Below are 144,179 nucleotides of genomic sequence, written 5' to 3'. Positions count from 1 at the left end.
AAAGACGCCTAAAAGCGAACTTGGTAGAGACCAACAAACAAAACAAGAAAAGGAAGAATCGTCAAGACAATGATGAGCCTTCTTTCAAGAAGAAGAAACTTACTTGTTTTGTGTGTGGTAAGCTAGGACACTTCAAAAAAGATTGTCGGTTCAGGAAGAAAAATTCTGAAAAGGTGAACCTAGTTGAAGACAACGTCTTTATTGCTATGGTCACGGAAGCAAATTTGATTGAAAAATCAAAAGATTGGGTATTGGATACCGGTGCCACAAGACATATTTGTGGTGATCTGAAGATGTTTTCCTCTTATTCCATGAATACAGAGGATGAAAAGGTATTTATGGGGAATTCCCAAAGTGCTCCTGTTATGGGAAAAGGAAAAGTGACTTTGAAACTCACTTCAGGGAAGACTATGGTTCTCACCAATGTTCTTCATGTGCCGGATATTAGGCGCAATTTAATTTCAGTTCCTTTGCTTAATAAAGTAGGAATGAAATTGGCTTTTGAAAGTGATAAGGCGGTTATCACTAAAAACAATGTTTTTGTGGGGAAGGGATACCTTAGTGAGGGGTTGTTTGTACTAAGTGTTGGAAATATTGTAATTGAGAAAACTAGTACTTCTTCTGCTTACATGATTGTCTCTTCTAACTTTTTTGATTTGTGGCATGGTAGGTTGGGTCATAGTAGTGTGAAATATATCACCAAACTATGCAAGTTAGGCATGATCACCGATAAGGTGGAATCCCCTGTAAACAAGTGCATAACTTGTGTAGAGGCAAAGTTAACCAAAAAACCTCACAAGACTATGGATAGGAAGAGTAATCTCTTAGAATTAATCCATAGTGACTTATGTGACTACAAGTCATATGAGTCTAGGGGAGGAAACAACTATGTCATAACTTTCATAGATGACCACTCTAGATATACCATGGTGTATTTACTCAAATCAAAGGATGAGGCCGGAAAGGCATTCATATCTTACAAAATGAAAGTTGAAAATCAACTTGGTAAGAAGGTTAAGAGACTTAGAACTGATAGAGGGGCTGAGTACTTTAACCTTGATAAGTTTTGTGAGGAAAATGGAATTATCCATGAAACAACCGCTCCATACCAACCGGAATCAAATGGGGTTGCCGAAAGGAAAAATAGGTCTTTTAAAGAGATGATGAACTCTATGTTATTGAGTTCAGGTGTACCACTTGATATGTGGGGGAAGCCATGCTATCGGCATGTTATCTATCAAATAGAATCCCACATAGCAAGACTGGTATGGTTCCATTTGAGAAATGGTTTGGTAGGAAACCAAGTCTAAAACATCTACGGGTTTGGGGTTGTTTGGCTAAGATGTTGTTACCGGATTCCAAGAAAAGAAAATTGGGACAAAAAACATGTGATTGTGTGTTTTTGGGTTATGCTACAAATAGTACGGCATACCGGTTCATGGTGATCAAAGCTATGGATGATGTTATTGAACCAAATAGCATCATAGAATCAAGAGACGTTGAGTTTTTTGAAAATTTATTTTCCTTTAAGTCCATATTACCTATAAGTAAGGATAGTCAATTGACTAATGGGGAAATGGAGTCAAATGAAAGGGTTACCAATCAAGAATTGATTAATGATGACGAAAGTCGGCCTAGGATGAGCAAGCGACTCAAAAGACCCAAATATACAGATGATGAGTGGCTTGTCTATTTAGTAGACAAGGATCCTCTTACATACAAAGAGGCTATTACATCACTGGATGCCGTCTTTTGGAAAGAGGCAATCAAGAGTGAACTAGATTCAATCTTGGCGAATAACACTTGGGAATTGGTGGATTTACCATTCGGCTCCAAAACTTTGGAAACCAAGTGGATATTTCGAAAGAAATTAAAAAATGATGGGTCACTTGATCGTTTCAAGGCCAGACTTGTTGTCAAAGGTTTTAGGCAAAAGCCTAATATTGATTACTTTGACACATTTGCCCCGGTGTCTAGAATTGCCACGATAAGGGTTATGTTGGCAATGACGTCAATATATAACCTGGTCATCCATCAAATGGATGTGAAAACGGCATTTCTTAATGGGGACTTAGAGGAGGAAATTTACATAAAGCAACCAGAAGGTTGTGTTGTAATTGGCCAAGAGCGAAAGGTTTGCAAACTTCGAAAATCCTTATATGGATTGAAGCAAGCACCGAAGCAATGACATGAAAAATTGGACAAGGCTCTAATTTCAAATGGATTCGTTGTAAATGACGCTAAAAGATGCTTATATAGCAGGTTTCATGGTGGTAGGGGTGTATTCATACTACTATATGTAGATGATATGCTCATAATGGGAACAAACTTGGAAATGGTTAATCAAGCTAAGAAACTTTTGATGTCTAGTTTCGACACAAAAGACTTAGGAGAGGCTGATATGATCCTTGGGATCAAAATCACCAAGCAAGGAAATCATATTTCATTATCCCAAGCCCGATATGCAGAAAATATACTTAAAAGGTATGGGTACCATGAAGTTTCAGCGGTTAAAACACCTTTTGATATGGGGTGTCACTTGAAAAGGAACCTAGGTGAACCAGTGAATCAAAAAAAATATGCTCAAATTATTGGTTCGGTCACATATCTAATGAATTGTACGCGTCCAGATATTGCCCTTGCGGTAGGAAAGTTGAGTCAACATACTCACAATCCAAGTAAGGAACATTGGAGCGCAGTTGATAGGTTATTAAGGTACCTAAAAGGCACTATAAACTATAGTTTACACTATAGTGGTAAACCAGCAGTTTTGGAAGGGTATTGTGATGCAAATTGGATTTCGGATACAAACGAGTCCTTAGCTACTAGTGGATATGTGTTTACACTAGCAGGCGGTGCAATCTCATGGAAGTCCACAAAGCAATCTTATGGGACAGGCTCTACCATGGAAGCTGAGTTCATAGCCTTGGAAAAGGCAGGAACGGAAGCCGAATGGCTTAGAAATTTAATGGCGGGTATTCCATTGTGGCAAAAACCGGCGCCATCGGTATCACTACATTGTGATAACCAAGCGGCTATACATCTAGCCAAGAACCGGATATACAATGGTAAGAGGAGGCACATACGCCTCAGACACAACCTTGTGAGACAGTACATAGATGAAGGAATGATAGCTATCGATTATGTGAAGTCAGAAAGTAACCAAGCTGACATGTTCACAAAGCCTATGTCTGTCAAGAACTTGTGTAATGCATCTACAAGAATGGGGTTAATGCCTAATCCATAGGTCATGTGATGGACACCCTACCTTGTGAAGAGGCTAAATGCCTGAATTAGGTTCAAGGGGTACAAATGAAATCACTGGTTGACCGGTTTTGTACTACTACTTGTATAAATATTCATTCCAAACTGTAGATGGTGAAAGTAGTACTACCACAAAGAAAGAGGTTGAGCGGTAAAGCTCTTAATTAGTCTAATCCCAGGAAATGTGGGGGTGTGTCAGTTGTGGTGCACACTAGGGACTAACCTAAGTGAATGTAGGGGGTGTGGCCGTCGCCAATGAGAACTTATAGGCGAGTTCTCTAAAACATTCACGAGTTCAAGATAAGGGATATGGCCGGTTCAAAAGTCCAAAGTGATTTTATGATGGGTAGCACAAGAGTTGACCTATGGGATATGGTTGATGGGACGGTCAGCTACACCAATGAGAAAAGGTTCAAGGAGTCGACTCCACCTCTACTCGTAGCGGTTCATTAGACCTAGTGTAGGTTCAAGTCCAAGACACCTACAACGATGTGTCCTATAGTGTCTAATTCAGTCACAGCATGTGTGTCTCGTGTCGTTTTGAAACTTGTGGGGGATTGTTAGATTTAAAATATATTTTATTTTATTTTAAGTTTCAAAATTTTTTGATTGCTTTGTTATGGTGTGGGACCCATGTGATCAAAGAAGTAATTCCAAAGGTTGTAACATTCTATGGGTACCCTAAAGTCTATTCATGGTCACTATCATGAGTGGGAAGGTGGGTCAAGGATATTGAATGAGATTGATTTCTCAATTCATGGCCATAGGTGATGTCTCTCCTTTTATGGGTATTAAGGCCTTTATGGTCCTTAGTGGAGAATGACCATTTTATGGGGTTTTAAGGCCTTTATGGTCTTAGTGGAGAATGACCATTTTATGGGGTTTTAAGGCCTTTATGGTCTTAGTGGAGAATGAATGAATTTTAAGGTCATTCATGACCCTTAGTGGGGAATGACCATGAATTTGGAATTAACCTCCAATTCATGTCCATATTCATGCCCATAAATCTTATTCTTCAAGTTGGTCATAAGTGGATGGTTATTCTTGAGAATTCCAAGGGAATGCAAGGATTGGTCTTGGGCCTATATAAACCCAACCAATTGCTTTGTAAGAGATATCTTTGGATACATGTTCATGCCCATACTTAGCAATCACTAGGAGTATTATTCTCTCTCTCTCTCTTTTCTTCTAAGTGTGTTAGAGGGTTGCTGTGTTGAAGCTCTTGGCTCCTTCAAGGGACTAGAAGGACTGCTTCATCTTCTAGTTGGAGGTTGTTTTATCTTGGGGTAGTGGTGCAGAACACTCCTTGGCAGTAGGAGGCATCAATTACCTTAAAGGCAGCACCACAAGTGTGACTCAACCTCAAGCTTGTTCAAGTTGTTGCGGGTGTGGTTCTACATCAAATTCAAGCTTTGGTCTTCTCATTTCAGCCAAAGGTCAAGCCTAGTTTCTACTGCTTAATCTATTGTATTGCAATTCGTGTTGTTTCAATTATTTGTAAGGAATTGTAATACAATTACCCAACAGGATTTCATATAAAATCTCAAAATTGGCATTTTAGATCATTTTTGGTGTGTCATCCTGGTTGGTAGGACTATTCCATTCACTCCTTTTGGCCATTATGACTGGAATGTTATGCCATTTGGATTGAAGAATGATTCTTCTGGATTTCAGCATATTATTAATGAAATCTTTAATCCTTATACCGCTTTTACTATTGTTTACATTGATGATGTGTTAGTGTTTTGTTCTTCAATTGAACAATACTGGAAGCACTTATATCTAATGGTTAAGATTGTAAAACAGGCAGGATTGGCAGTATCAGCAAAAAAGATCAAGCTGTTCCAATCTAAAATTATATTTTTGGGACATAATATTTATCATGGAACTATTCATCCAATTGATAGAGCTATTCTTTTTGCAGAAAAATTTTCAGATGAAATTAAAAATAAAACTCAGCTGCAAAGATTTCTTGGAAGCCTAAATTATATTGCAGATTTCTGCAAAGACTTAGCTAAGGATTGCAAGCCCTTATATCAAAGGCTTAAAAAGCAACCTAGCCTGTGGACTAACACTCATACGCAAGCAGTCAGGATAATCAAGATAAAAGCTAAAGAATTACTTTGTCTTGCTATTGCGTACCCAGACGCTTTTAAAATTGTTGAAACAGATGCATCTGAAATTGGTTATGGAGGGATTTTAAAATAGAGATTTCAAAATAAAGAATCCTTAATCAGGTTTTCTTCTAGGTTATGGAAACCCTCTCAAATCAAATATTCTATAATAAAAATTAAAAATTTATCCCTTGTTCATTGCATATCAAAATTTGAAAGCTATTTGCTAAATAAAATGTTTCTTATTCGTATCGATTGTAAAGCAGCAAAATAAGTTATAGAAAAGGATGGTAGAAATATTGCTTCGGAGCAGATTTTTGCTCAATGGCTAGTTAATCTTTCTGCTTTTGATTTCAATATAGAATTTATTAAAGGAGAAAACAATTCTCTCCCCTGATTTCTTGTTACCATTTTTGCAATTGGGTGGTATTTAGTTTGTCATCTATTGTTTTATAAGAAATTTCTTCTTTAAGAGAATTTATAAATTTCTGCTGCTTTTGTTCAAGTTGTTGTGTAGAATTTATTTGTTGAGTTTTGGGTTCTTGAATAAATCAAATTTTATCGGAATCCCTTTAATGGTAGCAGATATCCCTGAAGCATCAATATTATTGATAGGATAAAGCATGTGAAGAAAGGGGGTCTTCTTTAATTTGTAGTGCATGTTCTAGGTTTCTGCCTAGTGCACCAATACTAGTGTGAATGTCTGGTTGTATTTTAGGTGAAATTGTTAGAAAGAGAATACCCTTTTAATGGGGGTTGTGGATGCACCAATCTTCATCTGTTTGGGTGTTGGCAGGGTTGGGGGAATAGGATCACTAGCTTCCTTAATAGTCTTGTGAATATTGGGTGTGCTTTCCTAAGTATCTTAAAGTTTCAGTGTATGTCATTTGATTTTTCACTATGCATTCTTTTCTTAAAAGAGATTGTTGGATCTTGTGATTTATTTGTCTAGGAAAAGGCAAATACGTAGTAACTTGTTTTTTGCATTTTGTCCTCTCCAGTTTATCAACTGTCAGGTTCTTTGCCACCTTCGGAATCTGTTGACAGACAATCATACGAATAGTATCAAGAAGGAAGCTTGTTGGATAATATCAAACATCCTTACTAGAGGAATGTATCAGATACAGGTATTTAAATTTCACCTAGAGAATTAGCCTTATATTGATTCTTATAAGTTGTAAAATTAGGCATAATTGCGAAACTGTAGTTCTTGTTTCCAACATGCAAAGATGGATTATTGTCGATGGAAATTTAGGAAAGATATCTTAAATTTACTTAGTTCTCTGTTGCTTTTGCTTTCTTAAATTTGATCATTTCTGCAGTTCCACAATGAATGCTCTTTGGTATTGCACAGGCTGTGATTTATGCTCATATCATTGTTCCTCTTTTCCACTTGTTGAAACTGCTGAGTTTGACATTAAAAAGGAGGCAGCATGGGCAATCTCAAATGCAACTTTTACCGTCGACCATATTATCATCAAGTAATTTTCTATTCAGTTATCGTTCCTTTTTGTTGCCTGCTTCCTATTGCACTCCTGATACTTAAAATTGTTCTTTGCCGACCCCATTAAGTTGGGATAAGGATGTGTTTTTTGTTGTTGTTGTAGGTATCTAGTGAACCAAGGTTGCATCAAACTTTTTTGTGATCTCCTCATCTGCCCAGATCCAGAGATTGTTACTGTATGCTTAAGAGGGCTTCTAAACATCTTTTCTGTATATAATCCTTATTCCCAACTGATTAGTGAGGCTGAGGGATTAGAGAAGGTTGAAAACCTGCAGAGCCATGACAACACTGAGATCAAGAGATTGGCAGTACAAATTGGTGAGACATTTCTTCCTGGTTGTTTCGACTTTGGTGGAAATGAAGAGGTTGAAAACCTGCAGAGCCATGACAACACTGCGATCAAGAGATTGGCAGTGGTAATTGGTGAGACATTTCGTGATGGAAATGAAAAGGGTGAAAACCTGCAGAGCCATGACAACACTGAGATCAAGAGATTGGTAGTGCAAATTGGTGAGACATATCCTCCTGGTGGATTTAACTTTGGTGGAAAACTTCAAGTTCCTCCTGGTGGCATCAACTTTGGTGGAAATGAGCTTCAAGTTCCTCCCCGATGGTTTCAACTTTGGTGGAAATGAACTTCAAGTTCCTCTACTTCAAATTCCTCCTGGTGGTTTTAACTTTGATGGAAATGAAGTTCCAAGTTTCTACTTTGATGGAAATGAACTTCAAGTTCCTCCTGACGGTTTCAACTATGGTTAAAGGTTTGCTTCTTCAACTTGGTGTGATCGTATGCTTCACATTTGTATCCAAACCATATGTTTTTGCTCGTGTGCATGACCCTGTGGATGGGCATGGCAACGTATCCATAGGGATTGTTATGTACATTATCTCTTTCGCCCCAACCTTGATGTGTTGGTTATTGGTTGACCACAGGTTTTTAGATAAGAGAAGCTGAGACATTTTCTTTATTGCTTGCCAAATTCTTCTGCAAGCTGGAGGATTAAAAAGTCCCATATGAGATACACTATCATTGAGGAGTTGTAATATATTGAACAATATAATTTTGGCAAGGTCAATTTTTTAATCATTCAAGACCAAATGTAAACCATGTCTCTATGTTCATTAAAATGGGTACTTTTCAAATCTTTGAATTAGTATTACATCTAATAAATTCTTTGGTCCTACAAAAAAAAATTTACAATGAACATTCCCACTCAGCAGCCAATGACATTTTAGCTGTTACAGCTTTTTTAGCACCTAATGGCAAAGCAATTAATGAAGCCATGGATCATCTTCTTTAGATATATTTTATCTTGATAAATCAGGGCATGCTATACTTTTAGATTTGAACTCTGTATATGTTGATTGGGTTGTGCTTAAATGATCCACTAAACACAGGGCTTTGAAGTTGTTGCTTCTTGGAGTTCTATTGAATGCTGAAGATGAATTGATTTTTATTTTTTGTTGTTTTTCACCTTGTAGCAGCTCCTTTCTCTGTAACTCATCGTCATTGTTCATAGGCTTGATGCTGATTTTTGAAAACCCAAAAAGAGAAAGGGAAAGATTGAGAGAAACCTTTGTTTTTCCCCCTGCAGGGACAGAGGAATTCAGGAAGTGTTCTTATATGTGTTTATCTTCTTGGTGCAGGAAACTCTTCCAAGAGCCACTTGATTGAAAATGGGATGCGTTTCTTTGACGACTCTCCTTCGCTCCCGGCATGGACAAATGGAAGAACGAAGATTTAGAAAACCCATGAATGAGAAGTTGAAGAAACCTCATTTGCATTCATTCACATGCTTTTTGAAACTTTATTAATGTTTAGAGCAGTATTGTTATGTTTGGACTACATGACTTTGCAGTAAACAAAGAGAAAACTTCAGGTTGGTTAATGACCTTAAAATATCCAAGTTGATAGTACCAGCATTTTTGTCTCACTTTTTTTTTTGTTTTCACTTGTAATGAGTGTTATTGCAGTACAATTCACCAAGCATTTTAGTAAAAATGGTGAAATGATGGATTCTACATGATGAAAGATAGGAGAACAGGGCAATCACATAACAAATCCATGAATCATTTGAAAGAGAATACACTCGCTACATCATAGATGATTAATATAGCTTCACAATGCAAATTAACGCATGCAAAACTACTACATACGAAATCACCTGTGTGGGGAAGTAGCGGATGACGTTTGCTGTGATCCATCTCCACAATGAGGCAAATCCTTCATTCTTTATTGTTCTACCAAAACAATCGCAAATTCCCTTGTAAGGTTCAGACAGTCTACCAGCCTTGATCATCTCATCCTGGTTCTGAATCAAAAGCTTCACACGTAGGTCATTGTAGAGAGATCGCCCTTCCTTGGCCATGCTTGCATCAATGGATTCTGTAGGGCACCATTTCAGTAATTGGCATAAGTGAAGCATCTCTCATAAGCAGCATTCTTGTATGGTATACTGTTCTGAGCCTGCGCATCTTGGGGAAGGACACTAGACCCAAATGCTCATGAATGCATCCACTGAATTGAAGGATATTTCAATTCAAGTACCAAAATTACACAAATCAATTAATTCTAGGATTGAAAGAGAGAAATAAAGCGGAAGCCAATGCGGTAGTAAATCAAATCAAGTATCGAAATCCAAAAACAGAGATTCCTTGTGGTTCTTTAATGATCCCTATTAAAGAACACAAGAAACATGTGGGAAAAAGAAGACCACAGAAGAAAAATGGCAATTGACAGAGATGCAACTATGAAATCAATAACAAAGCAGAGAAATTGGCTTGCAGGTTTGAAGACAGGGAGGGGAGCAGCAGAGAAATGTGACTTAAAGTTGATGAATAACGGAAACAAACAGAGAGGAAGTGACCTGAAGGATAAGAAGAAGAAAGCCACATGTGGTGGCGGTGAAGGCAAGTTCCTATTCCGAAGCTATTTCTGCCACATGCTCATGTCTCCCACGGCAAGCCAATACTAGCACCAGATGTACATGGTACAATGCAAGGTTCGTGTTCAGGGGAACCACATTTCAAGAAAGTGTGAAATGCAATTTGGATCCTCTACTGCCGAGCTGCCCGGCAGGACCCTACTGCCAAGACACAGCAAGGCGGTAAATGACCGTCTTATCTCCACTCGGACAAGGTGCTTAGGTAGGGGTAAGGCGATCATTTACCGCCTTGCTGTGTCTTGGCAGTAGGGTCCTACCGGGCAGCTTGGCAGTAGAGGATGAGGGTGATGCATAATTGGATAAACCAACACTAATCACTTTTCCCTTTTGCAAATGGGGGTCCACAATGATTGATAACATTAACAGGAAAAAAGGGAGATTAGAAGGAAAAGAAGTAATTTCACTTGGGGGAACTAGTTTTCTGTTGGGAGTGTGATCTACGCCAACACTCTCATGTATTTATCTCTCTCTTCCTAAATACAAGGGGGCAGAGGTGTCTAAGTGTCTTTCATCGGGGAGGAGAGAGACTGTGTTGGGTAAGCCACACTCCCCGAATAGAGTTCTTTTGCCCTGTACTTTATATATTTTGCATCCAATTCCCTTAGATTTTAAATGTAAAATAAAATTTGGTAAAAAAAACCCTAATCAATATTGTGTGTGGGCATGTACATAGCAGCGTGAAAAGACCGCCGCACCCCTAGACCTTTCCACCTTTCCAAAGGGTGTGGCCATCTTTTCGCATCATGCTGTGCCTAGGCACAAGTACACACCCACACACAACACCCGTTAGCATCATCTCCCATGGCTCAGCCAATGCAACTAACTCAATCTATTATAAATACAAAATATAACAAATTAGGGGCAAAAAACTCTGCCTTGTACTGTTGCACTACACCAACACATGAACACAAATGAGAGTGAGCACAAGAGATCAACATGGATAGGATTTTTTTATTTCACAGGACAAAGGGGTAATTTCACGAGCTCCTAGCACCCTCACAACGTTCTTCCCACCAAAAATGATTACAAAAAATCTTGTAATATAATTCGTGATTAAATCCTATCAATCATGTTCCAACTTTTGTGTTTAGCAAATAAGGGTGATTTCACCAGAAAAAAAATTTTATGATGTTCTGAATAGATAAGCCAAATTTATGACGGACTCTTAAGCCGATTCACCGAGGTTTTAATCAAGGCTCTGCAGTCTGCACGAAGCCTGGAACAATTTTCTTCCAACCGTCTAACACTCCTTGGGTGGAGAGGAGATGATTGAAATGGCCCATTCCTCATTGGCTTTCTTGACTTCCATCAGTCCACCAAATCACTCATTGTTTCTAATTTGCATGCTACGAGTTCGACAGTAATTCTTTAATAAGAACACAACCACTAAAATATATTCCTTTCAAAGGAAACAAAAAATGATATCAAGGGCATGAAACATCAATAACCATTTTACTAAAACCTCGCAAGAAAGAAGCTACTTTCCTTTTCTCTTCTTTTTCCTCCTTGATGTACACCAGGCAAAAGATGTTGGGACTATCAATATCACCCCGCAACAATACGCAAAGACACAGAATGCGACTGTCACTACAACCCCTAAGACTACAAACGAATAAAACAAGAGGAAAAAAATTCCGACTCAGACTGAAATTTTGTTAGGGGCCTCCCTGCTATTAAGGAGCAGAATCCCACAGTATAGAACGCAAACACCATACTATGCCCACAATAAATCCTCGGTCCCTTTATTTGACCACCGTACAACTGACCCCCGATGGCACCTCCCGAACCAGACCTGAGACTGGACCAACCAGGACTGAAACATGACGACGACGACGACAACGTGAGGACCTTCCCCGACCCTACCCCAACATATATCCTCATTGGCCGCAACCTGGACTTCTTGCATCATCAAACCACCATTCCATAGCCCTGCAGATTTTTTACACATTAATCCTCCATCTTGTGAAAGAAATCAGCAAGCAACAAAGAAATATGTCTCAGCATCTCTTCAAAAGCCTGTGCAAAATAGTGAGTGATGATGAAAGAGAAAACGGGCATAACTCCCATGGGTATATTCCCATGCTACTATGCTTGTCCTGAGTTCATAGGAATGGTAGAATTGATAACCAAGTTTCGACCAAAATACGGCACACGAACATAAAACAGATGAAGTCGAATACCACAATAAAACATACCTTCAACTGAAGTTGAAACCACCAGAAGGAACTGGAAGTTCATTTCCACCAAAGCGGAAACCGGGTTGGGCAGCAGCATCACCTGGGGGCAATGTCTCATCATCCTCCTCCAACCAATATGTCTCAAGAATTTTCACTGCCTTCTCATAGATCTCAGTGTTATCATGGCTCTGTAGGTTTTCAATCTTCTCTAATCCCTCAGCCTCATCAATCAGTTGGGCATAAAGATTAACTCCCCCACTGTTGCCCAAGTTCTTCTCAGCTTCCCCAACCTTCAAGATGTTTTCAAGCCCTTCTAAACAGACAGTAACAATCCTTGGATCTGGGCAGATGAGGAGATCACACAAAGGTTTGATGCAACCCTGGCTCACCAGATACCTATTCCAAAAAAAAATTATCAAACAAAACAAATTTAAGTATCAGAACTGCAATAGGAAGCAGGCAACAAAAAGAAATGACAACGGAGCAAAAAAGTACTTGATTTGATCATGGGTGCCACCAGAGGTTGCATTTGAGATTGCCCAGGCTGCCTCCTTTTTAATGTCAAACTCAGCAGTTTGCAACAAATGGACAAGAGGACCAATGATATCAGCATCAATCACAGCCTGAAATACCAAAGAGCATTCATTATGGAACTACAGAAATGATCAGATTTATGAAAGTAAACAGAGAACCAAGTAAATTTAAGATTTCTTTCCTAAATTCCATCAACAATGGTTCATCTTTGCATATAGGAAAGTAGAACTACAGTTTCGCAATTATGCCTATAAAAGTCCAATCCTCTATGTGTATTTTAAATACCTGTATCTGGTCCTTGTTTCCAGCAGTGATGTTTGAAATTGTCCAACAAGCTTCCTTCTTGATACTCTTCTTATGATTATGCGTCAATAGATTCAGAAGGCAAGGAAGAGCCTGATGGTTGATGATATACTGGAGAGGACAAAGTGCATAAAACAAGTTATTTCCATCTGCCTTCTGCTATACAAATATATCACAAGGTCTGACTATTTTTTAAGAAAAGAATGTATAGTGAAAACTCAAACGACATAAGAGTGGAACTTTTAAGATACTTAGGAAAAAAACAAAAGGGTGTACCCAATGCATGAGGCTCGTGCCACTGCAAGGTCTGGGGAGGGTCATAATGTACGCAGCCATACCCCTTGCTTTCGCAGAGAGACTGTTTCTAGACTCGAACCTGTGACCACTTGGTCACAATGGAGCAACCTTATCGTTGCACCAAGGCCCGCCCTCCTTAAAGGAAGCTACTGAATCTATTCCATCACCCTCCCAACACCCAAACAAATAAAGATTGAAGGTGAAAAACATGTGGATTACATTGGTGCATCCACAACCCCCCCAATAAAAGGGTATTCTCTATCTAACAATTTCACCTAAAATACAACCAGATCATACTAGCATTGGTGCACTAGGCAGAAATCTAGAACACTTGGCAACTTCCTAGTTATAGGCAGCTTAGGGTAGACAAGTAGTCTAACTGCATAGGAGAGGAGTGTTGTTCACAACATTTTTTTACTATATTACCATGCATCGGTTCCCATCATGGCCTGGGCAACAAGAAAAAAGAAACAATGTCTACCATTGGCTGCTTACTGGAGCTTCCAATGACAATGTCTACTATGGAAGGAATCTCTGATAAGCTGCACAACATTTCTCACATATAATGTTGCCACACAATACCAAAGAGAGTATATATTTACAACTATGGACGCCTCAAACTTATTAGAGAATTGTATCTATTCAGGAGTGCATAAAAATGCACAAAAAATGATTGGTTGCCAACTAAGAATACCAGTGCCTGTATGACATCAGATATGAATATCCAAAGACAATTAAAATGACTGGAAGGCAGAGTTAACAATGCAGAAGCATAGACCAAAAAAGAGAAATGAAACTCCCTCACTCCAAAAGAATCAAAACCACAGATCCTCTACAAACTACCACTCTACAGAAACTAAGCATCAAAACCCAATTATTAAACGGAAATCAGCAATTACCAAGAAATCATATCATCATCAACATAATCAAAGAACTCATAAAATCACCTAAACAATGTAAAAGCATGTCCAAAGTTATTACTAAGGATTCTTTCACATTCTAAAATTAATTAGAATAGAAACAAAAGCAGTACCATGAAAGTAGAGATATTAAGGTAAAGGTTTCATGTAGGAATAACAAATATCTAGAAGATATCAGGGAATTATATGCATTAGATTACCCAAAAGAAAACCTACAACTGTTTCTATACAAGCAGATGATTAAGTCTATTGTACTATTAATATATATAGAGAACTGATTACATAAGATTTAGCAAGTTTGACAAATTAAAAGGAGCACAACGCCATACACCAGTAAGAATTTGTTTCTTGCATAAAGTGAAATACAAGGCTTTCCTCCCTCCTTCAAGAAAATAAATTGCACACAATAGAACACATGCAATCTAGCAAGTCCAAATCATGATTCAAACCAAGCCCACAAAAAAAATACAAATCCCAAGGTTCCATTAAACAAAATGAGATGTTAACTATTTACCAGTAATATAATATTGAACAATTAACAATATTAAAACCATTTACAACCAATTATTATGGTACCAAAAGAAACAAAAAAAGATGGAAGTATATAGCCCCCAAAAAAAATCATCAAACTAATCATACCTGAGTTTGTATATCATCTCCAGTGACAATATTCCCGACTGTACGAAGAGCAGGAATTAGCACAGAAGGAGATGGATGGCTGAAACAAACAAAAGATGAAGGTTAAGCTGTGCTGATACAAATTTGTTTGTTTTTATTTGTGTGTGTGTGTGTGTGTGTGTGTGTGTGTGTGTGTGTGCCTGTGTTCCTCTGTATGTAAGAGGGGAGCAGTGTTTCTCTTTTGGTGGATGGATAGAATGAAACTTACAGCAGTAACTCTACAAGTCGGGGGCAGACACCAGCTTCAATGACAGCTTGAATTTTATCATTTGTACCATCAGACAAATATGAGAGTGCCCAACATGCATCTGTCAAGACTTCTTCATCGTTGGAATGAATAAGGCGCTCCAGTGCCGGAAGGGCAGGCTTAGTCTGCACCATGTATTTAAAGAAAATTTACAATAACAGCATAACTCATTCCAAAGTTTCTTGAAGGCACAAAACAAGACAACATAAATGTCAAACCTGCTCAAACGGAGGCTGTGGCTTGCCCCTGCAGAAATTTGATAGTGTCCAGGTTGCATTTCTGAGCATAGAAAGTTTTGCATGCTCATTCAACTGTGCAAGCAACGGAATCAAGGCTCCATGACTAAGGACAAGATCTCGACACCTAGGGGAATCACCAGCAACATTTCCAAGTGCCCACACAGCCTATAGTTTCACAAAGTGGCCCATAAAAACCTCATATTTAATAAACTTATGTAGATTAAAAGAACCCAAAGTTCTAGTAATGTGTCCAATTCAGAGAAAAATAGCCAAATATTGCAGTCCATCAAAATATACCTGTTCCCGAACATCATCACTAGGAGAACCAAGAAGCTTCACAAAGATGGGGACAGCCCCATGATCAATTACAACCTTTGTATTATCCGAGGTTCCTGAGGCAATGTTTGTGAGAGCCCAAGCCGCTTCAAACTATTCAATTAAACAATGTATAAATTTAATATGTGAACATTAGGAAATAACTAAGATTCAATTTAGAAATGTGGAAACTAGTTTATCAAAGTCCGTGTACCTGAAGCTGTGGAAAGTCTTCTCTCATAAGAAACTCAACAAAGCGAGGAACAACACCAGATTGGATAACTTCCTCAATGGGTGGACTACGCTCTACATTAAGGAATAAGATTAAAGTTTCTATCAGTAAAAGAAAAAAGGCAAAAAAGGAGATAAAAGTCCCAAATTCTAGTCAATACCTATTGAGAGCAGTTTACGGAACTGTGTAGTAGCCTCAAGCTGTAAACTGCTTTCATCAGACCAAACACCAGCAACCATAGAGGGGAGGCTCTCTAACTGCAATTGGCGAGACAAATAACAAGCAAGAAGAATAACACATGCAAGCGAAATCAATTCCAATCCATAACAGGGTCAAATAAAGCAAACTATTCTAACACGCAAATAAAGTGAAACGAATCGAACAAACACCGGGGAAAAAATGTCAGAAAAAACTCCAACCATGACTAGAATCAATGATCAAAATTGAAAAACACTAACGTCCATATCCTCACCGACACATAGCTGCGGTTACTGAAACCGATCAAACATTTGAATTCGGAAAGAAAAAACTTCAATAAAAAGAAACAAAATAAGGGCGATTAAATGGTGAGTACCTTTCTCTCGACTGCAGATGGGTGAATCGAGGTCGGAAATTGCTGTGCTTGCATACCCTCTCTTCTCTTCTTTTGCAAGCTTTCCTCTCTTCTGTTCTTTCGGATCTCAACCATGTTGTCTTCTCTCCTTCTCCGGCCTTCATCTGCATCAACGGCAACCTTGTATCGGTTGCGACGAACCTCAGTTCTAGCGTTAGGCCTAAGAGACATGGCTGCTACGATCTATGAAAACCCTAACTGGAAACAACAAGCGTGAACCGAGATCAGGTAGAAAAAGTTGGGATTATGAAGGAAAAGCATAAAAGGTAAAACCCTAGACAAAAAGACATATAGAGTGGTAAAGCATAACAGATTAGAGGAGAAGAGTCACCTAATTACAGACTGTTGGAAGAGAGAGTAAAGACGAGAAAGTGGGTGGGGGCGAGTTGCGGAAGAGGAGAGAGCGTAAGTACACGAACAAGCCTAAGGCCGAGAAGGGTTTTTATTTTTCGCCTTTTTTTGTAAGTTTTAAGTTTTTGGAGATGATCTTTATAGCGGTTTAAAACAACAGGTTAGGGTGATTTAAGGAAAAAGGCTGATTTTATTAATTTATTAACGAGACTGCCACTGATTTTGAATTTGAAGTTGTGGAAAACCTACTAGTTTCAAACGCCTGCTCTTTCTTGTAAATCAACTTACCCGTTTCCAGTGATTTTAGATGGAAAAATGTTCCTAAAACTGCCGAGGAGGGTAAGCTAGCACCTTTGTGTTTATCTATTTTCTGCTCCTTCCATGAAATGTCTCTAACATCTCTTAATGGAAAAAGTTCTATGAGTTGTTGGTGTAAAGGCACATTAACATCTTTGAATCTGTCTCTTTTCTTTACATGAAATGTCTTCGTTGCCCTCTAATAAATGATACTCTTTTATTGTACTTCATAGGTGGACTTCCCTATGTCGTTTGCTCAGAAAAACCCTCTCTTGTGATTTTATTGTCTTTTTATGTGTAATCTTGTTGCATCGCATTTTATTGGTGTGCTTCCCCTCAGTCCATGCTTAGAGAAACCTCTCCTAAATTTTCCGAGCATATAGTATAGGAGAATGCATCAATGAGGTGTGATGGAATGGTATCATATATAAGAGGATAGCATGACTTTTTGACATGGAGAGGAGAGAGACACATATGTTTCCTCATGGCTCAAAAAACCTTTTCTCTTAGATCAAGAAGAGGAAGAGGAGCATGAGGCTTCCGGAATTACATAGATCAATAAGCCAAGGGGTGGATAGTGGCCAATCTATCCTACTTGCCACAGATAGGGTCTTCCTAGCTAGGGAATGCACCCCAACATTTACATCCCTATAAATATGCACAAAGGAGCATAAGAGGAACATGATGCATTTCTTACATCCACACACATAAGATATTTTTATTTAATGTGAATAAAAATTACTTATATTTGTAGGGGAAAGAAACACCTCATGTTCAAAAACCCTTTCCTTAAACGGAGTGGATAATGGTCAGGCTATCTTACACGTTGAGGACAGGGCCTTCCAAGCCAGAGAGTCAGCAAAGCTATTACAATCTCTGGAAATATGGTTGAATGAACACTCCAAAAACATAGACGACAGATGGAGGATATCGTTAACAATTGGGAGGACTAAGAGAGGGCTTCTTTGCTAGGTAGGATCTCTAATGTACGCCACAAGGTCTTTAGTGTCTGATTCAATTACACTTCTATCAATGCTTGAAGCATTCCATTCTGAATTGCCATGCCTTCACCGAGAAGAACATTATCAAACATAGCAAGCTCCGCCAAGCATATTCTGCAACATCTACAACATGTAGTATTGTATATTGCCTCTCTGTAAGAATGTTTCTCACAAGCCGAATGTGTCAATTAGTGCATATGGAATGTTTCTCAGGTGCACTTTATAATTTATCAAGTTGGTAGATGTTATGACTATTTGATAAATGGAGAATCTTCTATACAAATAGGAATGAAAATAGAGTGAATTTGAATCAAATAGAACACTTCATATCCGCATTAGATTAGCTTTTGTTAAAAATATTCACCCAAAGTATGCATAATAACACATGTAACAATGAGGATAGGTGGATCATAACAAATTGAGGTTGATGACGACAAACACAAGCACCAGAAGCAGCGTCGCAACTTGGAAAATCATGAAGAAACTTAAGGAATCGATTGGGTTGAGTCGTGTCAAATGGACACTCTCCTTAAGACTGTAGATCCCTTCTATGGTGTAAATCGGGGTTATTGCAAATCATCCTCCAAAATAAAATACCCCCTTTTTAAGGTTATACCAATAATGCTATGCTCACTGACTAGGTCACGTATGGACACTAGGAGTTGTGCACAATTTGACATAACAAATCATGAATAGTGAAAACAAAGTTTGGGATTGTCTCTCAAATTGTATTAGAAATGGAAAATATCTCTACTCTAAATAGAAAAGGAAAAGACACCACCAAAGGTTGTCTCCAAAAGACATGCCCGGATTGTCATAATGTCTTTCTAACAAAATATATTTGTTGACCTTTCAAACATGTCTTCCAAGAATCATACTTATTAGTCATTTAGGTGCATATTAAGGAAACACATAACACTCTAACAAACCTTTTTGAAAATAAAATAATATTTTGAATCATCTATTTTAAAAATCATTTAAAATCCAATACTTTTGAACATATTCAGATAGTTAATGAAAATCAACTCTTCGAATACTGATTATCATAAACAGATACTACATAGTGGAGGATTGGACCACATCCTCTTGCATGCGAGATTTACTGTACAAAATTAATGTGGAGGAAACAAGTTACATTGGAACTGCAAATATAGTTCCTCCACGTGATCTTAGCTCTACTACACTTGAGCAATCCAAGGAACTTGTACGCTGCAACTTTTGCGTTCTTCAGGATCACAAACTAATACTTCCTCTCTTAGGGTTTTCAAAAGATCCAAGTCACAAACCATGCCAAATAGGAGAAAGGAAGGAGAGAATAAGAGGCCACAACATGGCCTCTCTCTCCTCCTTGTTTATATAATTTAGGTTGCCACTTTGAGTGGGCTTCCCTGTTGGGGTGTGTTTAATGACAAGTGTCTTTGCCAATTACAAGTGTCTTTTTTATAATCTATTACGTTCTCATTGGGTATTTTACCTAATTCAAATATCTTATTTTATCTATTGATCTAATTAATGATACTACTAGGATATCAATAGACAAATTAGTACCATTAACTCCCCAAAGTAGTAGATATTTGTAAATTGATCCAATTAATTTCATAATAGTCCGATCGATAAATAATATCATATAATGAACTAGAAGGCATGTAAATACATCACTGCGGCACCCACTCCATCTAACATATTAGTTGTAAATTTTGTGTCATTGATAAACCAAACATTTAAAAAAATTATTTAATAAAATAAGATCAGCTTTTGAAATAATTTGTAAACACTTTACAAAAATGTTACCGGATCTGAATTTCTGTTAAAACATGCATAAACATTTCCTCTCCTCGATATTCATTAGTAGGGTAGTGAATTTCATATTGAGCTACTCCCTCATTCACGATCAAACACCATAAATATGAAATTCAACTCAATTTTATGCTTTATTCATATTGACCTGAGAGGTTCTTGTCATTGTGGTTATGCATCATAGATTTTGGTGCACCAATGATTGATGTCTCTTTGTAATAGGGTAGTGAATTTCATATTGAGCTACTCTCTCTGAATGGTTGCACCAAAATCTATGATGCATACCATAATGACAAAAACTTCTCAGGTCAAGGGACCAATCAAATTTTATGAATGAGAATCTTTTCCTCATCAACTTGCAGAAACACATGCAAGACTCTTGTGTGATCTAGTTCAATGCACACGCCGTATATGCACTCACACTTGTATCTTATAATCACCATTTTGAATAGTATGTAATGTGATGACAATATGAATAGCATCTGAAGTCCTATCCCTACTTGAGAACAATTTTAGATGACTATATAAGAACAACCCTAGCCCGTCACTGATCATGCATAATAAATTAATTTAACCTGTTTACATATAGAAAACATCCTTATAGATAGATAACATGTCAAATTTGATAATTCAATTCAATTGTATGCTTTTTTCTTTTTCTCCCCCTCCGGTTTTATTGTCTGATTAAGTGGGTTTAAGATTGTGTCCCCTTTACTGAAAAAAAAAAAAGAGATTGTGTGCCCCACTTGGGGGAAAGCTGGAAAGGTATTATTATGCTCCTATGCTCTCTGGATAAAAATGTGGGTTTTGTGTTTAGTTGAGAGGAGTTTATACAAATTTAATAAACCAAAAAGAAAGAAAGAAAGAAAGAAAGAGAAGTGTTTATTTGAGGTGTAGTCATGATGTGTGAAAATTGTTGGCGTTGCTATCATTATCACTGTTGTTGGTGTTGCGGGGCATAAACTGTTGTTACTATTACCATATGGCTATATGGATCGAAACTATTGTTTTTTTTTTTTTTCCCCGGGTAAAGAGATCGAATCAACATACATCGATTCTGATTTTGTTTCTGTCCAAATATTCATGAATCATAAATCGTTTATCGAAATCGTAATAGATCGGTTAAACCAAAACCGTGAAAACATTTAATAAATGATTTAATTTTGATTTCAAAATTGAGACTGTTTAATTAAATAATTTAACTAAAAGCTGAATCGTTTAACTGAAGTCCGACCATTTAACACCCTTAGAGTGCGTTTGGTAGCAGTCGAAGCAGTTTAGAGCAGTTCTTTTGTTCAAAAAGAACGAAAAATGAAAAAGTGTTTGGATTATCGGTTCGTTTTTTATTCTTTAAAGACCGAACGGGCATTTTTGAAGTAAAGAAAGTTCTTCTGACCGTCTTGGAGCGGTCGCAAAGAACAAAGAACAAATCGAGAAGGCTATCGAGCAAAACCCGTGACTTCACAATCGAAAAAGAAAGCTGAACGGAAGAGGAGGGGAAGAAAGAGAAGGAAACGCTCGAACCACTGCCGCAGTACAATGGTTTCTCTCTCTCGCTCTCTCCTTCACGCTCTCTCTTCCTTTCTCTGTGTATCTTCCTCTCTCATCCTCTCTTTCTCTCTCTGTCTCGCTCGCTCTCTCCTGTCTCACTCTCTATCTCGCTATCTCTGTCTCTCTTTGCTTGTTCTTTCCCTCACGCTCTCTCTGTCTCTCTCTCTCTCTGTCAATCGTTGTTAGATTGTGATTTTGACGAGGACTGAATTTTTTCCTCCCATTTGTGTCTCAGAATCTCGGTTTTGGATCTACAATCGTAAAATTAGAAGTAATCGCGAAAGGTATGATTTTGGATCATTGAAATATTTGATTTTTAGGTCGGATGGATGTTAGGGATTTTGGGGATTTTGGGGATCTTGGTTTGTGAAGGTAGTAGTTCGTAGTTCTACGATCGGTCTTCGTAATGGCTGTTTTATTCGGTTTTTTTTTCTTTTCTCGGATGAACTCTCTCTATCTTCGTAATGGGTTGTTTACTCCATTTTGCCCTTGGTGTGAATTGACCGAAACTTTTGGGATAGATGTGTTTTATCAATTTAAACTCGAATCTAGCTTTTGGTGCGAAGACGATATCGTTTGATCATTATTTTAGGTAAAAATCTGTTTGCAAATCCCCGCTTCAAATGCAATTTTGATTGTGTTTCTATTCAAATTTGTGTCGATCTTGGCAACATATGACTCGGAAAATCTGCTATTAGACACCCATCTCATATAATCGAGATCCGCAATTTGGATCGGCTGATATTCTCAACAACTGTTCTATGCATTAAGAGAAGGAACCGACCAGGATTATCGGTCTATCGAATTGGATTTTCTGTGACTTTTCCCTCAATCGGAAATTTTCTCGCTTTTATGTCCTGTCGTAGGTCTTGGTTTGCATATATCCGAACCACCTTCTATAATTTGTTCTGTGGGTACTGGTTTGCACATATCCGAACCACCTTCTATATTGTACTGGGTACTTGTTCTTACTTGAAGATTACCCATCGCTTACTTCAGTAATTTGTTCTATAATTTTTAGTACTTTTGTTCTTGGCCAAAAGGGCCAAATCTGTGTGGTTAATACCTATATGTAGCCTTGAAAACAACATGTTTGTATGGAATTGTTTGGGTCTTTTGGTTATGGTTGAGGAGTGGTTCTCTTTCAAGTGGACTAACCCTAACTTTGCTCATTGTGATCAAGCCTCCTATTTCTCTCTTTTTTTTTTAATCAACATTCTTCAATTCTTTGGTAATGAATATGACTATTTATTTTTTGGGTAATAGATATTTTTATTTCATATTGTTTGTTACATAATGTATGTGTTATTATTCGGGATATTATGACTACTTCATCAAGGTCAAAAGGAAAATCAAAAGTTGGTCCTGTATCTTGGTCCACTCAGAGGTTGCCTTACTAGTTCGGTTGATGGTAGATAATGTAAGGGGGCAACAAGAGTGGGGCAACCTTCAAGAAGAATGGGTGGGATGATATTCGGACCGGTTGGAAACCACTCTTGGTAGGGTGTTCGATAGGGAGAGGATAAGGAACAAGTTCAACAAGATGAGGATAGATTATGGAAGTTTCAAATCATTACTTCAAACTACAGGATTTGGATGGAACTCAATCACCCAGGCGATTCTTTGTTGACGATGACGATGTTTGGGATAAAGCTATAGCGGTAAATACTATACTAATATCTTCTTTGGTTTGATCTAAACTATTATATTTAGTCTTATGTTGATTATGTAGTAAATATCTAATAATTTATTTGATATTGTATATAGGCAAATTCAGGATGGAAAAATTTAGGCATCAAGGTTTGGCACATTGGTCCGAACTCCAAATTATATTTGGAGATTCTTATGCCCGTGGAGATGGTCATTTGGATAACACGCAAGACCGGGTGACAATCGAGATTGATGATCTAGATGTTGATGATGAAAAACCTACACCAACCCACACCACTTCAATGGGTCTAGATGACTTTGAAGTCAATGAGGTTGAGGAAGATACTACGAGTCCATAAACAAGATAGAACTCCAACGGTAAGCAGGCGAAGTATGAGTGGTAGTGTGACAAGCGCTTTGGGATATGTTGGGAAGTTATGTCGGATAAAGATAGAGAAGGCAACGCAAGTCTTGAGGCTACTTAAGTTTACGGCCATGGCACTTCATGACTCCTATCGATACTAGTGTTTTGGCATGTACACGTGTCCTTGATGAGATACCGATATAAGTAAGGACATGTATCCAAAACCTTAAAACAAATTAGGGAGTCGGGACCGTGGAGGGAGTCATTCATTGGTTGTAGGCACGACAGGAGGATGTGGTCATTGGAGGAGTTATAGGGTGATGTTATTTAAATGTGTGGTTGTTTGAAACAATTTACTTATGTTATGTTTAATTTGGATGGTATGATGATACAATCTTGTATTTTTTAAATTACGTGTGGTGGTCTCAAACAATTTAGGTTGTGTTATGTTTAATTTGGATGGTATGATGATACAATCTTGTATTTTTTTAGTTATGTTTGAAACAATTTACTTCTCGTATTATGTTAAAAGTTTATTACTTGTTGTGTATATTTAGCGGTCATGACAACAATATACCAGTTCATAATGACTCTTCAAGTGATGAGGATGACTTGATAATGGTAGCGCAACTTTAGTTGCCGCACAATCTCTATATACAAGAGAACCTTGTAGGGATGGTAGACATCCACGATCAATTATGGTCCATGAAGTTTTGAGTGGTCATGCGGACCGTTGCTTTGAAGTTTAGCATGGAAAGACATGTCTTCCAAAATCTATGTACACTGATGATATCTAGAAAGTGGTTAAAAGACAGATCGCTATTTAAGGGTGGATGAACAAATAGCCATGTTTATGATGATAGTAGGAAGGGGTTTCTCTAATCGGGATATTCAAGAGGAGTTTCAACATTCGGAGAGACCATTAGCCGTACATTCAAGCGTGTTTTAATGGCTATGGGAAAATTGGCAAAAGAAATGATCACACCACCGACATCCAAAATTCAGTTAGACATGCAATCAAAACCAAAATACTATCCTTTCTTTAAGGTAATATACAATCAATACAAGTATGAAAATTCAATTATTTAAATTTTTCTTATTTTAGTATGACAAGTTTATTTTATGAAATCTGTTTTTAGGATTGTATTGGAGCAATAGATGGTAGTCATATTAGTGCCATAGTGCCTCAACAAGATGCTACTCGCTACGAAATCGAAAGGGCATTACCACACAAAACGTGATGTGTATATGTTCTTTTGATATGCGATTCACGTATGTTTATGCGGGTTGGGAGGGCAGCGCTAATGATTGTCGTATATTTGAACGTGCAAGGAGAGATCCAACATTACGGTTCCTACACCCACCGAAGGTAAAACCCATTTAATTCTCTGATATATGAAGTACTTATTGGTAAAGTTGAGTTTTTCCTTACAATGGTTTGTATGTGTAGGAAAATATTATGTTGTAGACTCGGGTATGCAAGTCAAGTTGGTTACTTAACTCCATTTCGAGGTGAGAGGTACCATATTCCGGACTACAGGGAGTCGGGAGAAACCCAAAGACTGCTAAAGAGTTGTTTCAACTACGAGACATTCCTCACTTCGGAATGTAATTGAGCGTCATTTGGGGTTCAAAAATAGGTTTAGAATATTAAGACATATGACTAGTTACTCAATCGTAGAGATCGACTTACATTGTGATGGCCTGTTGTGGGTTGCATAATTTTATTCGTGACGAACAAGAGGCGGATACAAAATATTTTGGTTTAAGTGCCGATGACAAAGTAGTCATAGATCCACCGAATCCGTACACTTGCCTTATGATACATCTATGTCTACTCTCAATCGAGAGAGAGTGCAAGAATCATGAATGGATTGCGGATAAACATTGCAAATGAATTGGCCATAAGTTGTAGGATGGCGCAACTTACATGAGTTTCTTTTGTATTTGTTTGACCAAACTAGATATTCAATCAGAGAGACAATGCAAGAATGTGATTTGAATGAGTTTCTTTTGTATATGTTTGACCAAACTATGGCTTGTTTATGTAACTTGTTGGATTTTATAGAGTGATAATTGCGGATGTGAATTTTTCAATGGATAGAAGAAGGCATGACCTCATCTTCTAGCCAACAGACTAATGTATCGTGGTTTGTCCCTCGGGCTCAACAATTGTGTATCCGCTCCGTCTTCTTCGAAATTTACGAAAGGTTATTGCAAGAGTGCAATTACATCCTCTGAGAATCATGCCAAGATGTTCAAAGACATCCTTAAAGGTCTTACCAAGTTAGACTTGAAGAAAGAAGAAAATTAAATCATGAGAGAGGTTGTCAAAGTTGTAATTTAATGACTTTAATTAACTATAAGTTGACATATTTTAATTATAGACATATTTTAAATTATGTTAAGTTTAGGAATTTATTAGATATTTTAATCTATGTTAAATAAGGAACTTATGAGACAATTTTAATTTATGTTTGTAGAGAAACATGTATTTTGAGGTAAGGATGGCATTATTGTAATTAACATCAAAGCGTTCGAACAAATTTTACCAAACACCATTTCCGTTTCGAAAGCGTTCTTGAGAACGTTACCAAATGGTTATTTTTGGTCTCGAACGCGCCGTTCCAGGCGAAGAACGCAAAAGAACGTTCTTAGTCAAGAACGGCGTTCTTTGTTGACTTACCAAACGCGCCTTAGCCTTATGATACCCATTCTCGAGCCATATGCGGAACGCCCAAGGGACCTTTCCTTGCTTGGCAGAAGGACCCAGGTCCATGGTGCCTTCCAGCCAAAAATTTTCTTTTAAAGGTGTGTTACCATTTTTCAAAGTTATATTTGAATTTTCAAAAACATCCTCTTTGCATCCTTATTAATCAAATAGCCACCTTGGTTTGCTAAATTGGGCTGGTAGCCTGGTACACCCTATGGGTGTCAATTTTGGACTAGAATCAGAAATTGGAATTGAACCGATAAGAATTGGAATCGGAACATTCAATAGCTTATAATACGCATCAAATGTGATCGGATCCGGATATTCCCTGACTGAATATGGATATCTCTAAATGGATTCGAATGTGGATCGAATTCGATTTTTCGACCATCCATTTATATCTCTGTCTTGTGTAACCAGGATCTTCCTCCTCCTAGCGGATACAATTCACCTCAAACCATATCTGTTAGATCATGATTCTCTTTTCATCATATTCTATAACGTGTTGAATCTTCAAAAATCCTTTGAATCATTATTTACTCAATTTTTTATTATTAAATATTCTAATTTTTTTGTCGGATGAATTTTTATCGGAATATTCGATTTTTTTTCTAAATATCTCTAAACGAATACAGATGTCCCTAAACAAATACGGATGCAGATTTAGATTTGGATTTGGATTTGGATTTGGATTGTCCATTTACATCCCTAAGCTTATTGAGACATATTTGCTCTTCGTAGTAGGCTATTGGTCCCGTCCGGTTCTCCTACAAGTTCTAGACCCGATTGCCTATTTAGTAACCCGCGTAGCACCGGAACCGACCTTGCAACTTACCTTGGTCACTCAAGCAACTGATGAACTGGCTTCTCCACGATTCACGGTAACATTCATTCTTTGAAATACATTTTAGCTTCTTGGAGTCAATCCTTCTTAACTGAATTTTCTTTAGGAGAAGTTTCTATGGTTTCTTTTGGGATAAAGCTCGGCTGAAATTCCATATCGAAAGCTGCTGGAAATAGATCTTACCACCTGCTGCTGTTTGGCAACTTTCTTACTAAGCTTGCTTGCTTGTTTCCTCAATGCATCCATAGTTGTCACTAGCGCAGGCCAGAGATCTTGCCACCGCTCTGTAATGCTTTCATTTAGTCTCCATTTATCAATTTTTACACCTGTCATCGCATCTCTGCCCCTTTCTTTTCTAAATTGATTATTTAATCTCCTATACTAATTGGTAATTTTGGCTGAATCGTAGATGAGTCTTACTATTGGGAAAGCTCAGAAATGATGGAGTAAGATCTCTGATCTCTGCTTCTAACGGCTTCTCCTCAGTCCTCGCTTCTCCGTTAAAATCCAACCCAACGATCCTCCTCTTCGGTCCTTGCTTCTCTCTTTCAAAGCGTCCCAAGGTGAATCTCCATTCTTGTAACTTCTTTTCTTTTTTTCTTGTCAATTTTTTACCTTCTTCTTATTAGAGCAGTAAGTCAATGAAGTGTGAAGCTTGATTTTTATTTGATATATTTACTGGTTCATTGCTTGATGATTGTGAAGGGTTTAAATTTCTACCTATCTGTTATGAAACTATTTCTTCTTTGGTTGAAAAATATCTGGCTTCTTTCCATTACAGCATTTACTGTCAATGACTAAATCTCATATTCTCATTATTGTATACCTTGAGAGCTTAGAAATTCTTGTTATTATTCCTTGCTGATTTTTTTTGCTGGACAGACCCTTCTCTTGATTTTATCCTTCTATCAAGTAGTGAAGCTTATGCTATAATAGTTTGATTCTACAATTCAAATCACCTCCTGAACTTTCCGTAAAAAATCATGATTTACCTTTGAGCAGCCTCTTGTGTATTGGTTTTCTTAGAGAAACTCCCATTGTCCTTGTTTTGGGCTCTATATTATAATAATGTTTGGAGCTGATTAGGAACCAGAACCGGACCACCCATTAGTTAACGGTCCCAGATCTCAGATTTGGAACTTGTGAGTTTATTGGTTTGGATCTGGTCTTGACATCTTAGAACCGGAACAGCCAAAGAACCGGACCAATTGACACCCCTATTGTTTTGGCAACTCCATTTTTGCCTACTATGTCTCCCAAGAAGATGATTCCCCTATGGATTCTCCTCCCAAGGAAATCTACTATGCTTGTAGAGGGAAACTGGGTGCATCTCAAGCAGCTTATGCTTTAAAAAAAAACTTCATTAAGCCTCTATAGAAGGTGCATTTGGCCAACAAATAGGGACCCACTTGTGACCTATGAGAGAGATTTTTTCTCTCCCACTCATACACACCACCTATAAGAATTTTCTCTCTTGGCAACAAAGAAGAAAAAAGAAGAGAGGCTGAGGGAAAGTCAAAATAATAAATGAAGGGGTTGTGGTGGTTTAATGGAATAATGGAGAAGAGACAAGGACTTCCCTCTCCAAGCAAAACAAATTCAAAGATTTGAATTCATGAATGAGGTGGATTCGGCCATTAAATGAAAGAAGAAGAAAATGGAGGGGGTGCCTCCCACCTACCTACTACCATCCACCAAAAGAGGAAAATGGGGGGCTATGCGGAGAATTCAATGTTGCTTACCCTTCCTTCGTTCTCGTATAAATAGGGGAGAGAGGAGAGAGCTTGAGACAGAGAGTACGTGATCACAAGAACGAGAGAACGTGGTTCTAAGGGTTCTTGTAAGAGTATTGTACTTCTGTAGTTCCACCTGTTTAGGTGAATTTTTGTGTTTATCAAGAGGATCTTTTCTTAATGTTGTAATCCTCTAGTGATTACTAGAGAAGTTGTAATCCCATTGATTGATAGTAGAAGTTTTACTTGGACGAGGTTCCATGGTTTTTCCTTTAGTGGCAGAAGCCAGAAGGGTTTTCCACATAAAAATTTTGATGAATTTTTTACTTTCTTTTACTTTGTACAGTAGTGAGACCCGCATAGTTACTATTAACGGGGTGCTATTCACGTGTATAGTCATTGTTGTATTTTCTCCTATAAATTACACACAGGTGGGAAAGTGGACATTGCTTTTTTCCAATAGTTAGATGAGTATCTAATGGCAACTACTCTACCACCCTTAGCTGAAGAGGATAACCAAGTTCCATCATTGAAAATGTGAAAGCATAGTTCAAGAACTCGTTGAGATCTCGGTAATATCTCTCTTTTTGAAAAAAGCAAGACGAGACTTGAGGCGAAATGAAATATTACCCCAACTCGGTCCAAGTCTCGGTCGAGATCTCGGTTCGACCGAGACTTGGACCAAACTTACCTTTATAACGTACATATCTCCACCGAGACAGTCGAGATCTCTCCAGAACTCAACTCTCGGTGAACTCGACAGAGAAGTGTGCATTTGACCTGATTTTTGATGATTTTCGATGGTGGTTTATGATAGAGGTATCTGTACTACGTTAAGATTGATGTATTGTACACTTTTACATTTGTAATGTTTATTTAAGTTGTTTTATATTAATTGTATGATTTGATTGCTTTCAATTACTAAATTATGTGTAGAATAGGGCCTATTAGTAGGTCGTCGCCTACCAACCTAGGATCCGAATTGAAACTCCTATTTGGACTTTGTTTTTGCAAAATCTGATAGTGCCATTGTGTTTAAATGGCCTAAAATAGGCTGAGTAATAAGTTTTAGACCCAAACTAGGTCTAATACCCACTGAAACCAGCCTTCGAGTTCAAAAAAAAAAAATATTACACCAACTCACAGAGATCTCGGCCCAACTTGGTTTTTTGGCTGGGTAAAACCTGTGCTGAAACCGAGTTCTTGAACCTTGTGTGAAAAAAGGTTAAAAGGAACCCTATAAAAGAAACCGGAAATAGGGATGGAGGATTAGAGAAGTCCTTAGAACACCTCGATAATTTAAACAATGGTCTAGGATCCAGAAATTCATAATTTCCTTCTCACGAGAAGGTTAACTCATAGAAGGTATAGTCAAACAAGAAGCATGGGTAAATGGTAGGTTTCAGACGTGGGAAGGGGTTAGACACCTGATCTGCCTGAGAAGAACCGATCTTAATTATTACGCATTTTCACCAAAGAGTGGTCATTCTCCATCAAACTAAACTGGTAAGATGAAATAGAAGGAAGCAAATAGTTCTCTATCTTGCAATGTGTTGCACAAAAGAAGGGTTACGAACTAATGAAACAATTGTTAGAACCGACCAATTGGACAATGTATAGCTAGTCCAATGTGGTAAATGAAATACCAATATAAGGCTCCCGGACAGAGTTCTTTTTCCCTAAATGAAATTAATTCAAAGCCTGACGATGATTGGAAAGTACAACATAATCCACGTATTTAGGTGGTGAACTATCCACAAGTGGTTATGCCTATTCTTTGATTAATTTGGCATAACGTCGTCGTTCTACAGAAAACTGTGGTAATATACCTTAGTTGATAACATAATCAATGAATGACAACTTAATCCATATTTACGTTGTGGAAAGTAAAGCAATTTGATCATTTATTAATGTGGTGGAAAATAAGGCGATTTGATCGTTATTAGTAAGGCCATATGAAAATGGGTACCCATTTTGGATAAATAAATAATAGGAAGAGGGATAGGCGCACTGCCCATGGGTGGTAAGCTAGGGGGCACATGATGAAACATCATACAGGATGGGTAGGGGGTCATTTCAAAGAGGGGAAGAGAGATGGACACAGAGAATTTAAGATTTTATTCCTAACGTCCCTACATGACCAGAGTTTTGTTTAGAATGGTCAAAGATGCTACTCACATGTTTCCCCCTCGTCATTGCACAACTTGGGGTTAAGTTTTTTCAAACTGGGGAGAATTGATGCAGTTAAATCTCCTAAATGGGCGTATTTTAGTGGAAATAAGCTTTGGGTTGATTTAGTGCATCAACTCGAGGTCAAGTTTTTTCAACCAATTCAGTTCATCTTCCTAGAGATTAATTTAAACTAAAATTGATCCATCTCCTCTAACATCAATATGAGTTCCTCTCAAAACAACCAAGAGATTAATTGAAACTAAATTGATCCATCTCCTCTAACTTCAATGTGAGTTCCTCTCAACCATATATTTTAGTGTTTAACCTAAAATTTAATGCTTGAAACACTTTAACTTCAAACCCAAAACAACTAATTGAAGAGGATACCAGAGGGATGCAGCCAAGTGCCAGTATTTCAACAATAACACTGTACATCATAGCACTGCATATGCATCAACCAATTCAATTCATCTTCCAAGAGATTAATTGAAACTAAAATTGATCCATCTCCTCTAACATCAATATGAGTTCCTCTCAAAACAACCATAATTAAAAAAGAAATAACAGTTAAAAATGGACAACATTTCAGCCTTAGCCAATATGATTGTAAGTTTTCCCATTTTACAACAACAACAAACTTACCCATACTTCTTGTTTGACCATACCTTCTATCAGTCTATGAGTTAACCTTCTCATGAAAAAGAAATGATGAATTTCTAGATCCTTGATCATTGTCTATATCATCGAGGTGTTCTAAGGACTTCTCTACAAAAACAGAATCCTCCATACCTATTTTCGGTTTCTTTTATAGGATTCTTTATAATCTTTTTTAACATTTTAAATCCTACTCCATGAGTAAAACTTTCCAAAAAGAAAAAAAATATTTTCTTTTAATTTATATTTACTTAAAAAGAAAAAAAAACTCATTGGCCCGCGTTGATGCAGACGCTGCATGACCAGATAGCGGTCTGTTGCCCTTATTTATTTTTTTGGGTCGTTCTCTGTTGGGGGTGGGGATGTGGCCTCTGCGTGCATGAGGGCCAATGAGAGCGCACACATTGGCATCATGGGGTTGGGGCGGTCATTTCTCCCTCTGCTGTGTCTTGGCATGGGTGGTACACTCCCCGGCAGAGAACTATTCTCTTTATTTTTTTTGCTTAGCCATATTGCCAAAGTCCAAAGTCCAAACAAGCACGGCACAGGAATCTAAAGATCCTAAACCGGTAAACCGTAAACTCCTACTTGACTTCAATAAACCCTCTTTCCGTGATGTAAATCACAAGTTCATATGTACCCGCAGGAACAAGCCCCAAAACCAGCGCTACAAGATTGTGGATTCGACTGCTGTGAGAGGCAGCCTGGTTTGATGATGTGGCAAGTTTTTGTAGGTTCGATGGAGTATCAGCTAAGGCAGTCCCAGCCTAGAGAGAAGCATGAAGAACAAGAAAAAACAGACTTCCCAAAAAAAAAAAAAGAGGTACTGTTCATGTAACTATTGTTCACGTGAACAGTTTTGTGGGTCCATAAACCTTGCATGAAGAAGGAAATCCAAAGAAATATTTGAGATTCTATGGGCCCCACTGAAGATAGCAAGGGAAGGAGGATTTTATTGCTGATTTAGTTGGTTACTATTTACTTAAGTTTCTATTTTTATGTACTTTCTATTTTTATTTCAGTTTACTTAGTTAAGTCTTACTATAGTCTAGTCTTAGATTACTTGGTGTACAAGCCTCAATATTCTCTTGTAAGAGGCTTAATAGTTTCCTTTTACGTTACTTTCTAATTTTCAACTTTCTATTTTGTGAAGCTTAGGCCAAGCTATAAATAGGCCCCATCAATTGTACTTGAATCAGAATTGAATAATAGAATTTTGAGGCCATGCTTGTCATCGGTTATGGGAGAACATTCCCTGTTCAACAGCTGGGATAGCTGTGGGTGAGAGACCTAGGGCTGAGATAGCCCATCCCCTACCCTCTTTATCTTCTTCTCCTTTCTTCTTATACTTTATGTTCTCCATTCATATGTGTTAAAAGAGAGATGTAGAGAATGCTTGAATGATTAATTCGATCATTCAGGCCCTGTTTATATAGAGAACAGAATTACAACTGAAAATAGAAACTTAACTCAGTCCTAATCCTACTAGGAATTCCTAATACAACTAGGAATCCCAAACTAGGACTCGGCTGGGGAAAAACAATAAAAGGAAATAAAAAATAAAGAAAAAGAAACATAAATAAAGTGGGACTAACCACCCTAACTCGACTAGGACTAATCCTAGTAAGCTAGGCCAGGTAGGACCAATCCTAGTGGAACTAGGATTGCTTACCCCAATCGGGTAAGCAGTAAGCAGCCTATTTCAACACTCCCCCTCAAGTTGGAGCAAAGATGTCGATCATGCCCAACTTGACTAAATTGGGATGAAACAATTTTCCAGACAATCCCTTGGTGAAGATATCAGCAAGTTGATTCGCAGATGTCACAAAAGGAATACAAATCAGCCCATCTTCTAACTTCTCTTTGATGAAATGCCTATCCACCTCAACATGCTTGGTATGATCATGCTGTACAGGATTGTGTGCTATGCTGATTGCAGCCTTGTTGTCACAGTACAACATCATAGGAAGACGAATAGGAACACCAAGATCTTGTAACAACCCTTTAAGCCAGAGTAACTCACAAATACCCTGTGCCATAGCTCGAAACTCAGCTTCGGCACTAGAACGGGCAACAACATTTTGCTTCTTGCTACGCCACGTGAGAAGATTTCCACCTACAAAGGAGCAATACCCAGAAATAGACTTGCAATCTGCAGAACCAGCTCAATCAGAATCAGTGTATGCTTCTATCCATAGATGACCATGCGTAGACAAAAGAATTCCTTTTTCAGGAGCTGACTTCAAATAGTGTAAGATACGAAGAACAACCTCCATATGAGAAGAATAGGGATCATGCATAAACTGGCTTACAGTACTCACGGCGACAGCAATGTCAGGACGAGTGTGTGAGAGATAAATCAACTTCCCTACAAGTCTTTGGTACCGGCCTTTATCAATAGGCTCCCCTTCTTTCTCCTTGAGTCGAACAGTAGGGTCCATAGGAGTATCTGAAGGATGGCAGCCTAGCAACCCGGTTTCAGCTAATAAGTCTGGGACATACTTCCTCTGGAGAGAAAAATGCCTTTAGAAGATCTGGCCACTTCAATCCCAAGAAAGTATCGTAATTTTCCTAGATCTTTAATCTCAAATTCTTGTCCAAGGAAGGTCTTCAGTCGTTTGATCTCATCACCATCATTACCAGTAACTACTATATCATCGAAGTAGACTATAAGAACAGTGAGTTTTTCACCAGTCCTCTTTATAAAGAGTGTGTGATCAGCATTACTTTGCTTATAGCCCACAGAAATCATAGCTTTGTGGAACCGGCCAAACCATGCTCGAGGTGACTGCTTCAGCCCATAAAGTGCACGCTTCAGTTTACACACTTTTCCTTGGTTTCTGTCACAAGAGAACCTTGGTGGGACATCCATATACACCTCCTCATCCAGTGCTCCATTTAGGAAGGCATTTTTTACATCTAGCTGCTGCAAATCCCATCCAAGGTTGACTGCACAAGATAATAACACACGAACAGTATTCAACTTTGCAACAGGTGCAAAAGTTTCCTGGTAATCAATGCCGTATGTCTGAGTAAACCCCTTGGCCACGAGCCGTGCCTTATACCTATCCACAGTGCCATCAACCTTCTGTTTTACCACAAACACCCATTTGCATCCAACGGTTATCTTCCCAGGTGGAAGAGCCACAAGCTCCCATGTGTTATTTTTCTTCAAGGCCTCCATTTCTTCCATCATAGCTGCCTTCCACTTTCCGTCTGATAGAGCTTCCTGCCAATGGTTAGGAATACGAACAGAAGAAAGAGAGGAAACAAAAGCATGAAAGGATGGGGAAAGTGAGTTATAAGAAACAACATGAGATATGGGATGCTGCGTGCAAGTCCAGACACCTTTGCGAAGAGCAATAGGTAATTCAGGAGAAGGAATATTACCAGGTGGACTAGATCTGGGTTCGGCAATTGGATGGGTACTGGAGCAACAGTTGATTGAACCTGCTTATGTTTCCTTCCATAGGTCTTCATAGTACGGTTATCAATCCTCCTCTGAAATTCACTAATAGTCCTTTGGATAGGAGTCTGGACCGGGGTAGGTTGCTCCTCTTGAATAGAGATAGTCTCCCCCTGTATAGGAACCTCTCCCCCTGAGTCAGGGGAAGTACTGGAGACAGGCCGAATTGGTTCAGACTCGTGGTAAACAGACTGAAGTGGAGGTGGAGAGTCAATAGTCAGCACATCTTCACTAACACTCTCCCCCTGAAGAGGTGGGAACACATAATATGAAGCATGTTCATGAAAAACAACATCCATGCTAACAAAAGTCCGGCGGGAAGGAGGGTAATAACACTTGTACCCCTTCTGGGTAGCAGAGTAACCCAAGAAAATGCAGCAGAGACTACGTGGGTCAAGTTTACCAGGGGACCTTGTATCCCTGGCATAACAAACACAGCCAAACACCTTAGGTGGGACTATGAAGGAAGAAGAGCCAAGTAATAGCTCAATATGGGCCTTGGAAAGAAGAACCCGACTGGGCAGCCTATTAATTAAATAGGCTGCAGTAAGAACTGCATCTCCCCAATAAAGGGAAGGGACATTGCGAGCAAACATAAGAGCTCTAGCCACCTCCAAGAGGTGGCGATTTTTCCTCTCAGCCACACCATTTTGGGCTGGAGTGTCAACATAGCTGGTCTGATGGAGGATTCCACGGGCAGCAAGGTATTTTTGGAACTGACCTTCCGTATACTCTTTCCCATTGTCACTCCTTAAAATTTTAAGAGTGGCAGTAAATTGGGTCTTAATTAATTGATGAAAGTGCTAAAAGCAAGAAAAAACTTCATTTTTTGTGTGCATAAGGTATACCCAAGTGAACCTAGAATAGCAGTCAATGAAAGTGACATACCACCGTTGGCCAGTCAGGGAAGCTTTCCTACTAGGCCCCCATACATCAGTATGAACAGTATGAAATAAGGAAGAGGATCTCTTATTAGAAATAGGATAAGTTGAACGTGTTTGTTTAGCCAAGACAAAAGGTTCACAAAAAAAATCTTCCTTATTACAATCCTTAACTAATGCTGGAAATAAATTTGATAAAGTTCCTAAAGGGGGATGGCCTAGTCTAGAGTACCATTTATGTATTTCAGAAGAGAAAGATGCCGAAGGTAAAGACTAAGTAGGTGTAGGATCTCCATCAAGCAGGTACAATCCGCCATGCACTTTACCCGATCCAATCGTCTTCCCCGAGTCCAGCTCCTGAAAAACACAGTGAGTTGGAAAAAAAGTCACTTTACAATTTAGGGATTTAGTGATACTGCTAATGGAAAGAAGGTTAGTTGTAAATTTGGGAATATGCAACACAGATGGCAGGGTAAGGGAAGGAGAATAACCAATGGATCATTTCCCTGAGATGGAGGAGAGGGACCCATCAGCAATTTTGACTTTATCCTTACCAGAAGCAGGAGAATATGTATCAAAAAGGCTAGAAGAACCTGTCATGTGATCAGTAGCACCGGAGTCTATGATCCATGGAGTGGATACTACCGATGCACAATGACCAGCAAAAGAAATGCCTGTACGGGCAAAGAAGGAACTGAATTGGCAGCAGACGTAGTAGAGGCAGCGGATGTGTTCAACATACGACGGAGAGCCTGGAGTTCTTCCTGAGAGAAACCGATGTCAGCAGTAGGAGTTGGGGCTACACTTTCAGTGTGATTGGCTTTGCTTTTAGACTTAGCATGTCCTCGTCTGGCCTCAAAATCAGCAGGCTTGCCATGTAATTTCCAACACTGAGCCTTCGTGTGATATGGTTTGTGACAATGCTCACATTTCACAGGCTCTTTAGTAGTGGTAGCACCAACACTGTCAAAAGAAGTAACGGGAGTGGAGGCAGCAGTCAGTAATGCTGATCGCTCAACTTTGGGAGTAATCATCATGGCAGCCCTTCTTGTCTCTTCACTGTGAACATAAGAAAAAGTTTCCTCTAAAGTGGGGAAAGGAATCCGACCAAGGACTTGTACCCGGATAGGATCATAATCATCATTGAGGCCAGCCAGGAAATCATAGACCCGAAACTTATCAACATAGGAACGATAGGCAGTGATGTCAGTAGTAGTAGTAGGTGAAAACCTAGCATAGTGATCCAATTGCTGCCATAAACACTTGAGGGCAGCATAGTATTTAGTGACAGACAGCTCCTGCTGAGTGGTATGCTGGAGTGTCTTCCTGATGTCATACACCTGAGCATCATTACCTGAACGGCCATAAGTTCCCTTGACAGCAGTCCAGATCTGAGTAGCAGTGTAAAGGAGTAGATATTGACTGGAGAGGTCAGTGGTCATAGAATTCGTAATAAAGGACATCACCATAGCATCATTGGCAGCCCATTTAGTACGGGTAGCACCTTCTTCAGTAGGCTGTGTGGTGGTGCCAGTAAGATGGCCAGTGAGTCCCCTACCAGCCACAGTCAAGGAGATAGATCTGGCCCAGATGAGGTAATTTGATCCCTCAAGTTTAATAGCTGCAGCATAAGGGAGAAATTCTGTCCGCGGCTGAGAATCAACTCCAGAGTTGGCCGTGGTTACATCTGAGTCCCCCATATTGTAGGCAAAACAGTATAAAAACTGAAAGCTGAGTCCCTTCTGTAGCAACAAGAACCAGCCCTAAATAAAAATCGATAGTTAGGGTTTTGAGGAAACCCTAGAAGAGAAGTCGATTGAGATTCAGGGGTCTTCAAGTCGTAAAAAAAAATTGCAGAATCTGTCTTCAAAGTTGATGCAGATCTGTGCAACAAACTGCCCACGCAGAGAGGAGAAATAAACCAGATTGAGAAGCAGCAGGTCTTGAATATTTGTTCAAAAAAAACCTGGAGAGTGATATGGATATATGCCTCAATGGTAGGAAGAGAAACAGAGACAGCAGCTGTCCAGAAAAACCTGCAGTGTTGGATCCCAAGAAAACCAGCCTGTAATTGTAAGAGAATCTGATCTTCAATAAGGGAGAACTCCAAAAAAAAATTTGCAGAAGTGTGGGCAGCAGCTATCGATCAAAGAACTTCTTAAATCATCAATTGTTGAGGTGAAAAATTAGGGCAGCATCTACAAATCACCTCATTAGATCTGCCCTAAGTGGAGAAAAAACCAGAAAAAGAGAAGAGAGTTGAGTGGGGGGGGGGGGGGGAAGATGGAGATCGAGTGATAATGGAAGGAGGGTGGTGGGCTAGGAACCAGGCTAGATCTGAGAGACTAGCTTTGATACCATGTTAAAAGAGAGATGTAGAGAATGCTTGAATGATTAATTCGATCATTCAAGCCCTGTTATATAGAGAACAGAATTACAACTGAAAATAGAAACTTAACTCAGTCCTAGTCCTACTAGGAATTCCTAATACAACTAGGAATCCCAAACTAGGACTCGGCTGGGGATAAACAATAAAAGGAAATAAAAAATAAAGAAAAAGAAACATAAATAAAGTGGGACTAACCACCCTAACTCGACTAGGACTAATCCTAGTAAGCTAGGACAGGTAGGACCAATCCTAGTGGAACTAGGACTGCTTACCCCAATCGGGTAAGCAGTAAGCAGCCTATTTCAACAATATGTAATAGAAAAAGCAGCAATAAAAAAAGAGTTTTAGTTATTTAATTTGTTCCTTATCATGTTGATCCTTGCTGCAATCAATCTCCCGCTGGTTTCCCTGGTTCGAGGTTGACTTCTGCATTATTCTGCCTCTCACCCCTTTCCTTCACACTCTGCAACATTTCATCTCTGGCAAGGAGTTATGTATCTAACTGTCTTGTTCATGCTCTTTTTGTTCATTTTGTATTTGTTCCAAATTACATTCAAATGATTTGATCCTTTATGTCACTTTTGATTATCAATGACACTTAGAAGCTGCTTGTTAATATATCAGCAGGTCAAGCTTAAACTGTTTTAATTTTCATATTTTTTTAATATTTAAGCCTATGACTGTCGTTAGCACTGTAAGTGACGAAGGGAAGCTTTGCCATAGCTTACCATAAGATTTATATAACGTTAAAATGGGGAAACTTTCAATCATATTGGCTAAGGCTGAAATCTTATCCATTTTTAACTGTTATTTCTTTTTTCGTTGTAGTTGTTTTGAGAGGAACTCATATTGATGTTAGAGGAGATGGATCGATTTTAGTTTCAATTAATCTCTTGGAAGATGAAACGAATTGGTTGATGCATATGTAGTGCTTTGATTTACAGTGTTATTGTTGAAATGCTGACATTGGGCTACTGCCCGCTGGTGTCCTCTTCAGGTAGTTGTTTTGGATTTGAATTTAAAGTGTTTCAAGCATTAAGTTTTTGGTAAAACACTAAAATATAAGGTTGAGAGCCTAAGCTGCATCAGCTTTCTTCAAAATATCAAAGTTTGATTTTTTTTTTAATGGAAAAACATTGAACTTGAGGTGATTATTTGGGTTGGGGGGGCGGTTGAGGCACCAATACACCATTGCCATATGATGGTGAGAGATGAAGTGGGGGTAGGAAGGGGAAGAGGGTAGAATTGATAGTTAGGGCATATTATGGTGTGTGAATTTTGTTGATCAAATTTGTATTCTTTCTATAGACCAAAAAAAAAAGAAAAAAAGAAAAAAGAAGAAGTGTGGAGATGGAAAGGTTAATGCTTACATATTCCTGTCATTTAGGTGTCTTAGATGTTATGAGGTTTACCAAAATGGTGGTTTGGCAGATTGGCCTTGTTCCAGAAGATCTAGATTCACATAAAAAACCTAAATAATAAACTGAGCAGGAATTTGAGTTCATGGTTAAAATACTTTCAAAATTCAAAAGCATGTGTCACAATTTGGACAAAATTTTTGGGGACTTTTGTCATCCTAGCTGACAAAGAATTCTACTTGGATTGCTTGTGAAGCTTCTCAATCTTCTCTTTTGATGGGATTGCCTCTTGAAGGACCGCTCCCCCCACCCCTTCTCTTTTCTCTTGCTCTTGGAAGAAACAAAATTTTAAATGATCCCAAAAGTGTATCTCTTTAGATGTTCTATTTATGATTTCTTGATCTTTCTTTATTTGGCATTTAGGAAACTTGCTGATAGTAACATTTAGCAATTCAAGAGGTTAACAAATAAACTTTCATTTATTTGATTATAATCCCAATATGTTTTGTTTTTTATTACTTCATGATCATCATGTGTTTGCAGCAATGGATTGTTTATACATTTTCTTTTCTGATTGGATTTTAGGCTTAATTTTTAATCATTCTATTGCCCCCGTCTGTAAATGTCATGTAGGGTTTACAAATTTTACTATTCTTTTTGTTGCTAGGTGTGATCTTCTTGGGTTTTTAAAATCTATTAAAAATTAGAGCGTGGGTCCATTTTCCAATCTTTTTTGTCAACAACTTTTTGAGCACAAACCATTTTCAATCAGATGGCTTGTAGCCGCAACATCTCCACCAAAGTGACCTCTCTCAGGAAAAGGTTCTACCCATCTTTTAGCTGCATTCTTCATGACGATGATGGCAAAAGCCAGCCTTCTGTTGCAAATTCAATGCGACCTACAATTAGTCATTTCGGGCAAAGTGGTACAGCTACTGGTTTTGGTGCTCTGCATCAAAAGAGAAGATGTTCTTCCTTCTATCTCCCACCAGGGCTAGGATCTTTGTTTTGTAGGCATATGTCAAGTGCTATTGCAGAAAGTTCAGATAAGATCGGGTATGTGAGTGATGTTGCAGATGGTCTCACAGAGAAGGGTGTGGAAATGGCAGTCACCCAGGCTCCTGTTGTGAGCGAAGTGGCCGTTGCAGCTGCCGATTCTTTCTATCCTGTTGCGGCCTTGCAGTACTTTATTGATGGTATTCATTCTTTCACTGGATTGAATTGGTAAGGACTTGCCTCTGTCTTTGTTCCTTTCTTCCTTTTGTATAATTTTCACTTAATATTAATTTTTCTAGAAGCTTTTGAGCCTTCTTTTTTTGGTTGAATATGGCTGAGATGCCAACTGCCAAGTAAATGAAGGATTAGGGTATCTCGTATCATGCTGATTTTATTGTCTTGTCTAATGGCTAGCTATTAAACGTTAATGAAATGTGCATTCTATGGTAATACTGTATATAATTGTAAGTTTCTATTTTTGGCGATCTTCTGATGATGGTGATCCCGGGGTTTGGAAACCCTAATTCCTAATCACTATGGGCCCAGAGGAGTAAGAGCACTCAAATCAACGGATCAGTGGCAAAACAGTAAATATCTTGAAGTTTATATGAGAATGGCATAACTGTAAATAAGTAGAATCTTAGAGGATAGGTTGGTAGTTAAATGGGGGAGGGATATAAAGGTGATTAATAAATAACCGGTAGGGATATACTTGGAACAAAATAAAATTAAAGGACAAAATTGATTTAACTAGTGGGAGAGCCTTGGTGCAACGGTTAAGTTGTGCTATTGCAACCATCAGGTTGCGGGTTCGAAACATGGAAACAGCCTCTCCGCGAAGCGGGGGTAAGGTTGCATAGTGCATACATTAGCCCCTCCCAGACCTGCAGTAGTGGGAACCTCCTGCACTGGGACGTTCTTTCTAAAATTGAGTTAACTAAAAAGAGAAGGGAAAAAGGGGAAATAAGAACAATTAGAGTTATAGTGTGGGGGACGAAACAGGGAAGACAAGAGAGGTCTTCAGCCTCTGGTTGATAACAGAACCAGCGATGAGTTCCTTCAATTACAGCTTTGAGAACCCAATCGATGGAAATTTGATAGCCCTGAAACTTTAGGAGATGATCCTCCACTCGAAGACCTGTTGAATCCAACTGGTAGCAATGCAGGTATCCCCGCATGAAGGTAAGTACCACTTCCTGAAAAATTTCCTGGTGGTAGAATAGATATCAGACTTGATCTCAGGTTCAGTATTCCACCATGGGAGGATTTTGGGGCCAATACTCTAGCCATTGGGTTGCCCTAGGGGTAGGTGTTACCTTACCAAATTTAGGACAGAAAGGATTAGGAGATCGACCAAATGTCTCTGTCCTGTTGGTTTGGTAATAGCAGAGAAAACTTAATAGCAAAAAAGAAAGAGAAGCAAGGAACAACAGAGAACATTAGAAGGGGAAGGAGAAAGTGCCTCAGAAAACTCACCCCAAAGGTGAGGAATTGAATGAGAAACATCGATGGTAGAGGGTGATACCTGTGACGGAATAGTAATGCAAGAGTCGACCTCGAACCAGGGAAACCAGCGGGAGATCGATTGCAGCAGGATCGATACAGTGAAAGGAACAGCAACAGGGTTCAAGACTGAGGTCTAGTGGGCTCCTTAGGGGCCGGAAGCAGTCCTCCAAGTATCACTCTGATTGGGAGGAAGAGTGTAGAGATCAAGACCTTCGAATCAACAGCAGTGATTCAGTGAATAAGTAACTGATGCAGCCGCAAGTGTGGAAAGTGGTCTTCTTTGCCTCTGGACAGCAACAGCAGATTCAGTTGTTGTTTAGGATGCTCTCTGGGTTTTCACAGATGTAGTAGCAGGTAGCAGCACTTGATTGCAGTCACACAACAGCAGGAACAGTAGGGAATCGAATGAGAGAAGAAGTAGAAGATGGGAGAAGAAGGGGAAAAGGATAAGGAGATTCGGCTCTCTCAGCCCTTCATCCTCACAATAGGACAAAATATCTTTGTCAAAGCAATAATCTCAATCTTCATTAATTAATCTGTTTGGCTTATAAAAGCCTTACATATAAATAGGTAGCAATGACTTGTTACAAAAATTAGAAAGTTTCAACTTTGACTAGTCCTAAAATTGGAAACTATAAAAATAAAAACAATGAAATAGCAAGTTTCTTATAAGGCTGAGACTTGGATTACAAGCAATGAAACTAAAATAGAAACTACTGAAATAGAAACTTCTAAATAAAAGCTGAGCAACTAAAATAGAAACTCTAGTTTAGAAACAAATAACTAACAAAATAGAAACTAAATTAATAGCAACTTCTAATAGAATATTCCTCCAGCATCTAGCTCCTAATCTTCATACCAGCAGTCCATATCAACCCCAAATCACTGTCCACATGAACAGTAACTCGTGGTACTTTTCACATGAACAATAACTGTTTTTTTTTTAAAAAAAATTTCAGTCTCTCTTCTTCATGCTTCGATCTATATCAAATGGGATGGAAGGAAACACAGAAGAGGAGGAAGGAAATCACCACCAACCTGGTCTTTCATAGCCTTGCGGCAACACCCATTTCATTCTCTTTTCTATTCCAAATTTCTACTATGGTAACTCCTGACTGGAATGTAAAACCCAAACTAACTTGAAATCAAACTCTACCTCCTATTCCTTTGTAATGTACTCAAAGCAAAACATGATTAAATAAAAGAAATCAAAGATTACAAGTTAAAACCCAAATGACTAACTAAACTGCTACCAGCATTTGTTAGACCAAAAACCCTGGTTGGGCCTGTCCCATCTAGGTTTGGGTTTCCATACCCAGATGCTAGAGTATGAGCAGAAGATACTGGCTTTGGCAGAGGTATGCTGAAGGAATTGGTGATAAGAGTTACTGCTAGCCGCTGTCGCAAAAGAAATCCATCACTGGAGGGTTGGAAAGAAGGATTTCTCATTTTCTTACATTGGTTCAAGTTTGAGTCATTCTGCAACATATATGATGACATGCAACTGGTGCTGATAATAGCTCTTATCTGATTGAAACATCTATTGGTTCAAAGTGAGGTGGATTTAGGATGGAGCCTTGTCCCAAGGGGGATAAAAAACTATCCAGTGGATGTATTACTCGTAAAAATATGGGGAAGTATGTTTGTATTACTTGAAATTTTTGTTTAAATGGAAATGGTTTCTCTTGACTACCCTTTTTGGATGTTCTATTGTCTTTCTCATGAAAGTAATCCCTATGCAGTTTCAAGGAGTGGACCAGTTCTCAGTTGTCTACAAGAATAATATATGATATGCTGATATGCTGCCTATTGTTGCCACAATATACATTCTGTGTATGTTGAAGTATAACAAAAAATATTGTGGTTTGGTAGCTTCTAATACAAGTATAACTCTACTAGGTGGGCATCCATAGCTCTGACAACTGTCTTGATTCGAGGTGCTACAGTTCCACTCTTGATAAATCAACTCAAAGCTACTTATAAGCTTACTGTACGTTGGATCCATTGCCTCTTCCTGACTTTGTACATTGTTTACTTGCTGTTAATAGCAACTTGCTGTTAATAGCAGGGCTTATGTTTTCATGAACTGTTCTTGGTCCTAGTCTTAATTTGGTCACGCCCCCAACATGTTATGAGATTGTGACAGATTTTACTACTCTTCTCTTTCTTTTTAATTTTTGGTTCTGTTCATTGGTTGATTACATATTTTCTTCCTTTCATTATGTTTCAATATCTGTTATTTGTGTTGTGGTCTAATTTTTGTGATCCATATTAATTTATGCAGTTGATGAGGTCACATCTGGGGGAGATCAAACAACAGATGCAAGATATGGTATGGATGCTCTCAAATCACTTTCTTTTTACTGCCTCCTTTGTTTTTTGTGTCTGTGTGTGTGTGTTACTGAGAAACCTATTATTTTTGGTATACACTCTGAATTAGTGGCAGGGCGGTAATTGTTCTTGTATGAGGAAAGGATATACTGTTAAATGTATCCTACTGCCAAAGGTATCTTGTGAGCAAAGAATTCAGACTAGCATGGATCATCGTTTCATTAATCGGAATCGGAATCGAATTGTTATTGGTGGCCCCTGATATTGATTTCCACCTATTCAACACAGCCTCTTTTGGCTGGACTGAGAAATAGTGTGTAACATTGAAGGCATTCTATGCTTGCCATAATGCCTAGTGGCCTAGTTAGGGCACACTAAAGTACAAATCCATAGTATGAGGCATGAATGAGAATTGAGGTTTGGATGAGATATATGCTCCATTGTGAGGTGTATTTGGTTTTAATGTCTCAAGCCATAGGCGTACACGTCATGAATATATCATGCTGAGGATATCTTGTATCCTTCTTAAAATCTGAAAAAAAAAGTTTTGTTCTTTTTGTAACTTGGACGTCCCACTAAAGTTGGTTTATAATTCAACCCAAGTTGGCCAAATAAAGCGTGAAAGGGATAGTGTCTTCTTTATTTGACAAAATAAACAAATCTATTTATCTCATTTTTATTTTTTTTTCTGTGGTTACAGATTGTTTCATGTTTGTTGCCAAGGCCGTAACCTGGCAAGTCCCACTCCCTTAGGGTCCAAGTAGTCAGCCCTGACCTTTGACAATCTTTTGGGCATTTTCACCTTTTTTTCATTAAGAAAAAGCTTGCTTAGGAAGCATTGGCCCATATCCTTAAAGCCTTATGCACCGAACTTTTATGATAAAATTCCTTTTCTCATTCCTTAATGCCTTAATGAACTAGTCCTCTTGGTTTCTCAATGTATGTTGTCTCTGTTACCTGGACATTCATATAACCCCGGAGTACCGTGTCTTGACATGACATGGGTATGGGTGTGAACATGTGTCTGAAGTCTTAATACACACTTGCAAGTCAGACACTTGGACATGGCTGTGAAGAAGAAGAGTAACCCCCTTCTTTTGACATAATGGCCTCACTTTTTTGTCACATTAACCTCCATTTTCATCACATTTTTTCCTAGTCCCCATAACATATATTTTGACATATATCCCTGTATCCTGTTGTTGGGTACAGGTGGATCAGATTTCTTAACACGTACCTATACCCAATTCCTTCCTTGAATTTCTTCTTTGTAGGAGAAAATTGTTTGGCTTCCAGAAATTATTTCATTTTTTACATTTTAGTGATATGTTTATCTATTTCAGGGAATGGAACCTAATGCTGTTGCGGACGGTCAAAAACGTATGCAGGCACTATTCAAGGAGTAAGCACCTTGTGCCGAGTAGATATTATCCAAGGCAGATACTTTGGCAGTTATATCTCTGTCTCCTGCTAGTTTAATGTGTTACCTTCCAACAAGTTTCCTGAAGTTAAACAATCTAATGCATATGATTTAATTTGCTTTGTTTCTAATAAATTTTTAGTCCAGATGCTCCATTTTATCTAGAGAATCTAAATGTTGAGTCCTATGTGCTGTCACTTTGTCCTTTGAATGCCAAAATGTACGAGTGATGCACATGTAAAGGGGGATGGTGACCATTGAGTGGGTCCTGCACAGGACTTTTTGATGTCCTGAGATGATCTCAGATGATTGATTGAACCCTTTTTTTTCCATTCTTGTTAGTATTGTCACCAAAATTACTGCATCTTCAGAAGAATACACGTACTCGTGTGTGTGTTTGTAATTATTTCCTGTGAAGCACATTTTAGTGATTTTCTTTTGTTTTATGGTTTGTATAAAGTCTTATCCATATTTTTCTCAGTGCCTGATCTGGTGGGGGTAGGTAGGAACAACTCTAAAACCCTCCCGGATAGGATCCCAAGTCAAAAACCCCACTGAGATAAAAACCTGAAAATTGACTGAAAATTCAAATCTCTCAGAATAACACCAAACTCTAGGAAACAAATTTAAAAGATGGGAATGATTCTAACGGTTAGATTGCCCTGATCAGAATTCATACAAAAAAACCTTGCGCATGAATTTCAACTAGAACAAGAATTTCAGAACTAGAACTGTACTTACTAGAAAGATTAATTGCAGGAAATTAATTAGATCAGTACTTACTTGAATTCATGGAAGGAAAGAAAGAAGATGAAGAAGATATGACTAAGCATCCCACAGCCATTAATGGTATCCCACCATAAAGCACCGCATCTCACAGCCGTCTGAGTCTCACATGATAAAAGAAAAGGCTCAAGCCAAAATCTCATTAATCAAATTCGTGCACAAGGCTGTAGCCCTTTACAAGCTTATATAGAAGACCAAAACACTAAAAAGGAAAGGCCTAACCCAATCCTTAACTAATAAAGTAACCTAAACTGACTAGGAAAGTGAAATAATAAAGGAAATAAACTCAAAACAGGACTGTACTTTTAGAATCCTAATCCAGCCCCACTAAAACTCTTGATAACAATTACTTGCAACTTAAATTGAATTACGTACAAACTGTTCAATTTGAACAAACCCAAAACAATTTAAAATTAAATCAAGTAAAGAAATAAACTAGCTAATCCCGTATGCAACTTTAGTACTCATACTTTAGGCCCATAAAAGTGGTCTATTACATTGAAAACCCCATGGACCAAAGGGCCAACATGTATAAAACAATACCCACTGCTTATTTCCATTAAAATAAACCTATTTAGATGATCTAACTGCATCATGATCTTTTATAGATGATATTCATTTTGTTGTTTGTTTTGTTACTGCAGGTATGGAGTTACCCCATTCACTCCATTGAAGGGACTTTTTATCCAGGGTCCTGTTTTTGTCAGCTTTTTCTGGGCTGTAAGATCTTTGAAGTCCAGTTTCATAACATGTGGCATTTAATTATTCACGTACTATTTTTATTTTACACCTATATGCATTTCTTCAATTATGTCTCTCAATTCTGGAGATTTATTTTTTAACTATATTTCTTGCAGATTTCGAATATGGTGGAGAAAGTTCCATCTTTCTAAGAAGGTGGAGCATTCTGGTTCACTGATCTCACAACTCCAGATAGTTTGTACATTTTTCCAGTACTGACATCATTAACCTTCCTAATAAATGTGGAGGTAGGTTTGGCATACTAGTTAACTTTGATTAGTTTTTCCTTAGAAGGGCTTTGACCTACTTTTAGTAAACTGGGAGCCTTTGGATATTAATTGCTTTGCAGTGTGTCAAATCTTTTCATTGGCTTTGGTTCTGAATTATATGGAAGTTTTCCTCAGTGATGAAGTTTTTATATGATTATTTTGGTTCAAACTCCTCACAGCAATTATTTGATTATATCTTGCTTAAGTAATTTATAGTTCTATTGTAATTTTGATCTAATATTTAATCAACTGAATTCTGTCTTCAGTGCAATATGCATGAGGGTTTGGAAGGAAATCCTGTTGCTGGCACCATGAAAAACTTTTCTAGGGTCCTTGCTGTTCTTACGGTTCCATTTACCATGAGCTTTCCTAAGGTATGTTTATATTGCCGAGGGCAGAATAATTTTGTGTAGGCTTATTATTCAGTACATGTTTTGTTGGACAAATCCAGTAGATTGTTGATCGGGAATGATAATCCAAGAGGGGGTGAATTGGGTGTTGGATAACATCTCTAACCTTTTCAACTTTCTCAAGGAAGGTAGAGGGAACTAGAAACTAAAATTACACACTCAAAGGGAAACAAGGATTTAAAGTGGTTTGGTCTTCTTGACCTAAGAGCTCCTCACTCTTGGCTTTCACTATCAAAGACTGGTCTTCCCCTAGGTGCCAATGAAACCCTTACAAGTTGTTTCCAAGGGTTCACAACAAACCCGGTATCTTAAGATTAGAAATCTAAGCTACTTTTTAACTCTTGAATTCTAGTGATGTTTAGTGAAGAGATTGATGCAACAGTTGAGTTGCTCTATTGCAACCTATTGGTTGCGGGTTCAAAACCTGGAAACAGCGTCTCTTGCGAAGCAGGGGGTAAGGCTGTGTACATTTTCCCCTTCCAGACGGGCGGGAGCCTCGTCCACTGGGACGCTCTTTTTGGTGAAGAGATTTGCACTTGGTTTTTTTGTCACTTGAGCCCTTTGATGGTCTCCACAATTCTTGCATTCAGTTCCAATTTGTTTGTTTCATTGATGCTTCTTGCTTAGTGACCCATTTGGCTTTACAACCTTTACTTGGCTTGTTGGTTGTTGATGTCTTGATACTTGGGAAGGATCAACTTGAAGTCCTAGCTTTTTCATCACTCAATACACAAGTTAGAATCACGAAAACTAGGGCTGCAACAGGGTCGAGTTGGGCCGGGCTTTATAGAACCCTATCCCAACCCTAAGTCCCCTTAGTTGGGCCCAGGCCAGACCCGACCCTGACTCAGGGCCAAAAAAATCCAACCCTGACCCGCCCACAGGGTCAGGCCGGACCGACCCTGATTGGCCCTGATCATGGGGAGGGGGAAAGAAATGCATGGGCTGGAATGGGCTGGGAAGAACATTATTAATTTTACATAAAATAACAACATAATAAATTATATTATAATACTTATTGTCTTCATAAATAATATATTATATAAAAAAATGTGGGTAAAATTTAAAGTTTATAATGTATAAATTATATCAATATATATTTTATAGTATAACTTAAATCAGGGTCGGGGCGGGCCGGGCCAAGCTTAGCTCGAGGCCTCAACCCTAACCCGTCCCGACCCTAACTCAGGGCCAAAAATTTCCAGCCCTGACCCGCCCTCAGGGCCAAATATCTCAGCCCAGACCCTGTTCGGGCTCAGGGCGGGTTCGGGCCGATAGGGCCAAACTTGCACCCCTAACGAAAACAATATATGCAATATTCCAATATAGAGATGGTTGGATAGTTGGACACCAATTGTTTGCATCGAGAATGGTGATATCTTTCAGATTAATTTTAGGAAATTTGTATTCTCTTTTTTTGGGAAATTGTATTGTTCTCTAGTTGTTAACCAAACTCCACCAGTATTTGTATGCCTCCGTTCCTTGACCCGATAAAGGAGGAGGTAGGTGCGTCAGGTTTTAGATGCAAAGGGTGAAAGTGCACTTTAACCCTTAGGGATCTCCTCTCTTGTCCTCAAATTGGAAGGGAGAGGGAAATTGTTATTATTGGGATTCTTCACCTAGACAAGGGTCTAGAACTCATAAATGTCTCTCCTTTATGCGGGGGTGGGAGGGGGAGAATGACTCTAATGGATAAGGCAAAAGACTGTCAAGATTTCTAAGTAAGCCCATATTACGGGCTGGGAAGGTTTTAAGCACCCAGTCCACCCATCCAGAGGCCAGTCTTCTTCTATTTAGACCATTCCTAAGCTGTATATTAGCATGTATAGTAAAGCATCATGTGTGGTAAGACAGTAAATCTATTCGTAATCTAGGTTTTTAGGTTGGGAAGCAATGTAAATCTATATTAGCATAACAAAATTAATATTGTTTAAAAAGGGGGGGGGGGTCTTGTGTATGTCCGAACTTGAGCATCACTTTGTCAAGCTGCGTACGTATCCTCATATTGAAGAATAAGGTCAAACGCAATTCACTAGGTATGATGTGTTGGTGGTGGACCGAACTTGAATATCACTTCGTCAAGTTGCCCAAGTACCCTAGATAGGGATCAGGTCGGGTGTAGTTTGAAAGGGGTATTTTGAGGTCTTTAATATCTATTCTTGGCAAATGGAGTCCGATGATACTGACTGGGTGCCAATTGGACTTCCATAGCAAAAGATTCCATTTTGAGGGCCCAGATTGACCAGCAAAATCTGCCGAACTCAAAGTATTTAGGATGATGTCCTAGCTCCTTGGGGGTAAGGCACAACAGTGAGTAGCCTCGTCGGAAAGAAATATTTTTAATACCATTTACAGAAATGTGGTCATTACAACGGCATATAATATGAAAATTTACTTATTTTGGGAATCCTAATTTTGGCATTATGAGTTATGACTGCCTAAAAGGGGTTTATTTTGAAAAACCTTTTATATGAAATGTTGCCATTATAACGGTGTAAAATGGTAATTTTGGGGAAAACTAAAAGAGTATATGCACAATGACAATTTCTAATTAATTATCTACATTTAATCTAATAATTGAAAAGAAAAAGGAGAGAGAAATTACCTTTTTGGCCCAAATAAGCGGTGCAAACTAATTCTGCTGAGTTCCTGCACTCTCTTTGATAATAAAAAAAAAGGGCGTACCCAGTGCACAAGGCTCCCGCCACTTTGGGGTCTGGGGAGGGTCATAATGTACGCAGCCTTACCCCGGCTTTTGCAGAGAGGCTGTTTCCAGACTCGAACCTGTGACCACTTGCTCACAATGGAGAAACCTTGCTGTTGCACCCAGGCACGCCCTCTCCGCGCTCGATCTTCTGGTGAAATTCTGATTGTAGGGGTATTTTTAGAATTCCAGAGGGATTTTCTCTTGATTTTTCCGTTGTCCTTCTTGGGGAGGGTTATTTATAGGCATTTTTTGCTTGAATTTTCATCGGTGAAATAGCTTATTTTCATCAGGTATTTTCGTTGGCGAATATTTTTGCTTTGCTGACAAAAATGCCTTAGATCTGCAAATGCCGTTGTTGGGGAAAGTGAACAATGCCACATTTAGCATTGGTTGAAGGGTCTTTTAGGGCGACAAAATTCAATGTCTACACAGGGCGGCAGCTGTCATTATAAAAACCTTTAGCCACTTGTTGGTGTAACAGAAATAAAAAGAAAAAAGACTGATCAGAAGAAGAGGATGAAGGAGAGGGACGATGAGAGAAGAGCCTGCTAGAGATGGAGCAGTCTCGGTTGTGAGAGATGCTCCTCTCATGCAGGAAATATATTAAATAATCTTTCTAAATATGTTTCCTAATTTAAGGAAATAGAATTACAATCTTTCTAAATATGTTTCCTAATTTAAGGAAACAGAATTACATCTAATAACTGAAATAAGGAAAGAGAATAAGAACAAAATAAGAAGACTACAGCTGGCAGACTACAGCTCACTACAGCTGGCCTATGGACTGGATGGCTGTATCCATGACTTATGTACCCCCATGGTACATTAAGTCATGGACCCCCATACACATTTAATATATTTAACACTCCCCCTCAAGCTGGAGCATACAAATCACCCAAACCCAGCTTTCTGAGATTGTTCCGAAACGTAGGCCCAAACAAGGGCTTTGTAAACATATCACCCAACTGATTTGCAGAAGAAGTAAATGGAGTAGTAATCAGCTTCTTCATAATCGCATCTCTCAAAAAATGGCAATCCACTTCAATGTGCTTTGTACGCTCAAGAAACACTGGATTCTTGGCTATATAGATAGCAGCTTGATTGTCACAAAACATCTTCATAGGAGGAACTGAAAAACCCATCTCCTGAAGGAGATTACGAAGCCACATTAACTCGGCAGTTGTATGAGCCATTGCTCTATATTCATCTTCTGCACTAGACTTAGATACAGTAGCCTGCTTCTTACTCCGCCAAGTTACTAGATTTCCTCCAACAAAAGTACAATATCCAGTAGTAGAACGCCGGTCACTGTCAGAACCAGGCCAATCAGCATCGGAAAATCCAATAAGATCAACACTGTTACGTGGCCGATAGATAAGGCCTTTCCCTGGAGCACCCTTTAAATACCTCAAGATGCGACAGGCTGCCTCCCAATGTATTTGCTTTGGAGCATGCATAAACTGGCTAACTACTCCAACAGCAAAGGAAATGTCAGGGCGAGTGTTTGTCAAATAAATAAGCTTCCCAACAAGTCTTCTATATTGGTGTACGTCATCAAAGTTATCCCCATTATCTTTGCCAAACTTCTGACGAGGATCCATGGGAGTATCGGCTGGTTTAGAAGCTAACATGCCAGTGTCAGATAGTAGGTCTAACACATACTTTCGCTATGATAGACTGATACCCATTTTACTCCGGAGGGCTTCAATGCCAAGAAAATAACTAAGGTGACCTAAATCCTTCATCTGAAACTGCTTGTGTAGATAGGATTTAACATCTGCAATGCTAGACTCATCATTACCAGATATGATAATGTCATCAACATACACCACAAGTACCACTAGCTTGGAACCTTGGCAACGGATGAAAACTGAATGATCCGAATAACATTGGGAAAAACCACATTGTGTCATAACACTGCTAAATTTGTCAAACCATGCCCTTGGGGACTGCTTCAAACCATAGATAGCCTTTGCCAGCTTGCATACACGTGCAACATTCTCCCCCTGAGCAACATACCCCGGAGGTTGCTCCATATAAACTTCCTCCTAGAGATCACCATAGTTGAATGCATTCTTGATATCCATCTGATAAAGAGGCCAATTCAGATTAACAGCAATAGATATAAGAACTCGAACATAATTGAGACGAGCCACGGGAGAGAAGGTCTCAAAGTAGTCAACCCCATAGGTCTGGGTATAGCCTTTAGCAACAAGACGAGCCTTGAGGCGCTCAACGGATCCATCTGGGTTATATTTAATAGTGTATACCCAGCGACAACGAACCAAATCCTTACCGGGAGGCAAATCCACCAATGTCCATGTCTGACGAGATAATAGAGCATCCATTTCTACATCCATAGCACCCTTCCAACGAGGGTGAGAAAGTGCCTCCTTGTGAGTTTTGGGCACAAAAGATGAGGACAAGGAGAAAGCAACATTACAAAAGGGCAAGGGAAGATGAGAAATTCCAACATAGTCTTCAATAGGATAGACAGGACGAGTAGTACAAGAACGAGTACCTTTCCTTTTAGCAATGGGTAAGTTTGGTGAAGGAACTTCAGCCCGTGCAACATCAATGGAAGGTAGAGCAGGAGCCTGTACTGTAGCAGATGGAACTGTAGCCTTGCGCCGTTTGTAAACCTGTAAAGGAGGTGTGGCTTCAGGATCCAAAACGGAAGAGGAACCACAGATGGAATAGGTGGAGTGGGTTTAGGAAACATATCCGCACTAGGTGAGGAAGGAGGAGAGTAATAAGGAGTGCTCTCAAAGAAAGTAACATCAACGCTAACAAAGTGCCTATGAGAAACAGGGTCATAACACCGGTAACCTTTCTGAGTCCTGGAATAACCAAGAAAAACACACTTGATGGCACGAAGAGATAATTTGTCAATATTTTGGTGCAAAATATGGACAAAACAAACACTCCCAAAGACACGTGGTGAAAGAGGAAACAAGGATTTAGTAGGAAATAAAATAGAAAAAGGAGTTTTATTGGACAGAACAGAAGAAGGCATTCGGTTAATAAGAAAACAGGCAGTAAGAACTGCATCACACCAAAAATACTTAGGCACATGCATGTGAATCATAAGAGAACGTGCGACTTCCAACAAATGCCTATTTTTCCGTTCAATCACCCCGTTTTGCTAAGGGGTGTAGGAACAGCTGGTTTGATGAATAATCCCTCGTTCAGAACACAAGGTAGAAATGTCATTTTGCATATACTCTAAACTCTAAAGCATTATCAGACCGAAATACCTCAATACGAACATCAAACTGATTTTGAACTTCATTAACATAATTGTGAAAGACAGATAAAAATTCAGACCGATCTTTTAATAAATAAACCCAAGTTAAACGAGAGTGATCATCAACAAAAGTAGCCAAATATGAAACTCCTAACCTATTTTTGACACGATAGGGATCCCAAATATCGGAATGAACTAAAGAAAATAAAGAACCACTCCTAGGCTCAGTACGAGGCGGAAAAGAAGTGCGATGGTGCTTCCCCAATTCACATGCTTCATAGGAAAGATGAGTTAAAAAGGAACAGTTTGGGACCATAATTTTCAGCTTAGGTAAGGACAGATGGCCTAGCCGAACATGCCACTGATGAGAAGTGGGATGAGTAGATGCAGTAGCAGCAGAGGAAGGTCCAGTTCCATCCAAATCGTAGAGGCCGGCTTGCTCAAGCCCGCCACCAATCGTCGACCTGGTCTGAAGATCCTGAAACACACAATAAGATGGATAGAAGGTTACAAAACAGTTAAGGTGCTTGGTAAGTTGACTCACAGATAATAAACTTAATGGTAATTGAGGAATATGCAAGACAGATGATAAAGTGATGTTAGGAGTAGGAGAAACTGTACCATGACCACTAACAGCAGTAGAAGAGCCATTAGCAAGAAGAACAGGGATGGAATTAGTAAGTGTGGACAAAGAAGAGAACATACCAGACTTACCAGTCATATGGGAGGAAGCCCCTGAATCAATAATCCAGGGGGTAGAAACTGATGTGGAAGAAAAAAGAGCAGATGTACCTGTGATGGCTATGGTAGCTTTGGATGGAGAACTAGACGCCTCAAGCAATTGCACACGCTTGAGAAGTTGATGATAATCGTCCCGAGACACAGACATGGTGGGAGGAGCCCCAGGTAAAGACGAGGAGGGTGCCTCACTAGGTACCACAGTAGCAGAAGCTTGATCAATAGCAGCATTGGCAACCTCATTTGCCCAATCTGGACGGCCGTGTTTAACCCAACAAGTATCAATAGTGTGGTTGGGCTTATTGCAAAAGGTACAATGCCGGGCAGCTTTACCAACAATCTGACCAACAAATCCACGACCACCATTCCCTCGGCCACGACCACGGCCTTGGCTACAACCCTTACCAGAGGAGGACCCTTGGCCCCGGCTAGCAACAAATGCAGAAGAATCCTTTTCAGAGGATGAATCATTCTTGGGTGCAAAAGACAGGCGCTGAAGACGACCAATGTCTCATTCAAGGAAGGCACCTGTTCTCCAGTAAGTAACTGGCTTTTTACGGACTGATACTGAGGATGAAGGTTAGCCATAAACAATGCCACATGAAAGTCAGATTTTTGTTGGTTTTAATACCTCGGCATCAGTAGTAAAGGGCTGGTACACTTGAAGTTCCTCAATAAGTCCCTTAAAACTGCCAAAGAATTCACTGAGAGACCTATCCCCTTGCTTATGTTGAAACAAATTCTCATATATTTCATAAATGCGAGACACATGCTTGGCCTGGGAATATGTCTCACGAAGATCAGTCCATACTCCTTTGGCTGTGGAGTGATACATAACGTTAGAAGCAATGGCTGGTTCCATAACCAGATTTTAACAGTGGAGTTTTCACGCATCCAAGTAGTGTAGGCAGCAGTGGAAGTCTTATCTTTAGGGTCATAAGAAGGAGGATCTTCAGTGAGATGCTGGACCTTATCCTTGGCATACAGATAGGTTTGTACAGCTTGTACCCATAAAGTGTAATTAGAAATCCCAGCCAGCTTAACACCAGTAATAGGTAGATGAATATGGTCCACAGTAGCTTTGGTCTCTTCCATAATATTAAACCAGAAAAGGAATAACAGGTAGTGAAGCAGTAACAGCAAGAGAAGGACCAGTTATCAAGGCTCAAGAGGAATATGGAATCCACAACAAGTTGTATATATGCAGAATACACATAGCAGAACTGGCAGCCAGTAAAATAGCTATCGAGAAGCACAAAACAGGGATGAAAACTGGTTTTGATAAAAATCAGAATAACATCACCTGATATAGATATCGAAGAATGCTTTTGGGAAGATAAATAAAAGCCCAGAAGCTCAGACCAAGAAGCCAACAGCTTCAGCAGTTATAGAGAATATAGCAGTCCCATAAAATCTTGGAAAAACGGATTATCGCAGGTCCAAAAAAAAAAAAACCTATAGTCCTTCAGGAGCAGCAATAGGAGAACTCAAAAAGTCTCAAAACTCTGATCGAGTGACACAGATATGCAGCAGAATAGAACCCCCCAGGTTGGAGCAGTACATCTGGTGGAATGAAGAGATCCACAAAAAAAAACTTGTATGCAGAATCCTTCACTCGATCCTTAGAGCATCAGTCAGCCGTTGTAGGGAATGTATGCAGAATCAATCCTTACATAGCACATGATCTTCAGACATAGTATATGATAGCAGTACAGTCCTAGTTTGCTTGCATAATCATCAACTAGGACATCATGTAGATAGGCAGCATAGGCTGCTACAGCCAAGAAGGAGGAGGGAATCTAACTTGACCAAACCAGAATTGTAGAAAGAACAACCAGAATTTAATCAAGCTCTGATACCATGTAACAGAAATAAAAAGAAAAAAGACTGATCAGAAGAAGAGGATGAAGGAGAGGGAAGATGAGAGAAGTGCCTGCTAGAGATGGAGCAGTCTCGGTTGTGAGAGATGCTCCTCTCATGCAGGAAATATATTAAATATTCTTTCTAAATATGTTTCCTAATTTAAGGAAACAGAATTACAATCTTTCTAAATATGTTTCCTAATTTAAGGAAACAGAATTACATCTAATAACTGAAATAAGGAAAGAGAATAAGAACAAAATAAGAAGACTACAGCTCACTACAGCTGGCCTATGGACTGGATAGCTGTATCCATGACTTATGTACCTCCACGGTACATTAAGTCATGGACCCCCATACACATTTAATATATTTAACAGTTGGGATGAATCATAGAGTTTTTACGTTCCCCCAATTAAAATAGTAAGTGAATAGTTGAGTTGGTTGAGTTGAGTTTTTGTATTTGTTATCCAAACTTCTAGTTTGGCTCCGTTTGGTTCGAAGAAGTTTTGACTCCCATGATTTTAGGTATTTCCATAATAAACTATGATTCAGTTTGGTTCTAGGTGACATTTAGATTCCAATAATAGGCACCTTTCATCTTTTTACGGAGGAAACATGCACCAGTTTGTGAAGATTTCAATTCCTATGATTGTGGGAGTTGGATATGAAGAATAGGTGTTTGAAATACCCGTCATGCTTATCCAAGCGGTTCAACTAAAAAGTGATCCAATTTTCAGCAAATTGGATATCGATTCCACCAAAGCCTTGTGGAAGGAATCAAATTGGAGATTCCTGTGGTGCATTTTGTTACTTGATTGTCAATCTATTGCATTATTTTGGTCTTGATAAATGAAAGGTAATACCTATTATTATTTTTTTTTTGGGGGGGGGGGGGAATCTTGACAATTATTCCAAGATCTCTAAGAAAGTGAAATTTTAATATATAGCAAACCTAACCAATCTGGTTTGGATATGATTGCATGCAGTATTTTGTTACTGGGTCACCTTATAGCAAACCTAACCAATCTGGTTTGGATATGATTGCAGGCAATATTTTGTTACTGGGTCACCTCCAATCTGTTTTCATTCATGTATGGACTAGGTAAGTCTCAGATCCTCAGGATCTTATCCACTAAGTTTCATTTATCCTGCATGATGCCTAGAGCTGTATGTTTGAGGCACGCCTGAATGTCATAGTTCTAATTATGGTACCTTTGTACATCTATCAAAGAGAACTTCATTTTTGCTATTTCTAGCATTCTCTCCTCTTCCCTCTGCTTCTCCCCTGTCTCTGGCTAACTGTTAAATCTGTTGTTCAGTACTTAGACAAGCTGCAGTGAAGGAGTTTTTGTGTCTTCCCAAATTACCTGTTGCACCTACTCCAGCTACACAACCTTCCTTCTCTTTATCGTCAATGTTCAAACAACTTAAAGCAGTTACATCAGATTCTTCTTCATCTCCCATAGAACCATCGAAGTTTGTTGACCGGAGAAAATCTTCATCTTCAGTAATCAGTCAAAGGATAAAGAATTTAGAGAAACAAGTGAAGGGAAGAAAGAAGAACAAAAAGTAGTGAAAATTTTGCAGCTCAATAATCAGAGCATTTTTGGTTTGCATTGTGAGTTTTGATTGGGCTTTGCAGGGAAATAAATGTGGCACTAATTCAAATTAAGGTTTCTGAGAGTAGTGGATTGATTTGCTAGGGGGGAGGGGGGGGGGGCGGAGGGAAGGGTGGACACGATGATTAATGCATTAATTGAGAGCTGGGATTTTAGCTCAAAATATAGGAGTGAAATTCCATTTATTGTAATAATTTTGATTGAGAGCACTGTAACTGTATTTTCTATTAAGTATGCAATATTTAGGGTTTTTATCTTCAGCTGTGGAGAAAGTTTGATTATCTGGATGCTAATCGCCTGGTCAATTCCCTCCTGAAATTCTTATGTTTGTTTCTGGATGTCCATTTGGCATAATAGTGAATAGATAGGTGTGCTTCAGCTTCAGCTGCCAGTACATGTCTCTAATGAAAGCCATTTAAAGATGTAGAATTGCTCTTGCAAAAATATTGATTTTTATTTCAAGTTTCTAGTTTTTAACATAGATCATTAGTTGTAATGTGCAGTTGTGATCTGTTAGCATTAAACTTAACCTCCTGTATAGGTCTACCCAAAAAAAAAAAAAAAAACCTCCAGTATAGGTGCCAGCCACCCTTGGCTTGGTGGTAAGGTATCCAGTTGTTGATAGGTTTATTAGGGGTTGTATCTCGTCTCATGTCATGTTGGGTGGGGTAGGGCCCCGTAGGGTTGTAAAGTTGGGTGAGTTATCCTTATGTCTTCTTTCAGTGGATCAATCTCGAACTCACAGTAGGGATGGCAAAGTGTTACGTGCAGCTGTGCAAGGATAATATAATAGTAAAATAAAAAGAGAGTTTTTATAAGGAAAAAAAAGAGGAAGAGAGAAAGAGAGGATATGCTTTACAAACGAAGCAATGGCATTTGGGTTGGGTGAGAAATTCTACTTCATCTCTAAATTAGGGGATTTAAATTCTATCTTTCATTTAATATTAGTCTATTAAATAGAAAACCAAAACATTAAGTAGTTACTAATTCCTAAAACTTCTCCCACGTACAACTCCAATAATTAATAATACGTACAATTCTTTCTCCCTTGAAAGTGTCATTATCCTTAAGGACAAAGAAATTAATAAAATAATAATTTTAAATCTCATATCTTAATATGGAATATCTTAATTTTTTTCATTGTCCTTACGGACAAAAAAATTAATAAAAATCTCATATCTTAACATGGAATATTCTAATTATTAAAATCAAAATGATACTCTCATAGTGAGTCAATCTTCTTGTAGAAAATAGAATCTTCTTTGTCATCTTCCTTTTTGTCTTCTTCATCTTCTTCATTTTCTTTGTCGGTTGCACCGGGTATACCAATACGACTATCATATACCCAGCCCGACCCTGTAGATCTTTAGTAAAGTGGATAATTATAACCAAGTGTCCTGCCAATGCCCATTAAAAGAAAAGAATCCATAACCAGGGACTTTTTGGTCGTACAGATCTCTATGATCATGATACCTATGGCTGGTTGAGATCAGTCCCTCGATACATACGTAGATGTACATGTGAGAGATAACCACCTATCCTATCCTTTTCTTCTTTCTTTCTTTTTTCTTCTTTTTTTGGAGACAGGAGGGGTATTTGACTTTAGGCCGACTAAATCCTCCCCTAGGCTCGTATATGACCCCCGCATCACGCACGAACTGGGAGCTTGTGGACCCTAGGGAGCCTCAGGCGGGTGGCCCCAAGAAATTATCCTATCCTATTTATAAAAGAGACATGTGGTTATCTCTTAGAGGTACGTTCATCTGCGCCACATAGTTCACCTCTTTTATCTGGACTATGGATTGAGGTATTGGTGTATCGATATTGGTATTGGTATTGGTATCAGTATTGGTCGAGGTCGATACCGGGCTAATCCTAGATGAAATATCAGAATCAGATAAGGCTAAAATTGTTTTCAAGTTTTAATGAAAAATAGGGATAAAAATTGACGGAATCTAGGCCGATACCGACTGATCTATCGGATATCAGTCTCCGCTACCGATATTTCAATACCTGATCTGGAATTCTTCTATCTGTGGAAGACTTGACCGTTAGAGAGCAGAGACACGAAGGGACTCTACTTTCACTCTTGGGTTGGTTCTAGCGTAGCAGTGAAGGAAACTTTCTCATTCAATTTTAAAAACGTTTTTCTATGAAGAATCCTCTTAATAATTGTTTTTATCCCTTGCACGCGAGCGACAAATTTTCTTAGACTTCCGAATCACATTAGGAGACGATGATGATGATCCTACTCCTCCTGCAATAGCAATGAAAAATCGTGTTCATTGTTATTAACGACAGACGACAATGGAGATACCAATCTAATTCGAAACCGTCTCAAAAAACACTAACTTGTCCATCCATTTAAATAAGTAGACTTGCTGGATAGCGGACAACCTGAGGTCCTGAACTGAATTACGGAGAAAGTAAAGTGTGGAGGAGAAGAGAACAATGGCGGCGATTGATCTGTCAAAACCTGTAAGTTCTTCCAAGCTTCTCGCTGCGATTGATATGGGAACCAATTCATTCAAGATGTTGGTGGTTCGAGCGGAACCAAAGGGTAAGTTCCTTGTGGTTGATCGGATCAAGGAATCCGTTGTCCTTGGAAGCGGAATGCTTGCAGATGATGCCGCCATCTCCCCCGACGCCCAAAACCGAGCTATCGTTGCGTTGCGGAAATTCGATCAGGTATTGCAGAGGCAGCGAGTTCATCACACTAAGATTGTCGCCACCTCCGCTGTACGAGAAGCTTCCAACAGATTGGAATTCCTCTCTAGGATTCGAGAAGAAGTAGGGTTTGAGGTGGACGTTTTGTCTGGGGAGGAAGAAGCTCGGCTTGTCTATCTTGGCGTTCTTCAATTCCTACCGGTTTATGATACAACTGTTTTAACCGTTGACATCGGTGGTGGTTCCACTGAATTCGTTATTGGGAAGCAGGGAAAGGTGCTCTTTGCGACTTCATTGAAGCTAGGGCACGTTACTTTAACGGAGGGTTTTGTTTGGGAGGGAAAACTCGTAGATATGCGGAACCACATCCGTTCTGTTCTACAGGAGTCTGGACTGATTGAGAAGGTCAGGGAGATTGGCTTCGAGATTGCCGTTGGTTCTTCTGGAACAGTTCGCTCCATTGAGAACGCTATTTTCAAAGGATATGGTCGTGGCTTAACGAATAACATCACACCCTTGGTGGAATTCGGAAGGGATTGGAGATTCAGTGGGGAGGAACTTCGGGTCGTTGCTGAGAACCTGTGCTGTTTGGATGCCGGAGGGATAGATGCAGCAAGGAGAGCTGGTTTTTTCAAGAGGCGGTCAGAGTTTATTACAGCCGGTGCAGTTCTCTTGTCTGAGATTTTTGAGTGTCTTGACATTGATGAGATGCGAGTTTCTGGTTATGCATTAGGAGAAGGGATCATTTCAGAAATTCTAGCTACCTCTTGTGATGATTACGACATCAATGTCAATTCTAGGTGGCGATCTGTTGTTCACCTCTCAACAAGGTTTAACAGTCAGAAGAAGATGAAATCAGCTGCGTGCTGCGCAAGCATTGCTAGGGTATCACCTTGACCACTTTCATTGCCATGTATTCCCTTCGAGTTGAGGTTGTCGTCCGAATTTTGATTTTTCCCTACTGTCGGTCCAGTAACACTGGACAGAGGCTTTTCTTCACTTTCTTTTATTTATTTATTTACTTTATTCAATTGGAGTATTACCATGAAGCACTCCAAAGATTCTCACCACTGATGGATTTCCACAGGAGATCTTTGAAGGTGTAAGGAAATGTGATGTTCTTACTCACCATGAAAATAAATGTGCATTTACCTTGGATGAAAAAGATCTTGAATATCTTGAAGCTGCATGTTTGCTTCATAACATTGGAATCTTTATTAGTACAAATCGCTACCATAAACAGTCATACCATATCATCAAGGTATGTGATCCTGGTTCAATGCTATTTGAAAGAAATGATACGTGTTTAGAATTATCAGGATAGTAGTCATAGCTCTTTTCAATTGTGGATGCGTTTTTTTTGTTAGTTGAGACTTCTTTTCTATTCCTAAGCTTGCTGGATCTATCTCTTATTTACAGAATGGTAATCATCTTTATGGATATAGTGCTGAGGAAGTTGAGGTATGTCAGGGTGGGTGCAGAATTGGATGCTTGAGAAATGATCTTGTTTAATACTTCATTTAGTATTTAATTCTGGATGCCATATAATTGGAGATACATGACAGTTGAGCTTTTTAGAGATCCTATTCCATATATCTTGTTTGGCAGTAAAACATGCTCTCTTTCTTAAACTGTTAAAAAAAGGTCGTACCCAATGCACAAGGCTCCCGCGTTTAGCAGGGTCTGGAGAAGGTCAAATGTACGTAGCCTTACCCCTGTTTCCAGAGAGGTTGTTTCCAAGACGAACCCGTGACCAAGCGTTCAGCAAGTGAGCACTTGACCAACACGCCAAGCACGACCTCCCTTTCTTAAACTGTTACAAATAAACAATTTGAATTTCATATTAAGAATCTAAACAAGAAAGGGCAGGGCTGAAAAATGAACTGTCACAGTTTGTGCTGGATGATATAAAGCTGGAACCCACCATTGTTATAGAGTTGGTGATAAGAAGGGTTAAAAGAACTTCCTAGAAAGGATATTCAAATCAAGGGATAGCTTTGGAAAATGTCATTAAAACGTATAATTGGTGCAGGTCTTCTTTTAGATGGAAATGAAGAGGGTAGTCCCTAGAAGTCTCAGTTTGTTTCGTAGGTACATCTATCACAAGTTGTAGTGGGGATTAAAGATTTCAGTAATTTTAAAGAGTTGATAGGTTACTGCAAATCTCTGAAGGTATAAAAGGGAGCAAACATGTTGCTGTATGGACCACTAGCTTGGTGGGGGTGGTAGAAAGCTTGTCCTACTAGCACGTTGATGCATGTGTGCACGGGAGAGGGAGGAGATAAGATGAGGAAGAGAGAAAATAGGGTAGGGGAGAAAGGAGATAAAATAGGAAAAATCGATAAAAGAGGGATAATAGATAGAGTTGGCTTTATGGACGAAGCTATGACATCTTGGTTTAATTGAGGAAGCCTGCCTCCTTCTCTAAGAGAAATTATAGGAATCCAATTGTCAATCAAAGTCTGAGTTTTCATTTATCATCTACTTCAACATATAGCATACACTGTTACGTAACTGCTTACCCATGATTCCCATTCCCATCTCCATAACTATTGACCTTTAACTTACCACTAACAATAACTAAAGTAACTTCTACTAACTTACCACTAACAATAACTACAGTAATGACATAGTAACTAACCAACTATCACAAGACTCCTTTCATATAACCACTACGTTATAATCCATCCACACTCATAACTGTACGTAACAGGTTACAGCATGTAACTATTCATCCCTCCTAAGGAATGACCTTGTCCTCATGGCCGAAGTCCAGGAATTGGTTCGCCATCACCGTGTGGTCTTCCCAAGTAGCTTCCGCAGGAGATAGTCCCTGCCAATGAATTAGAATTTGAGGTTTATGCTTGCAAATTCTTTGATCCAGAACTGCTTGAGGATGTCAGTGCAGCGTTTCATCTTCCCCTTGAACAACTTGTGCATCACCGATTTTACGTTTTGTCTTCCCCTTGTTGCATGCACTGGTGGTGTGAAGAGAGAGGGTAAAAAGAGATAATTATGGATATAGATATGAGAATAAAACAAGGAAAAGGATAAAATTTGGCTTTATTGATGAAGCCATGATGTCTCGGCTTTATAAAGGAAGCCGTGCCCTCCTTCTCAAATAGAGAAAAATATAGGAACCTTTTTTGTCTTCAAAGCCTAGTCTTTCATTCATCTTTTGCCACAACATATAGGAGTACTTCACCCAAGGCTGCAAGCAATTTTGGGTTGGTGGAAACATCCTCTGGCAGGGTCTATCGCCCTCTGAGGCCACGTGGGAAGACACTGAAGCAATGCACCATCAATTTCCAGAGCTCGGTCTTGAGGACAAGACCGAAACTTAAGAGGGAAGGAGTTGTTACGTGCTTAGGTGCCTAGTCAGCGATTGTGCTTAAGTAGTAGTTATGTGAAGTTATAATTCTCTTTTGGTTAGTAGTTATGTTAGTAGTGGAGATAGTTATGCAACTTGTTATTGTAAGTTATATCTATTAGGTTGTGGGTTATGGAGTTATTTAGATGGTTTGTACTACTTATTTAAGAAGCGTTAATGGAAGAGAGGATAGAATGAAAAATCCAAATTATCTCTCTTGAGGTTATCTTGAATAGAGGTCGGTTAACTCCTAATAAGACAAAGACGCTAGGCTTCGTCTGTAAGACCAACTTTTCCTATTTTATCTCTTGTATCTCCCTATTTTCTCTCCCTTATCTCCCGTGTACTTATCACTTGAACACACAGGTTAGGGTCTGTGAGCAACCATTGGCACTTAGCAACCATTTGGTGCTAAAGTGCCAATGGTTAGGACCACTTATAATCCACACCCTCCCAGGACTCTGAAAAAGAAGAATTCTTTTGCCAAAGGATTAAAGGTAATTCTTTAGCCAACAGAAGAGTAGTTTTACAGAATCTCTCTCTCTCTTAATGCTATACATATATGCTGTTTTGAGAGTGCAACAAGATGCATATGATTTGAGCGGTTAATGGGTCACTTGCCATGTGTCTCCAATCTCCAATAATATGGTATCCCAATTTAATGAAATTGGTGATACCTAAGAAAGATTATTTTTTCATGCTTTCAGTGTACATACAATATATCAAAGGCCAATGCCTGGTGTTCTTCCTCCTAATGGTGGACAATCTCATATTTCTCCCTTTTTAATTATGCAGTTAATAGCGCTCCTTGCAAGATATCACAGGAAGAAGTTCCCAAGTTATGATCAACCGTCACTTCGGCATTTCCAAAATGATGTATCTTTATATTAATTCTTTGAAAGATGTTTCTCTGTAACAATTTCTCATTCTTATCTTGATATAGATTTAAAATATTCCCTCCCTTTTTTTTCCTTGATCCTGGTATTTCAGATGAACGAGAAATTCAGACTCCTCTGTGCAATCATTCGCATTTCTGTAGCAATACAGCAGTGTCAGTGGATGACCTTTGAAGGTCTGGAAATATCTCCTTCTGACAAGGATTTCAAACTGGTATTTTTCAATTTCAAGCCACTGGAGTGCCAGTCACATGGTTGGCATTTGAGAGTGAAATAGTATTTTCCCTTTGTTCTGATTTTAGCGCTGGTTGATGTTTGGGTCCATTTCATAATATAGGCAACTTCATTTTATCTCCATGTCCAAAATTTCCTGTATTTAGTAAATCTACCGCCAAGTTCAATTTCTTTACTCTGTTGCATGGCTGACCATGCAGTTCAGATTGTTGAATAGGCTTTATTCACTTCCCATACACTTTGTTGGTGCCCTTCTACTCTTCCTACATTGCATGGGTTAGAGTTAGCAAGTTGTCATTCATTTTCCTTGAAAGACAATAAAGGTAACAAGACAAGGATTGTCCTCAATGCTTTCTTCTTTTAGATGCACCCTAGGGCAGTGAACAACATGATGTAAGTTTTTTCCTTGTCCCGCCCCTTTTCCTTTTTCCTTGGGTTGAGGATCAAGTAGAACCCAGTGTTTTTGACAGCTCTAACCTTAATTCTAGTGGTAGTTATTTCATTAGAGACCTTATTGCTGCTTTTGATCGTTAGCGTGTCTAGATTGTTGGTGCGTCTACTTGATAAGTAGCATCCTCGTGTAGACCATAAATTTCATGGACAATGATAATTTAGTGACATGAAAAATGGTGTATGTTCAGAGAGTGCTAGCATTCAGCATTACTTCGCCGGTGTGGCTGCAAGTAACCAAATGACAGAACAATATGGCATTTGCAAATAAAAGATAATGTCTCATTTTTGCATTCCTTACAGTCAAGGATTGTCTGTACTATGATATCATCCATTACTTAGATTATTTGTGAAAATTGATTTGTGATCAAAAGTTGGCTTCTCAGTTTCTCATTGTTGTTGAACTGGCAGGTACTTAGAAAAGTAACAGATCGACCTTTGCTAACTGATAGTATGCACCAGTCAGTGAAGGATATTGAAGCAGAACTAAAGCCGGAGTTGGAGCACTTTAAAGAAGTATTCTGATTTACTTGAAACTTTTCCACATTCACTAACTTTATGATCATCCATCATCATCACCATTACTCCTTTGTCTCCAGGTTTTCCAGCAGAAATTATTGTTTGTAGCTCCCTCAACTTAAAACCGTCAAGATGTACAGATATGGTGACGAGATGCATATTCTTACTTCAGAATGATATTCTTTTTCAAGCGCCAATAACTCAGGTCCCTCCTCCCTTCTGGAGTTCTGTACCTTTTTTTCATGCATAGCAAGGCTCACAGTTGTGTTTATAATTTATTCAGTGAAAGTTTATAAGCATACAAATGTAATCTGCCAGCTTACAACCAAGAAGGAATTATTGAGAAACAGAGGCACCCTGTGAAATATATAAAGCCTTGATTTTTTGAAAAATGGAGACAAGCCACACATTGAATTGGTTTCCATTTTACAATTTTTTTCCTCCATATATTTGGATTTAATGTAAATTTTTCTTTCATGACAATAGTTTTTCTAAAATGATTCAATTTCATTTTCAGAAACTGCTAACAACAGATCTGCGAGCTTCATCTGCTGCGGATCCGAATCCCGGTTTACTAGTTTTCCACTTCTAATAAAGAGGTTTATGAATCGAGAGTGTGGGAAAAAAAGAACAAAAGTGAGGGTTGAAGTAGAATTATAAAATGGAGAAAGTTTTTCGCCATTGGAGAAGAAAAACAAATGATGTTATTGTCATTTTGTCCACCCTCGTGTCTGAACGCACTCTGCACCCCTAGTGCAGAGAACTTCATCCTTTAATTCAAATACCTCTTTCACCGTGGGGAAAGAAAACTGCCCCCCAAAATACCTTAAAAGCTCGAACAAAAAGAGAACTACTTCCTTGAAAGGTCAGTTATGGGCTTTGAAAATGCTCCACCACTAGGGTACTCTATGCTACGTTAGTCAAGGACATGGATGTAGTTCATGGCATTGTTCGTTGGTGATATCGGTACCAATATGTATAGGTTGTATCTACCTGATACTTGATTAAAAAGTCATTCTTTTTAACAAAAAATTTAGGGTTCAAGCTAATTAACTGATACCATATCTATTAGGTATCAAAATCGAGCACGGTTGATACTAATATAGTTTGGCTGATACACGCAATCTGATATCAATTCCTAAAACTATGATCGAGGAGAATGATCCCGATCCCACTGTTAGAAGTCCCATGGGATATTAGAGCCTTTATAATTTGGACCCGTATCCTCTCCAATCCGACAGTTGGGAGCACCAGAGCACTCACCCCGGGTGCTTCCAGCCATAAGAATGCGCGCTGGAGGGGCTGGCGCGATGGAAAGGATCTCTTTCCATGCTAGAGGACCCACCACCGAAGGACCAGCTATACACTTGTACTAATGGAGTACATGGTTTCCCATTATTTCATTACCTGATCTTCGGATTCCATGAAGTCCGATCCAATATTGAGATCGCTATATTTAAAAAAAATAAAAATATATTAAGGTCCCTATATGGTTGACATTTGTCCTTAAGTTGATAACCATTTTCATCTAAGGGTGTCAAAACTTAGCTCGAACCGTTAAGATCGATCGAAAAAGCCCGGATCAAATCAAACCGATCCTTATTGGATTGGTTTTGAACAGGAGTATGACGGAATCGATTGAAAATCGGATCGCACGATAAAAAATCGAATCGAATCTAATCGATATAAAAAATCATTGAGTGTAAGGTTATGAATAGGTGAATTGATTATCCATTGATTTCAATATTAGTGAATAAATTTGTGGTTGTAAAGGGAATTGTTACAAATCAATAACTCTGTGGTTATGAAAAAAAGGAAATTGATTTGTAGCCATGCTTCTTCCATTGATCTCTTTGTTTACTACACAAAATTAGTTGTTTATCAAATAAATGATTTGATAGTAAGGTATATTTTGCGATTTCAAATAGTAATTATCTTCTCAGTGGCTATTCATTGATTTCAATTTTAATTATCTCCCCCTATAATTAATGATAATTATATGATTTGGAACAATGGTTTCTTTACAAACTCTATTTATCCATTGATTTGAATATTAATTATCTTCCATTTTTTTTTTATTATTCGGATTACAACATGAGCATATCAAATCAAAATTTTATTTTTAGCTGTATATTTGTTTTGACTTGGGAAGGTAAATTGAAGTGTTTTTATCGAGTCTTTCCTCAGTACAATTTATTAATTTAAGATTTCATTGTGGTTCAAACCCAAAAACAAACTGATCTAAACCAGTATTAACTTGATAATGAAAAACCAAAATAAATCAAAACCGCATCGAACCAAAACCGATCAAACATCAAAGTTTTTTAATGATTTGATTTTGATCTCACCATTCCCAGACTGAAACCGAGCCGAACCGACCGTTTGACGCCCCTAACATCCATGGTCATATAATTTTACCTCTGGGTGTGATTAGCCAATTGAACAAGTAATTTGATATTTTGTTGTCCTTATAGTGGTAAAATTACCGAACCACAAATCCACAATGGTGATTAAATTTGATTTTTCAAGTGAAAGTCCAACTAACAACCTGCTGCCGCCGGCAGTTGTTACTTGTTATTCTGTTGCTGTGTGTGTGTGTTGAAGGCTTGTTGAAGAATTAAAAGCTGAGAGAGAGAGAGGGAGAGAGGGAGAGAGGGAGAGAGGGAGAGATGTCTTCAATCGTCGTGGTTGCAGAAGAACCAACTCCTCTTCTACAGTCTTCTTTATCTCATGCTCCAAGTAGAGATTCCGTTGCAGTAGACGATCATGACATGATTCCTACGTCATCGTTGAACGAGCAAGATAGAGCAAGTCCTACTGCTATCGATCATAATCAACGAATTTTCTCTCTCGATGTCTTTCGAGGTCTCACTGTTGCGGTACACGCCTCAATCTTCCTAGTGTCGCCAACAAAATTCTTTGAGAAATTTATTTTCATGTATCTCTATTTATATTTTCTTCAGTTGGAGTGAAATTATTTTGGTTTGGAAGCTGGAAATATCGTTGACCCTAAAAAAATTTGTTGGTTTCAGTGACACAGAGTATTTTATGAAATTCTGTAGCATTAATATGTTTTGCTAAAATAGTTGCAAATGTGATCGACCTACTGATGTGAGTGTATGACAGTGTATCTGTAATACAGAAAATCTTTTGTCGGTCTGTGTGAAATGCTGAAAATTTAGTTTGTCAAAAGATTTGAGTGTTCACTGAAAAGGGAATTTGGCAGAGTTCCTTGTTGACTTCTTGGTGGCAGCATTTTAAACCTCTTTTGTGCAGAGCAGTGCGAGCACTGCAATGCATTTAAGTGCCATGGATTAGCAATAATATAGGTAGGATACATGGACATCAAACTTGAAAGAATAGGAAGGGAGTCACCATTCGTGATTCTGCATGTGGCTACGCAGGCATGAAAACTATCCTTAATGCCTCTGATTAATTACTCAACTTTTTACATTTGGCCCCTTAATTTTTGAAGGCAGGCTATTCACTTGCATCAAATTTGCTTTTTTCAGTGGACCATGTACCAGGGTCCCAAGCCATTTGAACTTTGTGCTCATTTTTTAGTTTTCAATTTTAGATTGTATTCTTATGTAGGTTAATTTATGTTGATTTATGTGAGGCTTGATGTATTTTATGATAGGTTCCAGCTGTACATGTTCATTTACTTTTCAAACGTCAGAGATTAAGCTTTTTTATTTATTTTTTAAATAATAAAATTTCTATGTTATTCTCAGAGTTTTTATTTGGGTCCTTGTATGATGGGTCAAAACGGCATTGTTCTACTTGATTTTGGCATTATTTGATTTTTCCAACTTGTTATGAAGCCAAAATCTTGTGAATTCAAGTTGGTTTTGTAATCTCCGGCCAGAGTATTACTAGATATCTACTAGGAATAAAAATTTGACATGATTTTTATTTTGAGATTCTGGCTTAATTTGACGTCCAAGTGTCTCTGTATACCTAAATGTTCTTCGACTTATGATGATAAGTGGGATGGGGAATCTAATGAGTCCAAGAAGAAGGACTTAGCCTTGAGCTCATCTTATTGAACACAACTCCCCTGCCATATTTTTCAATTGCTTTAGAGAATTATTCTCAATTTTGATTTCCCCCCCTTCTTTTGGGGAGGGGTGGTGGGGTGGGATTTGGTTCCAAGTCTTGAGGATGACAACCCAAAGGCCTTACCGATTCTAGAAACACTAGGTGGGATTGCTTAGGTGCTGTCACTACATCCTCGTCCTCTTTTTTTTGTGACTACATTGCAATTCCCTTGTTATTTAACTGAAGTTCTTACTTGAGCTTCCAATCAGGGTGTTCTCTCGTCAAAATCCAAGCATTTGCTGAAACCCTAACTTCCCAGTCTCAACATACTAAGGTTTTCCTGCTGAAATTCAGACCAGCAACTCATATGCCAAAATCCATCAATTGTGCAGCCTCCAAAGCTTTTTTGCTTGTCTCATCTAAACTAACATCCTTTGACTTCAGTTAATTTTTCCTCAAGAACCACAGCCTAGTTTTTGATATGCAACATCAATTCAATGTATTGTAGTCGTGTTTCTTTGGAACCATGGATTCCTACATCTCATGCCACAAAATGTAATGTTGCATTTACTTTTTCTGTGCTAGACATTTTGATTCTACATGAGTTTGGCGTGCCTACAAATTTTAACAAACCATGCATGTGGTGATCATTGCATGACCTAAATGATAGTAATAAATTCAGAGCTATTTTAATATTTGCTCATCAAACCCATTCTTGGGTGGGCTGACTCCTCTCTCTCTCTCTCATACACACACATACACACACCCACCTATGCACCCCTAGCAAGATCTTTACTCTTTGTTCTCTTCCCACTAAGGGGCCTCTTTTTCATAAGGCTTTTTGCCTAATTGCTCTCTACTCAGCTCAACTAAGCTTTTAATTCCGTGCTTTTTTCTTTTTTCTTTGGTTTTTTGATTCATCCAGTTGATGATTCTAGTTGATGATGCCGGAGGAGCGTTTCCATCCATTAATCACTCCCCATGGTTCGGTGTTACCCTTGCAGACTTTGTAGTGCCATTTTTCCTTTTTGGTGTTGGTGTTTCCATTAGTTTGGTATTCAAGGTAAATTCTAGATCTCTCACTTGAATTTAGAGGTACATATATTTGGTTTAATTTCATGAAGATTACTAGGGCAAAACCCTATAAAATCCTCTTTAGTTGTGCTTACATTTACATTGAAGGAACATGAAGCAATATTTTTCATTTGTATTGTTGTATAAGATTCATCTAAAGTGCGGTTGATCTTTAACTTTATTTTCTGACAGTAATGAGAGTTTCTATTTTCTCACACTAATGGAGGTTTACTTTATTTGGGATACTGAAGAGGAGTTTAACTCATTCTCTGCTTCCCTAGGAAGAAAAAATACAGTATAATGTGGGTCAGTAAGGCATTTATCTTGTTGATTGTTCATACATATATATTAATTTGGCAGAAAGCAAAGTTGCATAAAGTGGGGCTACTTCAGATAATAGGATTTTTAACCCCTTTTTTTTAGTTCTTTTGGTCTTTAGTCAATTATTTAGTTTCCTTTATAATATTGCATTGTTTTTTCAACTTGGTCTTTTATTGTGCCTAAATTTCTTGGAACATCTCTTGTATTTTGCATATGAAATGTAATAGATGATTGGATTGAACAGATGTTTTATTACAGTCATCCATCAAGGTCGATCTAGTGATTCTCTAATGCATCGGTTCTTTTTTTCAATTGGTGCTCTCCTAAGGCCCAAAATAAGTTGAAACCAGGAGATGCTTTGATAGAGAGGAGTCTTCTCTCAAGCGCTGACATAACAAAATTCTTTTTTCCCCCCTGTAGGGCACCGTATAGAGTTAGTAGAAAATTTATTGTTTGAGGAAAATAATGGTAAACTTATCCTATATTAAATACTCATTAATTCTTGAGAAAGAAAAAAGGGACCAAAACTCGTTTATTTTCGCATGGTTGTGTGCATGCATGTATTAAATGTGCTTTCATGTGATTACCATTTACCAAGGCCATCTTCAAAAAATCAATATTGACCTCTTTCTAGTTGCACTTGTTGGATCTGTTTCTGCTGATAACTTATCAACTTTTTCTGAATCATGTGACCATGACTAGTTTTCTGGTTGGGAAAAATTTTCTACATTTTTTACTCTGCCAACCACATGAATGGCTAATTCCTGCACTATATCAACCACAGACAAACTCCAGAGTAATAATGACTTTAGAATTTTAATGAAATCAGTATCTTGATCTTTGTTATGAATTTGACAAGCCTTCTGGTTGATTAGTTGATCAATAATCATATTTTAATATTCTTATTTTAGTCAATCATGGTTTTTTTATTTCCCGTTGAGTTTCTTATAATAAGATTTCCTTCATTGCCATTGTTCTGATAATTTTCCCTTAACTGTACCAGAATGGATAGAAGCACAACATGTGTAGACAATGTTTTAAATTCTTGTTGATTATTCTATTTTAGATTTTTACTCCAATAACTCATTGTTTTTAGTATATCTTTTTAATTAGCTACCATCTTGATTTATAATGCTATGTAGAAACACTCTAATAAATCAATTGCAACAAAGAAGGTTATACTGAGGTCGGCTAAGCTCTTTGTCTTGGGGGTGCTGCTGCAAGGTTTGTCTCTTCCCACCTCAGCAAGTTCTTCTATGTACTCAATATCTCAACTTCTTGCACACTGCACATTATAAGAACAGTGACTCCTAGGACCTTTATTATTTAATCAATTGAGTTCTATTGGTTTAATGATGCTATTTGTTTTAGTTCTCTCTCTCATTAAAGGTTCGGGCTGCCAAGGCAAATGCCCGGTTTGAGTCTTGAGGGCGGCCACTTTGCACAAAATGCCAAAGGTTAGGACTGACTCCAAACTCACCCCCCAGGACCCCGCATAGGTGGGACCAGCACTGGATAATGGCCCTTTTTAGTCTAGATATGCATATTTCCATGTGTATTTTGTGATAATGATAATATTTCTACAAGTAGAAATTACTCCATTTGCTCAGTATGGAAAATAGAAACTCACTGTCGTACATAGGTATTAGGTTGCCGAGGTGAGTCATGGCAGTGGCCAAGTGCCTTGGCAACTAGGCAACGCCAAGTTGAGCACCATATTTGGATAACATCATGACCAGTCCAGTTATACATGCCAGTTCATAGGTTCATTTTCTTCTGGTTAACCTCTACAAGTCGTATGTTGGTACTTCAGAAAGAATATACTAACCAGCACTTGCATTCCTGATTTGGTTGATATTTCTGACTCAAATATCACCTCTCATAAGACTCATAACTAATTGAATTTAATAGCTTCATGTTCAACTGCTTGTTAACCATGAGCTTGGCACTGTTACTGCTACTAATGTGTTGCATATTTCTAGGTGGGTACTTCCATGGGCGTAACCATTTAAGTTATGGAGTTGACATAGAACGTATACGGTGGCTAGGTGTACTACAGGTAGTAGTTTTAAATAGACTATCAGTTTGAATCTTTTCCTATGTTCCTCTGTTCCTATTTGATTTCGTGGATAAGGACTTTTTACTCAGCTCATTTGAATGGTTTTCAATGTCATGGTGTTTCTTTATTTCTTTGTTGGTACCATGCTCTTCTCTTTGTGATGTTGTGATATTGATCTTATCTTTGATTGAATGTCCATCCATTTTGCAATGCATTTCATAGGCTCAGACATTGGTGTTGTCATTCATCTGGTTGTAAATATGCTAATCGCAAATAGAAACTTGTACTAGGATAATTGATTCATAGCAATAGTTTAAATGGAACTCACATGATCCTCAACTTTGAAATGGAATATATTGAAGAGTTTAGGTAAGTCTTAGCTTATATCATTACATACGCTTGATACATAATGTATGAGCTACAGTCTTATGTGTAATGATATGCACTCATAGTAAAGGTCTTCAATGCCTTGACACAACCTAGGATGTCTAATATAGCACATTAGAATGCAAAGGTGAATCAAACTTATATTATTAGTATTGTCTATTTCCTACTTGAATACTCAACTCAAGAAAGCCATATCCCAGGTAGATAGGGTGTCTACCCAAATCCTGTTTTGCCTCTGCTCTATTTAAAGCCATTTCAGCTGTTCGATCACCCATTTCAATGTCCACCAAATTATAGATTCGTGGCCTGTTTCATATTGGCAATTTGAAAGCTAAAAGCCCCTTCTCCACAAATTCCTAAACGATCCAAATATTCAAAAAATAAAAGAAGGATATTTAAGTTACATTATTGTGTAATTTGAGGCTATTTTCTGGAATATAGGAAGAAAATGCATGGAAATTTCACCATGAGAAGATTCTATACATCGGCTAATTCTGCTTTATTCTTGAACAGAGAATCTCAATTGGATACTTCTTAGCAGCAATTTCAGAAATCTGGCTTGTTACTGATACTGTGGTGGACACTGCAACTGCTTTTGTGAAAAAGTACTACATCCAGTGGTTAGTATTGGTGTTTGGCATTCCACTTCCACTACATGTGTCACTGGTTTGTTCCATGTATTCTTAAATATCACATCCTTCTGTGAGCGAGTTATGGCTGCAGAGAATGCAGATAAGTACTGTTAGAAGGAATTTTGATTCTAATGATAAATATTAGAACTATTATGTAATTTATTTCCTCTGACAAATATGTAGGGGAATCCTTTTGAGAATGGTACCTCTGCTATGTTAATAGACCTCTCAAGCCTTAATTCCAACTGAAGTTGGCATTTCAGCTTTTATCACATGCTTACATGATTTTAAAGTAAGAAACTGAATAAAGAAGTAGGATCTTCCAATCCTTGATTACATTTATGGAACCAACTTAATTGGGAATAACCTATTGCCAATCTTGTAGGAAGGAGAGCCTCTGGCTGGTCTCAGATCAGCGTAGAACTGCTGCTGATAAAATAAAACTGTTGCTGAAGGCTATGAGCATAGTTCTAATTCTCGTTTCGGTAGGCCATTTCGGTCAGACTGAAATGAGCGAAATACTGAAATTACAGCGAAACAATGTATTTTTGGCAGACTGTTTCAATTGGCCGTTTTTATGGGCAAACTGCCATATCAGGCTCCGATACCATAGTTGGCAAGGTGTTGCCTAGGCATCCAGGTGGCTGGATCTGGCTCCTTTCCTATGACCTGCCCCACCTCCCTCCCTCCTACCAGACACAAACAGGGGTGGACCCCACCCGGGCAGGGTGTTTGGGCGGGGGGTAGGGTGGTCATTTCGCCCCTCTTTGTGTTTGGTAGGAGGGAGGGAGGTGGGGCAGGTAGTAGGAGAGGAGCCGGACACCAGGTGGCTTGGTCTGGATTGGCGCCTTGGTCGCCTAGGCGATGCCTATGTGCCTTAGTGGTGTCACCTTAATTTTTGCCTTCCCTCGACCGCCTTGGTTCGTCTAGGCGCCATGACAACTATGTTCAATACTTCAAGGAAACCTTATTTTAGCCTATATAAACATAGGAAAAGAGAATGATACCAGGTCGCGTGTGGCGCGCGGCCCCTACGCCGAGACACAGGGCCGTGCAAAATGACCAATGTGCCCCCATGGGAAGGTGGAAGTTCCTGAGGGCATGACAGTCATTTCGCATGGCCCTGTGTCTAGGTGCAGGGGCTGCACACCACACGCGACCAGGTAGGATTCTTTCTCCCATAAACATATGTAAACTTTCATATTACAAGAAAAGTCACACAAAATGGTGTTTTGTATTTGCACCCTTGGTGGCAATAAACGTCGAACCCTATTATATAGCTTATGTAAAATTGCCTGTTCTACACATTGTTTTAGTACTAGAAGACAGAATAGGCAAGAAAAACAAGTAAATTATGCACCATGAATAAAGAAACATAATATTGATTAGTTATTTATCAAATAGTACAAACTACAAAGTACAGTTAACATAGACACCCAAGTCCCAATTATACCATATTGTCTGCTACTACCAACTATGACGTGCTGGATCAAGTCCACTCATGGTCCGATGGATCCGACATGCATTTCCTCCGACCACATAACAAATGTATGCCATGTTGCTGGAGTTACGCTGAGATGCCTGGGCTAGACCCTGAAATCGCTGTCCACAAGCAACATACCAAACTAGATGCTAAGCCCTTCATAACATGTGAAAAGAAATTGTGCGTAGTCCTCTACAGCTGTCCTATAAATGGCCTCATACACATACTAGAGATAAATTATCCTAGGGTATCGGTCACCGTAATTTGAAGAACCAGCTACTGAGCCACTGTGATTTGATGGTGTTGACAGCATGTATGTCTTGTGGGCTGGGTAGGAGAAGAAGCTGTTCACAAAGGATGATTCATTATGTCCCTGTGAGTGGACATCATACTCAAAACTGGGAACGAATGAAGAAGATGCATGCTCCTCCACGCCAGTGAAATGACCACATGCACTGAACTCTGACCACCTGCTCTCTTTGGCAAAGGATGGGGCATGCTGTCCCCTATACTCATTCCTCCAAGAGTGGTAGACAAGCTATCAATGTCCATACAATGAACCTGCTCATCTGGTCAGAATCGGTGACAAGGCCCTCTTGTGTAGCCTACACATGAGGAGGATGGATGTGCATCGTGGTCCGTATCCTGTGTGTCATGACCAAACTGGGTCTCCCTAGTGAATCAAATCGGCTCCGGGGATGCCTCCCACTCCTCCTGTGCCTGATCATACTGCTTTCAAAGTCCATATGCATCACCATCCCATCACAATCATTACCATCATTGTTGCTGCCACCATCATCATCGTCGTTGCAATCAGCTCCATGAGTAGACGGTGATGGTATACGAGTCTGACCACCTGAGGAAGTGGACCAGTCAGGGTCCTCATCATTCCTGTCAGGTGTGGGCTCAAATGGTTGGGGTGTTTGTGAGTGTATCCGACCCGTTGAAGCCATGTACCCATCCACATCAGTACCCATCTCACTGGCTATATGGGGGTCAGGCCTAGTCCTAGCCGGATCCATCATCGGCTCACCAATCCCTCACCCACTCCACCAAGGGATCCTCCTCATTTGACTCTAACTGGACAATTTCGGTGAGCTTGATCTGGTTTCTATCATTCTCCATACCCAAACATATGTGCTACATCTTCAGCCTCATATTGTAGTGTACATACACCAAGTCAGCCAGACGTTGGGAATCCAATCGGTTCCGCCTCTTTAAATGGATGAGCGAAAGTGTACTCTAGTTTCGCTCACAATCGAAGGCGTAACATGTATGGGAGACCACCTTGATTGCTATCTTCCTCAGTTTTTGTGCTGCACCCTTATACAACACCCACCATTCAGCTGCATTACAACAATAACATGTTATTTGCATTTCACAAGTTTTAATACAGAGGTTTGTAAGAGGATACGATACTGAACTGCGTACCAGCATCAGCATTTTCCCGCCCAGCCACTGCGGCAGAGGCTCCAAAACTCCTTAAGGCATCCCTAAAAATTTTAATCTATATCCATTTGGAAATTTGTTAATGTTAGCAACCAATACCAGTTGGAGTAATTACTTTTTATATTCTTAATGAACTACATAACTCACCTCATTGTTGCAAATAGACTGTATTGTATCATGGGGCTCGAACTTGGCAACCACTTGCTTCACTACTTCTAGAAGATCCGGATTCAATCCAAGTCTATGGGTATCTTGATACTTCGGGTTTAAATAGTATGCTGAAAATTGACATATAGATATTGTCAATGTATAGTAATATATTCTATAAATTATTGTTTTAATATGGATATCGGTACAAGGGTATAATTGTTTATTAGGGTTTATTAATGTTGCCCTAGGGGTATTATTGTAACTTGCACCTCACAACATTCTATTATAAATAAAGAGGGCTTCTGTCTCATTGACATAAGTTCAATACCCCAAATCCATCATGGTATCAGAGCTAGGATCAACATTGGGATCTGAATCCTAATGGCCTCTGGTGTCTGAGATATAAAAATTTCATCATCAACCATCGGGTATTTGTCATGTTTTTTGCAAAAAATCATTTTGGGAGAAAGTGCATTACCTGGAACTGTTGAATGTTACCAAATCTTCACCAATGTACAGAAACTGATCTCTTTGGAGTGATGTGGCAACCCCCCAACAGTGTATTCCAGCAGTTTGAGGTGGTGATGTGACAAAAATCCAAGCAAAGGTGTTTTCTCCTTATCCAAGGCGAAACGAAACAGGCGAACTCGCGAAAGGATGTATTTAAGTGAACTGTTTTGTGCCGTTTCGCCACAAAACAGTCTGAATATTTTTGGTAAAATGAGTGAAATACTGACCGAAACAATGCATGCCTAGTGATTTGCCTACCATTTTGTCTCGGTAGGTTCGTAACTAGCAAAAAAAGCAAAATTTCAGCGAGATTTAGAACTATGGCTACGAGAGACTGCTAACAATCTGGTTTGGATTCCTCTATTGCACCAGAAGCTTCATGATTTAGAGGTTCCCTCTATAACAAGTCTTCCCATGACCTTTAGAAGTGCCTTCCATTGCAAGTCTTTCTCTACAAGGATTTTTATCCATTGCCACACCATTCTGATCCACCACCTCCTTGTTCAGCTAAATGTATGTGGGATAGTTAAGGCTTCCAGGAAGGCTGCTTTCTTTATGTGGGGTATGGACTACCATCCAAGTTATGTTGCTCACAGCTGATTATATCATGAGCATATGGTTTAGATTGGCAAAATCATGTTTTCTTGAGAGGGGTCAATATTGGCAAAATTGTTCTTGTTCGAGAACTATTAGAGGTGATAGTAAATAAGTATCAGGGGTAGTTTAGGAACTAGACTTCTAACTAGTTCCCTTATTATGTATTTTTAACTTTTTATGTCTTTTTACCTTTTACCTCCCTAGAGAGGTGATTGTAATACTTTTAGTAATTCTATTTGAGCAATATAGGTGTGTTGGAGAAGTCTCTCTAATACACACAACTTTCAACCGTAACTCTCTCGTCTTCCCTCTCTTGTCTCCTTCTTCTCTAACATCTTCCTTCCTTCTCCATTGTTTCCCTAATCTGAAACTCAACTAGAACAGCTCTGAAATTTTACACCATTTACTTATGCCCTTTCTCAATTGTAGTTTGGAATGATTCCCAACTTTATTTAAGGTTGATTGGGTACACTGGCTAACTTCATTAATCTTGTCCTACAATGGAAAGTTAAGAATCTTGGAGATGCAGGAAGAATTTAGCTTCAGTACCTTTCATAAAGCATTGGATTCTTTGGAATTGAAAAAGGAACTTACACATCGTTAATATGAAAGAAATCTAGATACAATTATATAAAGAATCTTTTGATACTCCTAATGTACGACTGTTGGCTTCCGAGATATATAAATGACTTCGAAGAATTTTTTATAACCCATTGTTGTTCTCTCTTGGGCATTCCAACTCACTTTGCTTATTTTTAGTTTAGTATTTTAACTTATCAGAAAAAAAAAAGGGAAAAAAAGATTCCATGTTAGAACCCTTTCTTTGTTTTTTTTTCTTTCTTTTTCCGGTTTTTAACTGCAAGTTCCACCAAAAGCTGCTATGTCACAAACTGCTAAGATATTTTGAAGGAACTTCCGTTTCATTTATAAATTGTTGATTGATCGTAGGGAATAAAGTTTCTATTGATTATCCTTCATTTATCTTACGATGTACTGACTTCATTGTTATTGATTTTATTAAATTTTTTTTTTTGAAGGATGGTTGCAATCTCACTATGCTTTCTGTACATGGGCTTGTTATATGGTCTTTATGTTCCTGACTGGGAATTTGAAGTTCCAAGCATAAATTCCTCCTCAGTGCCAAATTATGGGTCTGGTAATCAAATTGTGAGTAGGAATACCACAAAAATTCCACCTACTTCTTGAGAAGTTTGGAGCTGATGTGGTGCCTATGTTGAAAACTGCATACTTTTCTTCCTTCTCAAATCAAAATGTTCACAATTTTATCTTGTGTTTTGAATATTTAATTAACTATTTGTGTATGATAATAAATCTCATAATCTTTCATGCATTATATTTTTTTATTTGACCAATTAGTCATTTTGATCATAGTAATGCTTTGTTTATGTCATGTGTCAAGTTTCAGCCCAGTTGGAATTCACGACATTTTAGAGAGTAAGGGTTTAAAAAATGGTTGAAAAGTCCATGTTGAAAAGTTTTGGACTGCTAAAAATAGAAGGTGAAGAGTCCACAACATGGTGGGCCTAATGTAGTCCTAGATAGGTAGGAGACCTATTAAGAGCCAGATAACAGGATCAGAAGCAAAAGGGGTTGCTGGTTCGAATGGACAGCACTAGGTTTTAGGTTAATTCTAGGGTTTAGGATGGGAATTTGGGAATGGATCTTATATAGCTTTAATATGCACGTCTAGGAGGTCATTATGGGATAAAGATAATTGGATTTGGTTAAGTTTAAAATTCTACAATTCTAGACAGAATTGAGTTGCAGGTTTTGGGTTTAATGGAGTGGAGGAATGGAGGGGATAGAGTGGGAGTTATGAGCTGGATTTTAGATCGAGTGTCAATAATGATGTAAGGGATGTATGCTGAAAGTTTGGTTTGAAACTAATGGACAAATTTGCAGTTATGGAGGAATCCTAGTTAAGGTAGGAGTTGCAGGTTTAATGGAGATTAGGGTTTGATGGATGGAGGGGGGTGTGGACTAGGTCAGAGGATGAAGAGGGAAAGGATATCTGCAGGAAATTAAAATTACTTACTGGTTTGATCTCCTTCAAAGGTCGCAGCAGCAGCTTGAAGAAGCTTGATTGAATAAGAAGAAGGACCTCCCGATCTACAAGATGCAAGGAGTCGATCGGAGTCCACCAATCCCTTCACCTTGATATTACCCACAAGGTAGCCTTGATATTACTCACAAGGTTCACTCAACAGAGCAGAGCAGCAGCTATGGCAGCAAACAAAAGCTTTTTCATTAATTAAATTCGTATTTAATGCTGGCCTCCCTTACAAACTTATATAGAAGACTCAAAAATAGACTTAGACACTAAAAAGGAATGGCCTAACCCAATCCTTAACCTAGTAGGCAACTTAAACCAACTAGGAAACTAAAATACTAAAAGAAATAGACTCAAAACATGGCTGGACTTATAGAGTCCTAATCCAGCCCAACTTACATCACATGACCACTTAAGTTGTCACATGACCACTTAACCAAGTCACATGATCACTCAAATTTAACCAATTGGATGCAACCAATTTGAACCGGTTCAATTAAAAAAACATAAAAATAAACTAAGTATTAGGCTAATCCCGTATGCAACCTATGTACCCCTGGTTTAGACTCATTAAAGTGGCCTAATACATAGAAAACCCTTGGGAACAAAGACCCAACATGTATATAACCCAACCCTAGGCCTATTTCTAAAGAAATAAGCCAATTTCTATGATGAACCTGTATCAGGGCCATATGAGTGAGGCTGCTAGGTTTGACATGAGGCAATCCCATCTATCCAATGGATGAATGATCAAATCAGCCCTGTGTGTAGCAGAATTCTCTACCAGACAAGTGAACTCTTTTTCCTGTTATTATTGTTCATGTTGTTGTAAAATTTTCATTGGTCTCCCCGATGGGATCTGGGTGATCCAGCTGATCTAATCCAGTTACTTGAAACCATGCTTCCTGTGACACACTTGTGCATGTTTACTAGCATGTAAGAAGTTCTGTAGGTGGCTTGTCTAGATTTCTTCAGTAGACAACCTTCTCAATTTCAGTTACTTGAAGGGATTATGTGGCAAATTTAGGCCATTCGTTGAATAGGTGACCTTCTGAATTAGCCATGATCAGTACCTAGGTCTATGATGGGTCATGTCAGCTCCATGCTCACCTTGCATTTGACTTTTCACCTAGTAGTGCTGGAATTTCCTATGGAAGATAGCCTTCTTTTGTCACTTGTAGAGTGCTATTGGCTTAATGCACACGAATAGAAGATGAGATGGCGAACATGTGGAGGTTCTCTTGGCTCTAGACTTACATGGCATTAAGATTCTCGAGCTGTTCATATTCGTCTATAGAATTGTCAACCCCATATGTGTTTCTGTATGTTGAAAGGTCTGAGTTTTCCTTCAAGTGGGTTGGAGTTTACATATTAGTACTACAAAAGGGAATGAGTGCAGGAAAAGAAAATAGAAGATATTCCATAAAAAATTACATGGTGCGGGAATCATGAATGATTAGGAAACATGAGTGAAAGAGTGCAAGTAATAAGTTACAAACTAGGTAAAGAAGCGATTTTGTCCTTTTCCATTTGGACTTCTAGTTGTTACGGTTTTCTGGTTCAAAGAATCTAAGTTATGCCTTTGATATTTTTTGGTAGAATATTTGGTTTTTTAGGAAATGGTATGTAAATAGAGAGAGATTAGAACGACCTTTTGTTTTCCCAATATATATTGATTTATGAGTTAATCAATTAAAGGCCAAATATTGAAGTTGAGTACACATCCCAAATTTGATATACCTGTTCCACAGTTCTGTATTCAAAGTTCCCCATCTTGATCAAATATGTTTCTAATGTGGTTTTAGAAACAAGACACAAACCCTTTCGCTCAAAGATGTGTTTTGGGAAATGGTTGCTAATGTGGAAGTGGGATTCCTGGTAATCTGGGTAATGTAGAAGGGGTTCAGCTAAGAACCACTCTACGGTAGGATCGATGATAAGTTGCAGCAGAACATCAAAATTTCAACAATCAGAATTAGAAAGTGGACAGAATCTCGATATTCAGCCAAGTGATGGAGCTGAAATTCAGGTCGAGTGTAGGCCTTGGTTGGATGGATTAAGCCTCCAAGTTGGTGCTGATTCTAGTGGCCAGATACATAGAGATTGGTTACCAAATTAGAAGGTAAACTTAAAAAATAGAAGTTAAGTACTACAGGCCAAACCAACCAGCAGTAGGGCCTCAGGTTGGGATCGAGTGTAGGTCTTCTTGATAGGGATCAGCCCTGCAAAACTCAGCCAATTCTGATCAGTGGTTGCTGAGTTATGATCTTCACAAGTTGCAGCAGCAAGACTGAATCGCAGGAACAACAACAGTCTTCTATTACTTGAGTATAGCAACAGCAGCCTTAGGAGTTGGTATGGATGTCTTCTAGATCTTCACAGGTTGTTGTATCTGCACTTAGTTGCAGTCAATAGGAGGCAGCAGCAGGGGAAAACTTGATTGGGGGTTAAGGGAGGCAATAAAGGAGGTAGAGAATAGAAGATAGAAGAGAAGATAGGAGGGGATAGGGGGATTCAGCTCTCTCAGCCCTTGATCCTCACAATTGGACAATAACATTTCACAAAAGCAAGCTTCATTCATTCATAAAATCGTGGGGTGCCTCTATGGGGAGGTTACAATACATAGAGGCCCAAGGATTGAGCTCCAAAATAGAAGCACAAAATTTGAATGTCCCTTATAAGGCTGAGACTTGGGTTACAAGTAATGAAACTAAAATAGAAACTCTAAGTTGCAAGGTTCAAAATAGAAATGAAGTCTAATTAAAAATAGAAACTTAAGCCTACTTTCTAAATCTGAAATTAAAAACTAAACTAAACTTCTAAATCCCCACGCATAAAGCACCATGCAATCTGATCTTGGGCCCCACAGAATCTTCTAATAATATTGCCACCAAGGCAAAATAAGGGGCTGTGACACTGTTCACGTGAACAGTTTTTTGGCCTCTTTTTCATGTTTTGATCTACATAACTGGGCCGTCTTCATGTTTCTTGTTTCTTGCTTTTTGGGGAGAGTATTTGGTTGAATCCCCATGTCATCAATTGTGTTTGTTTGAGTTACTCCCTATCGTTTTTTTTTTAAATTAGTAGCTGCTCCCTTCTGTTCAACTTCTGCATTCCAAATGATTCAAAGCATGTTTTCCTTGATCCATGCTCCTTTCAAAATATTACAGTTGAGATGTCTGATCTGCGTTCTTGATGCATCTGCTTTTCCATGTAATAGAAATTCTTAGTTGTCTTCTGATTATGCATATGCTAAAGCCTACCAGGATGAGTTCTCGCACAGCATGGTTTGCTTTAAGCTCTCCTCTCTGTCTTTCTTGTTGTATTTTGCAGTCTAGTACTAGTATTTATTCTTCTTGGAGTTTCTTGAAAAAATAAGTGGAATACATCAAGTTTGCAACTTCTTAGTTAATACCATCGATTCATTTAACGTTTCTCCTAGTAGTTGCTACTATCTTCCTTATCCATTTCCCCCACCCACAGTTCAGGTTATCAGCATCGTATCAGCTGTATCCGGTATGTATCAATATCAACGGTACCCGATACCAATACTGTAGCGGTGGTATCGGTACAGGGGATGGTAAAACGGTCCAAAAAACCAAGGTATCGGTATTTTGAGGTGCAAAACGGTCCTATCTGGCCCGAAACAGCTGATCCATATTGGTATTGGTCGAGACCGATACAAATACCGATTTTGATAACTAAGACTATGCCCCCAACCTCTCAACCCAAAAATAAAAGCTGTTGGGAGGGATTACTCTTCATCTCAAGATATATCAGAACTTGTATTTTCAATGTTTTTATCATTCTGGGATTATTCATCATCTTGTCATAAAATATACTTTTCCTTGGTTATTAGGTCCATTGTGGAGTGAGGGGCAGTCTTGAACCTCCTTGCAATGCAGCTGGACTAATTGATCGGTTTTTTCTTGGGGGAAAACATCTGTATCAACATCCTGTCTATAGAAGGACAAAGGTTATTTGCTCTTATGATTGATTACTATTTTCCCTTGCATTTATAAATCTCTTTGCAAGACTATGTTTTCTCTGGAGTTATATCTTTGTCATATAAGCAGGAATGTAGCATTAAGTCTCCAGATTATGGACCTCTTCCACCAAATTCACCTGGATGGTGCCTTGCTCCATTTGACCCAGAGGGCATCTTAAGGTTAGTTAACGTCATTCTTGGCTAGTACATGATTTATTTTTTTTTACAGGAATATCATTTGCATGTTTGATCTAGAAAATTATTCAAGCTGTAGGACGTAAGGTATCTCACATCTATGTTTGGTGTTTTTTTTTAAGGAGAGGAAACATGACACAAGGCTTTGGTAGCACAGTTACTTCATTGTAGTTTTTTGAGTCCTTAAGAAATAAGATATAAAAATGATTTAATATAGCACATTTTATTTCTTTAATATATTTCGTAATAACTCAACAATACTGATGTGATTGTGGACCATTAGTACTTTTATAGAAAAATTCTGCCTAAATTTAAGAGCGGCTTTAAGATGGACAAAGGTTTATGATTTATGAGCTGTATTATGAAAATTAGATCCAGTAATCATTTGGTGGGTTTTGGAACTAAGTAGTTATTAATGCACTTGACTGTAAGTATGATGCAGTCATAACTAGTGTCAAAACAATTGGGGGAATGATGAGCCCACACATTGTGTATGTCGTCTACATTATTCGTGGATGATTTGACTAGAAATATACAATATGTAGTTACTGACTTACTGGTCTGGTAATGATATGGTTTGGACTGATGACATAATGGCAGGAGATAAATGCGAAATGAGAAGTTTGGAGAGATGCTTTTTTATCAGAAGGTTTTTGGATAATCCTAATAAAATAGACTATTTGAAGTGAATTTAGTAAAGTCGGGTAAGAAATGTAGAATGTTGAAGATTGATGACCAAGAAACAACCGATATGATCATTTGTGTTATTGTGGTTCAAGCATAGCAAGAAGGGGGATATTGAAGAAGAGTTGTTACTATAGAATTTGGGTTAGATGGATGAGATTGAGAATTGATTCTGGAGTGTTTGCATTCCATTAAAATAAAGTTTAAATTTTATTAGATTGATATAAGATCTGCATTACTTCGGGTAATCAAATAATGAATGACAAATAAACAAGATATACATAAAATGAATGTAACTGAGATGAGGGTATTGAGATTAAATATTAGCAAAAGATTAAGAAAGCAATAATCAGAAATAGTGCATTTGGGGAAACTTAGGATCTGTCTGGTAATTTTCCAAAAAAATGATTCTGGTGTTTTTTCTGATTCTGGGGGCAGAATTGAAACAGATTATGTATGTGTTGTCCGGTCCATTTCTGTGGTTTTTTGAAACAGACCGGGTGATATAATAGATTCTGACAGGGTTTTGAGAAACACCAAAAAGATGTTTCTCACATTTTAGAATTGATTCTACGAAATGTCGAAGTAACAACGTGGACTTAAGTGAATCAGGGGCATTGATGGAATTTACCATCAAAACATAACATTTCACTCAAACATAACCTAAACCGACTTTCTTCTTTGCAATTGCACATCCCTTTTCTTCCACATGTCCGACCACCACACCACTACCGTGGCATTATCACCATCTCCATCTATCCTTCCCATCTCCTATCAAATAACCCCAGCCTCTATCAACCATAACAGACACCTTCTCCCTCCATCTTCTTCCAAATTCCCAAACCCTAACCTACCCATAGCCACACCCCTTTTCTTCCATATCTCCGACCACCACACCACTACCGTGGCATTATCACCATCTCCATCTATCCTTCCCATCTCCTATCCAATAACCCCAGCCTCTATCAACCATAACCGCCACCTTCTCCCTCCATCTTCTTCCAAATTCCCTAACCTTAACCTACCCATAGCCACACACCCCTTTTCTTCCACATCTCCTACCACCATACCACTACCGTGGCTTTATGTTAAAAAATTATTTATCCACCCGTGTCTCCCTTTGGATAGTCTGCCGTGTTAGAGCTCCTGAATGATATTCATATTGTGTCCTCCCTTTCCTACAAGGTCGGCCTTTAAGAGAAAGCGGTTCCAACATGGTATTAGACCAGACAGGGGTCACGGTATCGAGTCCCCCTAAGAGCGGACAGGTGTTAAAAAATTATTTATCCACCTGTGTCCCTCTTTGGATAGTCCGCCGTGTTAGAGCTCCTATATGATATACATATTGTTTCCTCCTTTTCCTACAAAGTCGGCCTTTTAGAAGAAGCGGTTCCAACATGGTATCAGAGCAGGCAGAGGTCACGATATCGAGTCCCTCTGGGAGCGGGCAGGTGTTCAAAAATTATTTATCCACCCGTGTCCCCCTTTGGATAGTCCGCCGTGTTAGAGCTCCTGTATGATATACATATTGTTTCCCCCCTTTCCTACAAGGTCGGCCTTTTAGAGGATGCGGTTCCAACACATTATTACCAACACCATCGTTCCACATCTCAGTCGCAAGGTACACCACAGCATACTTGGAATTTCAAGAAGAGGAAGAATCGAGTCTGGTGGGTTCTTACTTGAAATTTCAATTTTTTACCAGGTTTACCGTACGACATTTGTTGGTACATAATTACTCAAGAAATCCAGAAACAGAAAAAATTGATTCTGACTCGGAACCAATTTTTTGAAATAGAATGGTTGCCATACAAATCCTTAGGAGTAGCACCAGTAGGTCCCAAGATGAGGGGAAAGTCAATTGAGGTGTTTTGGCCATGTGCAATGAAGACCAATTAGTAAACAGTGGGGAGTTATACAACAGAGATTGGAGGTTTTGTTACATGGACAAGGGGAACGCCAACAATAACTAGGCTATAAGTGGTGGTAAAAGACATAAATGCTTATAATTTTGACAGAAGAAATGGCCCTTGTTGAACTGGATTCAACACACTGAAAGGGGGGGGTGAATCAGTGTTTCAAATATCTTGTGAGCACCCACTTGAAGGTCCCCTTACAATGATAAAATGATTTGAAATATAAGCCCCACTTAATTACAGTCCATGACTAAGAATTTCAACTCATTTCAACTGTACTTAGACAAATACAAAGGGGGATTAGGGTTTACCAAAGTGAACTAGTCACTTGAATAACACCACTATCCAAGCTTCGATTTCACCTCCACTGGCTCCACACTATCCAAAACAATGCTCACCAATCAATTTTGAATGGTCCCAATGTTCGTAACATGCAATGCAAGCTTCTTTCAAATTCTGGGAATTCGGGGGTGTCTGGAGGTCTCCACAGCACTCCCACAGTGTTCCTCTCATTCTTGTAAACACAACAACAACTTGGATAACTCAATTTGGAACTAAAATGGCCAAGTTATGGCCAAATGAAGTTTCAGGGCAATTCGGTCAATTCTGACATTTTTTCGTGACATACCGGATGTTGTGAGGCGACCAGTGTGTGTTTCAGAACATAACGAGTCCAATTGGCTGGATTTTGAGCCGTTTGATCAAAGATTCGCCCACGTGAGATTTCAACCGCTGGATTGGGTACGTTCCGTCAGCATGAAAACCGACACACCATGGCCAAGAGAATGGAATCTGGGCCAGGTGTTTCATACACCCGTGCCACCCCAAAGTTATATCCATCACGCCGTTATGACACCATGCATCGCGGTCTACCAAATTTCGTGCCCCAGACCATTCAGCTTTCATACGATAGAATCTTGAGTGACCAAAGCTTCTATGTAGCAGCGGTCTGTGGCATACTATACTCCGGACCAGCCACTGATCGCACAAAAGAATCTTTCCGCTCGCTCTTGTCCTTGCTTTCCGATTGAAATCTGGCCCTTTGGATCCCCATCCGACGGCTTCCAAAACTCTGGAACTGACATGTGTCACATAAAAGTGTACTCTCAGGGATTGACTTCCTGAGAGCAACGCACGAAATCACTTCTGTTTGGATTAGATCGAACATATTGACTGCATTCCCATACTAGCTCAAAACCCATTAGGCCTTGATGCCTGGCATGGCCCACCCTCGTGCGGGGGCTTCTACGCTGCCCAGTGTGCGGGGGTCATACCCCTTGCCCCTGTGCCTGTGTGGTGCCATGAGGCCTCTTGGCTGCCGGCATGCATAACTGTGGTGCGTGGCCTGGCCTTAGGCCTCATGTGCCTTGAGCTGTGGCCGGCTGGCATACCCATGGGGCTGCCTTGCTGTGCAGCCTGCTGTAGCGCCATGGTGCCACAAGCTGTCTGCTGCCCACATGGCAGTGGGGCCTTGGCCCTGCTGACCTTGGCCTGCTGTGGCTAGCTGTCATACAATGAGCTTGCCACGTGGCAATTATTTTTTTGATTGCCACATTAATGTCAACTACTGTATCACATTTCCAACAATAGTACACCTCATTTTGAGCCATTTTTGCACGACGATACGGAAGCGTCTATAACTTCACCATACGGACTTGGATTGATGCAATTTCAGTTGCGTTGGAAAGATGACTCATTGCTCTACAACTTCCAGTTCATGCCATCTTCCAATTCTGCCATTTGGACTGCTGAAATTTGCTCCGAAGCCACCTTATCTGCATGAATCTCTAAAATAGCCACTCCATGCTCATGAACACTGCACCAAATCCTATCAAACTCCACCAAACACCAGAAAACACTTTCAATCCCTGCCAGATGATGCCAAAAGCTGTCAACTAAGCCTGAACACTGCCACACACACTCAAAACCTTCCAAACTGCTCAAACACTGCAAACAATGTACTGTTGCCAACAATGACAACACATACACTTTGAACACACTGTACACACTGTACATTGCCACAATTTCATAAGTCTAATAGCCCGAACTAGTGGATGGAAAAATATTCATATATGAGCCAGATAGTTTAGCACCAAAAAGGGGAAAAAGAAGAAGATAAAAAGGTAGTTTGAATAAAGCATAGTTGAGTTGAGTTTAGATATACGATATTTATAACTTGAATGATTATATTACATGCATATAAGATGTAAATACAGAACTAGGTCTGTGGACCGTTTTGTCCCTATGAAGATACAATAAATAATTAAAACTACCAACTAATAGGTTTTGAAAGAGCTTGATGTTTCAAAAGAAAAAGAGGGAGGGGGCAGGTGAACTATGAGCTCTGGCCATGTCTAAAAGCTTTAGAGATCAAAACAGTCGTGCACTAAGAAGACTTTTCTTCCATGCTTCACATCCCATAGATTTATACTACATATCTGATGCTTCAGGTGTGCATCACTATTAGGATCTGTAACCTGAAGAAAGATGGTAACCTTAATTGTCATGCTTGCACTGTACATCATCCAGCTTGAGGAACATGTTTACTTTCTCTACTTTTAATAAATCAAGGATTCTAAAACCATGGATGTAAGAGTGAATCATTATTATCTTGCCTTTGATGCACTACCCACTACGAGGAAATTCGTCAAAAAATATTTTCAAGTGAATTAGAATGCTTAGTAAATTGCTTCAACACCTTCAATGCTGTTGTGCTCATTAACTTTATGAGGTAATAAGAATGAGTCATAATTTTGTTTTGGAGTGATACCATTATACTACTTCCATCAAGTGTAATAGAAGTGCTGATATATAATGGTGTCTTTTAGTTTTTCTGTCAGCTTCTGGTAGAATGATGTCTCTTTTTTTTTTTTTTCATTTTTTCTTCTTGGTATATTATGTTATTTGAATGCTAACTTTTTCCTGATGAATCTAATTTTCAGTTCGCTGATGGCTGCAATAACATGTTTTATCGGGTTGCATTATGGGCACATAATTGTGGATTTTAAAGTATGATCCATTTCATTGGTGCTTATGCTTTTAAAGTTAAATTGTCTATATTTGAAACCATAAAAGTCACTAGGCATTTTATCTTATGTCCCTAGATTTCTTTAGCTCATGTCTATGCTTGTTTGCAATAGAGGCACACACAAAGGTTCTTCTTGTGGTCAATGTCATCTTTGCTGCTACTACTCTCTGGATATGTTATGGAGGTCCTAGGTATTGTTGTTATTTTGCGTAGACTTCTTGCATGACATATTATAACAAGGCTCATTTGTGTTTTCTCTGACTAATGACTGCTTGTGTTCATTCCTTTTTTAGGTATTCCTTTAAGTAAGCCACTGTACACATTGAGCTATATGTGCATCACAACGGGAGCATCAGGCATCCTCTTAACGATAGTTTATTACATAGTGAGTTCAAATCATTATACCCATTGAAAAAAGATTCTTCAATATCGTTTAATTTTGGTATTAGGAAATTGGTAGTCTTTGAAACATATATTCTTGATGATAATATACTTCCAACAGTCTTAGATTTATCCATCAGGTTTGTCTTTATTGCGGTAAGAAAGATTTTGGAGTGTATTTTTTTATTACTGTGGAAAGCCATATTGCAGGCACCTGAATATTAAAGATGTGTAGTTTTTTTGAGGATTTTTTCAAACTATTTTTCACTTCTTTTATTCTCTCTTTAAAAAGTGTCAAGGGTAGACCAGTTCTCTCATAAATTAGTTAGACATTTTTTTAATGAGTGAAAAGTAGAGACTCAGGTTCGAAAAAAGAAATCTAGAGGTGCTAAATGGTGATTGTCCTCACATATTACCTTGTTCATGGCACACCTGCACTTTCTAATGTCTTGTTTCTCATAAATCAATATTGGGCACAAATGAATGAGATATTCAAACTGGAGAGAGGGAAAAAAAAGCTCGAGCTCCTAAGAAGTGAGATGACCTAATGTGCCCTTTTGTTGACACAGAGCCACCCAATGAGGTTGAAGAATTAAATTGTACCACCAATATCCAGCTTTTTTTGTTAAGTTTAAGATTTGTCCTGTTATGGGGAAGAGTGAGTTTCTTAATGAGGTCAGATTTGAGGAACTCAACTTGGAAAGAAAATAATTTTGTCAGCATTGATCTTCGTGGCATACGAGCAAAAGGGCAGTTGAAATCCTTAAAAATGAGAGATTGGGAATAATTTGTGTCGAGTTATTTCAGGGGCTGCAAGAAGTAGATCAGAATGGGGATGAAGTTTTGAATTTCTATTGAAGAAGTAAGAGTGTTAAGGTTGTGTCAATTTTATCAACCGAAGCAGGAATGCTTCACTTATCAGAGAGAGGGATTAGGGATTCTCTGGTGAAAAATCTCAAATTATTTTCCCTTTTTTAGTGAAGGGGGTAATAGTGCAGGTTGGCATCTACCCCTGCTGGGGGCATTGAATCCCTGTATCTTGAGGTGTGGCATTTGAGTTAGCCAAGGCCTTTCAGATTTGGGTGGCAGTAGTTTTTGTTTTTCCCATTACAGAAGTTTTACATGCGTTTGACATTTTTTGAGTGAAAAAAAGGCACTTTACAAAACTAAAAATTTGATTTCTAAAAAAAAAAATTAATATTATAGAAAATTATGACCCATGCATCAAATATTATTATTTATTTAATAAGACGTGGATTGGGCCCACAATTTATGTGTATATTGTCCGTTTTTTGGTCTATTTTTTTCAAATCTAAATGTCTAAAACCCAGACTGTCTGTTTTCGATTTTTTGCTGTTCTCAAAATGTTTTGACCGTATGTTTGACCATCCCATCAAATTTTGAGCCATTTTAAACATGCCATATCAAACAATTTTTTTTTTGCTGTTCCCGTTTCAACTAACTATGATCGAGACAAGTATCAGCCTAGTTGGGATTAAATAGGGGTCAAGAGGGGCAATCCAATCCTGACATCCGGTACTAAATCCTTGATTAAGACTTGCAGGCTGGACCCTTTTGGGCAGGGCTGGACCCTCTCCCCCTCCCCCAAAGTGTTGAAAATCCCTCATGTTATAGCTAATACAGCAAATTTCCATGTATATACATTACTCCCTCCCTCCCCCCCAACTATTTACCTCTTTCATTCATCTATTACATAAGTACCGGAGATCGAACACAATGAAATAGTGTACCTGGATTTTTTCCTTTGTTGAATAAATGAATGGTAAGCACTTCCGATACAAGGTTATTATCTTTTTGGTATCCATAGATGCCCTTTTCTGAGGAAGAAATAACTGGAACTGTTAATGGTAAATGGCAGGTTGGAAGATGCCTTTGTATTATGATACTAATATACTAGGTTTCTCACTGGAGAATAATTGTGATGCAGGTTGATGCCCAAAAATTTAGGAAGCCAACTATTTTACTTGAATGGATGGGGATGAACGCATTCATTGTCTATGCTTTGGCTGCCTGTGAGTTGTTTCCAGCAGCAATACAAGGCTTTTATTGGCGCTCACCTGAGAACAACGTGGTAACACTTCTTGATTAATTTTTCCAATAAACAGTAGCTTTAATGTTCTTCATTAATATTGTTTTGATTTGTTAGACATATATTGCTTTCCAAATTTTAAAGATGCCATTGAACGAAAGTTGCAGACTTTTAATTAATTAATTAAATTTTATTTTATTTTTTTTTTTTGGGGTGGGGGTGGGGTGGGTTGTGGATGAGGAAATAAAGAAGCAAACCATAGTTGTCATGGCGTCTAGGCGATCCTAAGCGTTGGAGGGGAAAAATCAAGGCAACACCAACAAGGCGTCACCTAAGCGACCATGGTGACTGGACGCCTAGGCGACTCCTTGACAACTATGGAGCAAACTTCCAGTAGGATTATTGACTCTAGGAAAGCAGTTATAGTTCTGAATTATGATTATTGTATTTCTGCAGGGAAGAGAAATTTGGTAATGTGGTGAATAGTAAAAAGTGATTAAAATACCATTCTTTTGCCTTCAATGTCGTACTTCACTATTATCATCTATTTTGATACCCAAATTCACATTTAGAACACTAACCCCAATTATTTTGTTGATCAAAGACATTTGACATTGATGACCATATTATAGAAATATCTTTAAAAAACTCAAAGCTATTAAATAGTTAGATAAATCTTTTTTATCTGGTACCAGAAATCTCCTTATTTTCAACTTCCTGAGCAGCAGGTTAAAAGGTCTAATCAAAAGGTTATCAATAGAACATTATTCTCTAAAGGAAACAACTGTTTGTGACGGTCATAAATATCAATTCATTAAATAAACGGAGCCCTTCTAGGGTGGTTCTGGTCCATCAAGTGCTTTGTCAAGGGGGACACAGTTTTGGGGGCCTCTAATATCCATAATTGAAAACATTATCATTGATCCAGAATATTTCACAAGAATTTGGCATTTCCTTATATTGGTTGGAGATTTCAATTGTTGCAAGCTTTTTAGAAGTGATCAAGCATCCGATACAAGAAGTTAAGATTCCCGAAGAGTTGGTTCATGATATGCTCAGCAGATTGATGATTTGGCAGTAACCTTCCGATTAAGAAGTGTCCAGACCCATTGATGGACATCGAAAGTTATCCACTCCAAATTTCTAAAGGCCATTGTGACCACAAGTGGTTCCCAACACCAAAAAAACTGCCAATACTCAAGGAGGCCTCACCATCGCAAGATGGCTCATGGGTTGACTTGGAAAGGTCAGCCCTGGTGGCGCTTCCAAGTACTTATTAAGGCCATTAACCCATTAGAATGTGGGCCCTACCCTTCCCAACTTTCTTGCTTGCACTTGCAGGGGGACTACAAATGGGCCCTTTGATGCAGCCATCCAATCCTGATCCTAGATTAGGAATCAATGGTTCGATTAGCTGCAACACAGGCCCAGGTCTAGGCTATCTTTTTGACAAACCAGGGTCTAAAGCTTGCTGGTTTTGATATTCCAACAGCCTGCGATGGGAAAAGAAAGTGAAGAGATAGGAGAGCTGTTTTGGTTTGTGAATAGTACCCTGAAGAGTACTAAACCCCAAGAGAATCAGATTTTTTTTTGGGTAGAAAACTGAGAACAGGGTATGAAGGCAATAATTTTGCTATTAGATCTACTGTAGTTATTTCAAAATGCATGTATTTTTTTCTTTCTCCCATCTTTTCAAACCAAACTCTAAGCTGCCTTTATATTAGGCATGTGTTCTGAACTAAATTAAAAATTGATGTGCAGGTAAATGGCACGGAGGTTTTATTGCAGACCATGCTTCAATCAATGAAATGGGGTACCCTAGCGTTTGTATTGCTTGAGATCTTATTTTGGTGCCTTGTTGCAGGCTTCCTTCACATGAAAAGGTTATATATAAAACTTTAGCTGGCTTGCTTCACGTGAAAAGCATATGTACAAAATTGTAGCTGCTGAAGGCAGTATATCTCTGCTCATGTCCTGGGTAATTCATTCCTGTTGATGCATCAAAATTATAATTCATTCCATTGGCTCTGTTCAGTTTAAATTAGGGATTACCTTGAATTGGGAGAAAACACCTTGGCTGGAGACTAACCATATACCATACCTTGGGTTGTGGGCTACTCTGGACCCAGCACGAATAGGTTGCTTTTACCGATACTGGACTGGCTTCCTAGTCATGTCGGCCTATTTTATTTTGGGCATAGCAAGCTTTTCCCCAATGGGGTCTAGTGTCAATCGTATGTTCATTGCTGGCCTCCCATGGGTGTTTTTAGATGTATTGAATCTTTTCTTTGCAGGTATCCAAAAATTAAAGAAAAAAATAATATTTTTTTACCTCTGTAATGTGAGGCTGGCAGAGGGATGATAGGGCTATGGGTCCTCGCATGATTGGCCACATCAACTTTCCTAGGGCTATTGGTCCTCGTGTGATTGGCCACATCAACTTTCTTAGCCACCTCAAGTCTGTCACCCTTTATTTTGCCACACCATATTGTAGTGTCAAAACTTTCTGTATTCGTTTTTAGATTTTATAGTTGAAGTAGCTTGAAGAGGTATTTATTTTATGGGATAAAGTTCTCTGCAGGGGGCGCAGGGTACACCCAGACACATGGGGGATGGGCCAGCCCCCCCCCCCCCCCCCCAAAAAAAATGATCCAAACCCCGCCCCATGTGGTCTGGGCGCAGCCTGTGCCCCAGATGCCCTCGCGGACAGAGAACGTGCACCCTTATTTTATATTTGGTGTAAATTGCAAAGCTTCTGCACTAGGAAGGCAGTTCTTGATCTCCCATTTCCAGAGCTTTCTGTTACATCAAGTGGGCCAATTTCAACCGTTTGATGGTAAGAGGCCTTAAAAGCCTTAATAGTTGGCCGATAAAGTTCCAACACAGATCAGTTAAATCTTGTTTTCAAACCCAGACTGGAGACTGGAGTTAATAGGACTGTTATTAGATCATTGTTTGAAACACAATGAAATTGATTCAAATCATAGTAAATTCATGGTGGATCACATGAGAGAGTATTTAATAAGTCTGGAATTGAAACCCGGTCAATCTAAGAATTTTGATTGCTTCAAGTGGAATATTAACTTTTTCATTTTTCTTTCAAGGATTAAAAAGAAAATTCCCGGAGTAAATTAATTTCACATGCTATAAAAAGTAAACAATGATTCTAAATCGTCTGCACAGTGATATCGATCTGAGCAGGATCCAATCAGTCCTTAACTCGAAAGGCTTTCACATTGTTATGGTTCACAATTGCACTTTTCTCTTTACGGCGGATTCCCAAATTGGAAAAAGGTTTGCTTCTAATCCTAGACTTACAGACAGTTTACATTGGAACAGGGTTTTGAGAATCAGATCTGATCCCGGTCGATCTGGATTGAAATCGGCCGAGACTGATCATCATCTGGTTAAATCTGGTTCGTCCGATCCTGGTAAGGAAACTTAGGTAGGGGGCTGGTCCAGCCAATTTGGCATATATAGAATTGGTCAAAGATGAAAGGAGAATCAAACATCCAAACATAAAAGAGAAAAGGGAAAAAAATGAACACTCAAACGGACAAAAAGATAGAATGAACCTGGAAACAATTCTCTCAATCAGATTGATGGAAGCATAACGAAGAAAGTCATAAAGGCATCTTCTTCTTTTCGTTCAAGACTCCTTCAAGAACCTCAAAGAATCTCAAAGCTTGCCATGCAAATAAAAGACAGATACCTCTGCTTCGTTTTATTGGGTTTTCTTACAACTCAAGGTAGCAAAACTTCTTGCATGGTAAAGACTAAAGGGATAACAATGTCCTTTCGGTCACTCAACTTTGCCCCAACCACTCTTAAACTCAGCCCACCTCCGTCTGTCTCTCTCTCTCGATTACACCACCAATTCCTTACGTAGCCTCCCATGTCTTTATGCCCTTCTACTCATCCTTTTCACCTCTATAAAGACCACTTGCATTATCTTCTACTTCACCTTCTCTCTGTTACCCACTTTGGCAAGGGAAAGATGTCTGCTCCGAAGACCAATTCTGATGTCTCAGACACCCAAGAATGCAGCAGTCAAGCTCTTGAGACTGAAAATTCCTCAAACAATCAAGCTTCAGCCCATTGTTACTTGGGAAGATCAGTGGCACAAAGAGCGATTCTTGGTCGTAATCGCCGTCGCATCGGAGGAAGGACACGGAGCAATGACGCCAAGTCATTGCCAAGCAGACTAAGCAAAGTTTCTTTGGCTGATGAACCTGAAAACTAGGGTAAAGGATTCTATTCTACTCCATGCCACCAAGTCCAATTTCTACTCAGAAATTATGTTATATATGTTTGAGCAAGTTATAGGTAATAGCATTGCAGACTTGCAATGGAACTATCCAATGTTGTCTTGTAACCATTTTATTGTTTAGTTCCGAAATCCCCATTTTGCACTCGCATATCTGTTCTGTACTCTAGAATGAATTAAGCATTGGACATTCTTGAAGTACAGATCAAGATAAGCATGTCCTTCACGCTTCACAAAAGCACCAACAAGCTATCTGTTCTAGTAATGTGAACATATTAGAACTTTCCTTCTTCTAAAGCAAACAATATTGGAAGTCAGAGTAAGCCTTCACAAATAAGGGGGCAAGGGTTTGCACTGGCAGTCCATCCAAGCTGGTTAGGTAGGCAGCCATATTCAACTAATGGCAACTTAACTGGCTACCAAATTTGATTCTCAACTCCTCCTTTCCTGGAAATATATTGCACATTGATGTAGATAGTCATAGGAAACCCAACTAGAATGAACAGAAATAATTGGTTAGCAATCAGAAAGTGCATCAGAACATGGAATCTAATCCATTGCAAGTTGAGGCTCTAGCAGGGTTAAAGCAGCAAAAAGTAATTAAAGGGTAGAGTTAGAACTGATAAAAGGAAGAGATGGGCCTTTTGCTTTGCTATTTACCTAAGGTGGCGTTAATTTTTGGTGGTTGTTGTTGGAGGAAACCGCATTAACAGTGCAATTGTGAAACTGATAGGGCATTTTGTAAATATGTATAAATATGGGTCTTGTTCAACTAATGTGTAACTGTTTAAAGATATATATATATATATTCAATTCTGCATGGTATCAGAACAAGGAGGTCAAGTGTTCGAACCCTCAGTAAATATCATGCGACCATGGGATCTTGGCCTCCATGTTTTCACATGCTACTACTCCTCACGATCTCCTTTAATTCAAAGTCAAAAATACTCCTTTACTTTCTCTGTTCCCTCTAAACCTACTTCATTCAATCATGCCATCATAGACCCTCAGAGGCGACAAGCAATGGCTGAGGAATACACAACATTGATGCAAAATCAGACTTAGTCGTTGGTTGTTCCATCTCCCTCATACAATCTTATTGGTTATAACAAGTGGGTTTACAAAATCAAGCGCCATGCTGATGGCCGTATTGACTATTTAGCACTTTAAAGCTCAACTTGTTGTTCAAGGATTTAAGCAACAAGATGGAGTTGATTACGATCAAACATTTAATCCAGTTGTGAAGTCATCTACCATTCGTATTGTTCTTACACTTGCTCTTGGTCGCAAATGGAATATCCGACAGCTTGATGTAAAAAATGTCTTTTTGCATGGAATTCTTCATGAAAATATTTACATGAAGCAGCCTAGGGGGTTTGAACATCCTGACGCCCCATCATGCGTGTAAATTGAAGAAGGCCTTGTATGGCCTCAAATAGACACCTTGTGCCTGGTTCGAAAAAATTACCACCTATATTTGAAATGACGGTTCTTCTTCTCTATGTGGATGATATACTTGTGATGGGTTCCTCTGTTTCACTTTTATCATCCCTAGTGAAGAAGTTGCAGCTTGTTTTGCTATGAAAGACCTGGGTGACATTCACTACTTCTTGGGTGTACAGATTCAAAAATCCATAGACGACCTCTTTTTGTCTCAACCAAAATACGACTGTGAAATTCTCACCAAAGCACAATTGGGAAAGTGCAAGTCCTACACACTATCTATCTAATGATAGTAAGTGCTCTTCAATATTTAACTTGCACTTGTCCGGACTTGCAGTTTGCTGCGAACACAGTGTCACAATTCATGCATGCTCCTCACGTTCACCATTAAAAAAAGGCACTTCAGATCACAACAAAGATCTTCTATTGCGCGCTACCCTGTCCTACCTGTGCTGCGTAGACACAGGGCCACGTGCAATGACCGCTTTACCTCCAATCGGGCAAGGTGTTCGGGCAGAGATAAGGCGATCAATACGTACCGCCATGTGTCTGCGCAACACGACAGGATGGATAGCCCGCACCATAGAAGATCTGGATCCCTTCAGATCATGGATTGTATTTCCATCGATATGTTTCTTCATCATTAACTATTTACAATGATGCTGATTGGGTAGAGTGTGTTGATACTCAGGCGTTCAACATCAAGTTTTTGTTTGTACATAGGTTGTAATCTTGTCACATGGGCTGCCAAGAAGCAGCTCACTGTTTCTGGCTCCAACTCTGAAGCAGAATACATGGCATTGGCTTTTGGAGTTGCAAACTCAATTTGGATTTGACGACTTCTGCGAGACTTGCATGTCATGTTACCCCAACCTATGCAAATCTTTTGTGACAATACTACTGCAACATATTAAACATGTTGAAGTCGATTATCATTTTGTGTGCGAAAAGATTGTTGGTGGTGATTTTGAAATAGGTCACATTCCAACAAAACCCAGCAAAATAGGCTCTCATTTGTATATGACATTTCTGGAAATCTTTCATCCTAGGAATCTATTTCTTCTTTTTCGCATAAAAAAAATACATAAAATTGACAAGAGAATACTTAAAAATTTCAATTGCGTCGAATACTCCTCAACTTGTGTTCTAGCCTTCTAGGTGTAAACATAGAAATGCATAAATCAAATCAAGATGCCAATTATACATTTCATCATATTAGGGTATTTATTTATGAATTAAGATATATTAAAAATTTATCGTATCAAATGGGTCAAGCATGTCAAATACCCCTCAACCCTAACCCAACTCCTTTATTTTACCTTCATGTGTTGTATCTTTTCTTTTCTTTTCTCTTTTACTCTTCTTTTTTTTTTTTTTTTTTTTTGTTTTTTTGTGTGTTTTTGCGTGTGTGTGTTGAATTTCCATCAACCCAAACCCTGTAATTCTCATGTCATGTTTGTGTTGGTTGCAGCCTTGCAGGTCGCGTAGGAAATTTCCAGCCCAAAAAATTCTATTTCATTAAATCTTTATGATCCTACATGTTGTCTGCTCTTGTTTCAACTAAAGCTACAACTGTAAAAATGAAATTGCAACGTGGCTGCATGGCTGGGCACTTTTTAAGGCTATCTCACTGTCAAAATAGAACGAACACCTACGACCATAGTTAGTAAGTTCGGGAACGGTAATAATACGGGAACGGATATGTATGGTAGTCAAACGGACTGTACGGCAATAATACTTTTCGAAAAATTCGACGCAATAAAACACTACGATAATAATACAGTACGTGTTTAATATGTGTATAATACGAATGTTCTGTAAAAATCCGGGAGCAAAAATACGGGTATATATTCACTATGCAATAGACATGTACACATTAAGAATGCAGTTTTATCATTGCTTCATGGTAAACTTCACTGTCATTAGAGGATCTAACACATTAAAATGTGGCTCTATGTCCTAAAGGATCGGGATAAACCTGACAGAGCTTTACAAAATACACTTGGACAATTATGGATTACTCAATCACTAAAACAAACTCAGAGAACGGAAGAATTGCAAGAGAACAGAAAATATTGTACTTCTTTTCAAATCATGAATAGGAAATAAGAGTTTTTTTAGGAAAAACAAAAAGAAAATCACAGTTACAGATTCCCAGGCCATTTGCTAAAAGAAGACTTGCACATGATGGTCTCCAACTGCTGAGGCATCTTATGACGATGATTAGCAACAGAGGGATGAATAACTATGTAACTGGCTCAAAGACATTAACAGTTTCCACGTAGACTAAAACATGACAGAACCTACAAATAATTTTAAAAAAAAAAGGTACTTTTGCCCCTATAAATATCCTTATTTTGTGTTGGAAAAAATATCTCTCTTCTTCCATTAATCAGTTTCTCTTTTTCTCCATGCTGGTCTGATCTTCCAGTTGTTTGATAAGACAGAGAGAGCTTAAGTAAGTTTCTCTCCGTTTCCTATTTGTTATGTAAATTGAAATTTCATTGCTGGATGATTCTTGTTTTACATTCATTATGGGTTTCTTGTTAAACCTGTAATTTGATAGATATCAAATTGAAATCATATGTTTTCAAAAGAATCTGCTCAATGGGATTGGATTCATTTCCAGGGCTTGCAAGGTCCAGCTGCTGGAATTTGTGGGGAACCACTGAAATCTTTTTGTTTTTTTCTAATCTCTTCCTAAACCCATTTTGCTTTTCGATTTGGTGAAAGGATTCTCTTATTATGTTGTTCGGAGAGAGCTTTGGTGATTCTTTTCATGAAAGATGCCAGAATTTTTTCCACCTATTTTCCTGAGTGTGGGGGGGAAGTTTTCAAACTATCTTAGCTTGGGGGCGTGTCTAAAATCAGTATTAAAATGGGTTTGCTCGTTTGCTCCCTAAAAAAAATTGTATTTCCTATTTGTCTCTGCTCAAAGAAGCTTATAACCCCAAAACTCATAATAAAAAAAAACAAAAAAAAAAAGGGAAACCCATTCCATTGAACAATAGTGAAACGACAAAACCAAATACAACGAACACTCAAGTTGAGTGACTCAACACCCAATTCCGTTCTCTGAAAAATACATTTAAAAAAAACCCTCCAAATTCCACAAACACTGCAAGAAGGACAAGAGGAAGAATCGGCTTACCTTGGGGAGCAGAGAAGAGAAGATCGAAATTTGGAGAAGACCTAGGATGGAACTGAATCGGCTGTCAGTGTAGTTGACGATACTTTTGAGCGCTGTCGAAGATTTTGATTTATGTGGTGGAGACTTGGAGTATCAATCCAGCATTCCAGCCTGAACTCTGAAGATCGAACGCAAGAAGAAGAAGAAGAGACAAGAGGAGAAGTTCCTTTCGTTTTCCGCTGGAGAAGCCAAGAAGATGAGGGTTTGATTTTGATTTTAATTTTTTGTTTTATCTAACGGTTAATATTATTAGATTGTTTTAACCGTTAAGATCGACTTTAGGTTTTTTTTTTTTTTAATATTTAAGTAAACGTATTATACACGTATTATTCTAGTATTATTCGGCAACCCTTAAAGTACATGAATTTATCCAACTCTGAAGTATTATATGCAATACGGCATATTTTTCATTGAAACGTTCAAATACATATATATTATACATGTATAATACGTATATTTACTAACTATGCCTACGACTACGAGGAATGGAATGTTGACCACAGGGTGAGATGATCTTAGAATACGAGGGTGAGTGACTGGTCAAGTCATGAAACTTATTTATTTCGATCAACATTGCTGTGGGTTTATTTGAACCGAGTACAACCAAAATCGCGGCTACTTCAACCAAAAAAAAAAAAAAAAGTAGTGACCGCCTATTCAAACCAAAAGAAGTACCTCATCTCACTTACGAAATAGTTTTTTCTAGTCTCCGAACTATTTCGGTTTGATTTTGTTTTATATTTCTAAAAGCATCTTTTATCAAATAAGGAATCAGACAGCTCCTAGTGTTCAAATAAGTCAATAATGGTCGGGATTTTTTTGAACAGTTAGGTTGTGAACCAACGGCAATATTTTATCCTTCTGATAAATTTGCATTATTAAAATAAGAAACTCTCCTTTGAAAGGCCTCCCTTTAGATTTAGATAAATGAAAAAAGGAAATTAAGAAATTATTAATTTGTCTAAGTAGCAAATCTAGGACATAAGCTGAGTTCCCTAAAAAGAGAAGATAGAGGGTGGAATAGGGTACCAATACTAACCCATCCAACCCCTAACCCCCCCCCCCCCTTCTCTCTTCATAAATGGCAAACAAACTTTTAGATTCTTTCACAGGCTACCAAGATGTTAAGTCTAGAAGATCTTAGCCTCCTATGATAAAAAAGTGAAAATTTATTCAAAGAACAGAGGAAAAACAAGAGAGGATATTGTGACCAGAAAATTTCGTACCATTGCATCGAGAAAGAACGAAAAATGATAGCTAATGGCATATCAACATTTATAACTTACTATTTCTTTACACATGCAGCCACCTTCATAATGTTCCTCTACAAGAACCCTAGCCCATCTCCGTTCAAACCATCCACTCCCATCATTGGACAATCAGTTGCATCATGCCCAAACTGCCCACAGCAAGGCACAGAACAGCGCCTTCGTTTCCGAGAAATGTCAATTCCATCTCTGGGTCTTCTTTCTTTGAGCTTTCCCAAACTGTTAATAGAGTCATGGGGGGGATTCCCAGCAGTAAAACTTTGAACAATTCCATCAGAATCTTGCACCTCTGGTAGAATCATCGAGTCAGATGGACTATCATAGGCAATATCATTAGCGCAATGTGACGACTGAGGAAATTCTTTTATGCGTGACAACACCATGGCAATTTGCTCATAAGCAACATCAAGCCGCTCCTCTGTTTCAACTGATTCTGTAACGATTGTTGAAACCATGGACTGCAATAACTGAATTTTCTCTGCATGATCCCTCGGACTAGTGGTTCGGAACATCTTTGAGGAAGATGAACTGACACAACGCCAACGGATAAGTAAATACTGTTCTGGAATGTGAAAACAGTTATTCGTTGACAAGACACGGAGAACATGTCTACAAAGAATGCCAGAAAACTCAAATTGATGACAGCTGCAGCTGATGAGTTCTTCATGAGGGACCCAAATCACTTTACACCCCCCATCCATTTGGGTATGGTGTCTCACAATGAAACAACCATCTTCTATTTGAAGTGAGGCATATTGTGGAGCCAACACAAGCTCTTCTTGAAGTTTGCAAAAGGCATAAGGTGTAAGAACGGTAGCTGCATGTGATTCAATTGGTGATCCAGTCTTGAGGCAGACTTTGTGGAGCTTCCGTTGCATCTTTTGTTTCACACCTGTTTGATCTCTAAAATCAACAACAGCAGCCACCTACAAAGAGGAGGGTGATATGCAATAAGCTTAAATTAAAAACAATTCAAATAAAACCAAATAAAAATGCCATACTTGTTCTACAAAATGATCAAGTTGAGTCTGTGCGCTCAAAAACCGTTGGATAAAAGCATTAATTAACTCCGAGTGGAATGTATTTGTCATTCCCGCAAAGAAGTAACATCTCAAAAATGGTAACGCCCAAAACGTCCTTAATGCATACAAGCTGACAATGTGCTTATTTGCATGGAGACCATAGCCATCAACCATTTCCCTCCATCCTACTTCAAAATCCTCCACCATGTCCAGATTATAGAGTCGATGAAACTCAGCTTTCCAATTATCATATTCTGATCCAAGCAGTACAGGAAACCAATCTGAGAACTTTGAAATGATGTGCCAAATGCAGAAGGCATGTTTTGTAGTTGGCATTTCAATAGCAATTGCATCTTTCAGCCACATATTTTGGTCTGTCAAGACTGTTTGTGGAGCCTTTCCTTTCATGAAGCCCAAAAATGTCTGTCATAGGAATAAAAAAATTAAGAATAACTAGAAAAGGGAGATTAACATTGCATCTAACTGTTAACATAGTAACAAATAACTGTAGACTCTGTCCTGATATGTTGTTACAAGCGTCTCACCAACTCAAAAACTGAACTGTTCAACCAGTTTACCAGCTCTTGATTGGGGGGCATAACATTTTCAATCAGCTCATTCATGAAATTGTTTCCTAAACTTATTCTATAACCAAGTGCTAGCTCTAAAATGAGAGGTCAGTATCTTCATGGTTTTCCAAACTTTTGGGTTATGCCCACAATGAAGAGATGATCCAGTAACTAGATGGTCCATACTGATGTCTTGAGAAGTAACATACACAAGTATGAGATCCATCAAGTAATGAGATCCTTAGATTCTTATATTCCCACTGAATTTTCTTTACCTTCAATGCCCAGGAAAAAGACAGGATATTTTCATCCCGTAGAAGCACGCAACCAAAAAAACAGTTCATGCCATGATTGTCTACTCCAATCCAAATCCCAAGAAGCATATCATAGGCATCCAAACGGTGGGTTGTGTCAAAAACCACAGCATCACCAAAGGCTTCATATAATTGAATTGATGACGCATAGGACCAGCCAATATGCTCCAACCTGTTATGTGCATCTATCTTGAAGTCATACTGGAAGTCAGGATCTTCATCCTTGATCTTCTTGCACATTGCAAGAAGATCTATAGCATCACTGTCCCGATCCACATTTCTAAAGGACTGTAATAGATTCCTCACATCTATCTCAGTAAATGGCAAACAACCTAGCTTAACACCTTTCTCTAACTCCATCAATCTCAACATTTGTCGCACTGACATTCCAGCTTTTGCAAACATGCAAATGCGACTCTTGTCATCTGCAGATATAGTGCAATAGGCAGGAAGGAGACGCACTTCATTTGATTTAAGCAGTTCATGGTTGTGGGTATTGCTAAAGCCTGTAATACGCCATTCAGGGACATCAAAATCTGCCCTTTTAACAATCCGCATATATGCCTGACAACCACAACGTGATGATTTCCGATTCCTTTGAAGCTTCCCATCATCAGATGGTTTTATCTGAGGATAGCCACCACGATGGCAAGTGAAATCCCTCCTCGTAATTCCCCTACCAACCCCATCTTTCCCTCGAGTACGATGACGCCTGATTGAAAAACCACATTGCTTTGCAAAGCTGCAATAAAATTCATATGCAGCATCTTGAGATACAAAGCGTTGGCCAATAAATGGAATAAGGTTAACAGAAGTTTGTCGTGACAAAATTGTGTCTTCAGGCATTTCCTCAATGGTGCCAATATCATCTGGAGACAAATCTGTGCCATTTTCTGAAGTTTCCACCATTAGGCTTGTTCCTTCCGACATTCTTTCCACAAAGAGAGATCAGACGGCAGATATAATACCTGTATATAATGTATCTCATATAAAAAACAGAATTTCCCCCATAACAATGAATCAACTGAAAGTAGGAAAATCATTTAATGATTAGCAAATAGAGGAAGTTAGACAGTGGAATTGCATTTTAGGAAAAATGCTACCATTCAATCATATCATAATGCCTCAGTAGGGCTTCTCGTTTTTTATGCAGACCTTTTCATTACTGCCTATCCTGAATCCTGATGTTGATCAGGTAGGCACATACCTTAAGCAGCATATTTAGATATCTATATCTTCCTTCATTCTTATTTTCTTAAGGCAAACAGCAACAAACTTTATGGGTCTACTACAGAAGAAGAAAGACCAAGACAGCACAGTGACAACCAATGATGTTGTATGCTTCCTTTCTATTGATTGACTGGCATGCAATTTTTTCCTACTCAACTATTAAGTAATACTTGCAGTTTGCTAAGATTGCAACAACTATAATATCTTTCACTGCATGAAGGACATAGAGGCTGACTGTCATAACATTATAAAAGACCAAGAAACCATTAATACTTAGAAATAATTACAAGCAAAAGAGGTAGCATCTAGATTCTGGAACTCCAAAATAGAGTGACCTACCAAGAACCACATTGTTCGACTAATTTGCTAATTAGAAGCAACAAAGAGGTCAATTCACCATATGCGTAAACAGAGTTGAGGCAGGAAAGTAACTGATGCAGTTTGATTAGTTATCATCCATGTAAGAATGCATCCATACAAGCTAATAAAATATAACAAAGCAAGCATGCAAATTGCAGCCTTTTTTTGTTGGGGGGGGGGGGGTGGAGGTGAGAGGGGAGAAGGGGAGGATTTTTATCACAGAAAATATTTCAGCAGTTAGCAACAAAAGGAGAAAGGTATTTGACGGCATTAGAGAAAAGTTATGAAACCCCTTAGGCTACGTTTGGTAAATGTCTGAACAGTGTTCAGAACTGTTTTTTCATTCTTTAAGAACAAAAAAAACGTGATTTTGTGTTTGGCTTGACGGTTCGTTTTTTGTTCTTTAAGAACGAACCGGAGGAATATTTGATGTAAAGAACGTTCTTTACAGACCGTCTTGGAGACGGTCTGCAAAGAACAAAGAACGATCATCACGCGATTCACGAGCAAAACCCGTGAGCAAGCCTCGAAGACAAAAAAAAAACCCAAAAGGCAGATCTAGGGAAGGAAGTTAGGAGGAGGGGGCGAACTTGCAGGTCGATCTCCTCTCTCTCTCTCTCTCTCTCTATCCCTCTCTCTCTCTCTCGCTTCCTCTCTCTGCTCTCTCGACCTCTCACTCTCCCTGACTCGTTCTCTCTTTCTCTCTCTTTCTCACTCTCTCTGTTTCTCTCTCTCTCGGTCGTTTGTTGGGATGAAGATCTGACTATGGATTTTTCTCCTTTGTCTCAGGATTTGGAGCAACAACCCTAACAATTGAAGGTTTCTGCTACAGTGGTCCTCTCTAGCACGACCCTCTCTGCAACTGAAGTTGACAACAACGAAGGTGACTCTCTCTCTCTCTCTCCCTCTCTCTGTAATTTGGTCTTTGTTCTTCGTTTTTCTTTTTGATTTTTTCCTGTAATGTTTTTCATGCATTGATGTATGATTTATGGTGTAATGTTTGAAATTTGTGATTGCTGGCCCATTTTTTCCTGAAATCTGTAATGTTTATCAGAAGTTTACTGGCCGATTGTTGTGAGATTTTCATCTCTGTCAACAGATCTGCTTACCGAACTTCTTCTCCATTTTTATTTTTTTTTTTTGTGATAGGTACTTCTTCTCCATTTCGGTTCTGTGTTATGCATTTTTTTCTCCATCTCTTCCGATTTATCAACACATTGCACTTGGTTTCTCTTTTTTTCCTTTTGATTTTAGACCTCTCATGAATCAAACGGTTAGAGAATGAAGTAAGGAAAAGCAGGGAAGAAAAGAAGATAACAGTTCACAGCCTCACACTTCAGACTTCACTTGACAGAGATAAGAATCTGGGAATAATAGGTGGCCTTACCATTACTCACCTCACTCAAATCATAAGAGAAAAAATACTAGCATTCTTACTCGTCCAACTCATTTGATTAGACCCAAGCAACAGAGATTTGAAAAATAGTATAACATATCAAGGATACTTTTTTCACTTGTTCTCCTAGTTAACTGTCACTGTTTTTAATTAATCTTTTTACATTTGCCCTGCAAAGTAATGAAAAGACAAGTAGAGAAGAAAGAAACTTAAATTCACCTGGTAAAATACTGAGTATCATTTCATATTGGGGCCCTCCAAGAGTAGAAATTGGTTGTAAAATGGTCCCAAGAGGTGCTTCAGTGCTGATTTGTATGAAACCTGGGGAACAACATATTGAAACAACCTATTGACAGAGAAAATACGGGAAGACAAATAATAGTAATCCAGTTGTGAGAAGTAGGCTCATCCACTAATAAGAATATGAGAAATGTGAATTATGAAACTACGGTCTATTACATAAGTAATTGGGTGAAATTCTGATGTCAATATGGATTCAAGTGAGAGAATGGAAGGAAAATAAACAAGAGGTACAATAACCTGTAGAAATGATTTAGGGTGAAGGTAGTGGCAGTGAATAGTAGAGCTGCTGCACTCTGGAGTCCATACTTTAATATGTGCTTTTGATCCTTATTTTTACCCCTCTTTGCAACTGATTGTACACACTCTTTCACTACTTCAACTCCAACATTCATACAAAAGGTTGTTTACAATGAAATGTGGATTCGATAGCATGTGCACAGATGAAAGAACACATAAACTAAAGAAATTTTACAGATAAACTGCTTGAGCAAGTCTTTCCAAATGGAAAGCAAGTTTGGGCTTACAATTTGTAAAATTATGATGCTAAATTATGATGCTTAGGTGACTGATCTTTGCAGCCATAGCCAATGTATATATAAACATTGTAGTTCATATCCATGTTCAAGAGCTTAGGAGGTTGGGAGAAGTCTTGATCTCTTCAGGATAAAGGAATGCTATTAGGTTCTAGCTGTGGTCTGAATATTTTTAGCTCAAAGTCTTATCAGTTCATGTGTAATGAGAATAGGCTCATTGTGTTTCCTGTCGGGCTTATTTCATTATTGAAGAAGTCCTTTGGCACTTGGCAGAGGCAGTGACAAGCCTTTGATTTATTTGCTCTTCTTGAATAGGTAACCCAAGAGTTTGCTTTTTGTTTTTTCATTTCTGTAGAGAAACTGTAACTTTGCCGAAGGCATTCTCTGTTTATGGGGGAAAAGTTAGGGAAGGTGGTCATCCTAGCTAGTTAAGTCTTTTTCTTCTTTTTGGTTTCTGCTAACTCCCTCTCTCTCCCCTGCCCTTGTGTGTATGTGTGTGTGTGTCTGTGACTCTGTGTGCAAGGTTGAATGATGTAAATTGGAATCTGCAGTCTCAGAGGAGCTTGGTGTCATTCATCCACAAGTTTTGATACTTGGGTTTAGCTGAATTGATAAACATTTTTTTTTTTTGGGGTGGGGGGGAGAAGGGTTTCTTATTTTGCTGTCAATTGATTTCAGGTTGTTATAGTTAGTAGATTGAGTTGCAGAAAAACATGATTTATGATTACCTTATATCAGTATGTAGATAGACAAACAAAATACAAAGGAAAGAAAACTGGGCTGGTGGAGTTGGAGTATAATAATGATGGAAGAAAGAAGAAGAAGAAAGGGGTTGCACTCAGTTTTGATGGGTCTTTAGCTCAAATTGGTAGAGCACTTGGAACATGAGTATGTTCCAAGAGGATGGTGGTTCGAATCCACCAAGGCCCCCTTAATTCAACTGTTCATAGCATAGTCAATTATGCCACTACTCCACACGAGAACCCAATTTTAATGGCATTTTTAAAATTTGACATATTTTTATACTTACTTTGGTTATGTTAATGAGATATTTTAATTTGATGCTAAGGTTGGTAAGAGAAGGATTTTACAAGTATTTTTTTGGTATAATTGACAAGGAAATGGCATTATTGTAATTAACATCAAATAGGGAAGAACAGGTTTTACCAAACACCATTTTCATTCTGAACGGCGTTCTTGAGATCATTACCAAACAGTCATCTTTGGTCTCAGAACGCCGTTCTAGACGAAGAACGCCAAAGAACGTTTCTAGTCAAGAACGGGCGTTCTTTGTTCAGACATTTACCAAACGTAGCCTTAGTATTAGGAGGACAGAACATTAAAAAGATTAAAGCTCCACAGTATCTCTAAGACTGAAAGTCAGGTAGCAGGTCTGTGGATACAGCTGTGGGTCAAAAAATATTTTTATGTGTTCTAGGGGTAAAATATTAACCTTCTTTCTATGTTCATAGGATCAGAAACTACAATAGAATCATTTTACATTATCTCTTCCCAAAATTGACAAAATATTATACAACTCAAAACTCAACCCAACAAAACCTATCCCAACTAATCGCGGCCGCTACAGGAGTCCAGCCTCATCACTGTTCAAATAAGTGCAAAATATCCACCTTATTTGAATTCTTTCCAGGAACCTATCCCTGATATATATCACAATTGTGTAAGGCTTACATTTTCAACAATGTCAGAGATCTGAATCTTGTCTTCTCTTACGAGCCTTATGAGGGGAGAGTCTAATTTACAGTAGAATATAAGGCTATCATGAACCACAGCACTAAACACATAACCAGTGCAGAAGATGTTATCACTATTGTAAGTTAAATTTGCTGCAAAGACATTCTGGCCACAAAATTAATCTGTAAATTGATGGAAAAGCTAAGCATAAACATGTGATAGATTTTCCCAAGCTAAAGATATTCCAATCCAAGCACTAGTAAAATGCCAAAATATCCCCTTAAACTTCTTCTTCAGTGACAAACTTCTCAACCTTCAAATAACACTCACATGAAAGAAAGACAATGAGTTTACCTCAGATACAACAGTATCGCGATGTTGCCTTCTCTCAGGATCAGATAGAATGCTAAAGGAATAAACTACGTCCGCAAATATTTCTGATTCTTCATCATTGCCAACATTTTTGTCAGAATGGTACCTAGAGAAAATTTGGAAGACAGAACCAAGATTAAATATCTAGACAAATGAGGTAACAACTGATTCCTCTGCCAACAGGTCATAATTAGTGTACTGCAACTAACAGGAAGTAAACAGATTATCAGGGTGACAGTGTGTAAGAATGATAGCACTTTTTTAAACTGATCATACGACAATCCTAAGGCGCCAATTTACGCTTCCAGCTATAGTCCGAAATCTCGCCGAGATTCTCGGTTTTCCAATTTCCCGAGTCGAGATAGCCTACAAAACTTAAAATGTCAATATCTCTCCGAGATCTCGAATCTCGGCGAGATCTCGGTTTGACATAGGAAAATGCCCATCTAGGTCCTTTATATGAGTGCCAGATCTCGAGATGTTGCTGGAAATTCTTGGTAAACAGACACCTATCTACGCCAGGAACCCTTAATATCATTTAAGTAAATGCTTTTGTATTTGTATTTCATTTACTTGAGATATTATTCATAAATAAGCAAATACCCCCCCATTTGAATCCAATAAAAATGATTAAAAAATCAATTTTCAAAAGGAAAAAAAGTCAACCCCCCAGTTCAAGAACAAAAACTGGATTTTCGGCGATAGGTGTAATTTTCAACTTTCTAATGCTGGGGTTTTTCTCAAATCTAAAAATTCCATAAATCTTATTATGGTAAAACATTGCTAAAAACCAAAAGTGTGGTAAAATATTCATTTGTTTTGATGTCCAAAAAATTATTTTCATTCAGAGCGATTTTGAGAGCATTCGCGCACACCGAATTAAGTTTGACTGGTACATAACTCTTTCAATATAAATCAAATTTAAGCAATCTTGGACTTGTTGGAAAGCTATGCTTTGAAAGCTTTTCAACAAGTCTAAGATTGCTTAAATCTGATTTATATTGAAGGAGTTATTTACCGGTCAAATTTGTGCGTGAATGCTGTCAAAATCGCTCTGAATGAAAATATATTTTTGGACATCAAAACAAATGAATATTTTACCGCATTTTTGGTTTTTAGCAATGTTTTACCATATTAAGATTTATGAAATTTTTAGATTTGAGAAAAACCGCAACATTAGAAAGTTGAAAATTGCACCTACCGCCGAAAATCCAGTTTTTGTTCTTGAACTGGGGGGTTGACTTTCTTCCTTTTGGAATTTTATTTTTTAACTATTTTTATTGGATTCAAATATGGGGGTATTTGCTTATTTATGAATAATATCTTAAGTAAATGAATTAAATGATATTAGGCATAAACAAGACTGTTTGTCTTGTGTCTGTCCTGGTTTCTAGAATAAATAAGTGTTTGTCTTGCTTTCTCACTAACTGAAACTCCTATTTGGACTTTGTTTTTGCAAAATCTAATAATGCCATTGTGTTTAAATGGCCTAAAATAGGCTGTATACAGATTTTCAGGCCCAAAAGAGGTCTAAAACCCACCGAGATGGGCTTCTGAGTCGGAAAAAAAAAATGCACAAACTCGCCGAAATCTCGGCGAGATCTCGGCCCAACTCGGTTTTTTGCTGGGCCGAGATGGCTTCGAGACCCAAGTTTTCGAACCTTGCTTCCAGCAAAATATTCTAATTTGAGTAGGAAATAAGAAATTGAAAAATTTTAGATACAGAAAGGAATCTGCTGTTTCCATCCTCATGATGGACCTAGAAGGCCAGAAGTTCCCTAGAAACAACGGTTTTGTTACTACAAGGCTACATACTGATGTACAGTAGAACTGGTGCCTAAGAATTCCAATACCCAAGACAGCATAAAGTCGACAAAAGTGTCGATTGTAGGGGATTCTGTGTATCCCTTCGTATAAACAGTCACATGGATTTGGTTACTCAAATCCATTCGGCTCCAGAAGAATGCGATTGTGGAGATACATTCACTGTATGGAACTTGGAGTACCTGGCAATAACAGTATCATACAATAACAAGATTTATATAAGATACTCAATATACCGTCTTCCTTTCAAATTTTTATCGTATGCACTATGCATTGGCATGCTCCTACTTTATTATTTCTTTTCTTCCCTTAATGAGGAGCCCTTGTGTAAGTCCACCCATATATGGCTTGTAGTGTTCTACACAACAGTAAGTCCATCTATGGCATGATGATGGTGAAGCACAATTGGACTCGATCAAGCTTCCATCAGTAAGACCAAGTTAGAGATCTTCAGTGCTTTATTGGATCAAGCTTCAAGTGATCACTCATCAAGAATTCATCAATAGGCGACAACTCCTTATGTCTTAAGATTTTATACTTCGTAAATGTAATCTCTTTTGTAATCCTAAGCATATGTAAGGTGATTCTCAGTCTAGGGCATTAGTGACTCACCTAATCCAAAAAGACCTAAACTGAATCGACTTAGTATACCTTGACTTAGTTTTTTTGGGAAAATGGCCTCAGGCAAGGAAGCAAAGATGAGAATGTTGAGATGGATGTGTGGCAAAACTAGGAAGGATAAAATTAGGAATGGTCATATTAGAGCTGATTTGGGAGTATAGCCCCAATTTAAGATAAGCTACGAGAAAGTTGTCTAAGGTGGTGGCATGGCCATGTTCAACGGAGGCCTTCGAATGCTCCAGTTTGGAGAGGAGTGACTTGATTCAGAGATAGGGGCAGGCCTAAAATGACTAATGTAGTCCTAGATAGGTAGGAGACCTACTAGGAGCCAAACAACAGGCTCAAATAACAAAAGGGGCTACTGGTTCGAATGGATAGCACTAGGATTTAGGTCAATTCCTAGGGTTAGGGTAGGATAATGGGAATATAGTTTATAAGATTAAACTAGGCAGGTTTTGGGGAGTTTAGAAAGCTAGATTTGGTTAGGTTTAGATGAGAATTCAAAATTCCAGAAATTAGGGTTAGGGTTTCAGGTTTTAGAAATTAGGTCAAATTTAGGGTTTTGAAAGACAAATAGGGGCAGCAGCTTGGGTCGAGTGTAGGGGGTGTTAAGGAGAGGCTATGGTTTGAATTTGAAGTAATTCTAATGGTTAAATATGGTTGGGCAGCAAGATCTAGGGTTTAATGGAGTTAGGGTTTATGGGATTCAAACCAAAAATAAAGGGGATCGATTGGGGGAAAGGATTAGAGGGTTAGAAGAAAAAATTGGGTGTCAAACTTACTGGAGATTCCACTGGCAGTAGCTTGAACAGATGTAAAAGATAGAACCACCTTCGAATTGAAGAAGATCCTCCCAGCTGTCACGGCGTAAGGAGTCAACCGGATTCCACCAGTCCCTTTCCACCTTGATAGAACCACAAAGATGCACACTCACAAGGAGCAACACTCAACAGAGCAGGGCAGCAGCAATGGCAGCAAACAAAAGCTTTTCATTAATCAAATTCATTCAAGGCTTTGCCCCCTTACAACCTTATATAAAAGACTCAAAAATAGACTTCTACTCCAAAAAGGAAAGCCCTAACCCAATCCTTAACCTATTAGGTAACTTAAACTGACTAGGAAACTAAAATACTAAAAGAAATAGGCTCAAAACCTGACTGGACTTATAGAATCCTAATCCAACTCAACTTACATCACATGACTACTTAAACAAGTCACATGATCACTTAAGTGATCACATGACCACTAATTATATAAAAATCAAAAATAAGGAATTAAAACAGCTAATCCCGTATGCAACCTAATTACCCATATTTTAGGCCCATAAAAGTGGTCTATTACAAAGAAAACCCATAGGATCAAAGGCCCAACATACATATAACCCAACCTTAGACTTATTTCTAAAGAAATAAGCCCCTTTTGGTGATGAATCTGCATCAATGACCCTAGGAGAAGTGGTGAGGAAAGACATGCATAGCTTAGATCTTGTTTCAAGTATGATCTCAAATAGAGCTGATTGGAGGGCTAGGATCCAAGTAGCAGACCCCATTTAGTTGGGATAAGGCTGCTGTTGTTGTTGTTGGCCTCGGGCAAGGAAATGTTTTAAATTGGGGTTGAGTAACAAAATACTTGAAAAATATTTAAAACCAGTTTCATCAAAAACAGACTTGAATAAACCTTGCACAACCCAAATTTGGGTTGCTGGTACCTACCAGCCGATGCAGCCCAAAGGTCGGCAGTTCATACCAGCCGATGAAATCCCGAGGGCTCTGCTCCCTGCCAGCCTATGTACCGGTAAATCGACCAACAGGCAAAAAATTTCCTATTAGACCTGGTCTTTTGGCCATATTTTTGAGCTCCTTCTTGACCCTATTTAAGGACCATGTGTGAGCCATTTCAACTATCTCTTGCACTTCAATTTGCATATCCTTTGTGTGTCCTAGCGTCCAAGTTTTGAGAATCACTATTGAGATTGTATCTTGCATACATACCTACTAGAGGTTTTCATTGTTAAGAGTTTCAATTTGCTATTTGGCTTTTGAGTTATTCATCTTCATCTCAAGTTTGAGGTTGTAAGGTTGTTAGAGGTGAGCCTAGAAAACCACTAAGTTTGAGTGTGAGCCAAAACACTTGGGTTATTGTTGAATCCGGAAAAATATTGCGATGGTGATTGAGTGACCATTCTAGTGAAAAGTCCAAGAGGGGATTCTTCTTGGTAGTGGCTGTAGGGCGAGTTGCCATACCACTCTAAATCCATTGTGTCAACATCATTGTCTCTCTATCCCTTCTCAATTACATTCGCACACTCTTATTTTACAACAGCCATTGGGTTCATCATTTGTGTTTTGAGTTAATTAGTAAATTGTCCAGTTTCCTTTTTGTCAACCAATTCACCTAGGTTGCTCAATCCAATAAGTAGTATACTATCTAGAATGATCCTGTCTGATTATATAGGAAGGCACCCATGTATGTGTCTTGTGGTTTGCTGGATTATTGGGGTATTCATATCGCCCTTCTCTAGTTTCAGTAAAATTCATTTTTCAAAGAAAAAAAGGAAACTGGGGGTTGGGGGTTGGCAAGAGGGGGAGGGGAGGGGAAGAGAGAGAGAGAGAGAGAGAGAGAGAGATGCCAAAATGGATAAAATAAAAGATGCAAATCTAAGGGCAGTTTCATGAGTCCCCCTGACTTCCTTAGGGATTTTGTATCGTTATCAAGGACTCCAGGAGCTGTATGCACAGTTATAATTTCTTCTGTACTATCTCCCTCCTGTTCTAATATAAACCTACAGCCAATCCCACTCACCATCCCACACCCCAAACCCCCCCCCCCCCCCCCCACCCCAAAAAAAAGAAAGTGGAATACCAATTTTGATATGGTAGACTTATAAATAAGGATCAAACCAGGAATAAAGCCAACATTATTGACTGCATCCAATTACTAGACAAGCTTCCAATGGACCAAGGTTCAAGATATCGGTTTCGACTAGGATTTTGTTGAAAACGAACTATACCACCGAAAGAGCCGAAATAGCACCGAAATAGACCACAAAAAATGGCTGAAATGACACCGAAATATGGTCCATTTGGTGATAAAATTGTAACATTGAAGACCCCTCAATTTGCATGGCATTTTATTTCAAGAATTGTAGAAACTCAGTCGAAATTTCAAGAATGAATGGAGTACTTGGTGAACTTTGGGATGAATGTCACCATGGTAGTAGTGTGAAGGCAATATTAGCATGTTAGGAGAGAGAAAATAATGTAAATTGACCAATAATCTGGGCCATGTGGGGAAGAAACTCAATGCATACAAGTTGGCGGAGGTAGCTCATAACTGGCACTCAACGATCTAGGCATCAACTACGGAGGAGCCCATTTATGGTAAGAGACCTATATGAGCAGTACCATCATTCAGAACTGCTAACTTACGAGAAACAAGGGCAAGAAATGAGGCTTTCTAGTGTAAATGCTACCATGGGCATCCTTTTCATTCAAAGTTGAGCCACGACAACTACTATAACCTGCTGGGAATAAGTGAAAAATAGAGAAACCAGTATCATGGAAAAGCTTACCATCTAACAGTCATTTAGCAGAGTACAAATTACCATAATTTATCTCCAGATACAATGAAGGTGCTGTTAGACCATTACATAATTGTGTGAATATATTAACTTTCAGTTAATTCCTAGATGATCTTTTAACAGAATAATATGGATTCAATATAAATGTCCATTTTATGGATCCAATTATGTTTGAATGCATAATTATTTCAACGGAAAAAATATCCCCACGCTGTTCACTTAAGGTACGCTCTCACAGGGTTTTGTTTTATTCATTTTCTCTCTCCTCTCTGACCATTATGGGACCCCTATAGATGATACCATTCCTCGTCCTACCATTGATAGGGAGTGGGAGATTCATCTTATGCCGCCAGAATGGGGAACCCTCTCCCTCATTTCAAATAGAATGGAATCAATAAAAATGTACATATTTTTCATCAAAGAATAAAAAATGTAGAAATTGTCTAAGACTAACTGGTGTAGATGTGTGTCCTCAATCCAACACTATCAGAAAGTTTATATGCATAAATAAGCACTTAAATGGATTAGGCGTTGTTATAAATTGGTCTCAGGCATGTCTCCTAAATTTGATTAGAAATGTACATATTTTCCAAAGAATAAAAAATGTAGATATTGTCTAAGACTAACTGGGTCTAGGTGTGTGTCCTCAATCCTACACTACCAGAAAGTTTATATGCGGAAATAAGTACCTACATGGATTAGGGGTTGTTATAAATTGGTCTCAGGCCGCATGTCTCCTAAAGTTGATTAGAAATGACACACTTGAAAAAAGGAACTAACCTGAGGGTCAGCTTCCTGAATGCAGTTTTGAATTCCAAATCAGTCGAAAACCTAGAAACCCCCAATACCTCATACGCTTCTCTACGAATAGCAGGCCAAGGGGATTTTCCATTTCACAAGATGATCATTCAAAATTGATCCAAACGTGATTCAGTCATAGCTCCAAGTTCCAAATTTTCAATCCAGATCGAAGAGATAGAAATATTACTGTTAAACCAGACAGGCAATATAATCTGCACCAGAGAGGAGTAGCTCATCACAAAGCATGACAAAACCCTAAAACTCCATGTAAATTCGATCAACAGATTGAAGACAAAACTAAGAAATGCAGAGAAAATTTTACAAACCGATCCAGGGAAGGCAGGGGTGACGCCGGGTAAACCACTGTAGCTTAAAACCCTAACGACCAATAACGAACAGAAAAATTGAAATAGGGAAAAGGCCAAAAAGGGGAAAAAAAGAAGAAAAAAAATGAAAGAACAACAAACGAAGAAGAAACAGGCGGGGAGATTTGGAGGGAGGAGTATCACGCATCCATGGAGAAGGATTACAAAGTTATAAAAGAGGAAAGCTATCATGCGCCATGGGTATACAAAGGGTTAAAGTTTCTCATTCTCAGTCCCGCGAATTTCGTTCTTGGCGATTGGCGTGAATTCGTGGGATTCAACCGCTCGCACGACTCGTGAAGATCATGTTCCCCTTAACTAGGAGAGCCTAGGAGGCGTAAGTTAGAGCTACATCAAGTCAGCAACCCTAATCCTGGAGTAATCGCCGTTTGGTCAATTGATGGTTCACCCGTGGTTTCAAAATATGGCATCGGATCGGCCCCGTATCAGTGTAACGGTTTATACTAAAGGTAACTTTGTGGGAAAATTACATGATTAGCTACTTTTGGGTTTTCATTTATAAAATTGTCCACCTTATGTTTGAGTTAACAAAAATAGACAAAAAGAAGTTAAGGTTTACAAAATTGGACAAAATAGTCTCTCCCTCCCACACTTATTTTTTTAGACATTTTTACCCCTGTCATTGTCTTCTCGTCCAGCCATCCTCCATTCCCTGCAACCCTACCCTTGTCCCAACCACTGCCAAGGACAGAGGAAAAAAAAAGAGATTCTTTTAGAGGGGAACTGTCGAGGAAAGAAGGAGAGTCACTGTTTTGTCTAGTTTTGTAAAACCAAACTTGTTTTTGTTTATTTTCGTTAGGGGTGTCAATACCCAATCCGAACCGGTGAAACCGGCCCGAACGAGCCCGGACCACACCGGACCGAACTCTTAGTGGTTTGGTTCGATTTGTGGATCCATAAAGGCAAACGGTTTGGTTTGGTTTGGTTTGGGCTAGCCCGACGGTGCACCGGTAGCCCAAACCGTTAGGCCCGAACCCAAATCGAACCGACCTAACCCGATAAATGAGTAAATCACTAAATGCCTAATGCCCCATTGCCCCCTAAATATGTTGTGATAGTTTCTCACTTTATCTCATATCCTTTGTTAGTGATTACCCAACCAATTGTATCCATAGGCCATAAGACATAGGATACAAAGATGCATTGTATTTGAAATATTTTATGTACTTAAAAGAGAAAGAGAAGAAAAATTAGCACTAATCGGACCTTACTAGTTATATAAAATCAGTACCAAATCGAATCCAAACCGATATCAACCCGTTATCATAAATTGAAACCGACACGAAATCGAATATTTCTTAATGGTTTGGTTTCGATTTCTATAAAAGTCACACCGAAACCGAAAAGCCCGAACCGGCCCGTTGACACCCCTAATTTTCGTTAACTCAAACATAGGGTAGACAGTTTTGTAAATGAAAACCCAAAAGTAGCTAATCATGTAATTTTCCCTAACATTGTCTAAAAATTGAATTTTTTTTTTTTAATAAAAGTAAAGGCAAGACCGTTTGATCTGAGCTGATACGACCAATATTTATCGATATCGGTCTTATGTATCCTCCCCAAACCCATAGTTAGTTTGTTTGGGTACGGCAATAATACGGGAATGGATACGTATGAAAATAATACGTTTTAAAAATCCAGTGCAATAAAATGTGTACGGCAATGATAAGGGACATGTTTAATACGGTTGCGCTTTAAAAGTACAAGAGCAAAAATACGGGTTTATCCTAGTACAATCAAGGAGCAAACTTATTTTTTTGCAACTAAATTATAATTTCTCATGCCTTCATGAACACTTAAAACCAATATGGCTTTCCAACTTGAAATCATTTCTCATTCTTTTGGATGTCTACATTTAATATTAATTAAGTTTAACCATGTCTATCAAAACAAATGTTGATAGGTAATTCATCAACCACAATCTAACATAGCAAAATAGATGAATAGGCTCATCAAATCCAAAATTAAAAACAACTATCTATAGAGTTTAATTAAGGGAAGACAAAAAAAGGGGATAAATTCAATCACCCCCTTTTGGAATGGTGGTTGTGAAAGGAAAAGGAAAAATTCTCTCATTTCTTGGAAAAAAATTAGCTCCCCATCTCTGAAGGAGGTCTAGGGTTTAGGAAAGCCAGAGTCCAAAATGAGGCTCTTCTTCTAAAACTAGGGTGGAGGTTATTAATTGAAGGCGATGCCTTGTGGGCTAGGACTCTCAAAGCTCGTTATTTTCAAAATTCCTCCATGTTCAATCCTAAAACAGCTTTGAAAAAAAGATCTCGGACTGGAACAATATTACAAAATTATTAGTTCTTTAAGATCCTTTAGCTTCAGAAGAATTGGGAATGGCCAAAAGACTTCTTTTTGGACTGGCCCATAGATCCCTTCTATGCCTAGATATACGATAAACCCAGACTTTTCTCCAAGAATTTTCCCGAAAAAGGTGTGTTTGTTCACAAATAATTTTGTGTGGAAAACTGACCGGATTAGAGGTGTTGCCCCTACCTTTGTCTCTAACATTATCAATATACCCATCTCAGACTCAAGAGACAGCTGGTGGTGCACCATAGCTAAGGATGGCCAATTTAACACTAAACGAATAGATAATTTTCTTCACTCTTACTCCACTAATCGTGATTTTACTACTTTCAATTGGTGGAATTTTTTTTTGGAAACTTAAATTGCATCCTAAGTTTAAAATGCTTTTCTAGCGTGTATTACATGCAGGGAATTCAGTTAAGGATATTATTTCGAAATGGATTCAAATCGATCCCACTTGTGCTTTTTGTGGCACTTGTAATGAGACCCTTTGGCATATCTGCTTCTTTTGTGATTGGGTTAAACATATCTAGGCAGCTGGTCCTTTGGGTCTGAGAACCGAGTCTATTACCCACTCCTCTACGGAACATTTCTGCATATCTACTCTCTTGAATAGGCTTGATAAACCCACTCTCAGTTGGTTATTTTCTGTTTTCACTATCACTTGTTATTTTATTTGGGAAGCTAGAAACAATTGTCTATTTAAATCTGTTAAGCCTAATCTTCTCATGTTGTTGAGAAGGGTAGCAACTTGGTTGAAGGATCTAAACATTTCCCTCACCCCAATTTCATCCTTGATTGTAAACAATTTTGATTAGGAGGATTTTCTTGAACCTTCTATGCTAGATTTACCTATTCTAGAATTTCTTGTTTTGTTATGCGCAGGGTTTAATTTTAGAGACCCCGAAATTTCTGGATGCGCAGGGTTTGATTTTAGAGACCTAGAAATTTCTGGATGGCTTTTGGCATTTTTTTAGATGGCAAATTCATTTTGCTCACTGCAGGTTTGGTTAAAAGTCATCATGCTTTAGAGCCAAAATTGGTGGGAATTACCACCGGCCGGGCTAGATTTTGCAATCAAGAGAGGTTTGAAGCTGAAAGAGGTTTCGTGCTCCGACAAAACCTTGCCTAGACTTCTTCCAACTCCATCCCACTCTCCATGGCCTTTTGAACTCCTAACTTATCTTTTGCAGATTTCGGACAAATCCAAGGACATTATATTTCGGCCTATAATGAACAATCTTTTACAAAATTGGCTAAACTTTAAGGCTTACCTTGCTATTAAGATGGAATCACCTTGTATTTATGAACTGTGACTAAGTTGCCATCTTCCTAGTTAATATAATTTTCTTTCTCATCCAAAAAAAAAAAATTCAATTACCCCACCCCCCTCCCCCTCCAAAAGAAACAGAATTCAGTGATTCTTCCAAGTATTTCAGCTTTGATGAATCCAAATTCCAGACTAACATAAACCCTAAGCAGATAATCGAGAAAATAATAAAGTCACAAGCAACGAAGCAAAAGAAAATACCAATTGAAGAAAAAGAAGAAAGGGATTACCATGCACCATGAATCAAAAACAACTAACACAAAAAAAAAAAACCCTAGTTCGTGAAGAATTGCAAATCTATATAAATCTTATCAACACAAACACAGAGAGAAAGAGAGAGAGAGATAAAAGATACCCGGATTTAATGGATATGGATTAGAACTAGAGTCTTCGAGGTTGATCAGAGAACCAAAGTGCTTTCCCTAACTGTGAGTAGATGATTTGCTAGAACGAGAGAGTCTTCGGGTTTCAAGTTTGGGGGTTTTCTCACCGATTTTTGAGCTTTTAGGTTTTAGGTTTGTATTTTGTTTAATTAAAACTCATAAATATGTATTAATATGGAAATTAATAAGATGTTTCTTTAGAGTCGCGTATAAAATTATACTTCTTTTTTTTGTAGAAAGAAAGGCTATTCATTCATGCGCGCCCAATGCCAAACAAAGAAAATCCAAATACATAAAAGAGATAGAGGACATGATAAACACAAGGTATGGATATATGGTATCCAAAACCAAGGAGCGAAAAATTGACCCGGTCTCACATGCCATTCACTGTGTCATCTAGACTAGGGGATGGGTCACAACCACTTCCCTAGATAAGATACAGCTACAGATAAGCGCATGAACATACGTGCCAAAAGAGAGGGCCCCATACGTGCCGAAAAGATCAACGCCAAATTGCCCACGTGTGTCGTCGCGCTGCCACAGCCTACTATCAAACAAACTTGTTAGATCAGCAAAGGTCTGCTGGATCGATGAGTGGAGCATTGACCGACGGCAAGAAGACCACCAGAATTGCTGCCACATCCTACTTTCGAACAAACTGGCAAGAATTTGATGGATAGGCAAGTGGAGCTTCGTCTGGTGACAGGAGAGGGATGGTGAGGAATGAACGGTGGTTGGAGCATCAAAGCCGATGATAATCTTGGTGCCATCGACACCTAAGTCGGCTTGACCTACAAAGATACAAACGAAAAATATAATGAAAAAAGAAAGACCTTCGGGGCGAACTACAATGAGGTCCTGACGCACTTCCAACCGGTGCCTAGTGAGGTGGAGTGCATCAAATGAGAAGAGACCGGCTGAAACCTTGCAGGCAAGGTGATGGGAATGGGAGGAACAGAGTCTTGGGAAGGTGGAAAAGTAGGCGTTGGCGTATAAAATTATACTACTTGATAGAATACTGTAAGAGTCGGATTATTGATTCATATGGTCAGATACGCGTATTAATACGACAATAAATACTTGAACTTACTAACAATGACCAAACCCCGTAGTGGTGGGAGCCTCGTGCACTAGGTACATCCTTTTTTATCGTATTAGCCGAGATCATTACCAATATCAATATCAATATTTAAAGGGGGGGGAAAGAACTCTATTCGGTGGTGTGGCCTACGCCAACACTCCCATGTGTCTATATCTCTCCTCCTCAACACAAGGGAAGGAGAGAGATAAACACATGGGAGTGGATAAAAATCCTCTGCAGTGCACCGATCTAGCGGTGCGGCCTTGTGAGCTCGACACATGGACACGACGACATCCAACGGTGCTAGCTTGATTGCACTTCTTCTTTTTTTTTTTCTTCTCAAGCTTGGCACCATTGGATGTCGTCGCGTCCATGTGTCGAGCTCACAAGGCCGCACCACAATGCATTGCCAGATCGATGCACGACAAAGGATTTTTTTCAATGGGAGTGTTGGCATAGGCCCAGAAAACTACTTTTCATATTTAAAAGCTAAAACCATGTTCACCCCTCACCATTCGCATTAGGGTTGCAACAAGATCAGGTTGGGCCGGGCTTTTTAAAATTCTAGCCCAACCTTGAGTCCCCTTAGCTGGGCCCAAGCCTGCCCTGACCCTGATGAGCCATTGGGATTACTACATAGAATAAAATATTTAGTTGAATCATTAGTTTATTAAATAATTTACCAATATATACTTCTCAATAATGGTAACACTAATATCTCTCATAGTAGTATGTAATTACGAATTAATCCCTCCACTAATCGATATCACATAATTCACTCTAGAGCATTTGAATTAATTACTGCCCCACCCAGTCTATCATAGATACATGTTCAGAGATTCTAAGTCAATAATTGGATCATAAAACATTTAGAAAAAATATTTAAGACAACTCAACTAAGCCTAAATTTTTTTTAATGACATATAATATTAATTTTCAAGAACACTTTATAAACAATTTACAAACATGCTACCGGATCAGGAATTTCGGTCCAATCATATGCAATCTTTCTCTATGATATTCTCCCAAAGGGAATTGGATTCCATGTCAAGCATCTTTTTCATTCACCAGCATACACTATGAATCAAGTAAACTGGTGTATAGTTATAGTGACATCAGCCGATGGTGCATCGAAATCCATAATACATAATTGTAACAATAAGAACCTCTCAAGTCAGGTGACTAATTGTAAGTACTAATAAAAATATTGTTATTTATCAATTGACAATAACCCATGCTAGATTTCCGTGTGATCTAGTTCAATATAGACACATGCATATACTCAACTTGTGCCTTGCGATCACTATCATAGAGAGCACACAATGTGACGACCTTGTGAATGTAATGCCCAATTATATCCCTAGCCGTGAACAAGTTTAGGGTGTGAACTCTTAGACAAGAACAATCCCATAATAAATCATGGAATAATATTTAAAATAAAAGATTTTCTTATTAACATCCATTACAGCGCCAACTTAAAGAACTTCTGAAAATAAGCTAAAAGACAATTAATAAAAGGTGTCAACTTCTAAATACACATATAGAGGTGTCATTTAGAGTGTCCTAATAAATATATTTATTTACCAGTTTGATACACACTTAGAATTGACCACTTGTAAAAAGCAGGCGGCCCACCATATGAGTAAGATTCTGATGGGCTTTTTGTTAAACAAATTGATAGTTTGTTATCTTATGGGCTTTTCTACTAACCAAATTGATAGTTTGTTGTGGGTTACACAAACAAAGACAATAGGGACAATTGAAAAGCCCATGGCACAAGTTATATCGGCCTTGTTATTGAATGTATTATTATTGGCAGAATTATTGGGTTGGCTACCAAAGAGCAAATCCATTTTGCTCTTCTTGCAAGCATTAGGGATGGTGGGGCCCATGGTGCTTAGGCCGACACTTAGGCTCCCTCTACTTAAAGAAAAAAAATGAAGGGAAAGGAGATGAAATTTAAAAAAAAAAAAGAAAAAAAAAAAGGGGAGGAGGGGGGGGGGGGGGAAGAATTTGTACAATCATTATAAGGGATGATTGTATGGCTACTCAAACACTTCAGAATTGAGTATCATTTTAGTTATTGTAGTTTTCAATCAAATTTCTTGGATGAGAATGACGAACTAAACTGTCCACATGTGAAAAAGTTTAATTATCAAATTTAATAAAATTTTAAAGGAAGAGGGTTCCCCAAGCTGCCAGTGTGGGAAAAATCTTTCATGCTATACCAATCATGACATGGTAAATGGTTTTGTTAACAAGGAACACACATGCTTAGGAGAGAGAGAGAGTGTGTGTGTAAGAATCCCCATGTTGATAATGTAGAGATTATTTTTTAATTTTAAATTAGTTATATCATTATGATTACAAAATTTTCTATTTTTAATTTTAACAAATTTCACTTCTCTTCATTTCCTTTTCTTACAATCAATGGATCCTTTATTAGTGATATATAGTTGGTGGTTCCGTGTTTTTTATTTTGGGTGGGGGGGCATTTTCTTGGCAATTTAAAGCAATGTAGGGAAAACCCTTCCATGCCACATTTTTTTTTTATGGGGTGGGGGGTTGACACTATGCCACATTCATTGGAAGAAAGAAAGGTCTATAAAAAGGTGTTATGTGTCATGATCCATATATAAGATTATGGGAGAGGGTTTCCCACACCGCCAATATAGGAGGAATCTCCCATGCCATACCAATCACAATATACAAGAAGCAGCTTTGTCAACAACAAGACCCACATGGACAATGAGAAAAAAAAAAAGTGTTAATATCAAACTCAAATAGTCATGATGTGAGAGGATATAAAAAAAAGATCCTCAAAGTATCTCCCCCAAATTGAACTCATAAACTTCATGCACAATCCATGTGATTGATTTCGACATGTACATTCACCTATTGGTACGTGCAGAAGATCCATTCTCTTCTCTTAGTTATCACTTGGTTAGTTAATATATCATAAAGGAAATATCATACATCTTCATGCACGCTCATCTCTTTACGAGACAACACCTACACCTACACACCTACACCTAGCAAGTGAAATTTAGATTTAACATATTAGACTTAGGTATGGAATGCTATAATTTTGTAATCAAGATATACAATCTTATTGGCGTCTTCCATGTAGATTAAAATGATTTATGGTGGCCTTCACCCTTGATGAGCTTTAATTAAAGGCTACTAATTATAAAATTAGTAGAGACTATCAAACTCAAATCTGACTCCTTTTTCCCTCCAATGTATTGGATGTAAATGCTCCCATAATCGAAATCCAACTCATCTAGTTGTTGATTGTACTTGCCTCACATGACCCTGCCTATATTTTCTAAATAAATCAATACCCCTTTTAATTAAAATAATAATATCGATAACGGATCAAGTGGAATTAGCTCATGTCAGATAGATTTGGTTGGCGTGATTAATTTTTTGGTCGATTCACTGGATCCATGTTGGTATGATATCGATACATATCAATTGTTATACAAATACAATACCAATACTTAGAACCATGATCTTGACTAACTTTCCTTTTTGACGAAGTGTAGGATACTCAGACACTCACCCATCTCATTTTACAAAGGAATATGCGCCTATTCTATCGTGAACCCACAAGTGGCATGAAGTTCCACTTGTTGAGGGTTGATGTCTTATATTCCGAGTTGTGGACTACCTCTGAACAGTCGTTAAAATCCCCTAGGGTTCGGAACCCTAAGGAATATCTCTTTTTTTTCTTTAAATTGTTAGTAATGTGAGATTATTAAGGTTACATAGATGAATTTATTATAAACTCAGACATAAGAAAGAGAACTTGTAACCCTTTTCTCCATTATTATTGAAAATACTTGCATTGAACATCGTGGATGTAGGCATTTATGTCGAACCAATGAATCTCACAAGCATAATTATAAATATAATGATACAGATTGGATGGAATTGGGCCTATCAAAGGATGAGGCAGTCTTTCCACATATGAAAACACCCCTAAATTTGAGTCATTCAATGGAAAATGACGTTTAGTCAAACCCTAATTTTTTTTTTTAAAAAAAAAAAACTTTAAATCTAAATAAACTCATCAATCTCAACTTTTGAATAAAATAAACATACTTTATTTCTCTAGCATTTTCTTAAAGCAGGTGAGTGCCGTCTTACTAGTTATAATGGAGAGAGTTAGCACTTTAACTTAGTTGTTTGTGATTAAGAAAATGCTTAATGAGTGGGATTAGACATACTTAAATGAGTAACATAGATAGTTCTTACAAACCCATTGGTTGGGTTTTAGTCTATAAAGAAACAAATCCATGGCCATGCACTTTGAAGTCTTTTTAACTACTACCCTATAGTTATTGGATATAGCTCTAGCTAGGTATGTGATAGGATGTTTAATTAGACTTTAAGAGATGGTGTTGGGTTGCGTGGGACCTTCCAAACGATTCTAGCGATCCTATGATGTTACATTCTATATCTCTTTTATTCAACTTTAGAGTCTTTTTTTATTTAATTAATGTTTCATGACGACAACAATATATAGTATCTTTAGTATGTAGGGAGACAAGGATATCTAACATATCTATTAGAGTTATTTGTAAGCTTAACAAGTAGTAGGGAAGGTGATATGGTATTGGATGATTTTATATCTTAAAAGGAGAACTTTTCATAATGCGTCATAAGAAAAGGAGATTCTTTAGCTTCTACGTTACCTTTCCTTTTCAACAGGTGAAACTTGAAACCCTACCACCATCACCTTTTTCTTTTTTTCTTTTTCTTCTCTTCTCTACTCTACTCTAGATTAGTCCATATTTCATCAACTTGATTACTTCTTGCTTTAGAAAACTTACAAAGCTTGGATTTTTCATTTATTAGGCTCTTGTGGGTGGCACTTGGTAGTTGGTTCAAGAAAAAGCCCTAAGACAAAAAACAATTAGCCAACCAATGAAGATGTTGCATGCATTTTGGCATATGTTCTTGTTATGTACTTCATTGGTCTTAATTTAGTGTATGAATCCTAGATTGGGCTAGCATATTATATAATATATATATATTTTTTGGTTTACCTATTTAATAAAGCTTCATGAGACTTTGATTGCACTTCTGGGTTTTAAAAATTGGAATTGAATCAATCAAATCAGTCATTTTGAGTCGAAATCGATCGAGCCTGATCTTGATTTCTATTGATTCTACTAAAACTAAATACTAGAAAGTGGGAAAATTATCTTCTCTAGTTTCCTGCTCGACCCAATTCCTCAGTGCCTCTAATAAGGGGGGGGGGGGACTCGGACAGAGTGTTTAGCAGGGGTAGGGTGGTCATTGCACCCCTCCTTATTAGAGGCACTGGAGAACAGGGCTAGGCAAGCAACTGGAGGGGATAAAGATCCCTAGAAAGTGTAGGGCAAGGGAGAAGATGAAAATTATCTCCTCTAGTTCCTTGCCCGGCCCAGGTCCTCAGTGCCTCTCATAAGGGATGGGGGAATCCGGATAGAGTGTTCAGGTAAGGGTACAGTGGTCATTGTGCCCCTCCTTGTTAGAGGCACTAGAGAACTGGGTTGGGCAAGGAACTGGAGGGGATAAAGATCCCTAGAAAGTGTAGGGCAAGGGAGAAGATGAAAGAGAGGGTGGCTTAAGGCATGTCGGGTTCCTTGATCTCCAGTGACCACCATCGCCTAGGGAGTGCCTAGTGAGTATCAAACGGCCTTGTGCATCCAGTCAACCCAGTCGTTGGATGCCTCGTTGGGAACTCCTTAGACGATTGGATGGACTCCTTGGAGAAGAGTCAGTCAGATCCGACTTTAGACACAAGATTAAAACAAGAGAATCAAACCCGTGACCTCCTAGAAAACTTTGTATTTTAGTGGTAAGTTACCAATCAACTGTAATGATAGTTATCTATAAAGAAAAAAATTTAATTTAACATGTTCCATCAAGTCTTTGAATGATTGAAAGTTGGTTTGTCCACTATTGGTTCAATTTGATCTTCCTTTGAGCTAGGGTCAAAAGTCTAGCCTCTCCACCCATTATCCTCCACAAAGTTTGAAAGTGGAAGCGTTTGGCCTCTGTCCATCCTCCACATAGGGGTGGGGCTTAGCTAGCTAAGGTCTCTTTCCTCAAGGTCTCATTCACCCGTCTGATTTGCTCTCTTAAAGGAAGAAGGGAGGAAAAACCTCTTTAGTCTTCAGTGTCTTCACCTTTTATTACTTTGCGTCTAGATCTACAAGTTCCAACCAACCATCATGCATGCTTTCAGGTAATCAGGTGTGTGTGTGTGTGGAAGGAGAAAAAGTAATCAAATTAAAGATCAAAAGAAGAGGAACTATGAAGAGTGTTAATAAGTGGACCACTACATGTACTTGTACCTCTGAATTGCCTTGAAAATAAAGATAAAAGCAGCCCTTCATGTGCAGTGATTTGAGTACTGTGAGAGAGAGAAGATGACCTCAACTCTGTTGTACCTACTTCAACATCAATGGTGATCATCAGTGATGAACACCAACAAACCTGCAACTTTACTAAGGCACCCCTTTACTAAATACCAATGAGTGTCTTATAGTAAGGATGCAGTGCCCTTAACCACAAGCGTCCCCTCACAAGAAGACACGAGAAGAGAGAGGAGAAAAAGCTTTAAAACAAAAAAGCAGTGTGGATAGTTTGTAGTTTTGTGTGACCGTGGGGTGTTGTACCTCCTCAAAGCCATGAGCAAAGGGGCACCACTGTGTCGGACAGTAAGGATACTCAAAGTCACATGTTACCAAAGTGTGTTTTGCTGGAGCTAAGTAAGCAGTGGAGGAGTTGGAAAGAAACACAGATCATGAAATGATGAAAAGGGCTATTATGCATTGAGTGATAAGACTATCGATGTGACCTGTTCCCATTAACATTCTTCAACTAAGTAGTGAATGAGACTGCGGGAGAGGGAGGGAGGGAGTGGTGGTGGTGGACTGGTGGGTCTGGGTATGCCTTGGAATCCTTAAAAAGAGCATGTGATGATGTTAATTATATTGCAGAAGATGAGAGGAAGACTTTAAAGCTTATTACTCTTCTCAAAGGAGACATCTTGATAAGCTAAAAGCCACCCACTCCCTTAATAATAATAATAATAGCTTTTTGTGGTGTTTTGTGGCGGCCTTGTGGGTTTAGATTTTGGAATTGATCTGTTTTGGATATGGATTGTCTGTTTGTCTGTAAGAGAGAATGAGATCTAGCTTAATTTCCATGGTTTTTCTTCTCTCACACTTCCTCTCCCTCTTTTGAAGCTTTGTAGTTTATGAAGGATTGCAAGGGAAGTGAAACGTCAATCACGCTTGGATTGTGGGAGACAGTCATCATCCTTAGCTATTTGGCTTGAGGATGTGGAGGCCCACACTCACTCTCGTCTAGTGTTACAAGCTGACATGGTTATGCCGTTTGTTAGGGTTGGGTGAACAACTACTCCATGCTTGTCAGCTATCATGTTAGGGGTCTGGTCTGTTGGGTTTGGTTGATTTTATTTAGATCGGTTGATGGGCTGGTTTAATGGTTTAATTTGGATTGTTCATTTGAATAGAAGATAAAAAAATCTTTAAGTAGAAGAGTAGAGTTTTCAGTAAGGTTAGGTCTTTCAAGTAAAATGAAAGTGGTTGATAGTCGAAGATATTAAGTAGGGTGGAGTATTTCAAGAGACACTTTAGAAGAAATATGCATTGAGTTTTCTCTAAAGAGAAAGAAAGCAACAAAGTAGAAGAGAAGTCTATATGAAAAAAGAGAGGTGCCTTCCATAGAAAAAGAGAAGAAAAGAGAGAAAAATAAGAAGAGGAGGAAAAATTATATATCTCCTCCAGTTCCCCAATGCCTCAAATAAGGGGGGTGGACCCCACCCAGGCAGAGTGTTTGGGTAAGGGTGGTCATTGTGCCCCCCTTGTTGGGGGCACTGGGGAATTGGGCCGGGCAAGGAACTGAAGGGGATAAAGACCCAAAGAGGAGAGGCACCAAGAGAGAGAGAGAGAGAGAGAGAGAGAGAGAGAGAGAGATGAGGTGAGTGAGTGAGTGACCACGTGAGATAATGGAAGAGAGAAAGGGTGTACAAAGGACTTGCCAGTTTGGGAGACAAATGACAATGTTGTACTACTATTTTTTTCTCTTATTCTTAGTGGAAGATTGAATCACACTGTGATATAAACGGTATTTTTGAACCACGTAAATCTCTTATCTCTTGTGTAATTTTTTTTATAATTTCTTTACATTTTTGTTCTTATTGATCTTGCACATGCCAAATTCATAAGGTATTTACTTCAGAAGAAAGAAAAAGTTGTTTTCCAACTCTAATGTAGTCTACACCTCAAAAGATGCATGGGATTTTCTATCACCATTTGTCAAACCCTATAGGGTTCACATACAAATCCCTATAGGGTTTTTATATATTCATCAAAATACCCTCCCGCATCCATCTGAACCCCTTGGTCAATAGATATCACATTGACTGTGGGTTTAGGAAAACCCGGTCCTTTGTAAGTCCAAGACATAATAGAACACATTTTTCATCCAAGGGATGACTAATGTTGGATTTTTTTTGGGGAAAAGGGGGGGGGGGGGGTAAGGCTATCAATCAGAGTGGTTTCGATTTTTTAATTCGTTTCAAGTTATAGTATGAACACATAAAAAACTAAATCAAAATCAAATAATTTTCATAATCTTAAACCATTATTTGGTTTTGTTTGATCCATTTTTTTTGGTACTAGGTCTTGAAGAAACAAGACACGAAGGAGTAAATGAACACAAGTAAAGGATTGCAAAAGAGAAGTGTAGAGAGTCAATAGTTATGAAGATATAGGTGAAAAAGACGAAGTGAAAATTGAAATCTTAGAACCCATGTCTTTTAGGGTTTAGTATGGATTTGGTTCAATTTGATATTGATTTATACGGGATATGATTCATTCAATTTGGTTCAAGTCGATAGTTTTTAATATAAAATCAAAACCAAATGAAAATTCAAATTTCAAAACTAGAGAGTTGAACCGAATTTGGGATGTATGTGAGGCCATGACATAGAGATAGCTTCTTTCATGTTTTGGTTTGGGTTTATGTTGGTTCAAATGCAAGACCTAGTGGGTCTAACGGACCCATGGATTTACGTATAGTATTTTTATCCCCTTAGGTTCTCTGTCCGATACAGTTGTCCGGTGCTTCTAATAAGAGGGGTGTGGAGTCCATCCGAGCAATGTGTCTGGGTCGGAAGTTAGATCGTCATTTTCGCTCCCCTATGAGAGGAACCGGACAACTGTACTAGACAAAGAACCTGAGATGATAATGATCCTTGAGAAAATGGTCCGGCCAGATGATTGTAGACCAGAAGATATAAGGGGGAGGAGGGGAGGGGGGGTGAAGGAATATATGCTCAAATCATCGACAAGAGTTACATGGTTGGACTGTAGTCGATTTGGATCAAATCATCAAAATTTGACGTAAGAACAGAACCCTTTGGAAGAGTTCCTCATTCCCATGATTCGATCCAGCAAATATTAATCATACTTGCTGGTTGTACCACCCTCGTGAAGATGAGAGATTGATTTCAGTCATCTCTCTCACTCAAATCAAATTTGAAATTTGAAATTTGGAAATAATCCCTTGTCATATAGATAGAATAGAATCTTACTTCATAATCTGATAAAAAGATATATAAAAGAAAAAGAATAAGGACCTTGTATAGTATAATCTATATACTAAGGTCAAGGTTGAGATTTGAGAGTATCATAGCCATCGAATAAAGATCCGTGATATAGACTAGAGAGGTTGTAGTGATTATTGACCACTCATTTAATCATTTTATTAGTGACAATCTGTTCTCCTTAATGGATACAATTGGGGTTTAGAAAAGGAAGAAAAGATTCCAACCGTAGGTGGGTAGGATCTATATTGAGATCATTCTGTCCGAGTTCAGATCTATTTCGGCCCCCATTAGGCATATGCTTTTGGAGTTTTTGTTTCACTTTACTCTAGATAGCCCTTCTCTTGGGTGGGTCTTTGATACTAAATGTTTGATACTTGATTGATACGTTAAAAGCTCTAGAAATGATGAAACACATTAAATCAAGTCCTTTAATCTATCTCATATTAGGTTGACCCCAATCTAGTACAGTTAATAGATTCCCTCCTAGTTCTGATTCAATCGAATCCAATCCGAATCTGATCCCTAAGATCGGTTCAATCGATTGAAATTTGTATATTGCTTTATTACCACGTGTCACCATATAATTGGTCGATGTTAATTTGGTTCTATCACCTCCCACATAGCACAAAGACATCTAGTAAAAAATTTATGGCGGATTATGATTTATGCGTAATTTTTGGTGGTGAGATAGTTTATGCGCAAATTGATGTAACAAAGGGTATGTATAAATAGAAAAGACCAAAGAAAGAATAGGGAAGGATTTATTTCCAAAAATAGTAAAACAAAAGTGGAAATTCCATTAGATTATGTGAAGAATATAAACGGAAAGATCGAGCAAGAGACAACCTTAAATGCAACACGTGCGCATAGACGGTGACGGATTTTCTCCGCCTTTCTCGGGCTCTTTCCCGTTCTGAGGTTCCAACTTCGAAGTTTGAAGCTGAAGGAGGCCCATCATCATCCATCATCGTCATCATCATCATCATCGGATACTGCGGAATCGAGATCCTCGCATGGCATGCCCTTCAATTGCTCTCGCTATTCCCTTTTTTCATTAAATTACCAAAAGGTCCAGAAGAGCTTATCTATAGTCCTTGCTCCTTGGGGTATTTTTGTGTACCCCACAGGGCAGGGATGCCAATCCATCGATTTGGTCCGGTTTTAATCGAGGTCAACCAATTGTATCCCCTTTTTTTTTTTTATCAACTTAGGTATTGGTACGATTTTCAATTCGTCGGTCCATCTCCCATCTCAGTTAGTAGCATGGTTTGAGGTTTCGGATTGGATCGACCGATATTGGTCCGATCGGATTGGGATCGATCGAGGTCGATCCTGAGATTTGACCGATACAACAAGGTTTGACTGAATCGTTGATTGGATCGGTCGATCTGATCCGATCCGATCCTTGACCGATCCAATTGAATATTTTTTTATTTTTTCAAAGTTTTTAAGTTTTTTATATTAACTTGACTGATACCAATCGATTTTGACTGATCCGATTCAGATAATATCAATCGATCCGATCTTGAGATCACAACACCTACCAATTCTGGCCGATACATGACCTGATCCATAAAAAAGCAATTTTGGAAGATTTTTTGATCGATCTGATACCGATCCAAAAAAGTTTCGGCCATGACCGATCCCAAGTCCGATACCTGGATTTTGAACCTTGGTCAGTAGGATCAACTGGTCCAATAAAGGTTTTGTTTTGGGCTGAACCGGTCATTTTCGTCGGTCGGATTGGTTCATGCTGAAAATTTTGGCACCCCTACTTAAAGAGAATTTTGTCGGAAAGCTTTCCTTGCACTTTTGCTAACTTTAAGGGGTAGTATGGTAATTTGACTTGAAAAAGGCATTAAAGAAAGAGCAAGTCACTCATTTATTCTATCCAATATAAGATCTGTAAGACTGCAACCACCAAAGGCTTCTTTTCACTTCTCTGTGTCTCTCTCCAAACAAATGCCCTAAAAAGAACATTTCACACACACACACACACTCCGGCGATGGCGGACGACTCAACCCCGGTCAAGTCTTCCTCCGACGACGTATCATCCGACGAACCATCGTCGGACCATAGAAACGGTTCAGTACTGAAGCTTTTCGGTTATCCGGTAACGGAATCTGGTGAAATCCCGGTGACAACAGAAAATAGGAAATTTGAGTGTCAATACTGTCGTCGTGAGTTTGCTAATTCTCAGGCACTTGGAGGTCATCAAAACGCACACAAGAAAGAGAGACAAAGAGCAAAACGAGCACAGTTCCAGAGTAACCGGCGGTTCACAGGAACACCACCGATCCTGAGCCATCACGCGGTCCGACCAGGTCCTTTCTTATATTCCGGTGGAGGAGGAGGTCCTACTAATAGTATTATTAGTAGTAGTGGTGTAGCTGCTCGATTCCACTCTCCGGTTGAGTACTATCCACCGTCGCTGCCACTACCACCGCCGCCACAAGTAATGTTGTCTTCACCACCTCCAAGGTTTCCTTCTTGGTTTTACGTCGCACGACCAGCAACCTATGCCGTCGCTACAGAAGTGGGTCCCTCTTCTAGGGCTACTACCACTAGTAGTAGTACTCCATCGCTAACTCAGTTTTCTGGGAGAATAGTATCAGAAGCAGTAGATGCTGGAGTTGATCTTCATCTAAGCCTTGCACCTTCCTGGAGATCATGATCTGATCTGATTATAGCTTTGTTAGTTCCTTCTCTCTAAAATGGTAATTAAAAAGCTTCTTTTTTTTTAAAAAAAAACATTTTATTTTTCTTGATATTAAATGTTACCTATAAATATGGGCTTCATCACAATGAATATATCTTATTTGTTTCTTTCTAAATTAAAAGAATTTCCAGTCCCCTTTTCTTTAGGGTATCTATCATAGATGGCTCCATGGAAGCTTAATTTATCAAAAGATTTAATTAATTAATTTGTTGGTTAAATTTTTAACCTATCACTAATACTATATATTCTCCGATCGAACGGTGCATTAATGCCTTGCTTAATTCTTAATTACCATATAAGATGTATCTTAATCTGATCAACATTAATGAGTTAATGGCTTTGGTTGGACGACAAGAAAGGTTGACGGGAGAAAACTCTGAGAGACAAAGGACTATAAGTCAAGCTTTTTATCTCTCATAACTTAGAAAGGGGAATTATTACTGCTTATTGCTTGCAACTCACTAAACGACAAAATTATAAGGTTTTCTGATCTTTTCTTTATATGCCCTCACTATTACGTAAATCTACAGGAACAGCCCCTGCAAATATGTTTTTATGTTATCGTCCCCCTCTTCTTTAAATTCGCAGGCTTGTCCCGTGGGTGGAGCCTGAGTTATTCAGTCATGACTCATGACTTGTTTTTTTGGGTGAAAATTCATGACTCATGACTTACCCACCATGCGTGTAAGTCATAAGTGAAACGTTATATATGGGCACCATGGTTTTAAGTTTCGGTATCGTATCGATTTATATGTATTGGTTTGTTGGTATTCAATACGGATATGATACCGATGCGGATTGAAAGTGATCCGAATAATATTAGTATTGATATCGCTATTGCAATGAAAATTTGGATGTTTCACAAGTGCAAATCTTTCTGGAAGGTCTAACCTAAAACCGCAAGGCTTTAAGTGTATAGAGTAGGGTTGTAAACGGATTGGATTCGGCTTGGATAGTGTTATATCCGCATCCGCATCCGCATCCGCATCCGATTAGCTATCAGACGGATTCGGATAGTGCTAAACGGATACGGACACAGATACGGATCGGATATTTTATTAGTTTACATGTAAATATAGCTTTTCGGATAGCTATAGCCTACCGTATCAGCATCTATTTAGCTTTCGGATGGATTCGGATAGTGCTAAATAAATACGAACACGGATACGGAAATGGATTTCGGCTATTCATTTACACCCCTAGTAAAGAGCTCCTCTAAGTGTATGAAGCGTGCCATCAATGACTTGAACAAACTGATGTAGGATTGTAATTAATTTTATAACTTTCAACATCTCATCACATCTAGGCAAAATGAATATCACCGTATACATGGAAAGATAATGTGAGGAGAAGAATCAATGAACGATCTTGGGCTTTGATATCATGTTGGAGGGTTCAATATAAAACTGTAAGGTACAATTAATAGCTGATAGAGCTCCTCAAATATACAAAGACACATTGATTTAAGAAAGAGTAATGATAGATATAGAAACAGAAAGTAAGGACAAGACTAGGGTTTGAAAAATCAGATTGGCCGATTCAGGCTGATCTAGATTGGAATAGGCCGGTAGAGGCTGATCCCGATTCCGGCTGTTCTTGATCAGACGGATCCTCTATGAAACTATTGCAGATTTTTATTGATTCTAGCTAGATGATTTCGAATCAGTCAGGACCAATTTAGATCCTTATTCTTGTATTCGATCCGTTACTTGGATTAGTGGGCTGATTCCAAAAGACGTCTTAGGGGTTATATGAGTATTTCTGTACAATTCCTGTATGAGGTTTTGCTATAAATTTGTAGCAAGTGCTCTTTCTCTATAATGCAATCTAAGAGATGTGTGAGGAGATGAACCGCTGCAACCCTATTCTACAGTAAAAATAGTGAAGCAAATCTCATCTCATCATAGACATAGGTAATCTTGTTGATTGAATCACGTAAATCCTAGTGTGCATTGTGTAATTTGTTTGTTTGTCCCATTCGTTTCCTGCACAATGTTTTTCGTGCTTTCTGATCATGCCTCTCTGTTGTTGTCTGAATAATTTGCATCTACAGATAGGGATGTAAACGGATCGGATTTGGTTCGGATAGTGCTATATCCGCATGCGATTAGCTTTCAGATGGATTCAGCTGGTGTTAAACGGATACGGACAAGAATACGGATCGAATATTTTATCCATTTACATGTAAATATAGCTTTCCAGATAGCTATAGCCTATCTGTATCTACATCCGTTTAATTTTCGGACGGATTCGAATAGTGCTAAACAGATACAGACACAGGTACGAAAACAGATTTCAACTATTCATTTACACCCCTATCTACAGATGACCGTATAAATTGGAAAGCCAGTGAGGAGAGAGCTCCATGAGTAGTTCCTACAACACCTGCAGAGAGTGAGAACTTGAGAGTAATTGAATGATTAAAGTTACAGATTCCACCCTCAAGAATTACAGCGGTAAATATCTAGAACTAAATACTAAAAATACAAAAGGTCACATTCATGGAATACGTATAAAATAGATCTGAATCGAAAAGAGAACACTTTCTGAAGTAGTACTACTTCTCTCTGAGATTGAGTACGTAGGTACGGCCATTGCCTCCCTACTTAATTGCTTTCAAAACCTTTTGATAGAGTTGCAAGCAAGTTGGTCATAGTAAGTAATGAATGAAGGAAGGTAGTCGTGGTTGGGAGGTCAAGTAAGTACGAGGTGTGTGTGTGTGTATGAATGCTCTCCTCTGATCATCTGCTGCTATCGATCACATCGTTCTTTAACTTTTTAAATTACTTTACACACAGGGAACTGTACTACTACTATCTGTCTATCTATCTATGGCGTGGCATCGCGACCTGAAAACTTTATACCCTTTTGAATAGGGTCGTTGTCTCACTTATTACCATTCACCACCAGTGGATGAAGAAGAAGGGCTCGCTCGTTGACCAATTTGTCTCATCAAAAATATGAACTGTCCTTATCACTAAGGCAGGTTCTAGATCTGGAATCTGAGAACAATATAGTTCGATTAATAGAGTAATAGATGATGCTTCTACTGCGCCCATGGTTTTAGTGAACAGTATTGGAATTGGTATCGATCGTGTAGGACAAATTTGACCCTCAACCTCCTTTAATGATAGGTTTTGAGACCATTTTATCCATTGTTCGTACCGTATTCCAATACAGTATTGGCAAGTGCAAATTTGGTACGGATCGTCCGATACTAAGAATCATGACTGTGACACGCCCATGTGGGTTTTCATGATTTATTGATGCCTTTGGTTTTATATTGATAGTATTTGTAGCAGGGTTTTAGGTATCGGTATCGGTACAAAAGATCAGTTTTGGCCGATATCAACCCACATTGTCTTGGATCATTCGGATAGAACTATAGGTGCAAGTTTGGCCCTGTTGGCTCGAACCCACCCTGGCCTTGAGGGTGGGTTAGGGCTAGAAATTTCTGGCCCTGAGACACAGTCCATTCGGGCTAGGGTTGAGGTCTTAGGTTGAGCCCGGCTCGACCCGCGTTTTAAGTTATAATGTAAAATATATATTGATATATATATATATATATATATATATATATATATATATATATATATATATATATATATATATATTGTAAATCAAGTAGCAGAAAATAGTGAAAGAAGAAGAGGAGAAAAGGAGAAGAGATGAGAGTTTGAGAGCCAAGAGCAGCTCACTCGATTAATGAGAGAGGGCTGCAATATCTTTACTAATAGGGTTAGAGATTTACAAGGGTAAAAAGGAAAAAGCAAAAAGCATAAAGTAAATAGGAGAGAGAATATCTCTCGGTATTAGCACCAGAATGCTGACGCTAATCCCGAGAGGGATATTCCTCTTTCTTAACACTCCCCCTCAAGCTGGAGCATATATAACAATCATGCCCAGCTTGTTACATATATAATCAACCCTCCCACTTCCTAAAGACTTAGTAAAAAGATCTGCAAGTTGCTCTCATGTCTTGATATGCTTCGTAGAGATTATTCCTTGCTGAAGTTTTTCTCAAACAAAGTAACAATCTACCTCAATATGTTTGGTTCTTTCATGGAACACTGGATTGGAAGCAATGTGTGTTGCTGCTTGGTTATCACACCATAGTTGCATTGGTGAAGAATCCTCAAACCCCAGCTCCATCAATAACATTTTCAACCAAACAAGTTCAGAGGTTGCATGTGCCATGGCTCGATATTCGGACTCCGCAATTGATCGAGCCACTACACTTTGTTTCTTACTCTTCCAGGAGATAAGATTACCTCCCACAAACACACAGTAACTTGTAGTTGATCTCCTATCAATAGGTGACCCAGCCCAATCTGCATCTGAAAAACCTTCTACTCTCCCATGTCCATGATCAGCATAGACTAATCCTCGTCCTGGAGCCTTCTTAAGATATCTCAAAATTCTGATAACAGCATCCCAATGAGAAGTGAGAGGAGAAGACAAGAACTGACTTACAATACTCACCGAAAAGGCAATGTCGGGTCTGGTGAAAGTCAAATAGTTGAGCTTTCCAACAAGTCTTCTATACTTCTCTGGGTCTACAAGGACATCTCCCTCATTAGTAACAAGTTTGACATTAGGATCCATCGGGTTATCAAGAGGTCTACACCCTAACATCCCAGTCTCTGTAAGTAGATCAAGAGTGTACTTCCGCTGCAAGAGAGATATACCTTTCCTTGACTGAGCCACTTCAACACCCAAAAAATAATTTAATTTTTCGAAATCCTTAGTTTGAAACCTCTGTTGTAAGTGAGACTTCAAACTCTTAATGCCTTCAAATTCATCTCCAGTAATGACAATATCATCCACATACACAACAAGGAAAATTCTATCTGTGGTGGTCCGATGATAAAAAGGGGAATGGTCACTGTTACATCGAGATAGACCAAACTCAAGAACTACTTCTGTGAACTGACCAAACCAGGCCCTGGGAGACTGTTTCAGCCCGTACAAGGACTTCTTCAACTTACAAACCATGCCACACTCCCCCTGAGCAACAAACCCGGGAGGTTGCTCCATATAAACCTCCTCTTGGAGATCTCCATGAAGGAACGCATTCTTGACATCAAGCTGGTGTAAAGGCCACCTATGAGTGGCCGCAAGAGAGATCAAAACCTGAAGAGAAGTGTGCTTAGCAACAGGAGAAAAGGTGTTGGAATAATCCACCCCATAAATCTAAGCATAGCCTTTAGTCACCAGGCGGGCTTTAAGGTGAGCAAGAGAGCCATCTGCATTAACCTTGACAACATACACCCATCAACAACCTATAGAAGACTTCCCAAGAGGCAATGGAACAAGATCCCACGTGTGGTTATGTTCCAAAGCCTGCAATTCCTCCTCCATAGCTTTCCTCCAGCCAGAACTAGACAATTCCTCTGTAGTGGTCTTAGGAACAGGATGAGATGCAACAGTAGATAAAAAAGTGCTAAAAGAAGTAGACAAACCAGAATAGGAAACATGAGCAGAAAGAGGATGGCGAACACAGCGACGCTTACCTTTGTGCTGAGCAATGGGAAGGTCCAAATCGAAAAGTGGAGTAACCTGGGTAGGACCTCCAGACGGTAAAGATGTGGTAGCAGGGAGAGGAACAAGAGGGGCAGCGGCTTTTTCTCTTGAATGACGGCCATAAACTTTATGAATTTCAGGCCGAGCTTGTGTAGGGATAGTAGCAGGTGGAGGAGGTACCAGCACATGAGAATGAATAATATAAATGGGAATATCCTCATCCAAATCAGATGAAGTAACTGGTGTGGTGGAATACGGCTGAGACTCAAAGAAAGAGACATCAGCAGTAATAAAATATTTCCGAAGAGTTGGAGAATAACACCAATACCCCTTCTAAAGACGGGAGTAGCCAACAAAAATGCACTTAAGAGATTTAGGGTCCAGCTTGGACAACCCAGGGGTGTGATCCCGAACAAAACAAACACACCCAAAGACCCGTGGAGGCAAAAAAAACAAAGAGTCATAAGGAAAGAGCAAGGAATGAGGAATGTCCCCTTTCAACAAAGAAGAGGGCATTCGATTGATGAGAAAACATGCAGTCAAAACAGCATCCGCCCAAAAGGGTTTGGTCACCTTCATTTCAAAGAGAAGGGACCGAGTAACCTCTATTAAATGGCGATTCTTCCATTTTGCCACACCATTTTGTTGAGGTGTGTCAGGACAAGAAGATTGATGAATAATGCCATGAGTGGTCATGAAAACATTAAAGGGAGCAGAAAAATATTCTCGGGCACTGTCACTACGCAAAATCTTAATATAATAACCAAACTAATTTCTTATTTCAACAACAAAAGTGGAAAAGATAGAAAACAATTCAGATCGACTTCTCATTAAATATAACTAGCTAACACGAGAATAGTCATCAACAAAAGTAACAAAATACTTAAATCCAAGAGTGGATGTTACAAGACAAGAACCCCATACATCAGAATGAACCAAAGAAAAAGGGGCAGTGGCCCGTTGATTGACTCTAGGAGGATAGCTCACACGGTGGAGCTTTCCAAACTAACAAGATTCACAATCTAAAACTGAAAGAGAACGAAAACTAGGATAAAGTTTCTGCAAACTCTGTAAAGAAGGATGTCCCAGCCGACAATGTATCTGGTGAGGGGATGAAGGACTCGAACAAGCAACAGAAGCCGTGTCCTCAAGAAGATATAGCCCCTCTAATACCCTGCCTCTACCAATCGTCTTCTTCGTCTGGAGATCCTGAAAGACACAACCATCAGGGAAAAAGGTTTCAGAACAATTATAAGCCTTAGTTAGTTGGCTAACAGACAAAAGGTTAAATGGGAACTGAGGCAAATATAGAACTGAAAATAAAGAAATGGTAGGAGTAGGTTGAACAGTACCGGTACCCTTAATTGTAGCAAAGGAACCATCAGCAAGGGTAACAGTAAAAGAGGAGTTATGTAAAGAGGAAAAGATACCTGACATCCCAGACATATGATCAGACGCCCCAGAATCAATAATCCAGGGCCTAGAGGTGGAGAAGCACGCAGTGGCATTACCTGTCTGGACAAAAGTAGCAGTGGAGGAAGCCTCCTGAGAGGCCTTTCCCTGGCTGTACCGAGCATACTCCTCCTCTGTCATGGTCAAAGAGACCTGGCGCTCCTCCGTAGGAACAAAAGAGGTAGCGGGGTCAACACTAGCTGTGTTGGCTGTCCTGGGCTGAGATGGTTAGCCATGTAACTTCCAACAAAATCGCTGGATATGCCCAGGTCTACCACAGTGGTGACACACCATTCTTGTAGAGCCACTCTTCTCAGATTTATCGGGCAAACCTGGAGAATGAGCAGAAGAAGAAACAACAGAGGTGGGCTTAGGAGGACCATGTCCCCCTGCACAGCTACTGCTCACAAGTACTATCAATAGTACTCGAGTCTCAGGTAGTTTCTCGTGACACACAAAGAACCCTAGAAAATGTGTCTGCAAGAGATGGAACCTTGTCACTACCAAGGATTTGAGAGCGAACTGAATCAAATTTGGGTCCCAAGCTACCCAAAAAGCTCATAACAGATAATTGTTCCCGCTGGTTCTGCATATGCGTCACATCAGAAGTAATGGGTAGCAGTGCATTCAACTCCTAATGCATACGCTTGAAATCAGCAAAGTGTTGGGTAAGTGGATTATCCTTTCTATCAACCCGATAAAATTCCTGAGATAACTCATAAATCCTGGAAAGGTTGTTGTGTCCAGAATACAACACAACCAAGTAGTCCCACAGTTCCTTGACGGTGTTGATATGGGTGACTAAATCAACAACATGGCTATCCATGGAATTCAGCATTTGTCCCAAAATTCGAGCATCAGTAATTTCCCATGAAGAGTCATCAGTACCTGCAGGCTTCACCCTGGTCAAGTGATTTTTGTCCCCCCTTCCAGTCAAAACTAAGGACACAATCTTCTGCCACTGTTGGAAGTTGTTACTCCCTTCCAATCTCTTAGATGTAAGATATGTGGATGAGGAGGATACAACCTCAGTCATCAATTTAGGAGTGGCATCTTTTGGGGTTTCTCCCATTTCGATCAATATAAAGAGAAACCAGAAATATCACTTAACAAAGGCCAAAAACAGTAGCAAAGTAGGTCAAAGCACTCTAATAAAGGCCAATATGCTACAGCCA

General features: G+C 38.7%; 5 protein-coding genes, 1 long non-coding RNA gene and 2 pseudogenes across 10 annotated transcripts; 5 read left to right on the top strand and 3 right to left on the bottom strand.

Annotated features, from left to right (window-relative positions):
* Positions 1–11,329: 11,329 nt before the first annotated feature.
* LOC122658427 (importin subunit alpha-1-like) lies at positions 11,330–16,857 on the bottom strand. The gene is made up of 12 exons (XM_043853381.1): positions 16,714–16,857; positions 16,344–16,576; positions 15,930–16,026; positions 15,752–15,843; positions 15,520–15,651; positions 15,202–15,387; positions 14,945–15,108; positions 14,698–14,776; positions 12,824–12,952; positions 12,500–12,627; positions 12,023–12,400; positions 11,330–11,756 (listed from the first exon to the last, which is right to left on the bottom strand). The coding sequence occupies exons 2-11, from the start codon at positions 16,551–16,553 to the stop codon at positions 12,025–12,027; spliced, it is 1,593 nt and encodes a 530-aa protein (XP_043709316.1). The 5' UTR covers positions 16,554–16,576; positions 16,714–16,857; the 3' UTR covers positions 11,330–11,756; positions 12,023–12,024.
* Positions 16,858–40,293: 23,436 nt separating this feature from the next.
* Positions 40,294–58,324, top strand: LOC122657719 (annotated as a pseudogene).
* Positions 57,520–57,929, bottom strand: LOC122657720. Its single transcript, XR_006332344.1, has 3 exons — positions 57,800–57,929; positions 57,635–57,765; positions 57,520–57,569 (listed from the first exon to the last, which is right to left on the bottom strand). It is a non-coding gene; the product is annotated as an uncharacterized LOC122657720 (long non-coding RNA).
* A 2,363-nt stretch (positions 58,325–60,687) lies between the features above and the next one.
* LOC122660568 (putative exopolyphosphatase) lies at positions 60,688–66,805 on the top strand. Of its 3 annotated transcripts, XM_043855934.1 has the most exons (7): positions 60,688–61,788; positions 61,991–62,164; positions 62,323–62,364; positions 65,069–65,149; positions 65,264–65,383; positions 66,265–66,369; positions 66,453–66,805. In XM_043855934.1, exons 1-7 carry the CDS (start codon positions 60,688–60,690, stop codon positions 66,492–66,494), a joined length of 1,665 nt encoding a protein of 554 aa, XP_043711869.1. In that variant the 3' UTR covers positions 66,495–66,805. The 3 variants fall into 3 exon arrangements, 2 of the variants coding, with proteins under 2 accessions (XP_043711869.1, XP_043711870.1); XM_043855935.1 differs by lacking the exons at positions 66,265–66,369; positions 66,453–66,805 and having other exon boundaries at positions 62,323–62,374; positions 65,264–65,389; XR_006332711.1 differs by lacking the exons at positions 65,069–65,149; positions 65,264–65,383; positions 66,265–66,369; positions 66,453–66,805 and adding an exon at positions 62,726–63,145 and having other exon boundaries at positions 62,323–62,529.
* Positions 66,806–68,960: 2,155 nt separating this feature from the next.
* LOC122657937 (heparan-alpha-glucosaminide N-acetyltransferase-like) lies at positions 68,961–95,409 on the top strand. Its single transcript, XM_043852736.1, has 13 exons — positions 68,961–69,251; positions 71,339–71,476; positions 72,951–73,032; positions 73,791–73,867; positions 74,768–74,874; positions 80,113–80,242; positions 85,006–85,122; positions 85,223–85,314; positions 90,872–90,938; positions 91,070–91,148; positions 91,251–91,342; positions 93,287–93,430; positions 95,150–95,409. Exons 1-13 carry the CDS (start codon positions 69,042–69,044, stop codon positions 95,288–95,290), a joined length of 1,476 nt encoding a protein of 491 aa, XP_043708671.1. The 5' UTR covers positions 68,961–69,041; the 3' UTR covers positions 95,291–95,409.
* Positions 95,410–103,516: 8,107 nt separating this feature from the next.
* LOC122657936 (protein FAR1-RELATED SEQUENCE 11-like) lies at positions 103,517–118,742 on the bottom strand. 3 transcript variants are annotated; one of them, XM_043852735.1, is made up of 5 exons: positions 118,156–118,485; positions 106,642–106,901; positions 105,423–106,429; positions 104,558–105,001; positions 103,517–104,482 (listed from the first exon to the last, which is right to left on the bottom strand). In XM_043852735.1, exons 3-5 carry the CDS (start codon positions 106,389–106,391, stop codon positions 103,613–103,615), a joined length of 2,283 nt encoding a protein of 760 aa, XP_043708670.1. In that variant the 5' UTR covers positions 106,392–106,429; positions 106,642–106,901; positions 118,156–118,485; the 3' UTR covers positions 103,517–103,612. The 3 variants fall into 3 exon arrangements, with proteins under 3 accessions (XP_043708670.1, XP_043708669.1, XP_043708668.1); XM_043852734.1 differs by lacking the exons at positions 106,642–106,901; positions 118,156–118,485 and adding an exon at positions 118,503–118,742; XM_043852733.1 differs by lacking the exon at positions 106,642–106,901.
* Positions 108,104–108,169, top strand: LOC122660611 (annotated as a pseudogene).
* A 16,542-nt stretch (positions 118,743–135,284) lies between the features above and the next one.
* On the top strand, positions 135,285–136,010 carry LOC122659765 (zinc finger protein 6-like). Its single transcript, XM_043854899.1, has one exon. The coding sequence runs from the start codon at positions 135,316–135,318 to the stop codon at positions 135,982–135,984; it is 669 nt and encodes a 222-aa protein (XP_043710834.1). The 5' UTR covers positions 135,285–135,315; the 3' UTR covers positions 135,985–136,010.
* Positions 136,011–144,179: the final 8,169 nt, after the last annotated feature.

This window comes from Telopea speciosissima, chromosome 4 (genome assembly GCF_018873765.1).
Source record: "Telopea speciosissima isolate NSW1024214 ecotype Mountain lineage chromosome 4, Tspe_v1, whole genome shotgun sequence".
NCBI classification, from domain to species: Eukaryota; Viridiplantae; Streptophyta; class Magnoliopsida; order Proteales; family Proteaceae; genus Telopea; species Telopea speciosissima.
Note: the sequence above shows the minus strand (reverse complement) of the source record. Positions and strands in the feature narration are given on the sequence as shown.

Excerpts from the sequence above, each read along its gene's own strand:
- LOC122658427 (XM_043853381.1), bottom strand. The coding sequence starts at position 16,553 with ATGTCTCTTAGGCCTAACGCTAGAACTGAGGTTCGTCGCAACCGATAC. Across the intron at positions 12,628-12,823 it reads GAAACAAGGACCAGATACAG|GCTGTGATTGATGCTGATAT; the intron begins GTATTTAAAATA and ends TTGGTATTTCAG. Across the intron at positions 12,401-12,499 it reads GGCACCCATGATCAAATCAA|GTATCTGGTGAGCCAGGGTT; the intron begins GTACTTTTTTGC and ends TTTTTGGAATAG.
- LOC122660568 (XM_043855934.1), top strand. The coding sequence starts at position 60,688 with ATGGCGGCGATTGATCTGTCAAAACCTGTAAGTTCTTCCAAGCTTCTC. Across the intron at positions 62,165-62,322 it reads AGTCATACCATATCATCAAG|AATGGTAATCATCTTTATGG; the intron begins GTATGTGATCCT and ends TCTTATTTACAG. Across the intron at positions 62,365-65,068 it reads ATAGTGCTGAGGAAGTTGAG|TTAATAGCGCTCCTTGCAAG; the intron begins GTATGTCAGGGT and ends TTAATTATGCAG.
- LOC122657937 (XM_043852736.1), top strand. The coding sequence starts at position 69,042 with ATGTCTTCAATCGTCGTGGTTGCAGAAGAACCAACTCCTCTTCTACAG. Across the intron at positions 73,033-73,790 it reads CTTGGGGGTGCTGCTGCAAG|GTGGGTACTTCCATGGGCGT; the intron begins GTTTGTCTCTTC and ends GCATATTTCTAG. Across the intron at positions 91,343-93,286 it reads TAACGATAGTTTATTACATA|GTTGATGCCCAAAAATTTAG; the intron begins GTGAGTTCAAAT and ends ATTGTGATGCAG.
- LOC122657936 (XM_043852734.1), bottom strand. The coding sequence starts at position 106,391 with ATGTCGGAAGGAACAAGCCTAATGGTGGAAACTTCAGAAAATGGCACA. Across the intron at positions 105,002-105,422 it reads CTTTTTCCTGGGCATTGAAG|ACATTTTTGGGCTTCATGAA; the intron begins GTAAAGAAAATT and ends TTCCTATGACAG. Across the intron at positions 104,483-104,557 it reads TTGATCATTTTGTAGAACAA|GTGGCTGCTGTTGTTGATTT; the intron begins GTATGGCATTTT and ends TCCTCTTTGTAG.
- LOC122659765 (XM_043854899.1), top strand. The coding sequence starts at position 135,316 with ATGGCGGACGACTCAACCCCGGTCAAGTCTTCCTCCGACGACGTATCA.